The sequence below is a fragment of the Papio anubis genome, chromosome 13 (genome assembly GCF_008728515.1).
Source record: "Papio anubis isolate 15944 chromosome 13, Panubis1.0, whole genome shotgun sequence".
In the NCBI taxonomy this organism is placed as follows: Eukaryota; Metazoa; Chordata; class Mammalia; order Primates; family Cercopithecidae; genus Papio; species Papio anubis.
The window spans coordinates 43,582,298-43,726,476 of NC_044988.1; the positions used below are offsets into that span (position 1 = coordinate 43,582,298).

General features: G+C 39.4%; 3 long non-coding RNA genes and 1 other non-coding gene across 8 annotated transcripts; 2 read left to right on the forward strand and 2 right to left on the reverse strand.

Annotated features, from left to right (window-relative positions):
* Positions 1-18,532: 18,532 nt before the first annotated feature.
* On the reverse strand, positions 18,533-18,604 carry TRNAH-GUG. Its single transcript has one exon. It is a non-coding gene; the product is annotated as a tRNA-His (tRNA).
* Positions 18,605-38,380: 19,776 nt separating this feature from the next.
* Positions 38,381-49,586, forward strand: LOC110741419. The gene is made up of 2 exons (XR_002517588.2): positions 38,381-40,049; positions 49,106-49,586. It is a non-coding gene; the product is annotated as an uncharacterized LOC110741419 (long non-coding RNA).
* A 110-nt stretch (positions 49,587-49,696) lies between these two features.
* On the reverse strand, positions 49,697-81,359 carry LOC103878321. 5 transcript variants are annotated; one of them, XR_001895867.3, is made up of 6 exons: positions 79,619-81,359; positions 78,384-78,533; positions 70,477-70,543; positions 67,464-67,504; positions 65,918-66,028; positions 61,333-61,491 (listed from the first exon to the last, which is right to left on the reverse strand). It is a non-coding gene; the product is annotated as an uncharacterized LOC103878321 (long non-coding RNA). The 5 variants fall into 5 exon arrangements; XR_001895861.3 differs by lacking the exons at positions 61,333-61,491; positions 78,384-78,533 and adding an exon at positions 49,697-57,234 and having other exon boundaries at positions 70,477-70,609; XR_638476.4 differs by lacking the exon at positions 78,384-78,533.
* Positions 81,360-81,411: 52 nt separating this feature from the next.
* Positions 81,412-115,037, forward strand: LOC116270019. The gene is made up of 3 exons (XR_004177881.1): positions 81,412-81,512; positions 83,002-83,038; positions 114,237-115,037. It is a non-coding gene; the product is annotated as an uncharacterized LOC116270019 (long non-coding RNA).
* The last annotated feature ends 29,142 nt before the right edge of the window (positions 115,038-144,179 follow it).

The window sequence follows — 144,179 nt, forward strand, 5'->3', positions numbered from 1 at the left end:
TTCTTAATAGAATTTACTTCCTTGCAGCTGAACTGAGGGCCCCACTTTCTTGCTGGCTATTAATTAGAAACTGCCCTTAGCTCCTAGAGGCCACCATGGTTGCTTGCCACATGGACTTTCTCATCATGACCACTTACTTCATCAAGCCAGCAAGGAGAGTCTCTGGGGTAATTTCACTAGCAAGACAAAGTCTTGTATATGAAGCATAACACACAACACAGGACTTATACCATATACTATGTTACAATGTAACATAATCACATGAATGACATCCCATCACCTTTACTATATTCTATCAACTAGAAACAAGTCACAGGTCCTGCCCACACTCAAAGATAGATGATTGCACAAAGTGTGAATAGTAGGAGGCCACCTCAGAGGCTGTCTAATGCTGTCACCAAGAGGGAAACGCATTGTCCAATTTCCCTTTAAATTTTCCAATTCATTTTCTGTTCTAGCCCAAGAGGTCTAGAAGTTTCATAATCTGTTAATTAAAGACATGAAGCTTAGGGAAGATGAAGGGAAGTAGAAAGAACTGCATTTAAGGGAAAGCCAAAAAGATAATCACTGTCTCCAAATGGACTGTGGAAATGGTGATGTCAGTGTCCAAAAATAGCTCCTTAAATACCTCAAGTCCCACCAAGATGGCTTTGGGGAAGGTAATCAAAGGAGACACCCACGTATGGTACAGGCCTAATTCAGCCATCTTTGGACCAAATGGTTTGAAGCCTTACAGATGGAAATTGGCCATTGAGCCATGAGCAAATCTGTCTGCCTGTGGGTTAATAGGGGAGATAACTCTAACCTCCTTTAAATACATAGAGGATTATTATTAAGACACCATCCGACTAGTCTCCATTTCTTCTGAAGAAGAACCAGGGAGAAATGGGCTTGAATTTCAGCAAGAAGAAATTTGTATAAACCTAAGAAAAAAAAGTCTAAACAGCAGTGGTGAGTAAGCACTGAAACAGGCTATAAAACAAAGCTATGAAGTACAGTCATGCACCACATAACAACTTTCAGGTCAATGTCAAACCACATATGCCATAATGGTCCCATAGATTATAACAGAGCTGAAAAATTCCTATCAACTAGTATTTACTATACTTCTTATTGTTATTTTAGAGTATACCTCCTTCTACATATTTTTTAAAAGTTAACTGTAAAAGCCGGGTTCTTCAGGAGGTATTCCAGAAGAAGGCATTGTTAACATAAGAGGTGACAGCTCCGTGTGTGTTACTGCCCCTGAAGACCTTCCGGTGAGACAAAAGGTGGAGGGGAAAGATAGTAATAGTGATGATCCTGACCCTGTGTAAACCCAGGCTAATGTGTGTGTTTGTGTCCTAGTTTTTAACAAAAAAAATTTACAAATAAAAGAAAAAAACTAAAATAGAAAAAAGCTTCCAGAATAATAATATAAAGAAAAAAATATTTTACAGCTGTACAATGTGTGTTTTAAGCTGCATTATTACTAAACAGTTAACAAGTTAAAAAATAAAGTTTACAAGGTAAAAAAGTTACAAGTAAGCTAAGATTCATTTATTATTGAAGAAAGAAAAAATTTTAATATAAAAGTAGTGTGGCCAAGTGCACAGTCTTTATAAAGCCTATAGTAGTGTACAGTAAAGTCCTAGGCCTTCACTTTCACTCACCCCTCACTCACTGACTCACCCAGGGCAACTTCCAGTCCTGCAAGCTCCATTCATGAGAAGAGCCCTATACAGGTATACTATTTTAAAAAAAATTTTTTCTTTTTTGAGACAGAGTCTCACCCTGTTGCCCAGGCTGGAGTGCCATGGCATGATCTCAGCTCACTGCAACCTCCGCCTCTCGGGTTCAAGTGATTCACCTGTCTCAGCCTCCCAAGTACCTGGGATTACAGGTGTGTGTCACCATGCCTGGCTAATTTTTTTGTTTCTTTAGTAGAGACAGGGTTTCACCATGTTGGCCAGGCTGGTCTCAAACTCCTGACCTCGTGATCTACCTGTCTTAGCATCCCAAAGTGCTGGGATTACAGGCATGAGCCACTGCACTTGGCCTTAAATCTTTTATACTGTATTTTTTACTGTACCTTTTCTGTGTCTAGAGATGTTTAGGTACACAAATACTTACCATTGTTCTACACTTGCTTACAGTATTCAGTACAGTAACATGCTGTACAGGTTTGCTGCCTAGGAGCAACAGGCTATCCCACAGAGCCTAGGTGTATAGCAGGCTACACCATCTGGGTTTGTGTAAGCACACTATATGATGTCCACACGATAATGAAATTGCCTAATGATGCATTTCTCAGAACATATTCATCGTGACTGTATCGGTCCCCTGAGATTTTAAAAAATAAGCTAGACACCTACCAAGATGATGGTTCAAATGCGGTGAAGTAGTTGGGCTGGAAGACCTTCCCTATGCTCAGCACATGGTAACACCTCAAAAACAAACATTTATTAAAGATACTGAAGTTTCTTTGCTGTTGTTGATGACTAACCAGATAGAAGTATTTTAAACTGAGATCCTTAGACTACCTCTGTCAAAATCATCTGGGGTATTATTTAAAATGCAAGTTCTTAGGTGTAGTTCTGGGTGTCATAAATTAAAATCTCTTGAGGTAGGGCCTAGGAACAGTTTTTTTAAACAAGCACCCCAGGAAGTGTTTATGTACTCATTAAAGTCTGAGGACCACTGTAAATGAAATATAATCTGTATCAGAACTTCGATTTCTTTATTCACATCTTCTCGTCCCTGCACCACCACCCTCCATCCTACATTTCCAAGAAATAAATATTGCTTCCTCCTTTGAGCAGCCAAAAAAGCATCTCACAGCCCCCTGGCTTTCATGCCTAAATACAGTTCAGCAACCAAACTATATGAACATCCACAATGGCTCCCACCATGCTGTTTCCCCAGGGAAATTACATAATAGGTTTCTGGCACATACCACTGTTACTAGAATTACAAATGAACCCCCACCCCCATCTCTCCAGGAGTCTCCTGTGTTGAGTAAAACCACAACAATATATCTGCTGCTTAGAGCTGGGGTGAAAAGAGTAGGGGTATGCTTGGAGAAGTGTGTGTGGTTTGCTGCATAGAAACTTAGTGTACCATCCTACCAGCTGCAGAGTCTGCGTGTGAGCCCTGTGTCTCTACATACTGGACTTGAATTTTTGCAAGACCCTATTAGGGTCCCCAGGAGAGCTCTCATATGAAGTCCAAGAAATCTGAGGAAAACGTGGAGCTTACATGATGGACTAATTTCATTTCAATAAAATTCCCATATTACATTCAATGTGCCTGGCTTTATTAAGTTTTGTCATAAACGCTGGGAACACTTCCAAATTTAGGCTTGCACAATTATTTTTATTGGTGCGTTAACTAAAAATGGTATATGCATAAGTCAGAGTGTACATTTGACTTCATCTGGGGAGCTAAAATGAGCTTTAGGTTGATTTATAGTCATTTTACCCCAGTAAATGAGATACAGGAAATAGGGGTTAGAGTTTCTGATCACAGCATTTCTAAATCCATCCTGGTTCCATCCACAGCTCTGCCATGTATCTAACGAATTTAAATTCCAAATGTCTATCGGCAACCCACAAAGTCAACCAAACAAAGAGGTTGGCTTATTTTCAGACCCAGAGCCATCCAAACTGGGCAAAAAAATAGAGGTTTGTTGCACTAAAGTGGGACTGGGGAGCTCTCGGTGCTTTGAAAGGTTTTAATTGCTATGGAAAAAATCCTTTCAAAGATTTTTTCCCTCAACATGGGCCCCTTGGAAACTTTTCATAGGGGAACTGTAAAATATTTATACAGCTAGCAGTACTGTTAAAAAAAAAAAAAAAAAAGCAAGCAAGAAAGAAGCATAGCACTGAATGAAAAGCAGACTTGAAGTGAGCCTTGCAGATTCAGGGGACCAGGGAGGGGAAGTTACTGTGATTCCAACCCCTGGAAACAGGATTAATCCCTACCAACCATGCCCACAGACAAGGCCCACTTCACGGGCATGTGACCTGGCACTTAGAAGGGTCCTGCATATAGTTGAATGCTCCGCTGTTGTCGCTTTGAAATTTTTGATTTTTGAACAAGAGACCCCATGTTTTAATTTTGCATTGAGCCCTGCATGTTATGTAGCTGGCCCAGCTCACAGAACTTCCCCAGGATCACTGTCTTCAGACATTTCAGTATGTTCCTCCCACCCCTTCCTCCCCGTTGGCTTTTATTTTGCTTTCTTTTTCTGGAGGTATCCACAACACCGACCCTTTGACAGTCCTCAGTGGCATCTGCTCCACTTCCCATCGGTATGTCTGGCTGGCATACACACTGCCCACGCAGCTTTGTCACCCCAGGACATATGATGCTAATAATCCATATTCAAAACCCTAGAAAACATGAACCTGAGCTTGCGAATAGACCAAAAAGTATAGAATTTTGTAGTTTAAAGGAACTGCAGAATTCTTGTTTTATAGAGTAAATTAGTACTGGAGAGAGGAAGGACATTTCCCAAGGCTACTTCATTTATTAATATCAGGTTGGGGACAGGATCTGATATACATGCTGCTAGCTCACTCTGCAGGCTCTATAAAAAGGGGTTAACATGAGCAATTATAGTCCCCAAACTGTCCCCAAACTCATGTGAACTCTGGCTTCAGTCTTTTCTCAACACTTCAATCAACAATGACGTTATTAAAGAGCCAGGCGTGCTGGCACATGCCTGCAATCCCAGCACTTTGGGAGGCCGAGAAGGGCAGATCAGTTGAGATCAGGAGTTTGAGACCAGCCTGGCAAATATGGCGAAACCTCATCTCTACTAAAAATACAAAAATTAATGGGCTTGGTGGCGTGTGCTTGTAATCCCAGCTTCTTGGGAGGCTGAGGTGGGAGGATCACTTGAACCCAGGAGGTGGAGGTTGCAGTGAGCCAAGATCATACCACTGCACTCCAGCCTGGGCAACAGAACGAGACTCCGTCTCAAAAAAAAAAACAAACAAAAAAAGATGCTATTAAAGAAAGGTTGGGAAGATAATCATTTTTTCCACATCGGTCCCCCAAATATTTTCATTCCTCCCACTCCTTATCTTTTACTGAGGAAGATATTTGGTAGTGAAAACAAGAGATGTAAATTGCATAGCCTCTTCATGGCTCTAGCCTACCATTGATGCTGTCAACCTGGTAACCCTATAGAAAGGAAGAGAAGAATCCAAGGGCCCAGAAAACCCACAAAGTGGTTAATTAACACCAGAGAAATCAAGATTTGGCTACTTCATCATAGCTAAAATACTAAGGGGCAGGATGAGACACAGTCCCGAAACTTCCTACCAGGGGAAATGGGTTGCAGAATTACCACTATCTCGTCAATCAGGAGGGACCCTCTTGTCTCAAGGCTGACTTAATTGCCATAATTCAATTAACATGCTTCCACTAATTATATAAGCTTTTAGATGGCACTTCAACAGTAGCACCACTGAGAGTAAGCCATTTTTTTTTTCATTTTTAAACTTAGTCTTAGTTAATTATAAGTAAATTGCATTGGTTTCTTTCTCACATCCTGCCTTCAACTATTTTGCTACAAAATAATATCACATAATTTAAGAGCTCTGGATCTTTGGCAAAATAATAATAATAACAATAATAATAATAATAAGGCATGTATACCATGTGCAAAACTGTAGCATTCATAAAGAGACAGGCCCCTTCTTTCCTTGCTTCCTTCCTGTTTTTCTTCCTTCATTTCTTTCTAGATGCCAGTTCTTATGAAATATTAAATGAGATAAATTACAATCACATTAATTGAAATGAACATGTATTTTCTAAACTCTCAGACCTAGAACAATGTCTGGCTCAATACAGATTTGTTAAATAATTATCAATATTAATTATTGGATGAGATACTTTGGGGCATGGTAGAGAAAGGCTGAGGAGGGCTAGAAGCCCTAAGATCTAAAATAACAGAGTGTATATGTTCTTTCAAGAGATAAGATGTAAAAGCAGGAACACAACAAATCACTCAAAAACTACCCGGAATTGAAGATACTGAAGAGGAACGCAGAGCATACATCATGAAAATGGTAAATCAGATTAACTCTTCCACTGAGAAAGATAAGAAGATGGGTTTTCAATGTCAGTTATCTTATCTACACACAAATGAAAGTTGACAAATGTAAATTACTTGCTACAAACCAATGGACAGTGGACCCATCACAGTTGGATAGATTTCAACAAAGCAAAGGATGCCACACTAGAATTGGCCCAGTGCTAATTTGCATACAGCAAAGATTCATTTTGATACACCTTTATAGAGTTCATTTTCAATGAAAGTGCAAATTCTTTGTACCAAAGCATACCCAATTCTTCTATATTTTCATGATTTATGATTGAGCAGAAATCTACAGGTATGTCAGACATTTTAATAGATATTCAGGACTCCAAAGAAAACTCATGATAGAAGAATTAGAATTGCTATGTTTTTTCCTTGAGGCTATTTTTCTCACTTTTCTACCTAGCACTTCATTTTCCTCAGACCAAAATTTCTCTTATGCATTTTGATGAGGCCACAGGAAGTATGAAAAGTACAGAAAAAGTAATTATATTCCCACTAATATAATCATATAAACAGGCTAGTGTTAGCTCAGTTAGTGAGAAAAAGACATTTAAAAATGGAAGCAGCCACCATGCTATGCAGGGTTACCATGACAAAGGAGAGTTTGACCCAGGAAGATGAGACTAACAACTCCTCATCTTCAGGTCTCAGACTGTCAGATCCTTATGGAAACTTTCCTGCCTTTTCCCTAGACATTAGGCCTCTGGTTACTGGCTACTTTTACTTATAGACCACTGATCACTTGATATTCATTAATTATTAGCAGTCTATGAATGCTTGTTCTTCCCAAAAGGCCTGAATGTCCCTGGAGTCCATGTTTGCTCACCATGATGTTTCTGGCCTGGGGCTTCTGTGCCTGCTATAAGTATTCTTATGGAGTCAGGAAAAGAAAGTAAGGCTCCTTTCTCATTCTGCCAAAGCCCCCATATTAGTTGGAAGACTTTCAATTGCACGTGATAAGCATCTAGCTTAAATTACTTTAAGAAGGCAATAAGGCTTGAAGGCCAGCACACTTATAAAACCCAGCCTTGAAAAGGCCGGTCTTGAAACTATATCCTCTCACTTTCCACTCAAGACACTCCAAGGAAGGATTCGGATTGGCTCAGCCTAGGTCATATGTCCACACCTTGGACTAATCTCTTTGGCTAGAAGAATAGGGTACAAATCCGCCCAACCAGAATCCAGTGGCCGCTTCTGCGATTGAGGAAGGTGCAGAGTGCTGTGTCCCCAGCTCTGCCAGCCACAGACAGCCTTGTGTTGTGGGGGAAGTTGAAAGTAGCAAGAAGGGTCAGGGGGATGCTGGGCACGTAAAACAAAGATGCACATGGAGGCTCCCAGCCTCCATCTAGAGGAAGATGGAATGTTTCTACAGTTCTGGATTTCCAACACCACCACCCTTGATATGGGCTGCTTTTATTTTATTTCACTTTTTAGGAGCTATATGGATTTATAACAGTTCAAATGATCATTTCTATCTCTATTAGACCCTTTTGTAAAAAAAAAGTATGCCCGCATGCCAGTAGCAATATTTAACAATTTAATTCAGAGTGATACCATTAGTTACTTTTGATTGACTTGGAAAATAATACATACATCACGTTTTATTTTGAGGAAAAGCCTGAGAGTAGTAATCAGATCAGGGGCAAAAAGTATTCATCTACTTCATTCTTAAGGATAGTTTATTGCTCCTATCCATAGGAGCATGGAGTGACCAGTAATATCTGGTTCTTCTGGGACCCCAGAATTCCCCGCTGTTTTCCTGTGTGCTCAGATGTTTTCTCGTGCTAAAGCTATACATGTAAATCAAGCCCTCTTACACAGAGATGTGAACAAGAAGACTGATTTTTTTTTCTTTATGAGTTATACTTCAGCCCACATGTGGCTGCACATGAAATATCAATTTTTTCCTCTTTTTTACTTTGTGTGACATCGGGCCTCTTCTCTATTTACACAGGACAGAAGAAAAGTTCGAGGAGGTAAAAGGGTCACTGGGCCCATTATCCTGGCCGTCTATAGTTTTCTCCTGCCATTTCCTCTCATCCATCATTGTCCTCCCTAAAAACTCATCTATGCTCCTTGAGTTTTGATTATTTTTCCTTAGGTAATGCCCCTTTTAGGGAACTTATTTGAAGATCATTATATTCTCTGCTAAGTAGTTTGGCCAGAACTTTCCTGTTGATCCCAATTTTCTGTCTACTCAGATTCGGTTTCCCTTGTTCCTGCCATGCAGGGAATATTTGCATTCTTTCTGATGGTGGGGAACTGTGCAGTAATCTTACACCATATGTATTTTTATACTGAAAGTCATGAGATCTTTATTTTGCATTCCTTAACTGTGACCCATCATCTATTTCCCATCCTTCACAAGGGCAACCCGGGTCGGCATGCATCTCCACCAGAGAATTCCCAGAGACGCTCGGGAATTTGGTCCTTTTATCTCTCGCTTTTTTGGCAAGGGGTGGGGGCTGGGTATGCTTGCTTGTTTACATTGAGAGAAGCACTTTTAAGTTCTAGTCTCTCCAACTGTCTAACCCCCACGTACTCTATGCTCATAACACCGATGCCGTGATAGTTTAAGTTAAAAAATAAGCACAAGCCCAAGGGAGTAAAGAAGGGGCCTAGATGGGAAACAAATCAGATATTGAAACACTTCTGCCTCTGCCACTCGTCTTTGCTCCCTTACAGAAGAAATGTAGTGATGGATGATTCTGGGGACAAAGGATTTTCAGCCTTTTCCATTGCTGTATTCTGTAGAACACGGTTTCTAGGAGATGGGAAAAACGTGTTCGAGGGTCAAATGAGTTTTGCGAACAGCATATCGGAATTCACGGAACATATTAGCATAGTAAAGGCTCTGACAATTTCACATTAAATGAATCTGTTTACCTTTGTTTACCTCAGCATTCCCTAAACTTATTTGAGCTTGAAACATTTGCCACAGTTTACCCAGGGGCAACCTGCAGAACGACGTTCCTTGGACTACCCAATTAGAAGACAAAGAAATACGATTTTATTATCTTAAAAGTGACACACTCTTTGCAGATATTAAGGACATGAGTTTAATTTCCTTCCTCAGTTATTGTTCACTGCGTGCTCTCAGAGGCTGGAGCCATGGGTCTTATTGACTCAGAGGCAGAGCTCTGACGCAGGTTCTTGACATTTTGAGCAAGACAATAGGCAGGCGAACCAGGCTCTGTGGAGAGGGAAAGGATTTTTAAAACTTTATTTAGCTCCTGTTTGACATATCTGGAGATAAGTCTGGTGGACTGGACAGAATTTTACATGAGGGACATCTAGGCAGGAAGAGGAAGTGGGAAGGAAAGCCCATTTCTTCTAGTGTTGGCAACATTAGGAGGATAATTATGGCAAGAAAGGGTGGAAAGTGAATTAACCAGCTCTGTTCTAATTTCCCCGCCTGGGCCTTTGGTTTCGAGAGGAGGAAAGAGTAGTGAGTAAATACGGAAGTGTTCCAGGGCCCAGTTCCTACAGGAGGCTTTGGGTTTAGCCGCTGGCATGGACAGGCAAAATAAGTGTTTGGAATTTCATTTGACTGCTCAGCTCTAGGTTTCTCTATGGTGTGGCTGACACCCACGCAATCCACAGCATTCAAGGGCAGATGAATTGCCAGCGAGCCTTGCTTGGGGCCACACAGGTCTAGTGGTACTGCTCTACAGCGATTCTTAGTGTCACAGAGAACCAGGATGAGGAGGCTGACTCAGCCAGGAAGGGCCACTAGACCCTGATCAAGAGGAGAGAAGCTGGCACACAAGGTCTGCCAGCCCTGCCTTTAGTATTGGTACCGGCAGGAATCGAGGGCAAAACAGGGGCACTGTGTGGTCTCTGACCCCTCACTCCATCCTCTATAAGATCATGTGAGCCCAGCTGCTTGCCCAGCTGTGCACTGGATGCCCTGTTGTAGAGATCTGGGGAAAAGGGGCAGAAATGATTGAGACATATATAAGGAAACATATAAGAAACTGTATTTTCTCTGCATATATGAATTTTAGTGTGATTGAAATTTCAGCATTGCTACTTTTTTTTTTTTTGGTATTCAGTGAAGTTTAGATGGGACCACTTAATCTCCAGGCATTTGTTTTCCCTCATACTGCAGGATTGCCACAGCAAACCCAAAAGTGTGGTACTACCACACTATTGTGCACTATTGTGTGGTACTGTGATTATTGGTTGATTGGACCATGGGCTACTTCACTACAGAGGCCTAGTTTCATTCATCTTTCTCCCAACACATAGAGTAGCACCTTAATATAATATGCATTCAATAAATGATAGTTGAAATGAATGAATGAATAAAATATGCTTAGGCTCTGCATCTCAGTAGATGCTCTAGGGAGAAGCTCATCTACAGATTCTTTTTGACTAAAGGAAGAAAAATTAGTCTTCCTTGGTGAGTTTGATGACAGCTACCTTTCTTCATGTCCTATGTCCTTTCTTCTTTTCCTTACCTCCCCTCTCTCTATTCAATTACTTTCTTTGTACTCTGCCTTTTTGGGAAATGCGTTGGAGATGGAGGTAGCTGGCAGAATGAAGGAGTGGTCCTGCCATTGACTTTTCCCAAATCCTCCTAAACTGTCACTCAAGAAGATTCTTACATTTCTATGGCACTTCTTGGCTTAAAGAAAAAATCAGAGCCCTCTGTTTATAGTGTGACAATCTTACTAATCACTCCATGATCTTCCCTGTCTTTATCCTGCACTCTATGCCTTTCCACCATTATGAGCTCTACAGGCCAGATGTAGGTGGCATGCCTTTGTAGTTTTTATACTCTCCTCTGTGTTCCCATGAGGCTTTTCTCATACCTTTATGATGACACATTTTGTTGGATTATAAGTGAACTGATTTGCATGTCTATTTTCTCCTATAGACCGCAAGCTCTTTGAGAACCTTTGCTTTCATTGTTGCCTCTTCATGTTTTATGGTGCTTCATACAATGCAGACATGCAATATATGTTTGCTAAGTGATCAAACTGGGTATCTTATGATTCTTTAAAAGCAGAAAAAAGGAAAACCTTACTTTCCCAATGTTTGTAAGTCTTTATATTTTTCTGTCCCAACCAGCTCATCAAGCCTATCAAACTTCTGTCCTTCCTCCAACCATTCCTCTAGCTGAAGACATGTCAGGGTATTTCCAGGAGCACCCAGGAGGACATTCAGAAATAAGTCCATTTGGATCCTCCTTCTCTGATGGCTTTGATATGTGCCCCTCCCATATCACATCGCTCAGGAACAGTCCTACTTCCCTGCCTGGGGAAGCTCTTACAGCTCCTGGAGATGCAAAGCTCTCAAATTGCAAAATGGTGCTGAGTTCCCTTCAGATCTCACTGCACTGGAATCATACTGAGATCCAGCAGAAATGTGAAGAAGACTCCCTCTTTTCTGCTTGTGTCCTTCCCACAAAAGCCAGAAGAGATATGTGTTTTGGTAGCTGTCTCTGGAAAGGGGCTACTCCATGGCTCCTTTCAGGACTCAGTGCCAAAAAGAAGTGTTCTCTAGATTCCCAACTAGGGGTTAAATGCCTATGTGTACTCTTATCATACTTGTAGCTTTCTTTATCATCATCTTATCATGATGGATTGCGATGGATTGCAAGTGCTGAATGACTTAACAGTTTCTTCCATTAGCCTGACAGCTCTATGGAGGCAAAGATAATATATTGTTCATTCTTACATTCTCTTTACTCATCTTTATGTGTGGCATACAATAAAGGTAATAATAGTAATAATATTAATACTCATAGTGAATATTTGTATTGTACTTTCTCTGAACCAGATACTCTTCTAAGTGCTTTGCCTATATTAGCTCATTCCGTCCGCATGACAACTCTTTAGGCAGATACTATTATTATCTACATTTTACATGAGGATAAACTGAGGTACAGAGGGGCCAAGTAACTTTCCTAAAGTCATCCAGCAGGTAATTGGCGGAGCTTAATTTAAACAGAGGAATCGGGCAGCAGAGTTCATGTGCTCAATCACTGGACTACACTCCACTATGTTACACTACACAACTTGATACATTGTTACTCCGGATAAGGAGCTCATTCTTGGAAGCAGACATAGACTGGGCTGAGAGGACTCCTAGCACAAGGAGTAGAGAGCTTATGTTTATGGATGGGACGGGGGAGTGTGAACAGGATGCAGGAGTGGAGAAGGCTGATAGAAGAGTGACTGGGTGGAGAACCCAGAGGAGAGTCGGGGGCACACTTAGCAGCTGGTATAAGTAGGACATTTGAAGGAGACAGAGAAATGCCTAAAGGGGATTTTTGGATAATTTTCTTTGTGGGGCAGTCTCTAAAATTCCCCTGCTACTTCTTCTAGAAAAGGTATAGATCTGCATTATTCTTTAATTCAGCCTTTTTTTTTTTTTTTTGGCAGGATCTCACTCTGTCACTCAGGCCAGAGTGCAGTGGTGTGATCATGGCTCACTGCAGCCTCAACCTCCCCAGACTCAGGTGAGCCTCCCACCTCAGCTTCCTGAGTAGCAGGGACTACAGGCATATGCCACCGTACCCCGCTAATTTTTATATTTTTTGTAGATATGGGGTTTTGCCATGTTGCCCAAGTTGGCCTCAAGTTCCTGGGCTCAAGTAATCCTCCCACTTCACCCTCCCAAAGTGCTGGGATTACAGGTATGAGCCACCTTGCCTGGCCTAGATTTTTCTTTAAGGAAAACATCTTGTTAAGACTGGGCCAAGTGGAGTTCCAGAATTTGAATCCATCTTACAAGCAAACAGTGAGGTGTGTGAGTTGAATGCCATAGCCTCAACTCTCTTTGAATCTCCTGGGGGAAGAACAAGGAGAAATGGCTCAGGCCAGAGCCTGAAGCTAGCTGTATCTAGGATTTCTGATCAAGTTCCCTTATGTTTTGGAGATTGGGGGTACATGCATCCAAGAAACTGCAAAAGAGAAAGAGGGAAGGAAGGGTCAAGATGGTGCAGAAATAAGAACAAGAGAAAGTGAGAGAGGATGTAGAAAAACCTGCTGCTTTGATTTGTATGGTGTGATTTCTGAAATTGCTCCAGCTTCTACAGGATTTATGTGGCTTCATTAATCACACTTGCTTTTGAAATGGAATTTTCTGCCTCAAAGCCTTTGAACACTGACATTCAAATACAATATATTCTTTTAAAATCACCTCTGGATAAAGACAACACTGTTGAGGTAATTCCCCCAGATTGTAGGTGGAGTCTGTTTGGTCCTCTGATCTTGATAATATGCTGAAAATAGGACCTCCTTTCAGAGAACAGAGAGGTCTGGTAAGATTAGGATCCTGGATGCTGACACCCTGGGCGAGGAATCCGTGGAGGAAAAAAAAGAAAGAAAAAGCCCCTGGTCTTTGATGAACGACAAAAAGCAGCGCCATCTAGTGGCAATTTCACTTATTCTGGCGCATCTTGACCGGGACCTCCCTGCCTGGCTCTTTGCTTATTATCAGAGGGACTGGAACACACAAGTTTACCCTTCTAGTGGCTGCATGACCTGCAATCAAATGACAGAGCTTAGGTGAAGACATGTGCGTCTTACAGCTGCTGCCAGTAACAGTGGCTCAACCCAAGGCGTGTTTATTTTTGGTTGACTTTGGTATGCTGGGAAGTCCGTACAAACAACATAGAACAAAGATTATGGCTCTGGGAAGGAAAGGAAGGGAAGGGGAGTACTGGTCATCAGGATTCACACCAGATACACGTCCCCTTACCTAATTCACATAATCTCCCCAGTTTGCTAAGAAACCAAAGCACAAAGAGGTCAAGTCCAAAGTCAAAGAGTCAAGAGTGGCAGAGGCAGGATCTGAATCCAGGTCTCTTTAGAAAAACTTTCTCTCAGATTTAGCTTTTGTCAGAATTTTCCTCCCTGGAAGGCCCACATTTCCAGGCCTTGCCACAGATCTTCAGCCTTTAAGGGTGATGTTATTAGATAAGTGATAACACCTTAGAACAGTTAGGAGCACCGGCAGAATTGTCAACGTCTCATGCTTCCTATGGCTGAGCTACAGAGGGAAGAAATAGTCCCTTCATCATCCCTCAATGCTCAGATCCTTTGGTTGAAACTGCAGCAGCTGTTGGTGGGAAGCACTTTCTTTTCGCAAGCCACCACCAGCTGACCCTCCTGGGTCCACTGCTGCTCCAGTGTCCTGCACCTTAGGAGCACCCCCTCCCTACCACTGCTACCATGGGGCTTGCAGCAACAACCTCTCTGGCCAGCAATACTCTCTGAAAGTGAATTCCATCCATTCAGATTCTGATGTAATAAATCATTTTCTATGCATTGGCATATTTTTATTGGAAAAAACCACTTAACATTCTTCATAATTTGGAATAGATGTTGGTTTTTAAATAAGAAAGTATTCATTGTATGACTAATTTACTTTGAATTCAATTTATGACTTAATCAGAAAATAAATGTTAATTTCTTTTATTTATGAAAGCTCACTAAAATGTAGGCATAGAAAATATTGTAATATAAGCCCTCTCCAATTCAATAGGTTAATGGTGGAGATTAAGAAGATAGCTCTGACCCACTATACTGCAGGGAGCAAGCAAGAAAGAGGCATTTAGGTAAAGTCATAAGCTTATGGTAATAAAGCAAGCATATATAGTTCTGAATTTTTAATTCAGGTACTCAATTACAGTTACATGGGTAAAATTTTTTTTTGCTTGAACAAACTCTAGTAGATAACTGACTGCTGCTACCAACATGAGGGACAGAAAATAACAGATTACACAACGAATTAAGACTTCCTCTTGCCATGGTAGTTGACTCCTAGGAAGAAAAGAAAAAAAAGCTTTCCTGACTTTTCAATGAACAAATGATGTTATAATTTGAATAAACAGATCCAGGGTATGACAAAGTAACTGGTGAAAACTACAGTTGTCCAAGTCATGTGATCAAAATCAGGATTCTGTCCTTTTTCGAAAGTTTCCTCATTAATGTTAAAAACTTGCCAAGGAATCTAGTTTGAGAATGACTTGCCTTTTCCCTGAAATGCTTTTATTTATTTATTTACTTATTTATTTGAGACACAACCTTATCCTGTCACCCAGGCTGGAGTGCAGTAGCACGATCTCAGCTTACTGCAACCTCTGCCTCCCAGGTTCAAGTGAGTCTCATGCCTCAGCCTCCCAAGTAGCTGGGATGACAGGCAACCGCCATCTTGCCTAGTTAATTTTTGTATTTTTTGTAGAGAGGGGGTTTTGTCATTTTGACCAGGCTGGTCTTGAACTCATGACCTCAAGTGATCCACCCACCTTGGCCTCCCAAAGTGCTGGGATTACAGGTATGAACCACCATGTCCAGCCCTGAAATGCTTCATAATTGACATTTTGGAGAGACAGTTTTTGTAAGATTATATCATAGTCTCCCTGATTTTTCATGAGCAGGTATTGGGTTTGGTATAAAATGTAGACAATCTGGGCATGGAAATAATGGGGCCTTTGAGATATTTATCAAATGATTCTACAAAATTTAAAAGCAGATAATTTCTCAATGTAATTCAAAATTAGACTTTTCTCTCATAACTTGGGCTTTAACATTTCTGAAAACTAACTCAATGTTGTGTTGGTTTTAGAGTGAAAACACATTTTAACAACAGCAAGAAGGAAACCCAATGTCAGCAAACTCCTTGTTGATGAAAACAACCATTGGTTATTATGACACTCAGTCACAATAACCTAATGAAGAGTGAACGAGGACAGAAACTTGGACATGGATCTGGTCACTCAGTAGATCCTGACTCTTCTTCTACCCCTGGGTTGTCATCCACTTGATTACATTTTTTTTTAAACTTCTGAAATCAATGGTAAAGAGTCCTTTTCCTAATGGAAAACTCACTCTACAGAGTCTGTCAATGGAGGCTGGATGGTGGGTGAGGCAGCCTTAAAATAGTAAGAATAAATATGACTTGTTGCATGCCTGCTGGGCACCAGTGTTGCATTTCTACTATGTGCTCCTGTATTAAGTGGCTTTTGTTTGTTTGTATATTATTCTTTTAATTCTCAAGGTACTATCTCTCCTCTCCACCCGCCTCCCTCCGCCTTTTCTTTTTTTTTTTAACTGTGACAGCTTAGATAACTTGCCCAAATTCAAGTTGATTTATTTGGTAGAGCCAGGAAGATTTTGTGCTCTTTACTAGCTAAGTTGGGAGCACTGTCATCCAGGGGAAAAGGCCTCTCTTGGTGAGACAGAGGAGAGAAAACAGGAAGTGCTCTCCTGGTCCAGGCAGTTGCCCTGTGTCCCTATGCTCAAAAAGTTGAGTCCAGACTAATTGTCATATTCTGACCTCCCCTGTCCCACTGCTTTTCTTTTTCACAAGGCAGTAAACATGTTAGTAGTTTGGCAACTGAACTCATGGGTTGGTGGAAGTAGACAGCCACCAAATGGTATGCTTGAGTAGTGCAGTGGGAAAAGCTTCTGAGGGAGACAATTGAGATGTCTCTAGGGCTAGCAATGCTCTCACTCTGAGACTGGCCTCAAGACAAGGGAGGGGAGGGGTTCTCTTGTATACTACATATATCTATCCCCATGTACACAGCTGATTGGTCCAGTGAGGGACACCTGACCAAAGGTAAGCCAATAAGATCCTTCCCTAGTATTTTTTGACCACAGCTGATTGGTCCAGTGAGGGACACCTGACCAAAGGTAAGCCAATAAGATCCTTCCCTAGTATTTTTTGGCCAGTAACTAAGGGAATCTCCTGCTGGAGGCAATGCTTCAGATACAAAAGGTAGGAGTTGCTGCCAGCTGCCATGTTTCTTGCCATGTAGAAGTCAGTTTCAGAGAATAAAGGCAACATTCGGAAAGAAATATGGGGTGAGATGGAGAGAGTTGGTTCTGGTCATCTTTTATTCCCTAGTTCCAATTGTTTCTTAAGCCCCTGCTGCACCCATTCCTGGGTACATGGTTCTCCCTAAATCAGTACGTGTTGTTTCTTTAGCTTGTAACCATTGAATTCTGACCAACACATTCTCCTTCTTCAAAGGAGAAATTTATTGTACTTTCAGCCTCTTAATAAAATATAAATAACCATAGATGGGCTTATTCTGTTTTAATGTAAGAACAATTGCAATTCAGCTGTCTTCTTGAAACAGTATTAGTACCAGGCAGCTGAGGACTTGCAGACTTAAGGCAAAGCCTAGGTTAAACTCTTTGGAGAAGGGAAAGCAGAATTTGTGGGGGATAAGGGTTAAGGGGTGAGGACTGGGGAATTTACCATATTTAGGAAGAGGAGACCTCAGAGTAGAAAATGGTCTTGAAAGTGAGTATTGAAAGAGGAAATAAGCACATTTTACTTACGTCATAATACTATGAGGCCAATATTTTTGGGTCCATAATCAGAGACTGATCTTTTTTTGGAAAGGGAGAAGAGATATTTATTGCAGTTTTTCTAGAATATTACTTCTAAGAATTTGCTGGCTCTGAAAGAACTTGATAGATTCTGTTTCTAGTCTCTGCACATATTTTTATTTGAAAATATTTTTAGTATTACATAAATAACAAATATGAATTTTTGCTAGGCTGTCTGTGAGACAGGGGTTGGGGCATTAAAAAACACGTTCTAGTGACCCCTTATTTAAAACATAGTGGGGTATAATTTTAGAGCAGTAAAACCTTATTATAACATACTTACAGTTGACATTTTCAGGCTGTATTGTCCATGTTTTTAAGTCCTGGAGAAAGGCCCATTAAAGCTGTGTTTCTCACATTAATTCAACATTTAACCACTTACAATACAAACCCCAGTCTTTTGGAAAATGTCATTAAAATTTTCTTGCCATATATGGACATTATTTATTGTTTGAGCCCCATTGTCTACTTATAATATGCCCTTTATCAGACCCAAATGCCCACTTCAGAGATTTTCGTTCTGAGCAACAACTGGCTTCTTACATTATCCAATGATGCAGGAAAGTTAAATTACAGCCAGTTCATATCATAGAAACAAAATGTTTCCTGCAATTACTGATAAGGGACAGTTCATTTTCTCTCTGTCATCCTGAAAAAACCCTCCTAACAACAATTCATGCCTGGTTAAACAGGATTTCCACATCTACTGCTGACATCTTTCCAAATAATTCAGGGTTGTTATTACTGTATAGCCCTGGCAAGGCTCAAAAGCAAGCAGACTTGACGAGTCTGCTCAAAGCAGAGCTTAAGTAGTTGTAATTAATAATAATTACATGCCCACTACACTCCAGTTTTATCATATTACCCGTCGATGCAAATAAAAAACCCCACACGCAACACACTTGCAACAGGATTAGTGCATTAATAAAGTCACTCTGCATATGCCATCTCCCTAAAGTTGAAAATATTCATAATGATTTCTGTTTTATTGATTTTCATGATTGCATGTCTGGTTGCAAATGTTGTTTAGATGAAATACAGCTTGGGATCAGTCTTATTCTCTTCCAAAAACCTTCTCCCCTCCTGCCGTGACTCGGATTCGAACCGAGGTTGCTGCGGCCACAACGCAGAGTACTAACCACTATACGATCACGGCAAGCTACTGAAGAGCTGAGCACTAAGCTTTCTCTAAGAGCTATTGCAATATTAAAATTTGTGGAAACACTGCCATCTATTGTCTAAATATGTACACTTTCTTAATATTGGGAAGGAGAAGCTGTGTTCCCGTGATTTCTAATTATTTAGAGGAACAATAACAAATTCCTTGAAAATAAAACTAACGTCTTCTTGGCTGGGTAAATTGTAATAGGAGAGGATTCACTGCGTTTGCTGTCCAGGAAATGGTGATGAAGGTAACAAGACTAAGAGATACCAGTCTGTTGACTCACACTTCCTATGTTTAATCAATGATGGATATGGATTTCCCACCCCAACCACCACCAAATAATGTTGCATTGAATAACGTATGAGCCTCTTTTGTGCATTTTTTCACCACTAGCCTTATTTCTATTTGCTTAGGCAGCACAACAATAAAAAATATAGCAAGAACAAAATGGCCTGAGGACTGCAGAGACTCAGAAAGACTTGCTTTTCCTACTAGGAGAAGCCAAAGTCAGTACATCCTGACTGAGGAAAGGCTCCCTTTCAAACTCATTGATCCCTGAAGCTAGTTTTCTCCCCACCAGAATATAGGCCTTAAAGCCACAATAATCTCAGCAAGAAAAGCTTCCCAATAACATTAGCAAGCCACCACGCAAAGAAACTGGAGTGTTCTATGCTAGATAAGTTTCAAGACGAAATTTATTTTAGCTTTCTTTGTTGTAAAACTTGAAGTAGTAAGTGGTCTACACAAGATATTCCAGGGGCTGAAAATCTTAAAACAAAATGCACAGAAATATCTATTTCTAATCAATGGATTGTTATCAGGGTGCCTCCTTTAATTCCTCTATACAGAGAGGACCTGGGAACAGCTGGAGCTAGCTGGCACTGTGTGTGGGTGGCAAGAACCTCATGCATGTATTGATTGGGTGCCCACAGCTCCAAGGCTTCTAGAAGGAGGATATCTCAGAAGAGAAAAGTTTCAGACATAAATGTTCACTCACTCACTCCCATCTGATCATCTATAGTCCCTCTTATTTTTCTTCAATCTTTCACAAATACATCTTCCTTCTATGGCCACATAGAAGATTCTTGCTTGGAGTTCCTGCTCCAGAGCCATGCCTGCCCTCCATAGGAACCAGGCAAGGCATTCTCTGGCCTGAACAGGAACACATGTGAGTGAGTCTGGTGAAAGGTAACCCTGTGGCAAGGGGGCAAACCAAATCTCCTGGTCGACAAAAGAGGACATGTTTCCCAAAGTATAATCATTCGTGTACCACCTTCATAATTTTTGCTGTGGGCGTGTACCAACTGAACCACAGGAGAAATAATATTTTTAAAAGATTAACTCATAGCATACAAATTGTGGAACCAGACTATCTGGATTTGAATTCGGGCTCTATCACTTACTAACTGGGGGAACTCAGGCTGCTTATTAACCTCTGTGCTTCTGTTTTCTCATCTATTAAGTGGAGATAAAAATAGCAGCTACTTCATAGGATTGTTATGAGGGTTCAACAGATAAGTACATGACAACGACCTAAAATAGGTCTGTCACATAGTAAGCATGGTAGAAATGTTAGTTACGTTACTATAATTTAAATAAATAAATTTTCAAAGAAAAGTTTATAACATTCCATATATTTAAAAAACATAGTATCACATTCCATAAATAGAGGTCACTCTAAAATGTGAAAACAAACCAGTAGAATTAAATCCTAGCAGACACTCTAAACTCCAAGCTCAAGTTCTGCTCTGTGTTTAAAAGGCAGGTGGGCAGGAGATCTGTTAAAGCCTCACCAGCCTCAGAACCAGGCTTCTTCTGGACTCTTCCAAATGACCACAAAAGATTTGAAAAAGGAATAACTTTCTCTTCACAGATTTTAATACTATTAAATGCCACACCCATTAAACTCCTTAAATTACTTCACACATTGGATCTGTCCACCTAGGTCATACTATGTGACAATGCTCAAATCCTAGTGACTTGGAATAAGGAAGGCTTTCCCTCCCTTGCACTGATCCACATTCATTGCATGGCCCTGCTTTCTGTCTCCTCACTCAGGGAACCAGGTTAAGGTAACAACCACTGTCATGAACACTGCTCATTGCTTTGGCAAATGGAAAGAGCTCTGCAGATTCCGGAACCTGCAACGGAAAGCTGTTCTTACAACTCACTGGCTAGATCTGGTTCCATGGCCTCAGCTTGCTATAAAAGTCCCAGGCAGTGCATCCCTGCCATATGCCCGGAAAGCAGGGAGCTGGAAATCTTAGGTGAACATCACTCAGGACTTCCAGCCATGCCACTACTGGTGAATCTCAGCTGAGAGAAGTCTTTGAGGCTGTGTACCTCAAAATACACATGACTGGGGAGCAAAACCCTGACATGGAGAAGTGTTCACCAGGTAAGGTTTTCATTTGGTATCTGTATGGGCTTCTCCCTTACTTGATATCAGTCATTGTGTGCATAGACTCTGAAAGGTTCTTGCCTGTTACAGTGAGATGGACTTTTGAACAGTTACCAAATTTCTCCTGCACATTCACTGTCTTCTTAGGATATGCATTCAGATTTCTTCCACAGCACCAAATACCTGCGACTCACTACAAAGGGAAAAATCCATGGAACCAAAACATGGTTTCTGATGGCATTTGCAACTTCTTTGCAACCTACCACCTGATTTTTTTTTTCTCTGATTGTGCTATCTCAATAGTGACATTATTATCACTCTCCCACTAATTTATTCATGATTCACAAAGACTTGGGATCTACTATAGTTCAGTTATTTTTTCTGAATCTTAAGGATTCGGTGGAGAAGAAAACAGAAATGGATCATGATTTCACACAATTTATAGTCTAGTGACTGAGATATAGATGAATAGAGATAATATATGAGTTGGCACCCCGGAAGGACATACATATTTCCTTAAAGTTTTCAAATGAGGCTGAAGTTGAGAAAGGCAGGGAAGGCATTATGAGAGAGAGGGAGGAGAGAGGGAGAGAGAAAGAGAGAGAAAGAGACAGAGAAGAAAGTGGCCTGCTTTGTCTGGATTCCAGTTCTTTCTCCAACCTTTCTCCCTGTGTGACCGTGGACTAGTCACTTGACCTCTCTGTGTCTCTATTTCCTCATCAGAAAGGTAAGAGAAATTGGCCTAGATGAGCTTTCAGATTCTTTACACCTCTGATATGCCATACATTTAATATAGGGAAATACATTTACGAACAATAGCCAAATGTAAAAAGTGTGGAGGAAAAAACACCTATTCAAAGCAGGAAAATCTTATAACTATTATAGTTATCTTTTATGTGTTTTCTTAAGTTCATGGAAGCTGTCCCTTTGTCAGCTTCCAAATGTTGTCAGCCTCATTTCCCTGCCTGTGGCAACACATTTTAAATAAGATAGGGATCAGTCTGCTGTATGAGTGATTTAAGTTGGGTGTAAGCGAGAAGTTCTTGCTTGTGTGGGGCATTAAACTATGGAATTCATTCCCAAAGAAGATTGTTGACTTCCCCTTTCAGAGTTTTAAAAATAAGATGAATGTTTACCAGGGGCTCATTGTCCCACGTGAGAGAGCCTGGCTTTCCTGCCTCTCCTCTGGCCTCCTGGTGCTGCTCTTCTGATGGAGTTGTTCCCCTCCCTGGTTGTTTATAATGGATTCTAGCAGAGGAGCCTGGAGCTGACAGGACGGCCCGGGACCGGAGGGGGTCTCCCACCTCCCCAGCTGAGTCCTATCTCCAGCGTCGCCACTCCTATCCCTTTTCCCAGGCCACTCTCTGTGTTCTCCTGCTGGTCCCTCTTCTCAGTGTGCCTCCTGCCTCGCTGGGCGTAGGGAAATGACAGTCAGATCCATCACTGGGCTGGAGGCCAAGAGTGGCAATCCGTGGGGCTGAGGCTGGCGCAGTGCCCAGTTTTCAGACAAAGACAGGTTGGGAACCCCCCTGCAATGAAGGCTCCACGGTTCCCTCCTCCCAGAGTCCTGTCTCTTGTTTCTTAGGTACTTTCTAGAACACCACCCCCATCCTTGTGTGTGTGCGCGTGTGTGTGCGCCCGCGTGTGTGTGTGTGTGTGAGATGGAGAGAGGTTGGTGGGGAGTAGATGAGCGGGAACTGAGAAGCAGGGAGGGAAGGAGAGAAAGGCTGGACAAATCTTGTGCTTGTAAGGGTACCAAGGATTGCTCATATACTACACACACTTATGGAAATAAATCATATTTTTAGGGGGAAAATAAGATAGCTGAAAGCAGAGGAAGCCCAAGTCAGTTGCAGCTCCGGATTTCAAGCTTCCAAATACATCACCGTCATAAAGAAATGCTGGGTGCTAAATGGTCTTAGGTGTGACCATCTCAACGCTTCCTGTGTGTATCAGAAAATCGTTGATCCTGAGAGAGCGTGAAACACCAGAGAACAACGCATTATTTTTAGAATTCTTGTAACCACAAAATGTTTTAACAGTTTACATTTTCGAGAGTAAACTGCCTGGAGTGATTTTCCCCCTTGCTTATTAATGAATTCTATTTAACCAAGTCAGAAATCTTGCTGTGGGGAAAGCTGGAAAGGGGGTGGTGGGGGTGGAGAGGGGTTGTTGGTTGGTGGTTTAATTTTAATTTTTTTTGCCTGAAGGCACCATTAGAAAACTCCAGATGCAAAGCTTTCTAATAGAATTCTTCATCAGACACAGCCCCCCGGAATACATGGGCCTAACCTTTACGATCTGGCGAGCCAGGCCTCTATTTGGAAACCTTGTGAGGGGGGGCTGATCCATTAATGATAATGTGTAATAACAAAGAGCCAGGAGAACAGCTGAAGGCCTGGAGCGGCAGAGAATGAGGGCTCTGCGTGTAGAAAGAGGGGTGGCAACAGGACGCCCGAGAAAGAGGGACATGGGGTGGAGAGAGGGATCGCTGAGTAGTAGAGAGCCTGGGAACGCTCCCAATGACCATATTTTCTCTTCCCATCACATTAAGATTCTGAGGTTTTAAGACAGAAAAGTGTTGGCAGGAAGGAGCCCAGTTAGCATTCTGGATTTATGACCAAGAGGATTCTAACCAATCCCTGTGGAGCTACTTTTTGTTGAGAAGTTTCAGGCCGGGCGTTGTGGCTCATGCCTAAAATCCCAGCACTTTGGGAGGCCGAGACAAGAGGATCATTTGAGGCCAGGAGTTTGAGAACAACTTGGGCAACAAAGTGAAATTCCCTCTCTACAAAAAATAAAAAGATAGCTGGGCATGGTAGCACAGGCCTGTAGTCCTAGGTACTTGGGAGGCTGAGGTGGGAGGATCCCTTGAGCCCAGGAGGTCAAGGCTATAGTGAGCAGAGCTCATACCACTGCACTCCAGCCTGGGTGACAGAATGAGGCACAGGCTACTTGAAGGTCTGGGGCCGATAGCCTTGGATAAATGATTTAACCTTTCTGTGTTTAAATTTCCTTCCTTAAAAGGGGATAATAATAATAGCTACTTTATAGGGCTGTTGTGAGGATTGAATCAACATACAATGTGCTTAAAAGAGTGCCTGGTACTTAGTAAGTGCTTAATAAATATTAGCTATACTTTGGCCACCCCAGATGTGGGAGTGAGCTTCCCTGAGCCTCAGGCCAGAAAGAGAGGGTGCCAGGAGAGCTGGCACATGCTGAGCCCCAGAAGTGGCCTGAGATTTAGGGACTGGGCTCTGTTTATAAGAAGTGGTCAGGGCCAAGGGGTGAGTTGGACACCAGATGGGCCAGAGTGCCGCAGGGTCTGGACAGGTGGTTCCAATTCCAGAGATAGGGACATGACAGGGGCATGTGGGGAAAACAAGTAGAGGCAAAAACAGGTGTAAGGGTTGAAAACAGAAGCCAAAGCAGTTTGCCCCAGTTTTGGGCTGACACATTGCCCTTTCTGCCCTATATGAACCAATATCTCAGTCAATTTCATCAGGAGCTAAGTGGGCAAGGCAGGAGAAGAACTTTGGGTGGAAATTGGAGGGAGAAGGGATGGTTGAGCCACATGGCAGCTGGAAGTCGTTCCTCAAAGCCCTTCTCTGTAGAATGATCCAGGCATTTGGCTCACCTGGTGGACCTACTTTTTGTCTAGATTTGTTCTTTTCGTGGTGACAATGAGCTTGCTCTGAAAATGGCTGAGCCCTCACATGCATGAGGCACCTGGTGTGAGCTGGGGTGGGGCTGGGGCAGTCGACTGCCACAGAGCTCTGCAAGGGGCCAGCTGTGTCTTCCTCATCTTTCTGTCTCCCACACGCTTCACCTTAGCACCTAGGACAGAGCACACGCTAACTGGATTGAAATATTGAATTGGCCTGGGTGTGATTCAGAATCCCTGAAGTGCGGTCTTATTTTAGAGTTTCAGAAGGAGCTGATATCCATTGAAGGGCTCTTTAGCTGGCCTATTTTTCTTACAGTTAGGTGTTTTGTTATTGATGATTTTAATTTTGCCTCTTCTGAAGTACATTTCACAAATATACTTGTTGAATTACACAGGGTCTATGTCCAATTTTGACCTTCTTTATGAATGTCAAAAATCACTAGGGCCGCAATCTCTCCTGATTAAAGCGGGGCTATGAAATAAACAAGCACATCACTGATCAGGAAGAGACTGCTGTCCAACTGATCTGCCCTTGATAATCTGGCAATTCCAAAATACATGAAAATACTATTTGCATCCCCTGATAACAATGCCTCAGTCACTTGAGAGTGAGAGAGAAACCAGGGAACTGGATAATGCAATGAAGTGAACACAGAATTAACACTACATTACCTGTTCATGTTTCATTCTGCTTTGTTCATGATGAAGTTTATAACCTGGGAACATTCATTTATCCTCCTTTGCCTCATTGACTTTAAAAAGAATAGTAAACCTGCTCTTTTTCTAATACACAAAGGTATCAAGAGAAAAATGTGAAATATTCAGAACAGTTTGAAAGGTGTTGTGTAGAACATACAACTGCAATTTTTCTTACTACTATCATCATCATGACAGCCATTCCTGATGTGGAAGATAGATATTAGGTTTAAAAGATGAAGCCAGATTTTTACCCTAGGTAACCCTAGAACTATAAAGATATCTTGGATAAAAAAAAAACCTGGACCCTTGACAGCTTTCCCTTAATTATCATCAATTCTTTGAGTGGGTTCAAAAAAAAAAAAAAAATGGAGAGAGAAAACCAAAAAAAAAAAAAAAAAAAAAAAAAAAAGGAGGGAAAACCAGCCTAATTGAATGTAGGATAAACTATTCATTAGCAAGCTAAATAGCTACGACATTTAATAACCTGTAGTGCCTCATGGAAAACCAAGACATTGCCAAAAGTAATTGAAGTTTGTGATTCTCCAAACTGTTATTTAAAGCAGGATTTGGCAAGGCTCAGTGGGTCTGCGCCGATTTTAATTGCATTTTTAAAATTCAGGATGGAGATTTCGTTTCTTTTCTCGTTATTTGTGTAGCGAAGTCCCTTTATGGTGAACGTGCTTATAGTGAAACCTTATGCGGTGATTTTTAAAGTTCAAAGCATGTGGGATCCATCTATATCAAAACCCATACTTTATGTTCTGACCTTTTAACTGATTCCTGGTTGCATATAGCCCACAAATCTTTCTTCTTCTTCTTCTCCTTCTCCTTCTCCTCCTTCTTCTTCTTCTTCTTCTTCTTTTTTTCCTGCCTGACGTCTAACAAAGCAGCCTCAACGCTTATTACTATGACAAGCAGCTTCCTGGGGGGTCAAGATGGGCTTGACCTCAGGAGAGGGCCTCCTCCAGTGGTGAGTGAATGGGCCGTGGAAGAGAATCACCAGGTGGCCATGTCTGCCTGTGGAATAAGCAGTAGCTGGATCCATCCCCACCCATAGACACCCAGAGACCATTAAATATATACAATGCATTTATTACAAACCCTTTGTACAGTACATTTACGAGAGGCAACTATGATTGTATTACCCTCAAAATTACTGAAGGGCTTCTCCGTTCCCTTGTAATTTCCCATGAATGATGGTTTTAAAATAGCTACCATTCGTTGAGTACATAGTAATACGGCAGGCACTGTGCTAAACACTTCACAGGAATTAGGTCATTTCATCCTCAGGAGAACCTTCGATATGATTTTCTTCATTATACCAAGGTGCAGAGTTGGTGAAGGAGCTTGCTCAGGACCACACAGCCAGAGCTGCCAGGGCTGGGACTGGAGCCTGGGAGGCTGACTCTGGGTCCTCCTCAGTTAATCGCCACCCTCTCCTACAATGCTGGTTAGTGTGCTGGACCCCATGTGTGAAATTTCCTGATGTTCTCCCCATTAAAATTTCTGTCTCCGGTGTCTTATCACACAGGAACATGCATCTCTGATTGCTTTAGTTTCTCACCTTGTAAAAAAGGTTACCTAATAATATCTTCCACAAGGGGTCGTTGCGAGGATCAAATGAGCATGAGCAAAAAATGCATTTGATAAAATGTCCAGTAAAACACGGCCACGTATTAGTCCGCTAGGGCCGCCATAACAAAGCACTACCACTGGGCGGCTTAAACAACAGAGACTGATCGCCTCACAGTTCTGGAGGCTACAAGGAGCTTCCAGGGCTCGTTCCTTCTGAGGGCTGGGAGGGAGAATCTGTCCCAGGCCTCTCCCCAAGCTGCGGGTTTGCCGGTAATCTTTGGCGTTCCCTGGCTTGGCATCACTCTAATCTCTGTCTTCATCTTTGCGTGTGTGTGTGTCTCCTTGTCAAACTTTGCCTTTCGATAGGACACTAGTCCTATAAAACTTGATTATCTCTGTAAAGACCCTATCTCTGAACAAGGTCACATCCTGAGGATCTGGGGGTTCAAGTCCAACATACCTTTTTGAGGGGACAGAACTTAACCCATAACAAACTATGAACTGCTATTTTTATTAGCAACAATGGTATCAGTAATGTGTATAACTAGAATATGTTTCTTCTATCAGGTATAGTGTTTGCAGTCTGCGGAAGGCTATTATGCACAAGGCTTTGACCCAGGGCCACACTTGCGACATGGCCAATCCCAGGTGTGGAGGCAGGCAAACCTTTCACAGATCTTTAAATCCCCGCCTCCCATGACTCTTCTGCCTATATGTGGCGTTGCTTCTGTCCTTCCCAGAATGCAGGACAGTGGGAGACCGACTCACAGAACTTTGGGAAAGGAAGGTCAAGGTTCACAGCTAACTATGGCAGTGCTGAGGGTAATCAGTTGGGCAGTGCCAGATTTTTCTTCTTGAGTGTCGTCTGAGTGATCACCTCGGCTGTCCTTCTTGGCAGTCTCCATGCTCCCCACTTCCATCCTCCATGCTTGGCGATTACTTCCTATAGATGGGCTTCCAAGCCAATGCCTTCATCTGAAGCTTCTCTCAAAACACATGATGCCATATTTCTAATTAGCTACCCAGCCTCTTTGCTGACTGTCTCATAGGCATCTCAGGTTTACTGTCCAGACTGAAGTCAGGTGTCTCCCACCCACCTACCCTTCTTCTTCCACATCACATATCTCAGGTAGAGGCACTGCCATTCCTCAAGCTTCATGAGCCAGATGAAAACTTCGATGCCATCCTCAGTCCCTTTCTAAGCCACGCTTCTCCATTCTATTTATTCTAACCTGGCCCCAATTGCAATACGTCCTCCTCTTAACACTCTCAGGGATATCTCTTCATCTTTACTTCCCAATTATTTTAGTACAGGCATTTGGCATTCTTGACTTCCTATTTTTGCCTGTGGTCTCACCCTTTAACTTTCCACATGTACAAAGTTACCATTCTAAAATGTAAATCTAGTGGCATAAATCTCACGATAGACTGTAATATCCATGAAGACAGAAACTGACTTACTGATGTGGATGTATTCTCACTGCTGAGCACACTGTCTACCTAACATGTGGGAGGTCCTCAATTAATATTTACTGTATGAAAAAAGAACAAAAAATAAAAATTTCTGTGTCACTATCCATTGTCCACAAAGTCCAGACTGTTAAACAAAACATCAAAGGCTCTTCAGTGTGTGTCCCCAAACTATTTTTCTGGCAATATTTTCTACCTCTGTTCAGTCCCTCATACTAAGACCAGCTAAGCAAAATTATTTGTCATTTTCTAAGCATATTTATGATTTTCATGGCCCTAATCATGCGAAATTACATATTTGATGTGTCAGCTTGAGATGCTAATGAAAGATCCAAATGAAGATATCAAATATGCTGTTAGGTACATGAACCAGGAACTCACAAGAGAGGCTTAGGGTTAGAGTAAGAGGTTTGGAAGCTGCAATATATAGATGGTGTTAAAACCAAGGCAATGAAAGAACACACCTAGGGAGAGAGGGTAGATTTAAGTAGAGTATTCATCAATTCAACATAGATCATCAAACCAGACACAGAGTTTAGGTAACAATAGGTCATTCAAGTGGCACAATCTAGAAGGTAATGGCTAGAAAAAATCGACGCTTGGGCTGGGTGATGGAAAGCGATAAAAATATAAGTATAATGGTAATTGTTGAAGCTCTGAGAATGGATGAGCTTCTAAATAAGAGTGAATTATCCCTGAAAGTGTTACCTAACCTCATGCCAGAGAGAAAGATTTGTTTTCATGATTAGATGTTGAAAGACTCAGAAATGTATTGGGGGAAAAGAAAACGCAAATCTTAGATGATATAGCCAACATTTCCTTATCCAGCCATTTAACATTTACCAAATGTTGTCCTTATCCCCATTTACTCTTTGACTTTTAAAAAATTGTGAAATATGTCAGAAGAATATAAAAACATATGTACATCATTAATAATTTAGACAAGAAAATAAGCTTAACCAAGTTAAAACAGAATATTACAAGGACTGTAAAGGCCCTTTTTGTGCACTATCTGCCTTCTCCAACAGGCAACTAATATCCTCACTTACATGATAATCATTCCCCTGTTTTTCTTTCTTGTCTTACCACCTATGTATGCGTTCCTCAATCAGAGATTGTTTAACTGTGCTTGCTTTTAAACTTTATATAAATGGAACAATACAGTATGTATTCTTCTGTAGCTTGCTTTTTATACTCATGTTTGTGAGCTTCGTCCATGTTGATGTGTGTAGGTATAGTTTGTTTATTTTCAGTGCAGTGCAGTATGGTGCTTTTTGGCCCCAACTATTTGTTGCTGGTATATAGGAATGTAGTTGATTTTTCTGTGTTGGTTTTTACTTGGCAAACTTGCCAAACTCTTTTATTAATTCTAATAATTAACCTGTATATTTTGGGGGTCTTCTATTTTGATAATCATACATATCATTGCAAATAGTGATAATTTTAATCATTTCTGTTTTTGTATTATTGTGATGGCTAGAATCTACAGTACAAGTTTGAAGGAAAGGGGTGATAGCAGGCATTGTTGTCTTTTTCCTGGTCTTCAAGAGAGTGTTCTTACCATTACTGTCATCAACTATAACTTTTACTGTAAGTTTTTATAGATACCTTTTATTGGGTTAAGGAAGTTACCTCCTTGCCAGTTGGCATAAGAAATTTTGATCTTTTTTAGAATTTAGATCATAAAATTAGTATTAAATTTTAGCAAACACTCTGGCTTTTATTTAGATGATCATTCAATTTTTCTCCTTTAATCTGTTAATGTGTACATTAATTTCCAAATTTACAAGTTTTAATTTTTAAATATTAAACCAATTTGGCATTTCTGAAATAAGTCAAATTTGGTCATTAGGTTCTATTCTTTTGGAGCATTGCTGGTTTGGTTTTATGAAATTTTCTGTACGATTTACGCTGCGTTCTCGAATGAGATTAGCCTGACACTGTTTATTGTTTTATCGACCCAATACTTATTTCTATTCACTTATGTATTTGCCACTTTTCATGTTCTTCTTTTCTTCTTGCATCTTTGATGTTTGATTGGGGAACATTTTCTTGATGCCTAAAGAACATTCTTTAGAATAGACATTAGAGAGTTTTCTGGTAACACGCTGGCTCAGATTTTGTATGTATGAAAATGTTTTGATTTAATCTTAATTTCTGAAGTACATTTCCACTAGCCATAGAATTCCAGGTTCTCCCAGCATATTGGAGATATAATCGCTCTCTCTTCCAGCTTTCATTGCTGAGAAAGGTGCTTTCAGACTCTTGCTTACCCGAAGAGCATGCCTTTGCTGTCTGGCTCCTTTTAAGGTCATTTCTTCATTTTGGTTTTGCTTTTGTTTGTATGTTATCTTTTCGGTTTCACAATAGTGTGTCTAAGTATGGATTTCTTTTTAATTACACTGTTTAGGATTAACTGGGCTTGAATCTGTGGGTTGGAACATTTGATCAATTCTGAAAAATCCTTAGCCATTATCTCTTCAGATATTGTCTCTGCTTAATTCCCCTTGTCTTATTCTTCTGGGACTCCAGTCCAACATTGCATGTTCTCATTATGCCCCACATGTCTCTGTCTTTGTTTATTTTTACTATTGTTTTGTTATCCTATGCTTCTATTACTCTACTGTCAAACTCATCCATTCCATTTCTTTCCTGTATAACATCTACTTGTGGTTTGTAGCAGCCATTGAAAATTTATATGTGTGTCATACATATAATAATATGACTTGAAAACAGTATAATCATACATTTTAAAATCATACCTAAAAATTATGTAGTGAGCACTAACAATATCTGGGCCCATACTAGCTATGTAAATATATTCTCTCTCTTAAATAAATGAACGTATTATTATGTAATTTTAAAGACATCACAAGAGTACAGGGAATAGTATTAATATAAACAACTTCTGCCCATTACTCAACTTTAATAATCATCATTTTAACAATCTTATTTTATCTTTCTCTACCTATACACTTTAAACACATTTCTTAGGAAAATTTTCAAATAAATCTCAGATATCATGTAATTCCATTTGAAATAACATTTTGCCAGAAAATACCTTAGTAATCATCTCTAATGGATAAGAACATCTATATTTATGCAGAACCAACATGCTTTTATCACATATGAATAAACCAACACATAAATTCCTTGTATGCTTGAGGTATTTTTATCATAAGAATCATATATTTCATAAGTTCAATATAGTTCTTTGAAAGTCTGGTTATGTTTTATAGTTTATTGTTTCTATTTCATATTTTCAAATCATCACATTTTAATATTACACAGAATTTTTTAATAGCCTGTGTCTGAAACTTCCACGGCCTGAAGTCCTGATGAATCTATGTCTGCTCTGTTTGTTTTTAGTTATTGCTTATGGTGCATTATTTCCTTGTGCATTTAGTAAATTTTTATTGCAGTATGCTCCATATTCTTGGAATTGTATTCATGGCAGTTCTTTAGGGCTTGGAAAGAAGATGTGTTCTTCAGAGAGGATCTACATTTGTTTGTCTTATTCACCTGGTGGTACAATTAGTCTGGGGTCACTCTCAATTAAATTCTTGGCTTGAGGTTTTTAAAACCACTAAATGAGTGTGAATTCAGGCTGTAAATCTCAGACAAGCTGTGGCTATAAGTTCTCAGTAGTGATTTCTTTTTCTTCTCTCACCTTCACTCAGCACCACAATTAAAAGCAGTATATTTTCTTTGTAGTTTTCTGGTTGAGAGTGGGAGTGAAGAGAAATAGCCGCATTATTTCTAGTTCACTTTTATTCTGAGAGTATAATTCTCTGGGATACACGTGTGTGGACTCCCCACCTTGGTGGGCTCTGGGATTTGTCTCCCATTCCCTGTACCTTAGAAGTCATAAAACCATTTGTTTCAACAAATGACCCCGGTTCCTAGGCTAAAAGTTCTCTTCTTTTTTCAGAGTTCATTGATTGATTTAAGATGATGCTTCTTCACATATTTAGACAAGTTTTTAAATTATGCATAGAAGGAAGGCTGATCAAGGCACCTACCCTGAAAATGGAAGTCCTCTATTGATTCTTTAGCCTATACTGATCTGGCTGTCTATCAATGAAGTTATAGAAAACTTGACTGAGAATCAAAAAAGTATGTAACTTGTGGTTGGACCATATATGTAACCATAGATGGGATTGAGAAAAAGCCTGGTTCTTTGCAAAAATTATACAATGTAAAAATGTGGATCACAGAAAAGTGACTATCAATAAAGCAAAATCAATTCTTGGGGACCAAGTTCATTGTACACAAAATTAGTCTCTTGTATTATGTATAACTTAACTATGTCATATGAATCTGTCTTAATATCCTCAATAAGCTGATGCTTCCTGGAAGATTTTTCGTCTAGTAAGTTTGTGTCTTGCGGTATCTATGGTGGTAGGCATAATTATTGGCTGAAATAAGGAACTAAATGATTGTATCTGAAAAAAAAAAACATTTTTATTTAAAATCTGAATTGATTTAACTATTTATGTATTCTAACAGTTGAAAGGGATTGTCATAATTCCCATGAGAGTGGTAGTACTATTTCTCCAGTGCTTGCTTTTCCTTAAAAAATCTAGTTGAGATGGAGAAGGTGCTATTCAGAGGAAATGCTTTATTGTCTATCAAAGGACATTAATGAATCTTTGGTATGCAAAGGGAATACCAAAGCTAAGTGTGGGGATGAGGCTGGAAACAAATGGAGTGTACTGAATAAGACAAGGGTAGGAATTTTTATTTTCTCCTGAAAGAGGGGCAAATAAGAAATAGAGTGGGAGCACAGAGGTATATAGGGTGGTAGCAGCACAGGAAGCAAGGTGGGCAAAGAACTTGTCATCCCATGGATAGCTGATATCTAATATTCTACATTAAGATTTTTATGTTTTTGCAATATTCTCATTCATTTTTCCAACCTCCAGCAATGTCTGCTACACCTGCATAAGTCTTGCACAAGCGAGGGTTGGAAGAGAGAGGGATATGCATACAAATCAAAGAAAGGGAGTTGCTCCCAGTTTGAGTCAATGCTAGAGTGGAATAAAGGAAGAGCACTATGAGACAGTGAAGTTGCTGGGATGGATGATCAAAGATGAAGGTTACCATGAAACTTTAAGTTCCTGAAAAATTTGATGCAATTTGATGCAATTTAATTCCAGACCTTTAAGGGCAGGATGTTTGTACATAATACTGTGTCATTATTAATATTTTCTACTAATGTTTAATGGCATTAGAAAATTGCTTCAATATTCAGAACTCAGTAGTTAGTGTCAGGGTCCAACCAAAGTCTCATAATTCCCCCAAAGTTTTATTTCTCCAGCTATGCTTCATGCGGTGCTTCTCAAGCTTATATGTAATTGGAATCACTGAGAGAGCTTAAACTTACTGCTGCCTATGCGCCACTCCAGATATTCTGATTTAATTGGCCTAGGATGGAACCTGGGCTTCAGGACTTTAAACATCTCCTCAAATGAGTCCAATTTGCAGGCAAAGTTGAGGATCACTGGCAGAAAGCTATAATAGCTTTCTAAAGACAGTCTGAAATATTCAAATGAGATGGTAAAAAGCAATAGAGAATGCATGAGTTGAAAGTGTGATCATAAAGGAAGTTAATTTTGTTGAAATGTATCGTTTTTATCATATAATCTCTGTTCATGCTGGGGCTGAAAAATAGAAGTCGAAACAGACAAAAATATTTCTCAACTGGGTACAGTGGCTTACACCTGTAATCCCAGGAATTTGGGAGGCTGAGGCGGATGGATCACCTGAGGTCAGGAGTTTGAGACCAGGCTGGTCAACAAGGTGAAACCCCATCTCTAATAAAAATAGAAAAAAATTAGCGAGACATGGTGATGCATGCCTGTAGTCCCAAATACTCGGGAAGCTGAGGCATAAGAATCATTTGAACCAGGGAGGCGGAGGTTGCAAGTGAGCCGAGAGCACACCACTGCACTGCAGCCTGGGCAACAGAACAAGACTCTGCCTCAATTTAAAAAAAAAAAAAAAAATCTTTTTCTCCTAATGCTATCCCTCCCCCTGCCCCCCACCCCACGACAGCCCCTGGTGTGTGATGTTCCCCACCCTGTGTGCAAGTGTTCTCATTGTTCAGTTCCCACCTATGAATGAGAACATGCGGTGTTTGGTTTTCTGTCCTTGTGATAGTTTGCTGAGAATGATGGTTTCATTCTCACTAAAGCCCTCTGTATAACTGGGAAAAGAAAACATTTATCCCCACTCAACCTACTGCTTACATCAACACAACTTTACTCTTCAAACTACATTGACCTAACGTTACTTTTCCATGAAACTCTTGCCCAAGAAGCTGAAGTTGAAGATAATATTATAGTTTGTTTCAGGAACTTTCCCCAAATCTATTATCCTGTCTTCGTTTATCACCCTTTCTTAGAATAACAGATAATTTCAAAAGATCATTTATTCTTTACTTTGAAAACCTCCCCACTCTGTGTATTCCGATGTTTATTTATAATAAACCTTGTCCAGTTCTAACTAAGTGCCCCCACTACACTGCATTGAGAGACCTCCCTTAAATCAGATGTTACAGCACCCCCCAACCACCACACCACAAACTCATAAATATTCTAACTTTGTCCTCCTGATTCCTGGGAACTACTAAAATACTTTCCAGGTGATTTTCTTTTATAAGTGGCAAAAACTGGGCTTTGTTATATTTATCAACTGGTCATGAAGTGTCTATTTACTGTTTGTTCAGAGATTCTCATACATTTCAGTTGGGAAATGTTCAAATGTCTTATTTTAAAACATTGAAGAAAATAGCTACACTTTACCCAGTGCCAGCAGTGTGATTTACAGACATTGTCTGTCATGCTTTGAATACATTTTCAGGGTTGGTGTCGCTAATTATATTTTTCACAAATGAGACTCACAGAAATTTGGAACTTTACAGGGGGTCACACAACTATTTAGAGCAGGGATTTTGGTCCAGGTGCTGGCACCACATTGCCTCGGTGAAGCCTGAATCCAGGTCTGCTCTAGCCAGCTGGAGGAAACATTTGAGGTGTTATCAATTTTAATGAGTCAACACCAGCTCCTACCCTCCCAGTGGGACATCACAAAGGTAGCCAGATAATTGAGGTAGAAGAGTCACTTTATAATTTTTCAACAACATTTAAATCTTCAGCTGCATGGTGGATAGATAGGTGTTCACCAGATTATTCTTTATTATATCTTTGTATACCTGACATTTCACAGTATTTCCTTCTTTTGAAATTTTATCATGAAGCATTTTAAACATAGAAATATATAATAATATACTGAACCTTAATGTGCCCACCACCCAGCTTCAACATTGATCAACTCTTGGCCAATTATTCATAAACATCTTAGTTTGTATCTCTAAAATATAAGGATGTTTAAAGTATGTGTCTGTAAAAGGTAAGCACTTAAAAAAACAAAACAAAACAAAACCCACAATTCCACTTCAGGCCAAACGTAAGTTTGACGATAGTTTCTAAGCATCATCAATATTGAACTAACATCCAAATATCCAGTTGCCACATACAAATCATAATATTTTAGAGCTTGCTTGTATAATTTGATTAAACTTCATTGACTCAAGAAGACTTTAATGCCCCCATTTAACGTAGAGTATGAAAACTTGTCCTAATGGGGATATTTCTTTTGAAAGGCAGCTTGAGTTTCCCACTATGGTCTCAGTTCTTAATGTTTTGATTTGAATTTTCATGAAAATTTTTATTTTCATGGAGCCCCATTTATTTAAAGCATGACTTCATGTTTTTTCAAGTTCTGAACCTATCGTCCTGTTTTAATTTGTACGTCTGGACCATGTAATATCTTTATGGTACTCAAAGTCCCTTGGGGTTGGGGGGGAGGATGCAGTTAAGAGGCATTATCAATACAAGTTAATCCGGGATGTCTGCTCTCATTTTTCAGGTTTTCATGTTTAAGTCAATAACTACTTTGACATATAGATCTGACTTTTTCTCTAGCAGCAATTTGCATTTCTGTTCTCATAAAGCCTTTCTTATTCCTTTGTGGTTATTCGTGTTTCTAATGAGTAATAAAGGAGCTGTCAACATTGATGTGAACCAAGAGGTAACACACTAAGGGGTTGTTGTACAGTTAGAAGTATGAGCTACTAAAATTCCCCATGCAGTTTTAATCAAAACCCACCTTTACTGTTTCATTATATCCATATTTTTTACATTAAAAAATAAAAGAAGAAAGGAGGGAAAGTAGGAAGGAGGGAGGGATGGAGATAAAGAAGGAAGGAAGGAGGGAGAGACAGAGGGAGAAGGAAGGAAGGAAGGAAGGAAGGAAGGAAGGAAGGAAGGAAGGAAGGGAGGGAGGGCAGGTGGGCAGGAAAGGAGGAAGGGAAGGGAAGGGAAGGGAAAGGAAGGAAAGGAAAGGAAGTAGCAGGTGCTTTTGAAGTTAGGTAATGATACATCGATCTTGTGTTTTCTTCTTCAGGAGTGGTACAGTCATCTACAGGTCATCTGTCAGAATATAATTAGAAAATCTCAACCCTGGGACTTCATATTTGGTCCTATTCCCTAGTAGACATGTCTACTCCTGATGAGGAGTCCCAACTTGGTAGTAGCTCTGTAAGCTAAACAAATATCTGCCAAAACATTAGGCAGATGGTTATCAAATGATTTTCACATTCCCTATATGAAGATCACTGTGCCCTGCTGATGACAGGATTACATAGGGACTAAAACAAATTAACTGGAAACAGGGAGGAGAAGGGGGAGAATCCTATTAGTTTGGACCACACATGTGGTTAAATAAAAGCAGGAACAATCATAGCACTGGGTTTTATTTAGATCAGTATGTGCTTTCTCAAAGGGATTGAAAGTATTTGGAATGTGATTTGTCTTTTTCCACTTTGATTGCTTTGTAGCATGGTGCCTGTTAAAAAACCTCATGGGTGTATAAGCCCACCACAGTGTGGCATTCACTTTAGAACTCTCAGTGAGGTGGGTTCCCTCCCTGATCTCAGAATCTTGTTCAGGGTATCCTTTGCGTGTAAAAGACACTTGGTCTTCTCTGACTATCCCTGCTCAAAGACAGGATAACTGAAATGACTCCTAGCAAGGATAAAAACAGACATGATCCAGTGTGTGTATTGTATAACAAACATTGGCAGGTTTCTCATTCTGTGTTTAACTTTGACATGAAGCTAGTCTGTCATGTTTGAAGATCAAATGAGATTTCTGCCAACCCACTACTAGATAGGGAGGATTTATCTGTAACCACACTATGATGTTCCCTTAATACTTTTCAAAAATACAAGTGCTTACATCCTAATAGGTTTTTAGCTTAAGATCTAATCATCTACTCTTGAATTAAGATGCTTGAATGAAGCCAACTCATTTGGAACTAAGCACTTTAATGTCAACAGAGACATATGGTATGGAGACGGAATTACAAAGGCTCTCTTCTGAGGCATCCATTAAGAAAACAAGACTAAGAACATAGCATCATTATTAGTTTACTCATTTATTTCTTAGTAAATCATTGAGAGTAATATTGTCTTATGAAAGTAGAAATGGTCTAAAAAGCACATGTTAGGGATAGGGTACATTCCCATTTGAAACGGTGACATTATTTCCTTGCTCCATAATTACTGCCCACTTCTTCTGCAAATAGCAGTAAATTTTTGTAACAAAAGAAAATACAATATAGGCCAGGTGCGGTGGCTCACACCTGTAAACCCAGCCCTTTGGAAGTCTGAGGCTGGTGGATCACGGAGTCAGGAGATCGAGACCACCCTGGCCAACATGGTGAAACCCCGTCTCTACTAAAAATACAAAAATTAGCTGGGCATGGTGGGCACCTGTAGTCCCAGCTACTCAGGAGGCTGAGGCAGGAGAATTGCTTGAACCCAAGAGGCAGTGAGCTGAGATCACGCCACTGCACTCCAGCCTGGTGACAGGGCAAGACTCCATCTCAAAAACAAAACAAACAAACAAAAAAAAAACAAACAAAAAAACCCCAGTATATATTACACATAACATATTGTACAAACATATAGGTAGTGTAAATATGAAGACTCACATGTTGCCATTTGTAGGAAAGTACATTCCAGTCCAGATACAAGTTGTCATTTAGGTCTCCTCAAAATCAATAAAATTGTCAATACAATAATGTAATTGTAAAGTTAGCCCTGACTTGTCAAATGAGGAAAATATATTAACAAGGAATTGTGGAACATTGAGCCTCTGAGAAGATGATGTTGTTATTTAGCTGCAGACAATCTGCAAAATAGAAGTGTGCTACTTCTGCTCATCTTGGCCAAATTAATACGTCCAAGAGGTTTGAATGACATCAAGTTATTCAAAGCATTTGACCAGGAGGTCTCTCTTGCCTAGTTAATTTTTGTTAACTCTCAAATATTTCTTAGTGGTAGTGAAAACAGTGTCTTTTAAGCCACCTAGACTATGTTCACTTACCTATTTTATGTTTTCTTACCATTTTCTCTTACTCTTTTGAAGCATTTGTCACAACTGGGTTATTATTTGGCTAATGTTTTCATTTTCTGCTGTTTGTAAGCTCTGTAACATCAGTTCTATATTTGCCTTTTCCCCCACTTTATTGCTATGGTAATTGTTCTATTTGTTAAAAATATTCTGTACCTTTCACTACAGAATCCCTCCCTACCAGAATGTTATATTTCCAGTCCCAAAGCTTAGTCACATGCCTTGTTTTGACCAATAAAATATAAGTGGAATTGACATGTGTCATTCTGAGCAGAAGCTTTAAAGATTTTCATATGGTCTCCCTATTGCTCTGTCCCTATGCCAAGACACCAGCATATCCCAGATAGGCTGCTCCTTGAACCTGGAATGAATTGAATTCTGAAATGAAGATTTAAAGCAGAATCAAAGCTGAGTGGGAATAGCATGTAATATGAGCAAACAATAAACCTTTATGGTTGCAAGCCCCCATGATTGGGGGTTATTTGTTACTGTTGCTTAATTTGACTGAGACAAATATTTGATGACTGTCAGGATGCCTGGCACAAGGAAGGCCTGCAATACATATTTGGTGACAGATTGAATGAATTAATGGAGATATGTAATGGAGACACACAGGAATTTACGGCATATGCAGGGACAAAGTAATAAAAATCTGAGTAGGTATCATTATTTCAACCACAGAAATTTAGGGTTTAATGTAATAAACATGTAATTATCTGCTTTTAAAACCTAAGCCACTCAAGTTAAATATGTGTGATGTAACAAAAGTCATGCATTATTCAGTATTAACTAGTGAGGTAGAGCAGTGATTCATGGAAGGGAGGGAAAAGTGTTATGTCACAATAGCCAGGTGAGAGTTCACTTGAGGATGTGAACTGGATGAACAAGTGGATTTATCAAGGCTTTTAGTTAGTGGAGGGGTGACAGGAGGACATGGCAGATTTCTAAAAGGAGAAAGATGAAAACAAAATGTGTGGATTAGGGAAACTCATGGATATGATTTAATGAAGATGATGTTTAGGCAGATTAGTCAGGTGGCAGACTGCAGAATGAATGGATTAGAGAAGAGAACTGAGAGGCTAGAAACAGTTAAGAAGCTACTTCAGAAAATGTACCATCAAGAAAAGGGCAATGAACTCTCGGGTAAGCTATACATTCAAAGTGACCTTAACAAAAGTATAAATAAGATTATCATTAGTTTTCAGGGAACTAGACTAGAAAATTCTAAATTCACTTGGAAAAATTTTTTAAAAAGGAATATTCTAAAAAAGAATTATGAGATCTTAAAACATAGAATCTAAATAATTAATACAACAATTTGAATGGACAGGCAGATCAATGGGAGAGTTTTGAAAATAGAAAAAACATATACAAGTTCATCTGGAAAATGAGTATCAAGAGGTATCATTAATAGTCAGTGGGAAAAGATGAATAATTCAGTTGGATTGGCGTGTACAAAAACAACAAATTGGATCTGACCTCATATATTGCAGAATAAATTTCAAATAAATCAAAGCATTGAATGTACTAGATTTGATCATAATACCATTTCCATAGGTCAAAAATTATCAAATATTGGTGATTTTATATGATTCCCCTAATAAAAACCGAAGTTACAAAAGTACTTGGAGTAACTACTTGGCTTTTTTTTTTTTTAATCATTTAAGGCATGAAAGTTAAAATCACTTGGCTTTTGAAAATATTCTTATGTTGGGAAAGACTTTTAAAACTATGACACAGAATCCAAAGGCCTATAGCATAAAAGATGGTTAAATTCAACTACTTAATAATAAAGTTTTTCTGGAAGGCAAAAATCACCATAAACAAAGTAAAAAGACAAAGGACAAACCTGCAAAAATGTTTTCAACTTATATAGACGTATAATTAATTTCTCTAATATCTAAAGAACTTCTACAAATCAATGCACAAAAAGTCAATAACGCACTAGGAAAATTAAAAGAAAATATCAACACATAGTTCAAAGGACAAAGTGCTAATTGGCTCTTATTCATATGAAAGGATGCTCAGCCTCACTCATAACATGCAGCCTCACTCATTTAATTTGAAAATTCAAATTAAAATTAAACTAAGATAAAATTGTTTCAGCTATTAGACTGCAGAGATCCCAGAGTTTGATAGCACATTATGTTGGCAAACGGAAGCACTTCCAGTAGGGGTATAAATTGCTACGTTTTCTATAGGGGACAATTTGCCCATATCAGTCAAAAGCACTGAAGAACATACTCTGACCCAGCCATCCCATTTTGGGAAATTTATCCTATAGATGCATCTGTACATGTGTGAAATGGCAATGGCACCATTATTAATTACAGAATTGTTTGTAAAATCAAAAGTCTTTAAACAACTGGAATACCCAATTTTGGAGGCTGGCTAAATAAATTATAGTGCAGGTCCATGATTGAACAATGTACAACCATAACAATGAATGAGACAATTCTACATACTGACATAAAAAGACATTCAAATAAAATTGTCATGTGAGAAAGAAAAGGCCAAGGGTGATATATATTGTGTGCTACCATTGATCTTAAAAAGGCTAATAGAGAATATATGAGCATATACATTGTTGCAAGTACAGCATTTCTATGGAAAAACATACTAGGAGCTAATAATATTGGTTGTGGGAAGATGAACTGGATAGCCAGGGAACAGGGTGGAAGTTACACTATTCACCATGGAGCCTTTGCACATTTTAAGTTTTGAACCACTTTAATATATTACCTATTTACAAAATTAAATTAAAAAATGATAGTTTAGTTAGAATGAATTCATGACAACACCCTTTGAAAGAGGGCTATTTCTGTTGCAGATAGTTAGATCTTATTTTATTTGAAAAAAGAAAAACACGCACACACACAAATTCTGAACTCAATAATTGACCATCAATCATATTCTATGTAGAGACCAATATGTAGTTACAATAATGAAATTTTAAATAAATTAGTATGCAGATAATCCATTTCCTACATTGAACTTTCTAAAACACAAATTTGATAATGTTTCTCCCCTGCTTTAAATCCTTCCATGACTCCTCATTGCCCTAAGGATAATGAAATCCAAATTCTTTAGTGTAACATACAAGGCCTTCCATTGCCCAGGCCTCTGCTTGTTATTCCAACTTCACTTCTTACTCCTTTCCCTATCTTGTTCCATTTATTCCAAATTCTCTATAGTCTTTAGGACCCAGGCTCCACACTAGACCTTTATGTCTCTGTTTATCTGCAGTTTTTCTTTTGGCTTAGAGGATCGTACCTTCTTTTCCTTTCCTCCGCGCAACCCTCTTGTTCTTCAGTAATTAGGTGTCAAGTCTCCCTGACCCCCAAGGCTGGATAAGCTCAATCTTCTCCACAGTCCCATAGCATCCCACACTGTTCTCTGCAATTGTCTTTACACCACCATTTGGTAACTGATGCTTCATTTTTTTCTCCCTCAGTAGATTGTCAGTTCTTGAGGGAACTGTGAGCTTGGCAGAGCAATCAGCACAGAGTTGATTAAATGTTTATTGAATGAGAACATGAATGAATCAATCCGTTGAAGAAATCCAACTATGAGGTGGCAATGAGAATGGGGGAACACAGGTGACAGGAAGAAATAATCCAAAAGAAAAACAAACAGGACTTGGTGATAGATGTGTCATAGCCAACTAATCGACTTTGTAAAATTCAGCTCAGAATTGATACTCTCTGCCAAGCCTAATCTTACAAATCAGCCTCTATCAGCAGCAGGCAGGAGTCCTTCTGGCTGAAGTCTTTCTTCCACTGTGGAACTACTTGCAAAAATGTGTTGCTTCCCCTTCACATTTCATCAATCAGCTCACCCATTCTGGATATAGTACTAACATAGCACACAGGAAACCAAATGCCATGCTCTGCATTCCAGCTTTGGCACCCCATTCCATCATCTCTTTTATGTATGGTAAGAATCCTGTGAAGTGGGCTGGGTAGTTTAATTCCATCTATTCAACTTATTTTCCAAGTAATAAAGGAGGCGCAGAGATCTCAAATTGTAAACCCTAAGTTGTGGAAACTTTGCCTGGGGCAGTTATTGCACCAGATCTTAAGTGGGTGCTCTAGGATCACTGGAGCAGGTAAAAAGATGTATTCATGGCATTATGGTATCTTCCTGAAGAGTCCAAAGAGCAACCAGGGAATAGCAAAGGCAAGGGGAGAACTGGATTCAGATGGGTCTCGTATACACATGTTATTGATCATTTCTTCTGAGGCATCAAAGGCATTTCCCCTGAAGACACCAAAGGCAGAGGAGACTGATTGGGAACCTCCTGGGCAGAGTGTCCTAACACCGTTTCTTAAATAGAAATGGAACTTTCGCATTCCAGCTCATAAGGTATCCCTAGTTATCTTAATATAGGTGTTTTAAATTATTTGCAAGTCAAATTAGTCGAAACATTTTCATATGCAATCAGTGTTTCAGTCTGATACATAAAATAGATTCTTTGGTTTCTGCTGATCACCCCAGTGTGTTGTGCTGAATCACGGTATGGTGTTCTTCAATCCATCACTGGAGTCTTCCAGAGTGTGAGTAACCAGTAAGAGAAACACAGGCCTATCGAATTCTTATCTTTGGCTCTTAGAGTTCTTAAAGTGACTATCAATTGAGAAAATTTTTTGTACTTAAAAGTGAGGCGTTCCTGACCACAGGGACTATGGGGCCTCTAGGCTCATATAATAGGTGTTCCCCATTTATTAGAAAGTTCTGGGATTCTAGCACAAGGCCATAGCCAATCAGTTTACTGTATTAATTATGCTTTTAGTTATTATCATGGTTTAAAGTTATGCAACAATTCCCAAAGGCAGAGACAATGTCACATTCATTTGTTTCAAAGGCTGATTGTAGTGGTTCCTGTGTGCTGATTATGTGCTTTACAAACGTTACAATGTTAATATTCAGACAATGGTAGAGCTTTCGCAAAACACAGGGAAGCTTGTCCATAATAAGTTTAATTTAATAAAATGTAATAATAAACAACTATAACTTAAACAATTTAAATAATAAATACATAGGAGAATTACAATTCAATTACATAATTAAATCATAAAATAATTAGATTATTTTATTTAATTGAAATAAACTTAATTTAGATTAAAAAACACCTATGGTAATAGCAAGAAAAGCTGCAGCTACCTAGCAATAAATGTCAGAAAATATAAAAGACTTTATGGGCATAATTACTAAAATAAAAGAAGAGTTGGATAAATGGAGAGCTATACTTTATTAGATGGAGAGATTCAGTATGTAAAGATGTTAATTCTTTATAAATAAATTCCTAAAGCCAATACAATTTCAATGAAGATTTAACCAGATTTTTCCTTATATATTTAATAAATATCCTAGGGAAAAAAAGCCATTTCTGTCACCCATCGATGTCAGGATGGTGATGTTGTTAATAGCAAAGGAAATCTCTAATTCCTCCCCTCCTGGCAGAGTGGCATCGTTAAGTGAATTTTCCCCACGTTTTATTAAAATCCGCATTTTCTGGGATGTAAGATGCTATTCAGATCGTTTATGTGACTGAAGTAATTTTATTTTCTCCCTGCTTTTCTAAAAACACAATCTACAATGGGGTCTGAGACTGCTTGTAACATGTAGCATTTTTACAGCTGACAATTCTGAAATCAAGAAAAGAAAATCCACTTTCTCTCCAACCCTACCACTAGTGACTGGCTCTGTCTATGACTCAACAAAATCTGGGAGTAGACAGAAAAGAAAAATGAAAGTAATAAAAATGGAAAAGAGAGAGACCAGGATGATAATCAAACAATGCCTTACGTTTACAAAAAGTTTTCATATGCATTATCTCATTTACGTATAATAAGAAACCTGTGAAGTGGGCGGGGCATTTTAACTGCATCCATTCAGCTTATTTTGCAGGTAACGAAGGAGGTACGGAGACCTCAAATTGTAAACTCAGTGCATGACGTAGATATATTTTATTATCTCTTAGGTAGTGCTGTGTGTGGAAGGAGCCGGGTTTTCATCCGAATCTAGACGGTGCACATTTTCAACAGGGAAAATGTTAGGGAAGGCTTTTTGGTGGTGGTAAGAAGTGGGCTTTGAACAAAAACAGAACCTGAAGTGTTGGAAGAAAAAGGGAGGGTGTTTCTCATAAGAAAAGAGGTATACAGACCTGAAGTTGAGGAGAACAGCTGATGGAGCCTAGCAAGGAAGTGGCCTCAAGAGTGAGAGCTTAGGAGGAAAGGATCACAACAATGATGCCAGGATGGAGGAGGTGGGGTGCTTGGCCGAGACCCCCAGGGCCCCTTGGAGAGCTGTTCTGATGGACCAGAACCCTAAAGATCTCAGTGGGATAGTCAGCATGCTTTGGGACATGATAGACCTTGACTCCTGTCCCACGTTCTTACTTGCTGGCTCAGCGACCTTGTGAAGTTATTTATCTTTTTGTCTCCAGTCCCTCCTGTGAAAGATGCAGTTGTATTTCCCTATAGAACTATTGTGAAGAATGGATGAGTTAATGAATGTGACACAGTACCTGTCATGTGGAATGTACTCAATAGATATTATTATTATATGAACATGGGAGTGGCATGATGACAGGCTACAAGATAAATGAGAACAGTCAGTTAAATTTTAAATAACCCATTAATAATATTGCTTTGTTGGGAAACCAAATAATCTGTCATAAACAAGATGTGCTTTGCAAAGTCTTCACTGTAGAGACATTCATAGGACCATGCAAGATTTGCTCTCATAATGGTTCATATGATCAGAATTGGAATCTTAAAATTACCTTCCACCCCCTTATCCTCATCCCTTCAAAAATGTAAGTGGAAGCATTATCTCTGAGTCGTCCATCCTGGAACCTTCTTAATGTTCTCTTTCCAAAAGAAGAACTGGGAAACGTGATGGAAGCTCTTGGAGTTTCCATTTAGGAAGAAAACAAACAGAAAGAAATCACACAAATTCACACTCAAGTGCTACTCTAAATAGGAAGAGCATATTTCAAAAAATAAACACCCTGTTTGACTAATCAGAAGGAAATCTGCTCTCTGAATTCAAAGGCCTCTACATAGATATTAACAACCTAGAGAGAAGAAAATGGCTCATTAATGATTTATGGAAATTGCTGTCACCATCAACCAAAGCATATTTTGTGATGAATGAAGTGACTTGTTTCACACACACACCACACACACACACACACACACACACCACACACACACACACACACACACACACACACACACGCCCCACCCCCTGCAGCTATGGGCCCTTCTTGGCTGTCATAGTGTGAATCACCACTCGAGGGAGCCCAAGATTCTTTGGTCCTGGGCTAGCTACAGTCACCAGGATGCAATGGAACACGCTGGGAGACACATCCTTCTGCTGCTCCACTGCAGGGTGGACCTTTGGGGCTGAGGCGATTCTTGGTGCAGGGGCCCATCCTGTACACTGTACGATGTTTAGCAGCATCCCTGGACCCTAGACACTAAATGCCAGCAGCAGCAACACTCCCTCTCCCAGTTGTGACAATCAAAATGTGTCCAGACAGTGCCAAATGTCCCCTAGGGTACAAGCCACTGCTCTAATGGAGCTCGTGGAGGTCATGGGCCCCCAAAACTTTGGTCTCCAATAGAAAAGCACGGCAGGACTGAGAGAGAGTTGAGTCACCAGTTATATTTGTCTCACTTTCCTGTGAGCAGCCCGGTGAGAAGCAGAATGCAGGAAGGAATGATCCAGTTCCCTGACGGTCTCGCGGGTGTTCAGAGAGAGCCCGCATCTCAGCCAACCTTTATGAAGAGAGGAAACACTGTCAAGGCCTGTCTGGGATGGTGCAAGCTGAGGCAAGGCTGTTATCTTCAGCAGCTCAAATGATTAGTTAATTATTCATTACTATTTGTCATAAAATCCTGAAGGGCTGCCAAATGGTAGCATGCAGGCAATACTAAGGCAGGGGATGTGTCTTTTCTTATTTTCCATTGAAGATGAGGCTGCTCTGAAAGCACACTCTGCACTGGCACTGGGGATATGCAGATGGAAGGTCTAGGAACACGGCACTCTGGATCGCACCATCCTCTGGGTTCTGCATTTTGCATTCTTCCCTCACACTGCCCGCTCCATTGGCTGCAGAGATCGTGAGGCCAGAGGAAAAAACAAGGGAGGCAGGTGCTTCCAGTCTGAAAACAGTCGGAAGCTAGGAGCTCCTATCTGTCAGCCTTCCCTCCTCCTCCCCATAGTGGTGGAACACAGTCCTACCAGCAAGGGGCCCTCTCTGCCCTTTCTTCTCTCTCCTCTGCCCCTCAAGGTCTGCTTTGTGGTGTCTCCTCCCTCTCTATTCTTCTTTATGTCTGCCTTTGATATTCATTTTAACCAGATACAAATATGTGGGTTATGGCGGGGGAGCTGGGGCTGAGGAGACTGGAGACACAGTGCAATTTGCCCCAGGTTTTAAAAACACCCGAAGCTTTTAGCCCCACTGAAAGAAAACCAGACAGGCTGACCTCTATTTGCCTGAAAAAGAGCCAAGGCTGAGGTTAGGAAGTTAAAATCTAGAGTCCCAAAGATTCACCATTCCAGGACCACAGCTGAGGTTTCACTGCTATGGTGTGCAAGAGGAGGCTGTGGGATCCTGGCATGCCAGGGCAAGAGGGCAGGAGAATCAGCAAAAGTCAGGCTTCACTCTGATGAGAGAGACTTCTAGGTTTCCCTTTGAGGTGTTGGGTGGTTGGGGAATAGTGACTGTTTCCTTGACAACTGTCATTTAGAATCCAAATAGAGTTCATCATTTGATGAGTTCAGGGCACCACAGGCTGTCCTGATGTGAAGAAAAGGCTATTCCATGCTAACGGGAACCGGCTTCACTTTTCTCCTTGATCTCCACCCCACCAGAGTCACTGAGAGCTGTTCCTCTTCCCAGCACAGCCAGCACACAGGGGCTGGCCAGGTCACGAGTTGATCCAGGCACATCAGCAAGGTTATTAAGAAGCCTGTAAAATTTGGGGATGCATGAGTGGGTGAGACACTGATTAGAGAAGCCAAGGAGAGGATGGAAGAGGATGAAAATAGGCTTAGGGCTGCCAACTAAGCCACCTGTGACTGCTGGTCTCATTAACAGCTCTTACTGGGGTGAGGGGATATCCTTTGTCCTGGTGCTATAGGGTTTTATAAACTGTCTATTCATTCAATATTTATTATTTATTCAATCGATTGGCATTCATTCAATATGTATTTATTCATTCAATATTGATTTACTCATTTAATAAATATTTATTGATTTGATGTTCATTCAATAAATACTTATCAAACACCTACCATAGGCCAGGCTCTGTTTCAGGTGCTTGAGCTACATTAGAAAAGAAAACTAAGATCTGTGTCTGGGGAGCCACTGCAGGAGGTCAAACACCTTACATTTGATTTGATCCTCACAGTAAACATATATGGAGGGCACTGTTGTCCCCATTTTACAGATGCAAAAACTAAGGCTGAGTGAGATTTAATAACAATGTAGGTATTAAATGGTGGAAATGATCAAGCCCTGGTCTGTGCAATTCCAAGTCTGTGTTTCTTTTCAAATATGACTTTAATCCTGTGGAGATGTCACTTTACCCAAGGAAGAGAAATCAGCTTTGCATTAGGTATTCGTTAGTCTGTTTCTCCGGAATTTATGTGCAGAAATTATCCCCATAGGGGAACAAACCAACTTACACACAAAGTGCCAAATGTAGAAAACCAACTGATTTGGCAAGGCCACTCAACAAGGATGTATGTTTGCTACGAAGCATGATGTCATCAGATCTTGGTTGTATAAGAGTATTTAGCAAGACTTTAAGAAGAGCGAATGAATATAGAGCTTTCAAGAAGGACGTATCAAACTTACGGTAAAGGTAACCAATGCAGACAAAATGCTTGTAAAGTGCTAATTAAGGTACACCTCTTTGCCAGTAAGATAAGGTGAAGAGATGATATGATCTAAGGCATTCAGGGCAACGAAGGGGGTCATTTCCAACATTTAGCGTAACATAAACACAAAAAATGCCCACTTATTAATGAATAGAGATGCATTCTTTGTTAGCTGGTACCCAGGTCGGGTAGAGGGGTGAGAGTGGGTATTCGATTTGGTTTGGAGGCTTTAATTTTCTTGTACTGTTTCTGAGTGTGTAAAAATTGCTGCCCAAAGCAGCTCTAATTTGCTTCTCTTTCAGCTTTTCTCAGGAAAAGTTTGGAACATGAGATGAAAGTCTCCACTCGAATAAGATGCTGGCAGGAACTGGATAGGAGACTGGTGGAGATACAGTGGATGTTTATGAAGAAGGATCTGTCACTTGTGAGGCATTGTGCATGCTACGTGTTCTACATACATATTTTGTTAAATTCCAAAACAATGTCAAGAGGTAGAAATGATCACACTCACTGATAGGTGAGGGAACTAAGACTCTCACAAGTAAATTGCCCGGATCTCACAGATGGAAAGGTACGGAACCACATCCTCCTTCTCTATTGCTTCTCAAGGAAATCACAGGCTCTTTTCACTACAGATATTCATGTTTTAGTGTTAGTCACTCTGATGAAATAGGTAGGAAGTAATTCCTACAAGTGTGGGGAGTTCAGCTCACATAAAGTCTCTCTCTTAAACCCGAAGTTAAGATGGGACCACCACTTGGAATAAAAATAACTCCAGAAATACTGGTGACTTCTCATTCTCATATCCTCTTTCCTCCCTCATTCTAATCCTAACCAAGGGTTCCACACTGACATATCCAGGTATCATAAGTGGGTCTGGGACAGGCAGGCAGGCACAACAATGCACCGTTCTTCCATTCTGCACACTCCAGGTAGAACACCTGTTGTCCTGTGTCTACTTTCCTTTAACTGCCTTTGTCCCAATCAAGACCACTTTTTGATGCCCACTTCTTTTACGAATCAGACAGGTATGAACACATTGGGATTGGGGGACAGAACTGTGCAAACTGAACCTAGCAGGACCCTAAAACCCTGTAAGACTCAGTTTTATCATCTGGCAAAAAGATATAAGCCTGTTATCAACTTGAAAAGGTTAGTGTGAGGATGACATGGGACATTGATGATCATTGTGTGTTTCACAAACTTCCCTGGTGATGAGAAGTATCCAGACACTCGTTGATGTATAGAGCTCTTCCCTGGAAATGTGGATTCGGAACCCGTCTCTGGATTACTGTATTCTTCTCATTGGTATGACTTAGGTATCAAATCAGTGAGTTTGCCTTTGCCCATCCTCTGGTTCTAAAATCCTCTCACTTCCAAATTTGGAAATAACATAATCTTGCATATTTTATTCTTTTCTTCCCTCTGCATGCATGCTCCTAAATCATTCAGCAGGTGCCTGAGATGAATTGCTTGGAAGCGGGACATGTGGGCTTTCATGCATTTAACTAACTAGGTTTCCAGTTTCCTCCCTCTTTCTACCACTGTCTTGTATTCCCCCTTTTAGACATTAAATGACAAGAACATAATATCCAGCTTGCATTCCTTATAAAGTCCTCTCCTATATAGTTGTTAATGGCTGTCCATCATGGTTCTGCCTGGGGAGGTCTCCAACTCAAACTCAAGGAAAGGATTGAGGAAGAACATTAAAACCAAATCATAGAAACGATTACACTGTGTCTAGGTGACTTTTTAGTCACAGGCTTGAAAATTTCAAGTCCAATTTTCTCCAAATATTCTATTTTTGTTGTGGTTAAATAACTACATTTTCCATTGTGTGGGTGTGTTTTAAAGGACTATGGCAGAGATCCCCACAAGGGATGCAAACAAACTGGCAGGTACTAAAGCAGTGAAGGGAACTGTATGAACTTCAGCAAGTTAATTAACCTCTCTGTGCCTCAGTTTATTTATCTGAAAAGAAAGATCACATTAATATTCACCCCATGGGTTGTCATGAGGGCTAAAATGAGTTTATGCAGGTGAGGAGCTGGGAGCAATGCCTGGCACAGGTTGGAAACAGCTGTTATTGTCATTCTAGTAGTGTCTATGTGCAACTCTGTATGTCTGCTCCATTTTCTTCTCTCTTTACTCACTGGCTTTCTCTGCTTGCTCCTGGTTCCTGTTCTTACACAACTCTAAGTTGCATATGGTTTTGGTTTGCCATAGTTGTGAGCTTTCAACTTACTCCTATTTCAGCTTCATGATCTCACTTCCAAATAGCAACTTCCTTCTCTTCCTTGGTTTGCCCCCCACCTCCACCGAAAAAAAGAATTTGAATTGTCCTATCTACATTTTACCCTTCTATGGATGAACTCCATAAGGGCCAGATGGTCATCTCTGGACTAATTAACAATGGTGGGAGTAGAGGAGTCACACAGTACAAAACCTGGCTGCTTAGGCAGCAGGCGCTTGGGATAGGGGGATTTCCTTTAGAGAGGGCACGAGCAGACAGGCAGGCAGGCAGGCAATGATTAGCATCTTGTAGTATAAATTCGAGACCACATGTCCACAGCAATTACATTCAGAGTTTCTTTCATGAACTCTGATTTTTGCCAAAACTAGGAGGAAATACCTAAAAGAACACTGGACAAAGAGCCAAGGGAACGGAACCAAGACTCCAATCACAATTTGTTGTAAGACATCGGTGTAACCCATTTCACCCCCATAGACCTCAGTTTCCTCATCTGTCAAGGGAGTGGGATGGAGAAGATGAACTCTAAATTCCTTTCCACTTCCAAGATAAAAAGGAAACAGAAATAATGAGGCAGGGTGCCTAAAATCTGACCTTGGACCTGAAATGGTTAGATAATTGAACTTGATACATATTTTAAAGCATTAATGATCTGAAAAATTCCATATGTATTGATATTCTTGGAGACAATTATCTCTACAGTAAGCATATGTTGAATTAGCATAAGGTTACTATTAAAAAATACTGTGGAAATGAAATATAAACTTCTATAATCATAGGAAGCAACAAACTCAAAATTACTGATCCAGTCTTTCACTTAAACAGGATTGATGACTAAAGCTCCAACTTCCTTCCTCGCATCACTGATGTTATGCATGTAGGACATGAAGTCTGGATGAAAGGTGAATGGCTTCTAAGTGGATTTGCCTCCTCCCTGAGGTCAGGCGCCGGCTGGTCTTTAATCACTGTTGTCCTGTGCCTGGGCTTATGTATAAACAAGATGCAGAGTCAAATGTGTACCACATGTGGAATGCACCCCAGAAGCGTTGTCATCATATGGGCCAAATACTGAATTTATAGGAATAAGAATGTGCAGTAAGCAACACGTGGAAAAGAAAGACTACATTTGTTTCCCAATAACCAAATTAGTAGAAGACTGCAAAGCTTCTAAAATCATAGCCACTATTTAGGAAGAACTGATCTTTGGATGGTGGATGCCTTAGCCAGACCTTATCTACATAGTTCCTTTTACCAGTTGGAAGTAGAATTTAAGGTTTTTCTGGTTCCACTTTTTGCCACATAAGTCACCATCTAGTCTCTGTTTTTCCCTGTCACAGGGCCTTGGAACTCATCCGGGAAGTTTAGTCCATCACTTTACCAAGTCAATTTGTGACAATCAGTCTTAGGGTGGCCCTACAGAAACCACAGTTATTTGCAGTCTGAGCTGTCTCCCAGTTGGGACAAACAGGAATAATTGCCCCTGAAGAGGCCTCTGAAGTGATTAGTCCACCTGTGTAAGGCAGGCATATAGTCTAGGTCTTGCTGCTCTTAGTTACTTGGCACCCCTCCATTCTCTGCCTTCATCTCCAACCTGCAAGTTACATTGTTCCTTCAGTGAGTTCCCTTGCTCTTTAGGCTGCCCTTGGCACTCCTGTCATAGGCATTTTCATACATGTAGAAATAGGAAAGATGAGGGATCATGCAGAACAATTTGTCTTGGTCAATGGATTACCTGTAGATCATCAGGTTGACTGAAATTTTGATGTCTATGTTATGTCCCTTGCAATATAATTCTAACACAGTATCTTTCTGATGATATGGTCATTTAAGTGAGCACTAGCAATGCACATGTTGCTGTGTGTTCTGAAATACTCCCATACTAGGTCCAAGTTTTGGACGAAAGTGTATTGTTCTCAACAACCTCTAGCCTGGTGCTAGTCCAAGTGGTGCTCCATAGACCAGTGTCCATCTACAAAATTTTTATTCCAGATCCACATTGGAACAAGAACAGAAATTAAGAGCAAGAGTTTAGGAACATTAAGGCAATTGTACAGTGATTTTCTGTCTGTTGACTCTTGCAATTAAAATGTGTAAAATAAACTAAAATGTTTAGCTTGTATTCTGTAAAGCTTTATTTAAATTTCATTTTTCTAGTAATTAGTTTATATTAAAATTTATAAAAGGATTGGTTTGCAACAGATTAAAAACAACGATAACCAAACCAAAGCTGGTTTTTCACCACAGATAGTTTAAGAAGCACTGCTCTAGAATTATTTTAGTTTTCATTTCTAGCTTCCACAAACCATATTAAGTGAAGCATCTTAACATCCAGGCTTTAAAAGAGGAATCCAATGTTCAGCATCCCATGATGTAGAATTGTCTTCAACTCCACACCCTACCTAAGGACAGGGGGTTTTGTAGTTCTAGAGGTGAAGGAATGAACACTTCTTAGCTCTCAGAGGCCTGACGTGTTGCAGAATATCCCTCGATATTGAGCTGCAGAAACACTGAAGGACAGGCTATGTTTCAGGAGGAGACCCTGGGATAATCCCACTGTATAGTAAATGTTATGCATACAACCTTTTATCAAGGGATACAATTTTTGAAAATCAATGATCATTTGGCACATAGCGAAGATTCCAAGACTAGAAAAAAAGGTATTCTTTTGGATTTTATTATTGAATTATTTTCAGAGAAGAAAGCCATGAAGAGGTTCCCAGTTCAGTAGAAAAGTCAATTCAAGCTTATAAAATGCGCTATTTGCAGATGTTGGTGCTGTTTATTCACAGATTCAACAGGTCCAAAGGAGCAGGTTTCTCACGAATGGACATTTCATCACTCACCACTGTGTTACTTCTCATAGCTTCTTCTCCCAAACTTACAGACCTGCAAGACTTATCTCTTACCAGGCTCCCATTTCAATCAGGCTATTCTGCCTCCCTCCAAGTCTACATCCCACTCTGTGCTGATAATCCAGTTTGAGGACAGTTCCATGTACATACTATAAGGCATTTGTGACACCTGAACTCCAATAGTATTCCACACACACACACACAAATCCACATGTCTTTAATTGATTTTTAATTTATCTAGGCCCACATGATTTTTTTATGTCTCCACTTTTGCTGAAAAACTCATAGATTTGTTTTCCAGTTATGCAAAGGGAAGATTTCCAACATACAAATGCACTGCTTATTTTCAGAACCATGACTGTTTTTCACCACCACCTCCTAAGTATTGGCTGTGGCACTGGCTTCAGTTCACATAGAAGTCACTGTGCAGAGTCTTCAGGAACCTGCTGGACATGGTATGAGGAGGGAGATGAGCTGCGCAACCCTGATATCAACTCCATACTACAAGGATTTTATAAGACATATACTGAATAAATGTGTTATGTTTTCAAGGAAGATTTTTTCCCTTAACATTTACTGAGCATTTATCATATGCCTGTCTTATATTGTTCAGGTGGTTTTAACAGAATGCCATAAACCGGGTGGCTTATAAATAATAGAAATTTATTTATTATAGTTCTGGAGGCTGGGAAGTCCTAGATCAAGGTGCTGGCATATATACTGTCTGGTGAGGGTCCTCTTCCTGGTTCATGGATGGCTGCCTTCTTGCTGTGTAAGGGTCAAGGAAGTTCTCTGGTGTCCCTATTATAAGGGCATGAATTCCATTCATGAGGGTTTCACCCTCAAAACCTAATCACCTCCCAAAGACTCCACCTCCAAACACTATCACATTGGGGATTAGGTTTTAACATATGAATTCTGGAGGAACAAAAATATTCCATCTATAGCATTTGCCCCATTCTCTCAAAATTTATGTCCTCCCATTTGTTCCATCCTAATAGCATTTAAAGTCAAGCATCAACCTTAAAATCTAAGTCCAAAGTCTCATCTAAACATTGTCTAAATCTGATCTGGGTGGGACCTAAGATATGATTCATTCTGAGGCCAAATTCCCCTCCAGCTATAAACTCGTAAAACAAAATGAGTTATGTACCTTTAAAATACAATGGTGGGACAAGCATAGGATAGACATTCCCATTCCAAAAAGGAGAAATCAAAAGAAAGACAGGACTGACAGGCAAATTCCATTAGACCTTAAGGCTAGAAACTGGGGTGAGGGGCTAATGGTGTAAGTCCCAGTTCAAATCTGATGGCTCAAGAAACCAGGAGCACTGATATCTGAGGGCAAGAGGAGATGGATGTCTTAGTTTAAACAGAGAGGGAATTCACCCTTCACTCTGCCTTTTTGTTCTATCTGGGCCCTCAATGGATTGTGTGCTGCCCACCCACATCAGTGAGGGTGATCTTCTTTACTCAGTCAACTGAATCAAATGCTAATGTCTTCCAGAAACTCTCTCATGGACACACCCAGAAATAATGCTTTACCAGCTATCTGGGCATCACTTAGCTCAGCCAAGTTGACACCTGAAATTAACTATAACAGTGCTCAACAGCTAATTTAATCCTCATAAAATCTTGTAAAGATGCTAATATTACCATCCTAATTTTAAAAATGAATCTGAGGCATAGAGTGCTAAGTGACTTGCCCATGGTCACACAGCAGGGAGTGGTAGAGCTGAGATTTGCACTTGGGGAGTATGGCTCCAAAGTTTTGCCTCTCAAGTTTCCCCCAAGACACAAATGCAAAACAGGATAAGAGCCTTTTGACCATTAGGGTGATAAAATGAAGAGGCTATGGAGCCTGTGTTTTTAGCCTTAGTAAGTGAGGAGAAGACTTCCATGATGGAGAGTACAGTCCAGGTACTTAAAAACCTGTAGCAGTCAAGTGCCAAAGAAAGCGTGAGAAAATGGAAAAAAGTCCAGTGAGTCTTGAATGCCCACTGCTTCCTGTCCTCCATTGCTCTTCTCCCTGACCCCTGCAGCTGCCTACTGACAGCCTCTATTCTCCACACCCACATTAGCTCTCACTTTTTCCTGCTTTCCCACTCAATGACATATCCCATCTCCTTGACCTTCCCCAACCCTTCCCAAGGGTATATGTTTCAGGACCTACAACCCACCTATCAAATTCACACAAAGCAGGGAGCATCTGAGCTTTCCAAAGACTTCCTCTCATTCTTCTTTGGCAAAATGATACAATTTCTCACAAAATTTATGGTTTTTACCTCACCATCCCCTTTACCATCTCCATACCTAACTAATATAATTAGCGTGCTCCTTTTCTTCAGCTAGAATACCACTGGGAAAGGAATTCCATTTGGTAGATCTTCCCTCATTTTACTCACACTAACTCCCTGAGTTCCAAAGGATCTGGACCATTATTAATCAGCAATGATATCCGGACCACTGACAATAAAACAATTGGACTTAGTAAATCCAAACTCGGAAAATACATTTCTGAACTTCTCAGAACAATAAGCCAATGCCACGTGTCAATAGGAGGCAAATTTGAAACAGACAAAAAAGTGAAATCAGTGTTCTATCTGTGAGAATTCTAACTGTACTCCCTAAACTCAATATTAGAAGTTCAAAAGGAAAAAGATTTTTTTTTTTCTGATTGATTTGCAAATGACAAGGATAAGATCAATTTCCTAAGAGTTTTTCTAAGCTTTTTTTTTTTTTTTTTCACCTAGGAAGATTAAATGGGAAAAACACTCACTTTTAGTTTATCCAAAAAAAATTTTTAAAACAGCTAAAATTTGAATCTATTTGTGCCCATCAGATAATGGGGAGTATAGATTATGCCCAATTGAAGCAGCCTGACTCACTTCTCAAACTTGGATAGTGATGTGAGCCAGATCAATGTTCATGATCAGGCCTTGTTTGACTTGTCAGCCTCTCATGCTTTGCATTAATAAGCTGTATTAATAGAGTATGTGGTAGGATATAAAATCCCCATATGCTCTTCTGTATAGTCCTTTGGCTAATTTCTAGAGGCTTTTTATTGTTTCAGGATTATTTCACCTTGTAAGATCATCATGCAAAATTCCTGACTTCTTTCTTAATATTGACATTACAAGGGAATTTGGTCATCTGTACAAACATTGAGAAGTTAAGCTTTCGAATAAAAAAACCAACAACCAACCAAAAGACAGCAAGAAAACCCAACAATCTTTGAGACTAAAACACTGGAGTGAGATAGGTGCCCACAATCTCTTCAACTGTAAAAAGACCAGGATCATTTCTCAGACTTAAACCTGGAATGTTCCTAGAAGAAATGAAAATGTTTCACATTCAGAATGATAGGAAGAATAAACATTTGTTAAAAATAGCATGTTTCATGGATTATAGCTCATAATGTTTCAGCTGATAAAGACTAAAGCTACTTCTTATTATATAAAGAATTTGAATTTCTTAGTACTTTAAATAAATACCAGAATATATATATATATCTTTGCTTCTAGGAATACTTGTAATTGTTAAGTGCTCATCTTGAGTTCAATGAAAAGGCAGAGGATGTTTAAAATTTCTTAAAATAATAGCATGTAGCTGTAACTGATTCCCCATATGACATTTCATTCTGCCTGAAGCAGTGTGTATGGGATAGCATTCCATAAAGGTATGGCATTAGGAGAAGTGACTGCCTACCAAGTATGGGACAACAAAAGTTACATTTTCTTTCTTTGATTACAAAATAACATATGCCTGTGATTAAAAAAATAAAGAAAATAATAAAGTAGTATATATGAAGTGAAAATTAAAAGTCCCCCTTTGAAGTGATGGTAGGTATTCCAAATCTTTTTCTGGGTATATATAAGTGAATGTATATCTAAATAACTAAATGTCACCTATTCAGATTTCTCCATATCGGAACCATCCAAATAGTGAGATCGGCCTAAAAAGATTTGTTTGAAATGCTTATACATTTAAACTATCATGCCAAGTAATAATTGAAGAGTAATGTCTCATGGTGTATGGCATATGGTGGGATGTGCTGGTTCGTTGCCATGGAGATTCATTTGGTGGTATAATGCGAAGTGAGGTTGGTGGTTCTGGTAATGCATGAGTTGGGCTGGTTCGGAGTTATTTCTATGTTGTAAAAGCAATAAAGTTTAAAGTACTAAAATGAAATTATACAGATATATTACACATCTCATACTTACTCCATAATCCATATAACGGAAAGTGGAGAATGTATTCAGAAGATGTATAGATTGGATTAAGGTGTTTTTTTGTTATCATTGGGTTCTTTTGTAGGTAGAATATCTAGATTTGTTAATCTAGCCATATTGCAGGCATTTTGGCAAAAAATAGTTCTTCTACTCTATTTGTAATCCTGATGCTGGCTGATTCCAAAGCCAAGAAAGTGTCCCTATTCTCTGGCTGCTGTCTCTGTTCTGCATTGTTTACATATATGGACAACTTGGCCCCTTCCTGGATTTAAGCATGCACACACACACTCATGCACACATACACATTCACACAAAGCATTAGTGATGATTTGAGGGTATTGGCCAGACTTCCTACTATGAAGCACACAGCAAGCTATTTAAAATCACTCATTAACCACTTCACTTCTTAAAGTCCTTTCCTCCATCTTGCTTCAGGGAGAGTTACACTTGCTTTTGCCTCAGATGCTGCTAGCCCCTCACTTTCTTTCTCTCTCCTCTCCTTATCTTTTCTGCTGTCATCTCCTTCCTTCAAACATGCAAAACAGGTTAGACTTCTTCACTTCCTTCTGCAATAGCTGCATCTCCAAACCTACTAAAGTACTGAGTAGAACACCATTTAACTGGGTCCATCCTAAAGAGATTTTTTTTTTTTTTTTTTTTTGAGACGGAGTTTCGCTCTATCGCCCAGGCTGGAGTGCAGTGGCCAGATCTCAGCTCACTACAAGCTCTGCCTCCCGGGTTCACGCCATTCTCCTGCCTCAGCCTCCCAAGTAGCTGGGACTACAGGCGCCCGCCACCTTGCCCGGCTAGTTTTTGTTTTGTACTTTTTAGTAGAGACGGGGTTTCACCGTGTCAGCCAGGATGGTCTCGATCTCCTGACCTCGTGATCCGCCCATCTCGGCCTCCCAAAGTGCTGGGATTACAGGCTTGAGCCACCGCGCCCGGCCCTAAAGAGATCTTGTATAAAAATAGGAAAAAGTTATTACATTTATACAGAAATCACTTGGATATTGTTATATTTTACAAAATGGGACCATATAAAACATAATACTCTGCAACTTGCTTTTTCAATCTCTCATCAGCATATCATGAATAACATTTCAGGGAACTTAAATCAACCTTACTCTTTTAATGGCTGAGTATTATTCCATGGTACATTATACTTAGGAATCCCCTCTATCAGTATATATTTAGCGTTTCTCTACAATTTTTCACTTTTGTAATGATGTAATGAATATACTTGCACATGCATATTTCCACATTGCTATGAGTGATTGCTGCAGGAAAAGGCCTAGAAGTGGAATTACGGTCAGGAGATAAGCACATTTAAAATTTTGATAGACTCTCTCAAATTGCTCGCAAAATAGCATGTGCATCCATTCCCATCACCAGGGTGCACATTCACGAAGGATATTTGTAAAGCCTTTTAGAACAACTTTAAACTGTTGCTGGCATATTACATCATCCTTGCAGATGTTAAATAGTTGGGATTAGACCAAGAAATTATTGGTAAACACTGCCACCTAAACCCACTGCAAATCTACATGACAGGGAAAAAATGTTGGAAATAAAACTAAACAGAGATCCCAGGTCCCTCACCCAACGAATAAAAGAGAATCTAAGTCTAGTTAGAATTTGAGTAGGAAGTTAATCTTAGAGACAATCACCAATCTTAGAGATAATCACCGAGGAAAGGCACAGAAAAGCACCCTTGTGGGGGATTGCAGGGGGCTCTGGGAGAGCATGTAGATACCAGCAAGTAGTAGTGACATCATCTTCTTCTTTATATGGGAAACACCCTCATGGTACTGAAACCCATACTAGCAGACTTCCACATGAAACTTCTTCTGAGAAACAGTTGTGGGTTTCACGGAGGGCCATCCTTCAATCTACAGGCTTGAGAATGGCAGAGCTTTTGGCCACATCACTTCTGACAATCTATCCATGTCCCCAGCCCTGAAACTTAATGCTAGAAGCTACAACCTACTTCATATACAGAACAGTTCCTTGCACATGTTGGCAAAGTTTCTAGGGTAAAGATGTTACCACTGAGTACTATTTGGGGAATGGAAACAGGAGATCTGAAATCTGGCTCAGATACTGCCCCTCACTCATGTCTTGTCCTTAGGTCAACTCTCATGTCTCACTTTCTTCATCTGTAAAATGTGTCTTACAAAGGCCTCACCTACCTTCCAAGTAAAGATCATGTGCGTTCACACATATAGAGGCAGTTTGTAGCACAAAGTGGATTTCAAATGTAAGGCTTTGTTAGTAAAGAAGCTTCTCTTACAGCTCTTTGTAAACACTACGGGAAACAAACCAACAAAACCCATTTCCAACAAATCAAAAGAAAGAGATCTGAAATTAGATAGCAGTGATGGGTTGCACAACTTTGTGAATATACTGAAAATTCCTGGTTGGAAAAAAAAGAAAGAAAAGAAGAGAGGAAGGAAGAGGGAGAAGGAGGCAGGAGGGGAGGAAGGAGGGGAAAGAGACAGAAAGTTTTTTGTTTTTGTTTTTGTTTTTAATTGCAGAGATAATCAAAGTTGTAGGGAAATAACTTTCTTGGAGCACATTTTATAAGCCAGGCCCTCTTTAATTCTTTGGATATGGGATATTTATTTCATTCTCCCCATAATTTGAGATGTAGAAATTATTGCCCAGATTTTTTTGGGAAAATGAGAGTTTCAGCACCTTGACCAGGTCGTAGGGCAATTACCTTGCCCAGAATTTGAATCTAACCCTTCTTGACTCCTAGGCCTGAGCTTTTTAGCTGTACCATGCTGCTTCTTGACCCAGTCAAAAGCTCAAAGCAAGCATAAGACTTGCCAATGACATCAGACCCACATATTCAGACTCCCCTCAAGAGACTCTATGTGAAATAACTTGAGGGATTTCCTTGTTGTTAATCTCAAAAGTGAAGTGAAGTGCCCCTCACTGAGAAGGACGGTCCATTATGTGTCTAGTGTTTATACACTCATCATAGCCTTCCTGGGTCTATTTGTACTTTCAGCCCTAAACCTTGTCTTGGGTTAATGAGTCCCACAAGTTCTCTAGCCAAACGTTTATTGGCTTCCAGCTTAACATAAGCTTGTACCTAATCAATGTAGCCGTTGAAACAAGTTCCATGCTGGCAAATTCCCAAAGCAAAAGGAGGTAAATGAGAACAACATGAATGAGGCAAACAAGGGAGCCACCATGGAGGAACAGTTTAATCAACACTTAGAGAAACATGGCTGCATCCTGCTGAGATGGAAATAAATCTGTTTTGTAGACATCCTGATGCCTTTAACTATATCCTCTTCCTCTAGTACAAAGCCTTGCAGCTTTTGCATCACTCCTGCTGGAAATCACTTCATAACAAGAGAAGTTGAAAAATTTCAGATCCAGGTTTTAAAATTAATTTCTAAAACATAAAAAACAGTAGCAGACACAGTTGGTGCCTACTTATAACCCCCTGGACATTTACTGTGAGCCACATGACTCCCTGCCTGAGGATTTTGCCAGAATGGGGAGCATGATAGACCAGTGGGCAAAGCAAGTAGGAAGTGCTAGGCTGTGAATTCCTCCAGAAGCTGCTCTCATCCAATGGCTGGGTTCATGGATAACTAATTTGATGGACAAAGAGTCAAAAACTGAGTTGATATATACAAATAAGTAGCTCAGCATCCCAGCTCCATGGTCAGGGTAACTCAAGGTGTGTTTACTCTGTCCTCCAGAATTCTTGAACTCCAGGTGCCTAGAGTCGCAACTGGTTTAATAAGGCTTCCTTTGTTGGCATCCTTCCCTTCCCTGTCTCACTTCCCCATTTCCCTCCTGCTGTTTCCTGGGATTATCTCCCAAAAAAACCTCTTGCATTAAAATCTTTGTCTCTGAGTCTCCTTCAAGAGGAACCCAAAACAAGACAAGAGTGACTCACACACTCTGGATGAAAAGGGAAATGATCATTAAGAAAATAAGCTTTCGGCCTTTCTCTTTAGTCCTGTTGACTTTGGATTTCTTTCATCCCTTTAGAACTTCTCCTCTGTTGACTGATTTCCCGAGGTCCCAAGATTTGCCTGACCACCTGCAAATTAAGTGTTTCCCCATCTCCATGGCCACTCCTGGTTCCATTCACTAGTTCTCTCCGGATATTACTACCTGGAAAGTTAAACCTGCTAACACATAGAATGTTAGAACTGGGCAGGAAGGAACCTGAGACCTGTCAGGCCCTATGATCTGTCAAAGAGACTCACCCAAGGTAGAAATCATGCTTTTTCCCCAACACCTGCTGCTATGCAGGTTCTTTCCTCTCTTTCCCCAGTTATGACACAGTCTCTCCCCTCACTCCATTCCCTGCATTGGTACCATTTTTACCTTTGGTCCTCTTCCAGTTATTGGCCAGACTAAATGACCTCCGAAGCCCTTGGAAGTTATTTACCTTCAATGACTCTTACCCTCATCTTCTAACTAAGGGTTGGAATACTGAGACAATGCTCTCCCCAACCCCAAATGACCACCACCAGACCTTCCTGAAATGCCATGTTCTAGGAGATCACTTCTTTCTCCCAAAAACAAGGTTTTGGTCACTGAGCTGAACAAATTATTTTTCTTAGTTCACATATCCCACCTCTGTTAAACTTCTTTGTCTGTATCAAAAGAAGCTCCTCTGTTTTTCTCCTTTCAAACAAATCCCTGCCAGATACAGTGCCTTGACCAAGGGCATAGCTAGGCATAAAATCATCATGTATCTGTCCTAAACCCATTCTAATGGCCCTGGGGCAGGAGGGGATATAGTGTTAAGTCCCTTCCTCCTCAGCCATGTATCTCCCTCTCTGGAGTACTGCCAGCTTCCTTCACCAGTCTCCATTTGCAGAACCCCTCACCCCCTCACTATGTTCTTAGGAAGATGAATCAGGGGTGAACAGTTTAGATATTATTTAAGTTATCTTTTGATCACATAGAACGTAAGTAAAGAATTCTTGCGACAAGTGATACACTGCATTCCTCAAGTATGTCAATCTGTGCAAAGCACTGAAGGGGCTGCATTGTTTACCTTAACAGTTACAGCCCCTGCTAATGATTACAAGGATGCTGTTTATATCAATATTTAAATATGCTGTTTCTCCCAAATGAACCACAACAGCCTCATTTAATGTTATTTTATTAGGATGAGCAGATATTTGGACAATGTAAACCTGTCCACTTGCCACTTGCTATACAAACCTCTCTAGTAACGCCTCAGTTTAGCATCTAAATACATATTTAAACAGTTTAAAAACACATTGACTACATAATTTGTATTTGTAACTGCTCAGAATAAAGGACTTTTTATTGAGTGTGCCAAATAATGCGAATTTGGATGCCTTCTGAAAGGATGCATTATTCATGTGGAAGAGAAACAAAATCAATAAATGAAAATTCAAATAAAAATAAAACCCATTATGATACTGCACCCAGACAATGATCATCTTGTGCATTATTTACTCAAGGAAAAGACACAGGAAAATGGCCCTTCTGGAACTGGGCTATGAACTGAATCATAACCTCCTGCTTAGGCTGTTCGAAAAGAAGCAGAATTGTATGTTTCTAACAGAAAGAATTGTTACGTTTCTAAAAGAAAGACTCAATTTCTTTTAGTTTGTGACTAAAATTATTTAAAAATTTAACAAGGTACATTTGGGAAATTGGTAAGATGTGAACATGGTTACATTCTATTGTTACCACATCACTTTTTTCATTGCTACCAGGATATATAGAATAAAGTTCAGAATGCAGTTTTGTGGAAAAGCATATCTTTGCATATAGAGAATACTGGATATGTGTGTTTATGCTTGATAGGGAGGAGAAAAACAAAGGTTATTAACTCTGGCACATCTCAAGACGCTTCCTTACTTTTTACAAAGGCATTAATATCGGTCAAGAGGTCAGGCATTGGGATCAGACATCCTGAGTTAAATCTTGCCTCTTACACTTCTAGTTCTGTGATTTTCATTATTTAACCCCTCTAAGCTTTGGTAAAATGTTAGGTTAATGAGAATACCTGCCACTTGGGATTAAAGGAAATTCTTAGCCCAGTACCCGGCACATGGAAGTTACCCAATGAGTGTTAGCAATAAGAATATCTAAGAGTAGCACTATCTTTCCTTACAGACATTTGATTGTCAAAGCACGTGGCTATCCTTCCTCAACAATAATGCACCGGTGCACATTGATTCTTTGCTGAAGAATATTATTTAAGACTCTGTTGCCTATTTTTTATCAAATGTTATGAGAAATAAGCTTCAATGTTTCTTCACGGAACACTTGCCTGAAAACACATTTTATTCTTGGCACAAAGCAGATCATCAGGAAGCTACAACTGATGAACTTAAAGAACTGATATTATAAAATTTAATTTTGTTGAATTATATTTCACACCAACAGTTTATATTGAAGTGTGGAAAGAAAACAGCTCTAGGGAATTAAAGAGTTTGTTGATCATAGGGATGTCTTCAGGATGTTATCTACTTTATTACATAGTTTCTCCTTTTTGGAAGATCTTCCAGTGCCTAAACTTAGGAAAACACTATATTTATTAATTCACTTAAAAAATGTAACTTACTCAGTTTTTGCTGAGCACTGTTCTGGGGCACTAGATATAGAGCAGTGAACTAAACAGACCAAATCCCTGCCCTGAGTAGCAGCATTCACCTTCTAGCTCCTTGGCAGCTGGCTTGCTTTTATCTTACAGATACCCCAAATGTTATAACTGAATAGATTTAACTCTTTGCTTTGGATTCTAGTAGGTTCAGAGCCAAATGATACAGATTCTTATGGCATATATCCTTGTATGCTAACTTTACTTGTGGATTTATCTTGCCCTTATACCCAATCTTCTCATCTACTTCTTTATTACTCTACTGCAAAATATGTGTTTTTGTAAGTAACCAGAACATTTTTCAGGAGAAACAAAATTAAGAATTTATAAATGCATCACGGAAATAAATAAATACAGCAACACAAACATAGGTATGTGTGAATTCAAGTAACTATAAATTACAGCTACTAGCATCCTGGATGGCCATTTGCTTTCCATCATGTTTCACCTCCAGCCTCAGAACAATGATTCTTGAAAGTTCATTAATGTAATAGATAATTATTGACCATGTGCAATATGCCAGACTCCATTCAAAGTAGGGGATTAATAGTTAACAATATAGATTAAGTCTCTGGGAGCCTGTGTCTGCATGGAGGCTGTATTAGTCAGCTCAAGCTGCTATAACAAAATACCATAGGCTAGGGGGCTTAAACAACAGAAATATATATTTTTCAAAGTTCTAGAGACTGCAAGTCCAAATCAGGGTGGCAACTTAGTCAGGTTCTGGTGAGGGCTCTTTCCCTGAATTACAGACAGCCACCTTCCTGCTGTGTCATCACATGACAGAGAGAGAGAGAGAGAGGGAGAGAGAGAGAGAGAGGGAGGGAGGGAGAGAGAGAGAGAGATTCCTTCCTCTTATAAAACCTCAGTTCTTTCGGATTAGAATCCTACTCTTAGGATCTTATTTAACCTTAATTACCTCCCAAATAGGTATTTGACCCTATCCCCAGATATAGTCACACTGGGGATTAGAGCATCAACAAATGAATTTGGAGGGGATGCAATTCAGTCCATAACAGAAACCTCATGACATCTTGTCCAATAGTCAAAGAGCTCTAGGGAAGGGATATTACAAATTTATTCCATAGGTAGTTCTTGGGTTGAAAGCCCCTCATTTATATTTGATCTAAACCCCAAATTTCAGATAAAGGGCAATTTACCTGATTTTGTCCTCCAACAAGATATTCAACTTTTAAAATCATGTTTATGTTTGTCATAAGATGAAGGAATGCAGCTGATATAAGATGGTGTATCAGTCTTCACTGATTGAACTATACAATACATTACAAAGAATGGTGTTAGTAGTTGTGTTGACATCTACTTATTCAATAAACATTATGAGTCTACTAAATTTCAGACACTGCTAGGATCTGGGATGTAGTGATGACTAATAAAACACAGTCCCTGGCTGGGCACGGTGCCTCATACCTGTAATCCCAGCGCTTTGAGAGGCCGAGGTAGGTCAATCATCTGAGGTAAGGAGTTTGAGACCAGCTTGGCTACCATGCTGAAACCCAACCTCTACTAAAAATGCAAAAGTTAGTTGGGTGTTGTGGTGGGCACCTGTAGTCCCAGCTACTTAGGAAGTTGAGGCAGGAGAGTCACTTGAACCCTGGAGGCAGAGGTTGCAGTGAGCTGAGATCGTGTCACTGCACTCCAGCCTGGGTGACAGAGTGAGATTCTATCTCAAATACAAAACACAAACCCCCACCCCGACAACACACACACAGTCCCTGTCCTTTCAATGAAATGGGACATATAGACAAATAAACAGATACATATAAAATAGTGCTGTAAGTAGAGGAAGGAAAACAATAGAGTCTTACGGACACATACAGGACACACACTGACACTGACCTCAGGTGTCAACAAAGGCTTTCCAAATGCAGTCATGTCTAAACTGACATCTTAAAGATAAGTAAAAGTTCTCTTGGTCAAGTGTGTATGTGAACAGGGATAGAGTGGGGAATGTGATCTAGAAATAAGAAGAATATAGAAAGAAGGTTTGGAGATTACAGATGACATAGCTCCTTAGGAAAACCAAATGTCTGGAGAGTAGGGAGAGGGAAGATTCTAGGACAGAACCCTCAAGAGTAGCCATCTTTTGAAATATTAGGAGGGGGAGACTAGATATTCCATGTCATCAACAGAGACATGGCCAGGAGGCAGGAGAAAGTCCAGGAGGATTCATTGTCATGGAATCAAGGCGAGAGACTGTTCTAGAAGGGGAGAGTGGTGATCTGCATTAAAAACTGCTAAGAGATGAAGTAAGGAGGGAAATGTGCCTAGGGATTGAGCAAAAAGCAAAAGGAAGTAGCTGACAAACTTGGTGCAATCAGTTTTAATGACTGGTAGGGGGAAGAGCTGTTGTTACACCTATTCTCATATACCTTGCTGGCCCTGATGAGAAGGAATTTGGTTAGATAGCAGGCCTTCCCCAGGTGATGCCTTCCATGTTCAAAACAATGGCAGGTGTGTAGTATGTATGCATGTAAATACACACACACACAGTTAAGTGTGTATAAGACAGACCACAAAATATTAACAGTGTGGTATATAGCATGGTGGGGTATATCTGGATGGTGGGACAATAGGAAATTGGTACTTACTTCATTACCCTTTTCTATATTTTATTGTTTTCTACATTGAACATCTATTATTTTAAAATTATAATAATGATAAAACTAATTTTAGAAATGGACTTACATAGGGGATGAAAGCAGATATTCCAATCTGGATTGATTTACCTATGAATTAAAACATGGTGTATCTTAATTTTTGTGTCAGGTTATCCAGACGCTTTTTTCTTTTCTTTTTTTCACTCTCTAACCATCAACATTTTACATGCTTGGATACCAAGGAAGGCTTTGTCTGGATAAAAACAAACTGATTTGATGAGCCTGAAAGACGTCTTCCAATTTTGGGTAACTATATTGAAAATTTGCCCTGGATTCAGACAAGCTTTGAGCACACACAAAAACCATCTTTACCTTTGCCTTTCTTCCCTTCATGCCATAGATTTAAACAACAAATGGTTAAGATAACATTTATATTGCTGCCTTTCAGTCAAAATTGGCAAAAGGGCAGAATAAAACAAAATAATCAGTTTGCATCCTGGTTACCCTTTTACAATTAATTTAGGGAAAGCATGTAACTGGCAGAGAGAAACACTTTTCAGATCTCATGGAAAGAAATTATCCATTAGAATTTAAGGTCTTTTGGGAAGCAAACTAGTAGCACACTCAAGCTTGTGGAGCACAGGTAGTTAGGCCCCTGCCGACTTAAGTGGCCATAGTGCTCGATGCCCAGGCTCTTCCCTGACCCCACCCCCAAACTCCTAAGCAAATTCTCAAAGAGAGATGACAACTGGGTGATTTCAACTGAAAACAGAAAATCAAAGAACTTGAGTACCTTGCTCAAATCCATCAGGGATGTGATTAAAAAGGAAACTAGATTTCTTCCTTCCTTCTTTCTACACCCCACATACCTCCCACAGCTAACACAGCAGCCAGCATCATGACTTTCCAAGCTAATCATTAGTTCTTTCAAACCTTCAGACAAAAATATCTTCCTTTTGAATTTACAGACAACCTCTTCAGCTATGTCAGTACATGCTCCAGACAGAGGACGAAAGATTTCAGTCAGGGCATGGGCAGGCATAGGAGGGCAGGGTTAGAGGAGACTCAGCTCCCATGATATGGGTTAGGTCAGAAGCCTCTTGTTCTGAGGTCAGAGGCAGTCTAGAGAACATGACACAGGCCAGCCTTTGGGGCTTTTAGATTTCCAGATAGGTTCAGAAAGGAGCAGTAGGTTCAGGAAAACTTATATGTATCTGAAAGAATACAAAAGAATCACCTAGGTCGGGCGCGGTGGCTCATGTCTGTAATCCCCACTCTTTGGGAGGACTGCTTGAGTCCGGGAGTTTGAGACCAAATTGGGCAACATAGTGAGACTACATCCTTACACAAAATTAAAAATTAGCCAGGCATAGTGGCCCAAGCCTCTAGTCCTAACTACTCAAGAGGCTGCAGTGGGAGGATCGCAGTAGCCCAGGAGGTCAAGGCTTCAGTGAACCATGATCATGCCACTGAATTTCAATCTGGACAACAGAGCAAGACTCTGTCCCAAAAAAAAGAAAATCACCTGAAAAGTTTGTTAAAAGTGGAGGTTCCCAGTCATCATCCCCAGATTCTGGTTCAATTATGCCTGGGATGGGCACCACAAATCTGCTTTGTAAAATAGTATGCTGGGTTATTCAGAAATGTGTTCAGAAATGTTAGCTTATAATTTTCATGCCACTCTATGCTGGCACTGCTTTGATCAGTGGAGTCTGGGAAGCAAGCATAACTAGTTTTCCCAGGCCCTGGCTGGGGAATGTGAACCTCTAGGTGGTGTATGTGGTGTGAAGCAAGGGCTACGTACTCAGAGGCTACACAGCCTCAACCTTCCTTGAGTAATGATTCTAACTGCTGGTCTATGGGACAACATTACTATTTTTATTAAAGCAAAGATGAATACACAATGAATACATTAAAGCAAAGATGAATACACAATGTATACATGATTTGAGTGAATATCAAAGATGAAACCTGAAACTTTAAAAAAAGGAGCTTATGGTAGGCTGCTTTTGACTGTATCTCTGATTGGATATGCTTTCTCTGTTCTCTGTCTCCAGTGGAAAGTTTGAGAAGCTTTGTTAGCAGCTAGCAATCAGCATACCATACAGTAGTTTCCTCATTTGAAAATGACATAACAGCTGTCTCTTGAAATTGTGGTAAGGCATAAACAAGATAACACTATTTAAGCCCCAGCCCAAAGTCTGACATTCCAAAAATGTTCCGTAAATGTTCATCTTTCCTTCAGCGGTGAGAATACTCCATTTGGTACCCTAGATAAGTGAGGAATTGCCTCTTTCTCTTCAAGATCTGAATTGTAGAAGATCTATGTATGAGACCACATCTTCATAAAAAAATTTTTAAAACCCAGGCATTTTTTCCTTGGGAATGGACTGAAAAGGGTTATAGGCAAAACTAGTTTCATGTAAATGTTTGTAATAATGAGGAAATATAACAGATTGATGGTGGATTTAAGTTTATCTAAGCATAATACTGGACAGAAACTAAAAAGAAACATGTAGTTCATGTAGAAGTCCAGTAAGAAGATATTTTTCCTCTCTTGGAAACCTTCCCTATCACGTGCCATCTTATCTTATGGCTATTTGTGTGCCTTTCTTTGTACCTTTTAAACTATAAACTCCTTGAATGTGGAGACCACAAATTGTCTATCTTTGTATTCACTCATTTATTTTTTTCATTTAACTAAGATGGAAACAAGCTATAGGTAATGCATGCATGTGTTAAAAAAAAATGAAGCTACACAAAAGAAGGACATTAAGAGGAAGAGAGTCTCCTTCCAGGGTGCTAGCCTCCTGGTTCTCCTCTATGGGGACAATCGCTATTCAAATTTTTTGTGTACATTTTCAGAGATAGTCTGCAAAAATAAATCACATTTATAAAAATAATAGTATGCCACACCCAATTTTTGGTAGTTTGCTTTTGTATTTTACGAAATACATTTTACATATCTATACACATATTTTCCACATATGTATTAAATATATTTCTATTTTTATATCTTACAGAACATTCCATCTTAGTGGATATAATACTGTCCTATCCTTTCTAAACAGCTCCGTAATATGTACCATAGTTTATCTTACCTCATTGATGAATATTCAGGTGGTTTTCAATTTAGGTGGTTTTGCTTCAGTGAATGCTCAAACAACGCTAAAATGAATATCTTTGTAAGTAAGTCTCTGGACATATTTGAGATTGCATCTATAGGCTAAATTCCTAGAAGTAGAAATGGGTCATTTGTAATTCTGATAAATTGCCAAATTGTTCACCACTAAAATTATGCTAATTTACTCTTCTGCCAACAACAACTATTGACCCCAAATTTTACAAACATTTGATGTATTATCAAAATTTAACAACCTAATGAGTGAATCATTTGCATTTCATATGAATTGAAGTGTTTTGATTGATAGAGAAAGGAAGAACTTTTGTTAGTTCTGGAACAACTGATTATCTAGTTGGACATACCCATATAAAAAATCAAATCCAAGTAGATTCTGAACTTAAATGTTAAAGGCAAAACTATAGAAATTCTAGAAGAAAATATGAGAAAATATCTTTCTGACCTCAAAGTAGGAAAACATTTCTTTAATATGACCTCAAATGTACTAGCCATAAAGGAAAAGATTAATACATTTGATTATGTTAAATTAAAGAGCTTCTGATTGTCAAAAGATACTATGAAGAAGTGAAAAGGTGCCAAAATATGGAAGAAGACATTGTAACACTTACAGTTGTCAAAGGCTTAGTATTCAGACTACATAAAGAGTTCTGCAACTCAATAAAAAAAGACAGCTCAGTAGAAAAATGGGTAGAAAACATGAACAAGCATTTCACAGCAGAGATGATGTGAATGTTGAATATACATAGGAAAAGAATCTCAATTTCATCAGCATTTAAGGAAATGCACATTGAGATATCAATGAGATACCATCTTACTATCCAACACTACCACGCATGGGCAAAAATATAGGCTCCTTTACGCTGCTGCTCAGAACATATACCAATACTTTGGAAAGTCATTTGAGATTATCATTCACAATACTCTAGATGTATATTTTGTAACCCTAGTTTTATACCCTGGAGAAAATCTCCAGTGCAAAGAATGTTCATAGCAAGTCTAGCAGTAATAGCAAAAACTGGAAACATCCCACATGTTCATTGACTAAAGAATAAATAATTGTGTTACTTTCATTCAAGGGAACACTATGTAGAGAAGCTAGTCCATGTGGTTTTAAATCCTGGCTTTCCCACTTACCAAGGGTGTAATTTTGGACAATTACTTAACTTCTTTTCGTCTCAATTTCCTCAACAATAGTTTATATCTCTGTGGTGAAGATTAAAGGATTGAGTGCATGTAAAGCTCTGAGAACCATATATGCACATAGTAAGCACTCTGTGTTAGCTATCAGTATTGAAAGAGTGCGGATAGAGTTTTGACGGATCTAAAAAAATCAAGAAACAGATTTGAACTAGATGGTGAAGGTACAAGGGAACATATAAACTGAGGATAAATAGGATGAATAAGGGCAAGAAGAAATTTCAGGAAGTGGGAACAAAATGCAAAATGTCAGGAAGTGTGGAAAAAAAATCAGGCACCAGGACAACTGCAGCCATTCTGGGGCAGAGAATGTGGGCAAGACAGACAGTAGAAGATAGGGCTGAGAAAAAGTCAGGGGCCTGGCCTGAAGCAGCATCAATGATGGGTGGGAGTCCTCTCAAAATCCACATCCTGTTAATTGCATTGTGGCATTCTCAAGACACTCATAGCTTTCTTTATTTTGAAGTAGGATGATCTAGAAGTTTCTCCTTACCTTGTGGAAATTACTTCTTATCTATTGAGTTTTTTCTACCTTCTTGACACAGAAGTTTAATTATAAATTCAAAGCCTCCACCCGCCAATTTTTTTCTTAAATTCCAAAATAACGATGAGATGTGGCTTCTATTTGCCCTACAAAATCTATATCCATTTTTTTCATGAAGGAGGCCCAAAATATCAAAATCATGATGATGAAGGGATAAATATAATCTGAATTCATGTTCTATGAATTGCTCATTCATTGCATGGTGTCTCAGAATCTCACGCATTGGCACCTCACAGTCTATACATCTTTTTCAAGTTTGTTACCACATTTAAGTTATTCTTCCCTGACAATGCTGTGAGGGAGGGTATGAGTCCATTCTCACGCTGCTATGAAGAAATACCTGAGACTGGGTAATTTATAAAGAAAAGATGTTTAATTGGCTCACAGTTCTGCAGTTATACAGGAAGAATGATGCTGGCATCTGCTCTGCTTCTGGGGAGGCCTCAGGAAAACTTACAGTCATGGTGGAAGGCAAAGGGGAAGCAACACTTCACACGGCCAGAGCAGGAGGAACAGAGAGAGGGGAAGGGAAGATGCCACGTACTTTTAAATGACCATATCTCATGAGAACTCTATCAGGAGAATATCACCAAAGGGCTGGGGCTAACCCATTCATGAAGGATCCACCTTCATGGTTGTAGTTGTCCTGGTACATGACTTTTTTCCACACCTCCCCCTATGATACAATCACCTCCCACCAGGCCCCACCTCCATCATTGGGGATTACAACTGAACATTAGATTTGGGGGGAGAACACAGACCCAAACCATATCAGGGAGGCCTTGCTAAGTCCCTTTAATAAGTAAAGAGGCTAAGGGCCATGATGTGAAAGGGGGTGTGTCCACTGTGGAAGAGCTTTGAACCTGGTCAGTTCTGAATTGAAATCCCGAATCTGATACCTAGCTGGGTAAACTAACCTCTCTGAACTTTATATTCCTACTGTTTGATGAGCAATCATGAATAAGCCTCACTGGGTTTTGTTCACATTTCAATAAGGCTTTAGCCCATGATGCTGTGTTCTAAACGGTAGCAGTGATTACCATTGCTGCTCAAGGGTAGAGCTCAGGTTTGAACTCGCTCAGTTCTGCTTACTCTAAGGCAGTGCTCTCTCTCTTTTGTTACAACACAGATGTTCACAAGGCAGGAGTGGAGGGCCTCCCAGGACCCATGTTTGTTAAGGCCATATTTGGCCTGGCTCCCATTCTTAGAGCGTATACTTTCCTACCATGTTCAGAAGATATTGTCATAATTTTGATATAAAATGTCACACCACATGATATGAGTGGCTAGCAGTTATAAATTCTGAGTTTTTGAATTACCAGGAATAAGCACTGGTAATTGAGGCAGAAGCATTTTTTTTTTTTTTGCGTGCTAAATGTGATTTCACAGATTGTTAGAAAGGAAAAAGCATTTTTCTCTGTAACTCTATCATTAGATCTTTTAAAAGAGGAAAACTCCTGAATGTATTCCACTGTTAAGTTCTCCCATAATAGCATCACCTTGATGCTTAAATAATTTATTTCAAGACTTTATTAGATTATGAAATAAACATCTTGAGAGCAAGGATGTTATAACTGCTTCATCTGTTCAATGCTAAGAACAGATACCTTGTGCTCCTACCCCACTCAATGTAGGTGTCCGTTAACTGTTTCTTGCATGAGTATTGAATCTTGAAGGAAAACATGGCTGAATGGATCTTTCCCAGGACCAGAATGTACTTTAGTATGTCTGGCACAAATTACAAAATATGAAAGACTTTCTTTAATCTCCATGTGAGGTTATTTTCCTTCCTCCCTCCTTCTTCTTCTCCTCATAGGTAAAGGTTATTTCACAATATGGGGAAGGTCTTTTGCGGCAAAACAATTATTATTTATTTCTCATTAATGGAAGTGGCAGAATCAGAGAGGACTAGCTTTTCCTTTGAAGCAGATCAGTTCTTTTAAGTTAGATCAGGTTTCACATCAATTAAAGGCACCATCCCTGAGCATAACTGGAAACGTATCTCTTCTTCTGAAAGGTTTAGAGTTTGGCTGATAGATGAGACATATTCTTAGGCGAGGGGGTTTTCTGGTTTGTCTTTTATTTTAGGAGTTCCTGGTGGGATGTTGGAGTGGAATTCACATTTTCAGTCCTCCACTCATTAGGCAAATGGTATTTGTCCATTTGCCTATGGTTTAAATTCAGCAAAAACTAAAAACAACAAGAACAACAAACATTTCTTCCCTCATGTAAGGAGTTTGTATCCGGATAATAAACAGCAATCTTATATTTGACTCAACAGTTTCAAAGTTACTATTATGAAACTTTGAATCCCTCAAATGTTCTCTGGGCTCATTGTCAGATTTCTTATTTCCCCTTTTGGCTCTCTATGTACTATATACATGTCAAAGACACAAACACGACCTTTCTATTTTCCACCTGCACTGTAGATCCGTTAAAGGGTCTTTTAAATGCTGCTGTATCGGGAGGTCCTTCTTAGCCTGGACTGGCTTCCTGAGGCCTCTTTTCTTTTTGGCAGATACAGGAGATCAGATTCTTCTTGCATGAAGGATGTTATCAACATGGATTGCCACGAACCTGGCAGAGCAGTTGTCATAGAGTGTAGTTCCATGGTTCTGACTCCTTCTCTTATGGCTGAGACTTCCGCTTCTGCTTTTATTTCTGAAAGAGGCGCTCAACATGCCTGCTCCTTCCCACCCAGTGATTTTACATTAGTAAATGTACCCGGGCTCTTTCTCCTAGGCATCAAAACTTATTGCAGAACAGGCACTCCCCTTGCTTCTCCTGCATGTTTGTACCTCTGAAGTCCTTCAGACTGGCCACTCTCAATTGCCTAGGTCTCCATCCTATCCAAAACACATCCCCTCTGGGCCTTTACCCACTCACTGCACTCATTAACTCACAGAATCTTCCTTAAAATCGTCACAACTGCAGTACTCTCGTGCTTTAGTTTTCTCTTTTCAAATTCTGGCTGTGACTGTCAAATTTTTGACAAGCCATTTACTCCACTTATTCCAAATATGTTCTTATATCTTTAATTGGAAAAACATGTTTAAAAATTTCTGGTGGCACTGATGTAGTACCTTTCAATGTCTTTGGAGATATAGGCAAAATGATCTGCTACTTGGTCCTTTCTCTATTCACAGCGTTCCTGTTTACATCCCTCTTCCTTTGAAGTAAAATCTGGAGGAGAGGATCGGCGGTCTAAGGAAGGTCACCCTTACACGTAGACCTCACCTGAAGCTTTTCAGAAATAAATCCCAGAGCAAATCTTCCATACCTGTGTTCTGAGACAGTCCAGGAGAGCAGGCTGAGGTCAAGGTAAAGGACAAGTCAAGCTGATCTCACACATTGCAACATATCTATGGGGATTTCAGGAACAGCAGAGCTACTCCGTGATTTTGTCATCACCACAGCAGCAATAGATTGAAGAGAAGAGAAATGAACTTTTTCTTTTTTTTTGTCTGAGAGACAGAGTTACAGAGCAATTTTAACTGCTAGACTATGTGGACTGGTCCAAGGCCTAATTTCCCGAATTCTTCACTAAAGACCTCTTGTCCTTTGAGGGCAATGCCAATCATTTCAAGCATCGCCTGGGAGATAAGATGAATCTGTACATTCTTTCAGGTTTCCAGGTGCAGTGTAATTAAAAATAAGAAGGTCTGCTTGAACCAAGATGACCCTAATTATCTTTGTTAAAAACACAGATGGGAGGCAATAGAAGCTTAGTGTACAAGAAAAGCCTCTTTCTAGACCAGAACTATATTTAAAGAAAAACCAAGAAAAATGGAAAATTCCACTATTGGTATATTCCCCTGTATTTAATTTTCTCACAGACTATCTTAAATCTATTCTGCTCTAATCCAGAAATTATGGTTTAGTGACTAAGGTTCTAGGATCAACTACCTAGGTTTATGTTCCACATCTTCCAATTACTAGATGTAGAATGTTGGGAAAGTTACTTCAACTTTCTAAGTCTTCATCTCTTCACTTGTAAAATGGGAATAATAAAAGCTACCTCATAGGGCTGTTGTGAGATTTAAATGAGACTATATGTCTAAAGTGCTTAGTTCAGGGCTTGGCAAGCAGTAAGCACTCAATAAATACAATCTATTTTCACTCTTACATGTTGAGTATCCCTTATCTGAAATGTTTAAAACCAGAAGTGCTTCACATTTTTTATTTTTATCTTTGGATTTTGGAGTATTTGCAGGTCTATAGTGAGATATCTTGGGGATGGAACCCATATCTAAATTTGAAATTCATTTATGGTTTATATATACCTTATCCACATAACCTGAAGGTAATTTTATTTTTCCCTTGGAGACGCTGAATAAACTGTGTTGTGTACCTACATTTGGACTGCAACTCATCACATGAGGCCAGGTGTGGAATTTTCCAAATTTCAGATTTTGGAGCATTTGTGATTTTAGATTTTCATATTGAGGATGTTCAACCTGTATTTAATTTGGGTGGCTTTGGTTGCCTTCAGCAGAAGTGAACCTACAAGAACCTCATCTTCAGCATCTGTGAGCTCCTATCTCTTTTCTTTGCACCATCTTAGTTGTCATTACATTCCGAAATCTTCACACCTTGCATTTCATAGTCCAATTAAGTAATTTCCCTGTTCCTTAATAAGCGAGGTACCCCCACAATTCCTATGGCATTTGCTGCTGCCCAGCAAAGAAAATGTCAAACAGAAACACTTAGGACTTCCCCTCTCAGAGCCAGATCTCTCCCCAAAAATTATCCTCTTAGCCAATAAACACTGGCATGGACTTTATTAGACACTTGGGAAATAAAGCATCAGCCATTGCATTTTCATTTGTTTTCTGTGATTATGAAATGGTCTATACTTTCTGCTTAGTTTGTGACACACTAATAATGAGTCTGTATATTTCTTTTTCTACAAATTGGCATGGTCACCAAATCAGAAAGACTTAGTTCATTGTAATCTTTTAGGAACAAACTAATGTTTCACACATTCAGATCTACTACTTAATATTTTCGTAAGTTACAAAGTACTCACAAAGTCACGAGAACCTGCCTGTGAGTCCAGGCTGTACTACTTGAATAGAATGCCAATTTCTATAGAAAGATAATTTGAGGATCTTAAGTCATATTCCAGGTATCTGGGTTTTTGTTTTTTTATCCTGTAAGAAGGCATCAATGTTGTCAGATGTTACTTTGTTCAGGATTATTTTACACTTACTACGTTCTATCAGTGTCACCCAGTTAGAATTTTTTTTTTTGGTAATACCATATAAGGTGAACATGGGACCAGTGTCAAGGGGGCTCATATGTGTAAATAAAAGTTATTACAGGCAGTGCCTTAGTGTTCAAATCATTTTGTCCAAGGCAGTCTTGGTGGCTCTGCCTAAATGGCAGTTCATCAGTGTCTAGGAGGTCATGTCCTAGAGAGTGGCTTAATTATGGTTCATTTTGGGTCCTATAGTTGAGATTCTCTGATTTTAGGAAGGAAGTGGGGAAAGGGAGGAAAGGAACTAAAGCCAAACATAATGTGTTCATCGTTGTTTAAGACCCTTTCCAAATGCCATCTCATAGCAAATGAGGCACTTTACAAATTGCCTTATAAGGACCCATTGAAGGAATTCTGTAATAAGCCTGATTCATCTTCCAGGATGCTTTCCATGGGGCAACTATCACTGTACGCATGCTTTATCCCTGGAGAGCTGTCCATAACCAAGTTCCAACTACCTGGCCACAGAGGTGGGTATCTGATCCAGGCTGGACAGAGATTTCCTCTATGAACAATGCTTGCAGGAAGAGTGAGGGTCTTTTTCTTTTGATTGGCTGAGTAAAGGACTTGTCATGTCATTTCTACTGCCACCTGCTGACAGGCAGCCTCAAGATGAAGTAACATATAGAGAAAAGTCAAATTCAGAGATGGAGGAAGTACCAGAAATTTCAAAGGTTGTCTGAACTCCTGGATCTAAACTTGCCTAAAGCCGGACAGACTGTCAAGGATTTCCCACTTTGTTTTTGGATTAAGCGCATTTGAATTGGGTTTATGTCACTTGCAACTAAAAGAGTCCCAGACAAAAAGGAGAGCTATTATGCTCATTTTATGAGTAAGCAAACTAAGGCTCAGAGGAAGAAATGACCTTGCCTGAAAGCAGCAGGGATAGGACTTAAATCCAGATTATTTTGTGTCCAAAGTTTGTGCTCTTTCTACCTTGGTGCCTCCTTGGAAGTTCAGGAGAAGCTATGGAACTCTTCCCAAATGTCTTAATTCTCCAAGAGTTGTAATATGACTGAAACAGACAAGGGTTTGTGTGAATCTCACATTTGGTTTGAGCCAATACAAGCGTGATCAGAAAAGTTTACCAGCAAATATCTCTGGAGTGATTCCAACTGTCCTACTGGGTAGTGTGGACAATCAGTGAGAACAAAGACTAGCAGAACACTAAGCTGCAGCTGAAAGGAAAGTGGATATAACTCATCTTTGAATAAAATAGACAAAATAGGACAAAACCACCTTGAGATACGCTCAAGAACAACATCACATGAAGAGAAATAGCTTGGACCAGCTCAGGATGCAAATCATTGATGTACAGAGGAGTTGGGGCATAAACTTCAGAAGAAATTTGGGTGTCTGGAAGTTCCAAATTACAGGGAGTGTGATGGGCTTCTTGGCTCGAGGAGAGATACTTGGAAATAGTGGCTACAGTAGCTAGTCTAAGAACTGTCTGTAACCATGCACAACTGGAAACACTCTTGGCTTGCCTTGCCTTTTGCCTTGCCTTTTGCCTTGCCTTTTGCATTGCCTTTCCTTTCTTTTCCTTTCCTTTCCTTTCCCTTCCCTTCCCTTCCCTTCCCTTCCCTTCCTTTTCTTTTCTTTTCTTTTCTTCCTTCCTTCCTTCCTTCCTTCCTTCCTTCCTTCCTTCCTTCCCTCCCTCCCTCCCTCCTTCCTTCCTTCCTTCCTTCCTTCCTTCCTTCCTTCCTCTCTTCCTCCCTCCCTCCCTCCCTCCCTTCCTTCCTTCCTTCGCTTTCTTAGCACATGTTTACTAGTCCCTTATTATGTGTAAGGCTCTGTGCTGAGCACTGGAGATTCAGTGATCAAGATGTGGTTCCTGCCTTCAGAGCTTTACAGTTGAAGGCTATGTATGAAAGTCATTGGCAATTGTGTGAGTGTATGTATGTGCATGTGTGCACGTGTGTGTGTGTGTGAGTGAGAGAGAGAGAGAGAGAGAGAGAGAGAGAGAGAACGAAGCAGAGATCTGGAGAATACTGAAGATTTCAGAACCACCATTTATGCCGCAAATATATATGTATTTTTTCTCTAGTGAGCCATCTACATGACAAATACTCCTAGGAGTAAAGCCTTATTTAACTGCACCTGTGCAAGGAGAAATTCTGATGTCTGGCTGAAGGGCTTGGGAATGAAGACCGGAATGGTGGAGGTAGCAGGAGAGAGGACCCAGCCCAAGGAGAAAAAGAGCTTTTTCAGTGAAAGCTGGGAAGGTGGTCAGGACAGCTGTGCCCCCTCCCCTCCTTTGTGAGGTGGCATCTCACATGGTAACAGGTGTCCTTACTTGAATGGGGTGTTTCGCTTGGGTCCAGTAGGTTGACCAGAACAGCGGGCAGGCAGAAGTCAACTCTCAATGAATACTGACTGGTCTCTAACATTGTATGCTACCTCCTGGATTGTGAAAATGGTTTCCATATGCATTATTTCACCTGATCTCCATAGCAATTTGAAAAGGCAACTGAGTATTGTATTCTTTGGATGTGGAAAATAATGCTTGTGAAGGGGAATTGACTGGCCCAAGCTCACACAGCCTGAAACATGGCAGAAGTGGGACCTGAGCCTCAATCTTCTGAGTGCAAAGCTCATGCCTTCCAACTAACTGCATTCACTTCTTCTGTTCCGACCCAGGAGACTCTGCCATTAGAAATGGCTGGGGAAAGAGACTACTTAATCAGAGAACTATACAGTTGGCACAGTTCCTTTCTCAAGAAGAATCCTAGGCTGAAGGCAGTGTATTCAATCATCCTTAAGAGAGCACAATTGCATCTCACTCATTCAATAATTTGGTCAATGAGTGTTTCCTTGAAGAGAAGCAACTCAGTCGAAATAACATGTATAAAGCTTCCAGCATAGTACCCATTGCATAGCGGGCACTCAATTATTGCTTAATTCAGGGTCTGCAACCTGCCTACCTCTTTAGCCACATCTCACACAACTCTCCCACCAGTCACACTGGTCTGCGTTAAATTTCTCCAGCATATGTAGGTACTATCATAGTCCTGTTATCACAGATGAGGAAACAGGCACAGAAAGGTTAGGTAACTTGCCTGAGGTCACACAGAAAGTCAGTAGGGCAGTGAGGATTCAAACCCAGGAAGCCTGCTTCTTAGCCTACATCCCACACCACTGCCTTTCCCTAAGTGGGTGACTAGGAAAGAAAACTATTCCAGAAAGAGGCAAGAATACATTTTCACCCCCACAGTGTTTTCTTCGGGCTTGCACAAAATTATATATGTAAAACAAGTAGAAGATGGCTGGATCAACTAACATTAGCCAAGGTTATTACTCATCACAGAGTAATGAGACATCTAGTGAGAGTTGCTCAGGGAAACCTCAGTTTCCATCATATGGATCAGTTCCCTCTTTTACACCCTCTTCTAAAGAGTCACACTGTCCTTTAGAGCACTTGTCTCTGTTTATAATTATACATACATTTGTGACTTATTTAATATTTCATTTAGTTTAGAATCCCAGTGCCCAGTCCTGGTAAAAGCAAACAAACAAACAAAAAATCCAACTCAATAAGTATTTCTTGAATGAATGGATGAGTGAATGAAACATTCCTTGCCGCCCTAGAGTCCTACATTTTTTCTCTTCTTAGTGGGAGGAGAATATTCATCTTTGTTTCTCTTCATGCCATCTTGGGACTCTCACGCATTTCCCACAACGAATCTACATGGTGTTTACAGGTGCCTTCTGAAAACCGCCCACTCCCTGGTTTCTAAACTCAGCTAAGCTATGTCTCTGAAATGTCAGCCTCTCTCGTTAAGTCTCCTTCTCAAAAGAAGCGAGAAATTCAGACAAGGAAAGTTTTCAGTTCCTCTCCTAGTCGTGCCAATTGTATAATGAATCTGTGGGATTGAGTTTATTTCCAAATTTAGACCCACTCTGAGCACAATGGAGGCTTCTAACTCATCGCAGTGGATCTCAAACCCACTTTTGACTTTTAAAGCTTACAGATTTTTCTGGATTTTGATGAGTGGTGAGTGGGAACAGAAAGTTCCAGAAGATACAGTCCTGTAGTTTCTGTTCATGTCCTGTTTTCCTTTTGTCTAAATGTGGTTCTTTAGAATCTTCCCTCTCTTTCCGCTCCTATGATCATACTATTTAGAGACAAATATTTTCCCTGCCCTTCAAGGAAGCTGTTTTATTTCTGGTTGTTCATAAAATAAAGAGACACAGAGTCCTTCAAATTCACCTTTCTGGCCTCCTTGGTATACAGATTTCTTGTGCTCTTTGCTTCCTTAATCTTAGTATTTTAATTTTCTTTCTTCTTAAAGAAATTTAATTTCCTTTCTTACATGCATGAATTAATATGAATTTTAATCCTCACTTTGCTGTATTACCTTGGCTTTTTCATCTGTAAATTGGCCGTTTGTGTTTCACAGGTTAATTGTGAACATTAACAATGAGGTAATGGATGTGTCACAGGGTAATCAATAGGTTATTTCTTTGTTTCTGTTGGGGCTCCAAAGCTAAGAATAATAGGTGGCCAGGGCCCCTCACTCTACACAGGGATGTTGGACCGTCTAGGCAAGATTTGCCCCAACTCTTTTGTGCCTCAAAGCCCATTTCCCCTGCCGGGGTGCAATGAGAGCCTCAAAGGGAAAGAGCACAGAGGGCACCATACCCAGATGACAATAGCACCAGAGAATTTACCTTCCTCCTTCCTTCTCTCCCCCTGCCTTGGAGGAGTCAGAGGCTCCTGGGTGAGTAGGGAGAATGAGAGGGAAAAGCAGATGGAAGAATTTATTACAGAACAGGCAGGGCCCAGGGTCACCTCCATCCTTCCCATTGCTATTCCACAGAACAAATGAACAGACCTGTGCTGGCCAGGGAGAGAATATTTGAATTGGATGAGAAATGGAAGTTTTGATATTAGATATTAGAACATTAGCTATTAGTCTCTAATCTCTTATTCAAAACCCTTGGGGCCACATAGACTTCAGAATCCAGCACTTAATTGTGAGTTTTAGAAAGGACCTATGATGCAGATGCTGTCATCAGCTGGTGTAGGGCAGCACTCTGTAAGCAAACACCTTAATATTTCTGCAGCAAAATGTATTCTTCTCTACACAAGGCAAGAGCATGTAAATCACTACACATAGCCTCACATAAGTTTTTCCGCCTAATGTCTTTGTAGCAAACTTCAAAAAGTTTAGACTTTTAGAACTGTGGAGATTTCAGAATTGCAGATAAGGGATTGAGGTGAGAGTCCTAAAAATAAGAACGTCTATTGATGCCTGAAAGTGACCTGAGAAGATTCACAATCTGCCCAAATAATCTCTACGGACAGGAAATCAAATAGTGAGTGGGAAAGAAAGTGGTGCAAAACCTTTTCTGCTCAAACATCACTGAATTCCACTGGTCAAGAAATCAGTTACTTATATAAATGGGTATGTATGTCATCTGTGCGTTTCTGACACAGCAGATGATTAACAAATGTTAACTTCTCTTTCCTTTTCCATCAGGTCCTCCACATCTTCATAAATACGGACAGATTTGCTGGTAAGGAATCCCTATTGTTTCCTAGGGGGAAATTTTATTTATTTTTGTTTTTTAATTAATTTGTAAATTTGTTTCTATTTCAATAGGTTTCCGGGAAACAGGTAGTGTTTGGTTACATAAATAAGTTATTCAGTGGTAATTTCTGAGATTTTTGGTACACCCATCACTGGAGCAGTGCACACTGTACACCGGAGCAGTGTACACTGTACCCAATGTGTAGTATTTTAGTCCGCACCCCCCTCCCACCATTTCCCCAAAGTCCATTGTATCATTCTTATGCCTTTGTGTCCTCATAGCTTAGCTCCCACTTACGAGTGCAAACATACAATGTTTTCAGTTTTCCATTTCTGAGTTACTTCACTTAGAATGAGAGTCTCCAATTCCATCCAGGTTTCTGCAAATGCCATTATTCATTCCTTCTTATGGCTGAGTAGTATTTTATGGTGTATATATATCATAAACATATATATATATATCATAAATAAATATATATATCACATTTTATCTGCTCATTGATTGATGGGCATTTGGGCTGGTTCCATATTTTTGCAATTGCAAATTGTGCTGCCATAAACATGTGTGTGTACGTATCTTTTTCATATAATGACTTGTTTTCCTCTGGGTAGATACCCAGGAGTGGGATTGCTGGATCAAATGGTAGATCTACTTTTAGTCCTTTAAGGAATCTCCACACTGTTTTCCACAGCAGTTGTACTAGTTGACATTCCCACCAACAGTGTAAAAGTGTTCCCTTTTCACCACATCCACCAACATCTGTTTTTTTTTTTTAAATTTTTTGATTATGGGCATTCTGAAGTCTATGTAGCATCTGATTATGGGCATTGCAGGAGTAAGACGGTATCACATTATGGTTTTGATTTGCATTTCCCTGATAATTAGTGATGTTGAGCATTTTTCCATACGCTTCTTGGCCACTTATATATCTTCTTTTGAGGACTGTTTATTCATCTAGCCCACTTTTTGATGGGACTGTTTTTTTACTTGCTGATTTGTTTGGGTTCTTTGTAGATTCTGGATATCAGTTATTTGTTGGATGTATAGATTGTGAAGATTTTCTCCCACTCTGTGGGTTGTCTCTTAACTGCTGATTATTTCTTTTGCTGTGAAGAAGCTATTTCATTTAATTAAGTCCCATCTATTTATATTTGTTTTTGTTGTATTTGCTTTTGGGTTCTTTGTCATGAAGTCTTTGCCTAAGCCAACATCTAGAAGGGTTCTTCTGATGTTCTCTTCTAGAATTTTTATGGTTTCAGGTCTTAGATTTAAGTCTTTGATCCATCTTGAGTTGATTTTTTTATAAGCTGAGAGATGAGGATCCAGTCTCATTCTTCTACATGGGGTTTGCCAATTATCCCAGCACCATTTGTTGAATGTGACGTCATTTCCCCACTTTATGTTTTTGTTTGCTTTATCGAAGATTGGTTGGCTATAAGTATTTGAAGTATTTGGCTTTATTTCTGATTTCTCTATTCTGTTGCATTGGTGTATGTGTCTATTTTTACACCAGTGCCATGCTGTTTTGGTGACTATGACCTTATAGTATAGTTTGAAGTCAGGTAATGTGATGCCTCCAGACTTGTTCCTTTTGCTTAGTCTTGTTTTGGCTATGTTGGCTCTTTTTTGGTTCCGTATGAATCTTAGAATTGTGTTTTCTAGTACTGTGAAGAATGATGGTGGTGCTTTGATGGGAATTGCATTGAATTTGTAGATTGCTTTTGGCAGTATGGTCATTTTCACAATATTGATTCTACCCATTCATGAGCATGGGATGTGTTTCCATTCGTTTGTGTCATCTATGATTTCTTTCAGCAGTGTTTTGTAGTTTTCCTTGTAGAGGTTTTTACCTCCTTGGTTAGGTATATTCCTGAGTATTGTATTTTATTTATTTTATTTTATTTTATTTTATTTTGCAGCTACTGTAAAAGGGGTTAAATTCTTGATTTGATTCTCAGCTTGCTCACTGTTGGTGTCTAGCAGAGCTACTGATTTGTGTACATTAATTTTGTATCCTGAAACTTTGCTGAATTCATTTACCAGTTCTAAGAGCTTTTTGGATGAATCTTTAGAGTTTTCTAGGTATATGATCATATAATCAGCAAACAGGAACAGTTTGACTTCCTCTATACTGATTTGGATGCCCTTGGTTTCTTTCTTTTGTCTGATTGCTTTGGCTAGGACTTCCAGTACTATGTTGAATAGAAGTGGTGAAAGTGGGCATCCTTGTTGTGTTCCAGTTCTCAGGGGAAATGCTTTCAACTTTTCCCTGTTCCATATAATTTTGGCTGTGGGTTTGTCATAGATGGTTTTTATTACCTTAAGGTATGTCCCTTCTATGCCAATTTTTTAAGGGTTTAATCATAAACGGATGCTGGATTTTCTCAAATACTTTTTCTGCATCTATTGAGGTGATTATGTGATTTTTGTGTTTAATTCTGTTTATGTGGTTATCATGTTTATTGACTTGCAGATATTAAACCATCCCTACATCCTTTGTATGAAACCCACTTGATCATGGTGGATTATCTTCTTGATATGCTGTTGGATTTGGTGAGCTAGTATATTGTTGAGGATTTTTGCATGTATGTTCATCAGGTATATTGATCTGTAGTTTTCTTTTTTTGTTATGTCCTTCCCTGGTTTTGGTATTAGGGTGATAACTGGCTTCATAGAATATAGGGAGGATTCCCTAGGCGGAAGTTTAATGAAGCTTGAGCTACAGCATCTCACTTAGCTAGAGTCTTTTCCAAGGATGCCAGAAGGAGGCAGCAGTCAGAGCCTTGAACTTGTGCATGAAGCACTGCCCTGGTCTAGGGGTCACCCCCTGATAACTGGGGACTAGGAGCTGCTGGTGGTGCAGGTAGAATACCAGCACAAACCCCACTTACTTCACTACATGCCCATAACCAAGAAGAATCTGTAGAATTTGCAATTCTGCTCCCACTTCAAAGCCCCCTAACCCCTTCTGTAGGACTTGGTGGGGAGAAGGGTGGGATTGAGGAGGGGGAACAGAGAGCAGCAGGAATGCCATGGAGCTGGACCAGCTACAGCAGTTACCAGGGGGCCCTGCCTGGGGATCAAAGGGTGGGCTTCAAGGGCTTGGCGCTTGACTCTCACCAAGAAATACGTGAACAAGAAACTGCAGAGGAAGTTACAGGTATATCATGGCTGAAAATCATTTGTGACTTGAAACTTCTCTATAAAGTAAATGATGTATTTTTTGAGCCACTCTACTAAAAGCCTGAATGATCTTTCTATTATCTCTATAGAAATGGTATTACAAAATTGTTATAATACAAAGAGGTAATAAAACATATGCAGCCAAATAGAAAGAAAAATTCGTTATAGAAACATGCTAGGCAAAATAAAAACCATTATACAACTTTCTGGATTTTGTGAAGTTTGTGGTATTTATTAACAAAGTGTTTGAAATTTGGTGTGTAAGTTTTACATCCTACAAAGTCTGAATACACCCAACTTTCCATGTTTTATTACCATTGACATAAGTCTTGCATCTTAATTTAGATTTATGCTGTTTGGGGAAGGGGAGATTGCCCACAGAGGGGTTTTAAGTGATTCATCCTCTGAAATGCGTGGACCTGCAGCCCATGAGAGCACCTGCCATGCACCAGACATGCTAGGCGCTCAGGGGGACAGAAATATTTGCCAAAGCTTGAACTTTTAGCGAGGAACACTTTGTCTCTAGAATAAAGAAAGATCGGCTACTGCATGAGGTTTCATGATCCTGTTTCCTAACTCTTTCTTAAGAAGAAACAAACAGGATAAGAATTCCAGAGATGGTAAAATAAAGGTTTCATAAGAATAATATAACATGAAGCAAATAATTAGGGGAGATTATTTTTGGAGGAGCTGTGAAGGTAAATAAATGTGGATAGATGCTGGAAGTACCTATATATTAAAAATGTGAGTATGTAGATTAGGTTTCTTCTAAATAGCCTCACCTCACCTTTTTCTCATTTTCCATCCTTACTGTACCCCTAAGGGTCCATCCACCCTTAAAGATTTGGTTGAATATTTTAGCTGAATATTTTGCTGTAAATAGCAGAGAGTGTGGGGAGGTGCTTGGCTGAAAGGGGAAAGCAGTTTTCTAGGAAGGTAGGTTTTGGCATGGGAGCTGTTGATAGGAGAAAACATACAGGCTTATTAGGTTTTCTTTCTTTCTTTTTAGAAAACACATAATTTATTAGATGGACTTAAATATCAACACAAATCAACATTTAGGTATGTTTTAAATACAGACTATGGGTATTTTCTACCAAAGAACAGCATATCTATCAGGCAACACCGTAAAGATTTAAATGTTTTAAATAGATTTTAAAGATTTTTAAAAGTTATAAAACTTATTAAAATATTTTTTAAAAGTTTTTAGAGCAATACACAATAGCTAACAATTGATGAAGAAATATTGCACAACTAATCCAACTGTGTCCTATTACATTTCTTCACAATTCCACATAATTTTAAGGTTAAACAGAATCAGTCACTTTTTAGCATCCAAAGTTCTGAATTTTGGCTTTCATTCCTTTACTCCACTATCATGATCTTAAAATATCTGTCATACATTCTTTGAGGGAGCGTGATATAAAAGTTTTTATTTTTGCATAAATGGAACTTTAAAGATGTATTTTCTATATTATACCTGTTTCTTCACAGTCAGCACATGATAGTTGATTATTTTGATGCCTTTTAAAGCACCCATTTCAGTAGGTTTATTTTGTAAAGTTAAGCTTTCACTACTAATTCCTTTAGATATAGAATATTTATCTTTGTTCTTTAAGTAAACATGAGAAAAACAATGGAAAGTGGCAATTGTTTTAAGGATGTCCTTAGGTTAAACACTACATACAGGTTTGGTTTGGAATATTTTTCCAACTCAAACTGTTTAGTATTCTCAAAAAAAAAAAAATTCTTGGTAATGGGAAGACAATGCACATATATCTTGATCTTCTCCATGCCTAAGTAGCAGCTCAAGGATCTGGCAGAGCATTAGATTTTTTGAGGAGAGTGAGAAGAAGAAAGAGGTTGGAATGCTGAAACTCACTCCTTGATTGCAGGTCAGAGAGAAATAGAGGAACCATCAAAACTCTGTAATAGACAAGATATTCCTGAGGCTGAGTGTCAGCCTCCATCACACAGGCTGCCTGCATCAGAAATAGACAGGTGACAAAATTTTTCTTTCCATGTGACACAGCTTCAGCACATGAATCCAAAGAGGCATAAACACACACAGACACACACACATACACATATATTCATGTCCTGAACCTGTGTCACACGGAAAGGACATGAATATTAAGCACATGAATCCAAACAATTAGGCATATATAATATTAGTATATAAATATAAATATAAATGTTAATATCCATATTATATATTCATATTGTATGTGTACATATACAAGCATATCAGAAAAACATCACTGCTTTTCTACATAAACATTATATATACATATATGTGTATATATGCATATGTGTTTGTGTGTGTATGTATGTATGTGTGATGTTTATGTAGAAAAGCAATGACCACTTTCCATAGCAGGAGCAGCAGTTGAGTGTAGTGGACGCTGATGGGATGATCTGCCCAGATGCCCCTTTTTCATTTCTCCTGGAAACTGCCCACTCCTTGTTCATACATCTCCTTCGGGAAATTTCAACATCTCATATTACTTCATCCTTCTAGAAGTTGTTGTTTGATCTAGAGGTGAGGAGTTAGTTAAACCAATCTAATGAGAATCCTTCCCAGCAATTTAAATACAATCTAGAACTCATATCAACGGTTTAGAGGGCAAGAACTGTATGACATAAAGTCCAGGAACCACTGTGTCTTGTGTCCCATATCATGGAGAAAGTCTATCTCCAGGGAGTGGAAATGAAGCAAACACCCAAGCTGGGAAGCAAGACCGAATGCGATGTGGTGCTTGGCCTCTGGTGCCAGGATGGTCCGGCTTCATGCCTCTTACTCCTACATTTTGGTTCTACACATTTCCTTGGACTCCATAAACCAAAAAGCCCCCCTTTTGCCTGCGCTAGTTTGTGCTGGTTTGGATCCCTTGTTAGCAAAGGAGTCCTAGTTAACATGCTGCTGCCTTAAAACATTTGATCAACTGAGAACTGAGCCTTCTTCTACCCTTGTTCACAAACAGAAACTTACCTGTTTGACATCCTGAATATAACCATATATTACTTCCTCTGGGTTGATACTCAGTACATCAGTTACTTAGAGCAATGAGAATGAAGGTGTAAAGACATGGAGGTACTGACCCCAGGAAATAGAATACCTTGTGTTTATAATAAATGTTTGAAATGAGTTGCTTTCTTAAAATGAGTTGTTTCATTCAGCAAGCGTTTCTTGAGGACTTAATTGTGTTGGGCACTGATGTTGGTGGTGACATTAGTCAGCAAAACAGACCAAAATCCCTACCCTTGTAGAGCTCATATCCTAGTTTCTCCTATAGGAATAAATCAGACACATTCTGGATAATTTAGAATGCCAGTTATTTGTGTGCTAATTAATTTGGAAGTTTAGGCATCTTTGTCTTTGGCCAGCCACACATGTTCTGCAGAAGGTGAATGATAATCTTTCTCCACACACTTTCCCCACCCAAGATAATATGGCAAAAATTAGTTCCTCAAGTTCTATCAATGAAAACCATACCATTTCTTGCTTCTGCTAAATTGAGCTCCATTTCATCAAAACTTTAATGGTAAAAACCTTAGATCTCCCATTTTCTTTTTTCTCTGGTATTAAATACTTCCTAACACATATTTTTATCAATGTCTTACTACTGTCATAAGCCAACAAACCTGGCAAGTGTCAAATATAGCCTGTGCTTTGTAGGGAGCAAATGTATCAACAGTACTCCTTGCCCTCTCCTTTTCTCCAATTTATTTCCTTGGGTCCAATCTGGAAGTTATTCTGTCTGTCAAAAGGGCCAGGGAATGATGAAACAACCATCCCACCCTTGAAGCACCAGGACGAAATGGAGAAAGATAGAATAGGGTCAGAAGACAGAGAGCTGAAGGACCCAGCCCATGGTGAAAATGGCCCTTCCTGGTTAAAAACTAGCAGGTGCAGTAAGTTCTTGGAGCACTTTTGAGAGAGCAGCTTCTCACAGTGGAGTTTATGAAGACTCATTTTATTTTTTACATTTTAGTTTAGTTTTTGAGACAGAGTCTCGCTCTGTCACCCAGGCTGGAGTGCAATGGCGCAATCTTGGCTCACTGCAACCTTCACTTCCCAGGTTCAAGTGATTCTCCTTCCTCAGTCTCCACAAGTAGCTGGGATTACAGAAGCATGCCACTATGCCCAGGTAATTTTTATATTTTTAGTAGAGACAGGGTTTCACCATATTGGCCAGGTTGGTCTCAAACTCCTGACCTCAAGTGATCCGCCCGCCTTGGCCTCCCGAAGAACTGGGATTACAGGCATGAGCCACCGTGCCCGGCCTTGAAGACTCATTTTAAATCTGAGATGTGATTGATTTAAGTTAAAGGCTTTAAATTATCTGCAATTAGCAGTGAGAACTCTGATAGAGAAAATCAATATCTTAGGGCAGATGAACATGGGCTGGGACAAAAATAAGGGGAAACAGAAAAGCTTAAGAAGGTGCCCCATAAGAGACCAGAAATCCACCCCACCCTAGAATAGACTCAATTTTCTTTGACAGTCTTGGCTAAAGCGTGTGTGTATATGTGTGTGTGTGTGTATGACAAAAGTTTTGTTTTAAACCAAAATCTTGGGGAATAAATTGTATATTAATATCAAAACCACATGTGTAATATCTGTAGTGTTTTTGCATATAACATATTATAACTGCAGTGGAAAATGTGTATAGATTTCACTTCATAGAGTAGATTCAACTAATCTCTCTTTTGTCTTCCTACCCATTTAAAAATATTTTTATTTTAAAAGTAAGTTGAGAAACATATTTTTGTTGTTTTCTTGTATGAAATTGGAGAATTCAAAAAAGTACAAAAACCTCAAAATCACATTTTAAGAAACCAAAAATCTTTATCCCATAATTGCGAAATGTCCACTAGAAAATGTTTGGTGTGCATCTTTTCAGCCTTCATTTCTATGTGTTTTTTTATGTTCTTAGTGATTGAACTGCAATACGGAATCATAACCTTTTCTTTTTACTTACTGGTAGTACATCATAAAGATCCCCCTCCCACTTTCAAGTATTAATATTTCAGATATTTCTTCTTTGATGATACTGCTTCAGTTCCTTGTAACCAAATTTGTGTCCCACATTAGGGATGATTTTGTCAATAAATTGGGAGGTTGAGGTTAAAAGATTTGTCAATTTTGGAGATTTTTGATAAATATTGCCATTTGCCTTCCAAAGAGTTTGTGCTGTACCTCCCAATTTATATTCCCACTAGCAATGCTTCTTTATCTTTCCAATACTAGGAATCATGAATGTTTACCAATTTTATAGAAGAAAAGTAACTAATTGGTTATCAGTACATATTTTCTTATATATTTATGGTTCATTTATATTTGTTTTTTGTGTAGGTTTATTGCTTCTTTAAATTTTTCGCATATTTTTGAGGATGTTACATTTGATTACCTTATAAAAGAATCTTTATAATCTTTTTATTATTTTGTAAATTTTCCATTTCCCTATCAAATTTGTGTTTACATAATTTTAATTTTTATGTAATCAATTTTTTTCATAATCATAATGGCAAATATTGAGTCTTATTATATAACAGTTTCTGTATATTTTGAAAACATTATTTCATCACTGTATGTTAATTGTATGAGCTAAGTACTACATTTACTTCTACTCTTTTACAAAAGAAAACTGAAACTCGGAGAAGCTAAAAGGCTAGCCCAAGATGACACAACCAGTAAGAGGCGGAGTTGAAATTAGAACCCACACACTATGAATGGCCTTGGCCGCTATGACACACTGCTTTTCAAATGTTTTCTGAATGCTTATAGGTATTTTGGTTCTAATTCTGAAATCTGTATTCCACTACTTGATCTGTCTGATGTCTTACCCCAAAGTCACACTGTCTTAATGATCATAAATTTATAGTACATTTTGATGTCAGAATATGTTTCCATTTTTTCTTGGATCTTCTTATTTCTTTTACCATATAAAGTTTAGAATCATTTTGCCCAGTTAGGAAAAAAAAAAAAAAAAAAAAAAAAAAAAAAAAGGCCTCTTGAGTTCAACATAGTTAATTTGTAAGTTAATTGTGGCAAACCGATATTTTTGCACAATTAAACTGTTTTATTTAGGAATAAAGAGTGGATTCTCTATCCTCAAGTCTTTAAAGAGATTCCTAGTACAATTTATACTTTAACTCTGCACATATTATTTGTCTGGTTTATTACTAATTATTTTATATGTATGTTACTACTGTGAATGGAATCCCTTCCCATTGTATTTTCTAACTCTATGTTTCCCAGGATGTCCCATGAGTAGCATAGGTCCCAAGATATGATTTGGGCAAAGAGATCCAAGGTCTACAAAGCTGAGGAAACACTTCTCAAACCCCAGACACATGTGGCTGGTGAAACTTTTAGAGGGGTTCAGAGTATGAAATGCCCAAATTTATTTAGTATAGAAATGTAATTTTGAGGAGTATTGTTAGATTTTAGAGGGACTGCTCTTTCAGACAACATACTCTGTGAAAGTCTGTTCTGCAGACTTTCATTATTAAGTATGATATTTGCCTGTTTCTTTGAGACAGGTATTTATAATCATATTAATAAAGTATCTTCATATTTCTAGGCATATCTTTGTTGGTATATAACTAGATGATTATATGGATTTTCTGTTTTGAATTATTGATAAAATGGATTAAATAATAGAAGTCTTAACATTAACCCAATATGCATACAGAAATAAAAATCATATGTGATCTGCCAATTTATTATTATGCTTTTAATATAGTGCTGGGTTCAATTTATCAATATTTCGCTTAGCTTCTTGTACTCTTATTTATAGAGTAAATTTTCTCCTTTCTTCCCTCTTGTGTTTCTTCCCTTCTACCACCCTTTTCTCTCTTCCTCCATCCCTTTTTTCCTACCTTCTTTCTTTTCTCTGTCACGTTTTTGAATCAGAGTTAAGCTACCTTTATAAAATGAAATGACTAGCTTTCTATATTTTTTCTTTCCAGATATGGAAATTATTTGAAACTTCGAAATAATTTTTCCATAGAGTAAAATGTTACAAAGCTTTTGAGAAAAAAAAAAAGATTAGAGAAAATTCTGCTAACTTTTAAAAGGATTTTCAAGACAATGTAACTGCTTAGGTTTTGCATTTCTAGACCCAAGTTTTTGTAGCTTATCTATTACCTACAAAATATTGATTCCATCTAAATTTTTAAATTTGCCCACACAGAGATGGAGAAAGTATTCTTTTATTAAAAATACCTCTTACTCAGCCTATATTTATGTATTCAAGTTTTTCTCTTTTTTCTTCCAAAGACCAACTCTTTATTTTTCACTTCTATTGCTTTTCTTCTTTCTACCTCATTAATTTCTGCTTTTTATAAAAATGAAAAACTTGTTCTTACTCTCCTAGATTTGTTTTCCCTATCTTCCTGTGTAAAGGCTTAATTCACTTATTTTCATTTTAAATGAAACAGAAATGAAGGCCGGGTGCGGTGGCTCACGCCTGTAATCCCAGCACTTTGGGAGGCTGAGGCGGGCGGATCACGAGGTCAGGAGTTCGAGATCATCCTGACCAACATGGTGAAACCCCACCTCTACTAAAAATACAAAAATTAGCCGTGTGTTGTAGCACGTGCCTGTAATCCCAGCTACTCAGGAGACTGAAGCAGGAGAATTGCTTGAACCCAGGAGGCGGAAAATGCAGTGAGCTGAAATAATTGTGCCATTGCACTCCAGCCTGGGCAACAGAGTAAGACTCCATCTCAAAAAAAAAAAAAAAAGAAACAAAATGAAAAGCTATAGTTTTTTCTTTAGTTATTGTTTTGATAATCCTATAAGTTTTGATATTGAATATAGCATGCTGGCAAATCCAGTTCCATCACTTACTCTCTTTGTGACCTTAAGCAAGCTGCTACTTCACCTCTCTGTGTCTCAGTTTGTTTAACCTAAAAGGAAAATATTAATGTCCACTTCATGCAAAGTAATTTTAATAGTGATTGACAGTAAGTACTGAACAATGCCTATGATGCTACTTTTTATTTTCTTAACAGTCTATAATTTTAGTCTGAATGCTGCTTACCTCAGTTATTAGGGCTTTAATAATTTTTATTAATTGCTAGCTTTATTACACTGTAGCTAGAGAAGTCAGCAAGTAAAATTTGTGGCAATGTAGCTTTGAGGTAAATGAATGAATGAGGAAGGAAATACATTTATTGAACATTGTTTGACATTGCATTACACATTTCTGTTTGTTTTCAGAGCTCTATTATAGGAATGCAAGGATCTGATATATGTTGGTCTGTTATCCAACCCTGTGATTTTTTCACTATGATACTCTACTGAAATTTCCTAACGTGCATTTTATCTTTGGAATCCACACACACAGACACACACACACACACACACACACGTCCACCACCTTTCTGGGCATGCACACCTGCTTGGCTCTTTTCCAAAAAGTTGCTCTTGAAAACAAGAGCAAGACGTTATGGAATTACCTAGGTACTAAAAAGATATTCCTAATATTCACAGATTTGGTTTTGGAAGAAGAAGTTGTTTTCTCACAGGGTTTTTAATGACTTAACAAAGAAGGGAATCTTACCTCTAAAGCTAATTCCAGGATGCATTTATCATGAAAAACCTAGATAATGGCATGTTAGAGAACTGAATGAGATGCGGGCCAACATTAAACACCCATATTGCTTGAGAGATGGCTGAATTGATCTAATCTGGTGTGTGCTGAAAGGTCTTTTTCAGCCAAAATATTCTTTTTATTGGCCTCCTTGATTACTTTTGTTAAGACACGAATTCTCAGTTTGGGTGGCTCAGTGAGCAGCCCAAAAGTTGGCTGGGAAGTTTTAAAAATATACCAATGTGTGGGTCTTATCCCAACCAAATGAATCAGAATCACAGTGGATTTGAAAGACTTGGGCATCTTATAAAATTACTTCCAGATGATTCTAATGTGTAGCCGTAGTTGAGAACCACTGGACTAAGATATTATCTCCTTAAAGTACCCAGCAGAAATGGCATACTTAAACCATTGCACAGAATCTTAGCTGTTAGCTTTGAGTCATCTGCCAGTTTAGCAGAGAATTGAGACTAAAAGACTAGGCTCTGGGACAGATACATTTTATTGCACTGCAGTTAGAAATGGGGGCTGGGATGGAGGTTGTCAGAAAAACTTGGAGATTGGAGACCTAGCCAGAAGGATAGAACTGGACAGGTACAAGCGTAAGGGGCACTGGGAAGCTATCGCTAAGGCAGGGACATTGGGGCATAGGGAAGACCCAGTGGGCAGGGAGTCAGACAGAGGAAGTGGGTTGCAAAGTGTAGAAGGAAGGAAAAGGGAAGTAATATCTTAGCCAGGGCCTAAAATGCACAGGATCCTGCACTAAAACCTTCTGCAGACCTGAGCTCTCTCAGTGCTCATAACAAACCTGTAAAATAGGAGCCCCATGTTAAAGTGGGGAAATTGGGGTTTAGAGCCATTAATCAACTTTTCCACTAACTCAGTAGGCAAGGTGGATTTGAATCCATGAGTGTTCCTCTAGCCAGGTGTTTGTCTAGTGTGGTGCCAGGAACCTTTTGCATCAGAGTCTCCTGGGGCCTCACCTCACCTTCCCCAGACCTCCTGAAACTAAATCGTGGGCCCAGGAATGTGAGTTTGTGACAAGTTCTTGGTGTGATCATTCATTATGCCTCTGAATGTCTGAGGCCCAATGTCCTAGAACCCAGCTTTTCCCAAACCTGAATGAGCCTATGCGTGTCCTCGGGGCCATGTGAAAATGCAGAGGCTGACTCAGTGGGTCTGGGGTGGGGCCTGAGTTTCTGCAATTCCCACAAGCCTCTAGATGATGCCAAAGCTTTGGCCGCCCAGAAAGCATTTTAAGTAATAAGTTCCTCTACCGTACTGCCCGACCTCATTCAGGCTAAGGCCAAAGCCTGAATCCCAAACAGTCAGGATTCTGCGAGCAGCTAGACTAGCCTGGACATTCAAAGGCTGTGACTGCTAATGGCTGCTCAGCTGGCTTCCCTCCAGGGGAGCGGCTCGGCTTGCTCATCTGTCAGAGGGAGAAGCCAAAGCCATTGGCGAGCACCTGCTCCGAGCCCTCAGGAAGCCAGCGCTGAATTTAGCCCCACAGCAGCCGAGTTGCCCAGAGACGGGATTTGCAGACAATTGCCTGGAACCACAGTCAGGCGCAGGCCCCAGCACACGGCCTGTAACCAATTCCACAAATGCCAAATGACTGGACCTGGAAATTGCAAAGAAAATAGCTAGCCACCAGGAGGTGGGGGCTGAATCTTTTTATTATTATTATTATTTAAATCAGTACAACATTTGGGATCTATTACCAGTGATTTTAGGTTTGCCCAGTGTGTGGGCGTTAGGGGATTTCCCCTTTATTTGGACGTATTTCAGATTTAGGAGTTTAATTCTGTTATCTTCTTTCCTTGATCACAAGAACAAAGGCACTGACCGATAACTTGTTACTCCATAAGGAAAGGAATTGTGTTTCTCTGTTATATCAAAAAAAAAAAAAAAAAAAAAAAAAAAAGGCTTGGTTCTTTCGGAAAAATTAATCACCCTATCTTTTACACATTTAAGCTCCTTGGCATTGCATGGGAAATTATCTGTTCCACACTTGAATCAAGCAAAAGCAAGTCCATATGCCTGGTCCTTAATCTCTCTTAGTTTTCTTCCAATTAGATGCAATCTTTTTCCAATACTCTAATTAATACCTCCACATTAAATATTAGGCCTTGTAAGAGAAAAATCATCTGTAATATAGTTGTATCAAGCCAAACAGGATTTTCAAGCTCTTGCCCTTAATCTTTCTTTCAATTTTCTGCCATTTAGAAACAATTTTTCCCCAACACTCTAATGAATGCAAATGATATTCGTGATTAGTTAGTATTATGCTAATCTGAGCCTGGAATTTACCTAAATCTGCATGGTGTTGTCTGAGCACCAGATTGCTTTGGGTTTCTGAGGAAAATTACATTAGCCTGCCAGATGTACAAAACATGATAGAGTAGAAATCTGAGCAAATAATCAAGATTACATTAGTTTTGTTTCTTAATGAACAACTGTTGGCATTAGGGATTACAGACAAATTATAGGTTTCCTCTCCGAGCTCAAGCAGCTAAGCAGCTGTTGTGAAGGTCCCCTTTTTCTGACTACCCCTAAATAGATTGGGAGCCACTAGGGCAGGAGGAAAGCATCTAAAATTTCACATAATTTAATTTGTTCCATTACAAAGTAATCATCACTCCAAGGCCCACAGCTAACCTCCAAATTTCCCCCCACCAACCTCTCTCTGGAATGCAGGAGCAATTCAAGTGAGTATCTGGGGCAGAAACTCAATGTGTTTTTCTTCTCTCCTGACTTGCAGGGATGTGGGTTACATGCCTCCAAGGCGTACCTGCTTTCTGTACCCTTTGGGCCACTTTCCAAAAGGGTGCCTGCTTATTCCTGCTACTTGGGTGACACAGATGGAATGCTGCTGATAAGGATTATGTAGGTAACACAGTACATCTGGCCACAGTATAATAGGCTGGATAAACCAGAAACTTGCAGAAACAGCAGCCATCTGAGCTTAGACCCTTGTCCTATGTTACTTGATCTATGTCTGTGAAGTTTCACTATAATGAAATCCTTGTCCTGCAGTGGACGTGTGGTGTGTGGTAGTGGTGGTGGTGGTGTGTGTGTATATGTGTGTGTAGGTAGGGTGATTTAATAGCCCAGGGCCGTGTTCTTGGACATTCTTTCTTTACACCAGTCAGCAAAATAGCAGGGCTGTTGGCGTGGATTTTTTTCTGCCTAATTTAAGTGCCCTCACTTCACAGCATGATGCCTTTTTCCATGGGCTATTTCCCAGTTCAGAGTCATGCTCTCTCTTGCCACTGGGCCTTTGTATATGCTCATCCCTCTGCAGGAATTAATCTTCTGCTCTCTCTTATTTGCATCTGAAGAAACTGCACCAGCTTCAAGATGAGTTCGGTGCCTCTATTATGTAGCTCCAAGACAGCCAATACTTCAGCAACAAAGGGCTTATTGCATTGTATTCTAACTAGATGTAAACTATGCAAGGAAGAGCACTAAGCTTGCCTTGTTCATACAGCATTTGTTACAAACACACTATAAAAATGTTTGGATAGAATGAATATATTTATGCAGTTACAAATGCAGTATTGATAGGAAAGGTTTGGGTCTATATACCATTGGAAATATGGATGGCCTAAATGATAAGACATTAGCAACAGGGTCATCATAAAAATATTTTTCTATAGAGGCTTATGACCCCTCAATCTTTGGCCATGGCCCTATGTTTTGGGGCAAGGTAGGCAATAGAGGCTAGGTGTTTATGTCTATGGATACAGGCAACTCCTGACTTGCTCCAGCTGGCTGAGCAAGGTTACCTTGAGAACTGAGCTTCTTTGCCTGCCTCCTGTACCCATCTCTGTGACCATTCCTCACAAATTTATAGGCCCATTGCTGGTAAGAGTCTTCCTGATGAATGCCACCCATTATTCAACTGATAGCCCAGGTTCCCCAGCTGTCATCATAATCTAGTATCCAGTGGTGAGATTGGGGATAGCCTAGTGGGAAACAAAAAATAGAGTGGATATGAGAAAGATGAGTAGAAAGAGGTTATCTGTTAGGTCCACCTTCCATCCCTACTCCTAACACCACCACTTTTGTCCTGCAGTTTCTGGTCTCAAGACTATGGGAAGAAACTCAAGAAAAAAAAAAGAGAGAAGGGAAACCAAGTTGTAGAGGAAGGGAAGCTGAAGAACTACTCCCTCCTTTCCTTGCCAGTAATGGGAGAACGAAAGAGAAACGGGGTAGAGAGGATGGAGAAGTAGAGACCTCGCCTTCACCCTCTTTGGAACCTCAGGCCATATTTCCCATCCCCAACTCCCCTCTCTGGATTGGAGCAGTGGAGTCTATGCTCAGCCACTGGGAGATGGGGGATTCCCACTCACATACTAAGGAGGGGGCTACTGGCAGGAGAAAGGGGAAAGTCCAGGCCCCAGTTGCCTGGAGCCATTATGGCACCCGGTGCTCTGTGGGTGAAACTGTCTTTGATGGGTCCTTTTGGACCCACTGCACTTATCACAAAGTTTCTAGTTAATAGCTTCTAATGAGCTTTGAAAGCACAGCTCATTTTTAAGTTGTGTGTATGGTGGTGATGGTGGGGTGCCTCTATGAGAAGCGGGACTGGCTTTATTTATAAATTGTGTGTCCTGGGCTCTCAAAGCACTAATAATGGACTAAGAGCCTAGAACTTAAGCCAAGCTCAACCTCATTCAACAAGTCTGATGGTATGGGTGCTTGTATAAGGATATTGAGTTGAAGCCAGGAAGAGAAGTTGAGAGGAAATATAAGGCTAAGTAAGATTGGATCTCTGCTTTCCAGAAGTTTATCATTGAGTTTAGGGGAAAAATGAAATTAATGCCATAAGGAGTAAATACACTAAACAGGAGCTCAGAATCTAGAAGAAATCATTTTCTCAGAAAGGTAAGCAAAGTCTTTGTGGAAATTTGTTGAGCCTAAAGCCACTGACTTAACTGCTAAGAATCACTTCTCCTAGTAATAGTTTCTGTTGTGTGTTTTCTTGGTGGGGGGTTGGGAGGCAGGGGTTGTTTTTGTTTTGTAACCTTATTTTGTGTCTTTTCTTATTTGTATACCTTACTTACTGTCAGGCGTTTTATTGCAGTGCGTTGTGCTTATGCCTTACTTAGAGTTAATTACTATTAGCATGAGGACCCGATATATGCCTGGCAAAATGGTTTATGAATAAAACTCATCTAATCCTCACAACAATCTTACAAAGCAGATCCTGTTACTACCCCCACATAACAGCTGAGGAAACTGAGTCACAGAAATGTTAAGTCATTTGCTCAAGTTTACCTAGCTGGGCAATGGCATATTTGGGATTTGAGCCCAGAGAGTCTAGCCTTAGATGCCTAGGCCCTTTACCATAATGCTATTTGTCCTCTCTACATAACCTAAAACACTCTCCAAAAAGTATTTTTATATCTCATGCTCTCTCTCATTTTAATTTTAGCTTCCCCTTAGTTCTCTATATCGTAAACATCATAAAATTCAGATTGGTGAAAATATGAAGTCCATATTCTAAAGAAACTCTTTATAATGTTTAACTTTCCTTCATTCACATGAGGATATGTAAGGCACAATAGATATTATCTTACATTGCACCTAACATTTCCTTCTACTGAAAATTTCAGGGGAAAAAGTAACTCTTTAGGAAATACCCATTCTATCTACTTGTATTTTTATCAAAGTCCATTTCTTTATGTTTTCAGTGATCAACTGAATAGTGATTATGAGCTACACACATTTTTTCCCAAAAACTTTCCAATTTCATTCCATGATCTTATTTACAAAATAAGGGTCTGTCTTAAAAGGTGCTATTTCCCTAATGATCTAAGATAAGAATTCGACATGCATTATGAACACAGACCCAGCCCAGTAGGCATTACTTCCTCTGCACCTAACCTGTCCTTCCGAGGGCTGACTGACTTGTACTTAGAGCAGCTCAGAGGAGAAACACCTCAGTGGAATGTCCTACAGCGGTGCCACAGGCTAAGATCACATTCTGCAAAATAATCACTCTCTTCCAATAAGTATGAAATTCCTTTAAAAGGAGGGGCTGAAATAATGAAAGCCCTCTAAACACAGGAATCTAAAGCACTTCTGTGCAGATATTAAATTTAGCTTCTACAGAGAACTTTTGCATTCACTCAGTATTTTCCAAACCATGTGTCATGACCCATTAGCAGGTCAAGAGATCAATTTAGTGAGGCAGCACCTTCATTTAAAAAGATGAAATAGAATAAAATAGAAAACTAGTAAATGTGCACTTCAGGTGCTAAGGGTAAAAATCTGTTTCATGAATAGATTACTTTAGTTCTATGTATAAATGATGGAAGGCCCAAAAAGTGAGAAGCCACTGACTTTCGTTTGCTTCATTTACAGTGGTTCAAAAAAGTAGTCAGGACTCAGAGGTTAAACAGCTTGCTTCTGCCTACAGACCAGTTTGGGGACATCCATCTGGCTCTTTGGATACTCAGCTGTTTTTCTACTGCCCCCCTTGATTCAGGACAAGAAAATGAAGCTAAACAAAAGCAGGCAATGACACCCTTTTCACAAAGTGGTGGATGATGCTTCTGCATTGACAGGAACAGTGACTTTAGTGAGCAGGACAAAGAAAGATTCAGAAGTTTTCCACCCTTTCAAATTTCTTGAAAGGAGATTGAATAAAATTATGCAGGAGCTACTTTTTAATATTTCACAAATACCATTCAAAAATGGTAGGTTTATCCAGAATAAGGCTCTGTCCTCTAACTAAAATGTCAAATCTCTTTGATTTGGGCTAGAAGTAAACCAACTCCATGTGAAAACATGGCTGTTCAGAAGTGCTTTGATGTTGTTGGTTATTCATGGTGTTATGGGAAGTGCCGATAACCTGACTTTTAATCCTGGCACTGCCCCATTATCAGCCGTGTAAGCTTGGACAAACTATTTAAACTCCCTGGGCCTCAGTATTTTTCTGCTGTGAAATGGGAATTGCATATACTTTTCAAGGTTGTTGCAAATTGTTATTTAATAATAAGGTATTAGATGCAAAGTACCTAGCAGAGAACCTGGCACATAGGAGTTCTTAGTGGATGGTGATATCTGAAAAATGCAAAAACAGCTCACAGTTTAATACATGCAATTTGTTCAGTTAATAGAATCTTTCAAAATAGAGGCTTGGGTGGAAAGATAATCAAAGAAGCACTTTTTGGGACAATGTTGAAAACTGTTACATTAGCAATCACTCAGTCCCTAAATGATGCCTGTTTGCCCAAAGATTGAGGTACCATTTTCCTGTCCCTTGCTTGTGGAGATGGCTTTGGCCAAAAGACTTTGAAGCTCGATGATTATTCACTCTACTCATTGGTAGTGTATGGCCAAGAGTTTAGAGAATATTGATCAATACCTCAGCAATATCTCCCCATACCCATGCTATTCTTTGGAATTCCCTGTGAAAGTTTAGGAGAAAGCCAATCTGGCACAAGCAAATGTTTTCAAAATGTCTAATAAGAAGAGAATATGTGAGAAAATAAAGTGAAGCGAAACAGCCCAAACTGACAAATGTGGCTAGCCTGCCTGGTGTAAGCTGATTGATTGATTTTTAAAATAATTTATGATGACACAACAATAATTACAAGCTACTGTTTGTCAGCAAATCACTTGCGATGAAGTCAAAGGTTTACATCTGTGCGAAGGTCCCAAAGATCAATGCATCAAATTAGCTCTGTTGGCTTTTTTCCCACTAAAAACTAACATGTGTCATCAATATTCCAGCGTTTATGTGTGTGAACTAATTGATTGAACATTCATGCTACATAAACATGTGGTTTGTATTACGTGGGGTACTATTTATAAACATCTTTGGTGTCAATAAAAGGAATAGCCTAACATACGATAATTAATATCTTATTGAAAAAATAAAATAACAATTTCGTGTTATTCCTTCTGTGTATGAATAAAGAAAAGCATTGCTGTCTCCTTTAAAGTTTTGGTTATTATTGTATCACATAGTATTCCATGATTCCACCTAACAGGAAACCAGAGGAAATATTAAAGAAGGTGAAGGAAGTTTGTGTGAGGTCATTTAGGTCTATCGATAACAGCAAACTACCTGGAATTCTGGAAAATCACAACAACTATTATCCTCTGCGGTGCATGCTAGAGCATATATGATGTTACTTTGAGTCTCATATTCTTCCACCTTTATTGTTCCAAGTCCAAACTGGAGAAATGAAAGTTTATTTCCCTCCGCATAATTTTCACCAGATTAGCTGTCAGCATTGGCATTGAACCTTGAAATAGTAAGAACGGTTGAAGGTAAAGACTGCTTATCTTGTAGACACAGCTCTTTCCCTCCTCCTTCAAACCAGAGGCTCTGCTCTAGAAGGGAGAAGAGTGCTCCTGGTTCTAACAGTGACTGGAGTGTTTGGGAGCAAAAGTAGTAATCCACAATCAAATTTTTCTCCCTTGTGTCTCTACCATCATTTCACTTTAAAATATCTGAAAATAAGCATGAGAGAGGTGAGGTAAGAAAAGTGTCTGCTGGTATAGAGGGGTAGTGTCCAGCTGAGAGGACCTGATTTTTTTCAGTGGCCTCCAGAATACTCTCTCAGTTTACTTCATGAGTGCCCTGAGGAAAAGTGGGTCATAAGAGTATGGGCAGGTGACTTTTCCGGCTCTGAAGATTGGGCTGCAGAGTTTATAATACCCGAGCACACTTGGTGTTGGCTCAGTTTTCATAAAGGCACCAACTTACAGTGGTCAGAGCAGGGCCGAATCCAATCAGAGTGTTCTTTTAACTTTAAATATTTTTTTTCTCAAAATTATTTATAAGCAGCTACTTCTTCACAAGTGATTGGATACTTTCCTACTCACTTTCCCACAAACCCACACCCCTCCAGTCTACCCATTCTACTTTAGGTTTCTGTCATTCCCGCGTGTGCCTCTGAACTCCCACCCAAACACTGAATGTTAAAATGCCAGCCCATGCCAGAGACCTTCCCGACATCGTCATAAATGTAAGAATTATGGGGAAATGACTGAAGCCTTATACTGGAAAAATCATCAGTCCTCTTAAATGAAACTTATTTCATCAAAAATCAGAAAATATACAAAAAGCTCACTTATTCCAAAGTCACTTTGCCTTGATCATTTATCCCCCAAATACATTAACCTTTTCCAAAATCTCTAACTTGTTAGACCACAGAAAGATCTAGGTGAGTCCGATAAAAGAATTGCGACAGTTAGAGATGACGTTTGCTGACAAGGTCGGTCGATCCATCTGCTGCCTTACCACTTACTAAAGACTGTGAGCTTGTGTGCTTGCAGAGAAATACAAACTTACTGCTTTTGCTATGGGCCTTCTTCTTACTCTTACCTTCAGTTTTAAAACTTGGCTGCTAATTTCATTATAATTCCAACATGCCTCTAGTACATTTAAGTTTTGTCTGGAAAAAGACAGCGTAACAATTCATAACTTGGGCCCACAGATTTAAGTTCATTACCATTGATCCACTCAGAACTTGAGTGCTCACTGGATTTCCCTCTCTATTAGTAAAGTGGGAGAGCAACAGTCTTGATGCAATTTAGCAATTATTCATTAAGGGCCTTTTATGTACAAAATGCTGTTTAGGGATAGTAAATAAGATGTGGTCCCCGTCCTCTTGGTGCTTATAATTTTGGTTGCACACTTGAGCAACTAAATAATAGAAGGTAAATCTTATATTCATACATAAGAAATGCTATGTAATAGAGTAGACCCATTTATATTAAACATTCATACCTGCAGCATAAAAACGTATCAAATGTGCTAGGGCGTTTTCTCTCAAACAGTTGCTAGTAATATTCTCTCTCACAATCTTGAAAATAACAGAAAAAAACCATCCCATTTACAACATAATGTACCGTTCATTATGTGACCAGCTAAATCTTTCCCATTATAATACAAGCTAAGTGTGAGTTAAAATAATAATTTCGTTTAAGAACGATTAAGAATCTTTTGTGGTACAAGCTAAGGTACAAACTTATATCAATGAAAAATGTGAGTTGAACTGCAAAATGGCACAGGTGAAATTTTTAAAAATTTCATGCCTTCTCATTAAATGTACAAAAAGAGGTGGTGGATATTATCACTACTGTTACATGAGATGTTGGTGAACTAGCAGTGCATTGCTATCTGAAGGATTAATACTTTTGAGTTTAGCAGCAGAATTTGCAAATAGCATCATACAGGGTTTTAGCAGCTGGCATTTTCTCTGTTGCCTGGTGAGAATTTAACATTATATCACACTCCAGAACACCGGCAAAATTCTGGAAAGCTTTTCTTCATCCACCGTGTTTAACACCACCAGATAATAATATGTATACCTTAGATTTGTTTTGCATTTTACAGTTTTCAAGTCGTTGACTGTGTATTATCTCATTGGAGCCTCACAAGAACTCCATGAGGTAAACAGATATCATCAAAACCTGAAAATGGAAACACTTTGCTTGCCAATTTCTTTCCAAAAAATTTCCCCCAGATGGCTTATGACTATAGCGAGTCTAATTGTCTCGAGGAAAGATGAATGGAATCGCATTTCCAAAGAATTCAACTACCTCCAATCCCAGGGCTCTACAGTTCTCAGACACAGCTCTGGAGCAAGTGTCCTGGCCCATTTAACACAGAGGGAGAGTTGAGCCCCAGAAAGAGGCATGAAATGGCACTGGAGGGGCAGACTGATGTTAAAGCAGGCAATGGTAAAACACCTTACCATGGTCACCAGTAATTAGTTATAACCGAGATATGGGTGAAACAGTCAATGGTCAGGTTCTGGGGAAGGAGCAGGGAGACTTTATTTAAACTTTGAGGGTTTTCGTGTTCTCTCCACTTCTCCCCGAGTGGAGTGCATCTCAGCAAGTTGCTTAACCTTGAATTCGAGTGGTCTCCCCTGTAAAGTGGTTCTGGTAATGTCTATGTTACTGTTCTGTGCTGAAGACTGAAGGAGATGATTTATATAAATTGCCTCCCAAAGTACCAGGCAAACACCTGGCAAAGAGGAGGCCCTCCATAGTCACTAGTTTCTTTTACCCTTAAAATCATGGTATTTAATGTTTAAAGTTAAGCTAATGTATAACATTAGCCATTGGATCTGGCTAACCATGAGAAAATGTTTCAGGAGTCTGTGTTTTTAAGAAATCTGCTACAATTTGAAATGGAAAATACTGTATTTTTATGATTCATTTAATGTATGCAGTTCCCACAAAAATGTTCATATGAATTTTTAAAAACTCAACATGATTATGAAAGCCCCATAGGAAACGTTATGGTTCCATTCAAATAACACACCGTGTTATTTGTGTGTATTTTGGGGCACCTACTAGGTGCTCAGACCTGAGACTGTATAAATAGCCACAATTTGTATTAGCTCCCTTGGGTATGTGTCGTGGACCTTGCATTTACAAAGCATTCACCAGGTGCCTCGCCGACTCCATCTCATTCATCCTCACGACAGGTTGGAGCGACATGTAATGAGTATGATTATCTGCACTTTACAGCTGCCTCTACCAGCCGTGAGAGGAACAAATTCATCTGCCAGGGGTCACCAAATCTACATTTCCCAGGATTCAGCCCTGTGCTCATAAACATATCCATTATGTTCTAACCTCAGAAAATGAACATAGTATGTGAGAAGTTAGGGAAAAAAATACTCTCTGAATAAAGTCATATTTTTAGGGAAGTGCTGGGGTAAAATTTATGTTAGAACATTGAGAAATGGAAATTATTATTAAAGCTGTCTATTACATGATATGCTAAATCTGTTCCACTTATAAAACATGCTTAGTGTAAGTTGAAATAATAATAATGATCATAACGAACATTTCCTGAGTACTTTCTTTTCTCCTGGCTCTTTGCTAAGCATTTAAAATGCAATAAAATTTAGAATTCTTAAAAGTTAATAAAACATTTAGCATAGCTACATATATCCCTTAGCAGAACTTCTTGTGAAAAGAACTTTTGCACTGAATATCAATATCCTGACTTTTTTGCACATTGAGACGCAACAGGGGAATGTAATTCTCTTTTCCTGCCCTGCTAAATTTTCCTATTTCTGAGCAGACTTTCTCACCCCCTCAGAACAATATGTATTACAAATCACAGCATAGAAAATGTCACAAAATAACAATCCCGGGGAATTTAAAAATGCCTAAAAATAGTGATTGACATCATTCAGCCATGTTACAGAAATATGCCATAGTTTCAATGACGTTGTGAGCATCAGATATCTCTCTTTGTTGACTAGTCTCTAAACTGGAAAATCAACAACAGCTTTCCCATAGATAGAATAGATAACACTCCTTGAGAACACAACCCTTTGCTTCCAAAAAAGAACTGGAAAAGAGGATAAGCAGGCACTTGTGTTTCCTTACTCTGATTAAATTAATAACCATCTAATCACTGTTTATTGAGATAGGATCTAAGGATACTTTGCTTTATCCAAAGTTTACATGTTACATTTGTTATGCAAGCACATAAGTGAAAATAAATCATGGAAATTGCAATAAAAGTCATTCCCATATAAGAAAGTATCTTGGAAGAATATTAATACAGTTCACTTGTATTTAAATGTGCTAAAATGGTACTACAAATGAAAATGCATCACTAAAGAATATAGGTAGGGAAGACATGAAAGAAAAAAGTACAATTTGTCTGCGAGAAAATTTGATACATTAAAAAAGAATTACAATTATTTACAGATGTTAAAAATTGTTTTTACTCAGATGTCATCATCATCATCATCGTTGTTGTTTTACTCAGAAACTAGTATTTCATAAACCATTATTCTTTATCTATGTCATTAATTGTACAGGAGATAGCTTAGAAGTAATAGTAAAGTTAACATTCACCTATGGGTCTAAGAAAGGATACTGAAAAGATGTACTAGCTATCATGACGCTGAGTGATAAATCTGCAAATGTATTATAATAGCTGTATAGTTAGCAACATTTTAGAGAAAACAGAAACTATTCAGAAGCTTTCATTAATATGATGTCTATCACCCCCCTCAATAATACTGTGACATGGGTTTGGTTCTAGAATGGGACTGATAGGATTGGTCTCCTCTGCACCTTAGCAAGAGTCTAGCATATAGTATGTTCTTTGCAAGTATTTGTCAAATGAAACATACATTTTATAGTTTCTAACTCTACAAGTAGATCCAATATTTAGACACAATATCTTTAGGCAACTAGTCGATATGGTTATTATATGTATGGTATGGTATCTATTAGTTTCTACCACATTTCTACATTTCCATATTCAATTACATGTCTAGAAATTAAATAAAATTTGAAATTAAATAAATATTGAATTTTGATTTTCAGATATATCTTTGCATGGCTGGTAGATTACCACAGGAGTCTAAATGTGGTTATTAGGTTAAGCAGACGTTTTCTAATATTTATATTTAGCATATTTATCAGACTCTTTAGAAATTCTTTAGTTTTTAGTAAAAGAAAATGAAATACAGACTGTAACATATAAGTATTTATAAGAGGATATATTAATTTTAGGATTTTCCGTTTAAAATAGTCAATTATATATGTTTCACTTCAACTTCTCAAAGGCTTTAGAGAATTATTTGCTGTGAAAGCAATCTTTTCAATGTGGTCTACATATACTGATATTATTGCCAAGTTGCTTAGTTAAAATTAACATTGAGAACAAAATTTGATTATTGAAACAGTCTAGCAAACAATTGATGTATTTGTCACTTTTATTAACATTGTCTTAAACAAAATAAGATTATGTGAGGGTACTTGGTTCACCATTTTAACACACTAACTTCTCAAAAAGTAAAAATGATTTTCTTTCAAGACAAATAAAGAGTACATTACAACTGAGCAGACTGATTGGTGTTCAACTAAGAATAACTTGGATAATAAAGGATCTAGCTCAGTTTTTGTGCTTGTGTGCCCATTCACTGTGTTTACTATTTACAAGACTACGAGAATTTCAAGTTGCATAGACTGGCAAATTAATTTTCAAATTAATTGTGCAGATTAATATTCAAATAATTACCCTTTATGATTAAAGTAAACTTACAAATGTTCTGGCCTGGTTCTGGTGGGATCAAAGGATTAGATTTATGAAAGTTAGAGAAAATAATAATGTCTAGTGCATACCTGCTACTCTGAAGTTCCAAATAGCTGACAAAGAAGTTCTACTAAGTCTTACAGAGAGCTTTAAACACGAAGTACAAAATAGAATGGAAAGTCCAAAAATTGTTTTTGTTAGTTTTATTTATGAAGTGGTTTAAAAGGAAACATATAGCACCATCAATAACCATTATTAATGAAATAGTGCTGTTTAGGAGATATGTCTTTAATACATTCCAAGCGGTATTTTTAAATAATGTGAAAGGTCATCAACAGAACTCTAAATATAGCCAAGCAACTGTAATTTAAACTGCTTACATGATTTTTCTCCTTGAAAGAAGTCACATACAAAATAATCTACAGAAGTGAAACATATAAGGATGCGTCATTTTAAAAACTGAATGTAGGTAGATGATATTTAACATACACACACAGGAGTTTACTCTTCGTGTACTTGTTTATTTTTAGCTGTCTCAATAAAATGTTTTTCCTCCCTCTGTTTTACTAAAACATGCCTGTCTAGGAAGGAAAACAGATGTAGAATTGGACAACTACGTCTTGTTTGGGCTTTTTCCCTGTCAAGTAGAATTTATGATCATTGTCACACAATAAGAGAATCTAACTGAAACAGACAATAAGTCAGGAAGCAATTGCCTGGGTACGTTAACACTGCAGCTTTGGAATTCAGGATCTGGTTACTAAAATTTCATTTGATTAAGCCAAAGAAGGACACAATATCCTGTCTTACACAAAGACCCCAGAGTTATTATAAAAATAAAAGAATCAGTGTCACGGTGAGAGAAGAATCACAATAAATGAGTTTGTAAAAATCTTAAAACACATTAAAAAATCTTCCTCACATCCAAAACAGGGGAACCATGTGAAAGGAACTCCCATGTGTTCTGTCTCTCTTCTCAATTCTCTCTCTCCCAATGTATTACTAAAGATAAGCAATCATTTCGTTTGATTAATTATGTTTTCCACAAAGCATCTGTCATTCCAAGTTTTCAGTGACACATTAAATAATAATCCCTTAAACACTCTGGTGCCAAATTAACAAAGTTTAGTAAAACAGAATGGTCCCAATAAGAAACTTACATACTGTTCATGTAACCTAATGAAGATTAAATATCAAAATAAATTATATAATAATTTTTAGCCTAATATTTTACCTCTGAACTTGTCCCTGCACATACTCGGCATCTTCTCGGCAATAAAAGACCACAATTTCTAAAAATGAATAATCAGCTTATGCAAATCTTTAGTAATAATATTCACAGCATACTTCTCTTGAGAAGCTGCAATCTGACTGTACAGAAGTAGAATGATGACATTTAATGGCAAAATATTAATAGTGATTAGCTTACTATACCCATATTAATCCCAGTTTTTCAGTAAAATTGTAGAGAGTAAACTTTTTGACTTTTCCCCAACAGAAAATGTTTCATTTAGTAAGAATATTGCTTTTAAAACTCACTTCTTAGAACAACCTAAAATGACAGTTAAGAGGCAGGGTTACTATTAAAACATCACTTCCAAGCCTTGGTATTGTCACATAAAGCAAATCTTTTACACAAACATTTCACAGCATTTTCCCCCAAGCATCTGCCAGTTGATTTCACCATGTACATGCACAGTACTAAAGTATAGTAAGAGATACAACCATAAATAACAGTTTGCCACTTTAGAGTTTATATCACTTGTAAAACCTATTTCATCAGGAATAAAATGGGGATGAGGGGAGAGAGAGAGAGAGAGAAAGAGAGAGAGAGAGAGAGAAAGAGAGAGAGAGAGAGAGGTTTCTGTCTCTCCTTGAGGAACTGGCCTTTCTTTCTGAGTGAGAGTACTCAAAACAGCAACAAGTAGCAGCAGCAGCAAAGTTTTCCTGCAGGTTTACACGTCTCACATTAATGAGAAAGGGTGTGGAGACGGACTCAGCTTCCAGGGAAACTTCCCTGAACATTGAGCTTTCAGGAGACGCCTGGGAGCAACAGCATAACATCCAGCTTTCAGGAAATTCAAACACATTCATAAGAAACCTTCTTGCCTGGCAATGCCAGAAGCCAGGACTAATCAGACCAAGCTCCCTTCTGTCCGGGCACAGTGGATGAGCTGACCACCAGGGCTGGCCATACCCCTCCCCACCTAGAATAAAGTGCCCATTGTCTTCCACTGTACTAATTGTGAGAAAAACAGCCCTTGTAGTAAGCACCATAATTATCGAAGCAAACAAGTAAAAGCAATCAAGACAGAAAAGGAAAGGGGCAAAAAGAAGAAGAAAGAAGAAAAAGAAAATGAGAAAAGAAAGTAAATGTTCAGATGAATGAACCCAGTGATGAATTTAATAGTCATATTAAATGCTTGCCTGTGGAAGGATTCCCCATTCTCGTCACGACTATTGCATACAAGAGACCATTGTCCACACAACAGAAATCAGTATATTGAAATTTATCATGTAGCGCTTTTTGGATGTGAAAGGTTTTCTTTCCCCAAACTACCACCTCTCATTCCAGCACTCTGATTATAGAAAGTTACAACTTCTCTCTTCCCAATATTATGTTAAAAGTTGAGTCACAGGATTCACCAATAGCCCTGAATTTTTATGCTCCTTTCCTTCTTCCCCACATTTGCAGCTGGACAAATATAAGGGGGGAAAAACAGCAACAACAAACCCACACACATTTGCCTGAGCAAAGAAAAATAATGAACTGAATATGCATATCCTCATTAACTAAATTTAATTACGCTGAGTGGCATAGTAATCAGTGGTTGCTCCAGTTACAGTATTCATTGAAAGGGAGGTGGATTCCAAATTAAGGCAAAGCGTGGGGGACAGTCGCATACTGATGAGGGAGCCGCACACAACATGATACAATACACTATCTAAATCATTATTCAGAGGAGCCGAAGAAAGAAGTACATTACTCTGTTTTAAGACCAATGCAAGAACAATTAGCCAAGAAGGCTCCAATCCCCTACTGACTGCCCCACCTCCATATATTTCACAGCAGCCGGCCTGGGACTGACTGTACCATTTGCATTTTTTTTTTTTTTAAAAAGTGAACAAAAACTCATGCTGCCTTTTTAAAAAGAAGGCCTATGCCCCCGGCCACAATAGCAGGGAAATCCTATCTAGCACACTGGTGTGCAGAGGCACCCCAGGGTCCCACAACTTGAGCTTGAACTTTCCACAGGCAGCGAACTTTATAACACGTGCATGGAACAATAAAGGAGGAGCTCGAAAGGAAGAAGGGAGGGAAGTTTTGGGGGTGGGTGAAAAAATGTTATTATGCCAAACTTACCATCCACCAGGTCCTGGCTGACATGTCATAACATAGTTGCCATTTTATGGAGCTGTCCGACGTTTTCCCAGCCATTATGCTGTCAGCAACCTTCATCAGATGCAGCTCAATGGAAGATAAGACACCTAATCAAGAAAACATCAGCGGTGGCTTGCTGGACTACATGTAGGCCAATCCTTATCACACTGCATCATGGGAGAAAGCTCCTTTATTAGCAGGAGGAACTGCAACCTCACAGATAGAAAGACAAGGATCAGTTCTTTTGCCTTTTTTTTTTTTTTTGGTCTAAAGGGATTGGTGAAAGTAGCTAGCGTTCTTTGTGTATCATGTGTACAAGAGTTAAGTATCTTGCAAGTGGGCGGCTAACTGCTTTGCTGGGCGATGCAGACTAAAGTTTATTTGCATTCTTCTCTGTTGTATATTGTTTGACATGGTCCATGGTCCTTGCTGAGCAGATGAAGGGAGGGGAGAGGGGTGGGAGGGAATGAGGAGAGAGGGAGCTGTAATTGCTCAGAATTAATATCTCCCCAACAAAGACATAACAGTTTCATTGACACAGTCGGAACATGGTTCAGATGTCACTGCACACACGGGCGTGCGGGTGTGTGTGAGAGAACACTCACACGCACACACACACAGTGGAACACACAGGTAGCAGCTGCAGCTGGATTCAGCTGAGGTTGCCAAAGGCTACAAAAACTCCATTCTCATGCTGGACATATGGAAGCAGTTTAACTCTTTGAAATCACTGTTAAAGAAGAGCCCTGCAGTCTGGAAGGATAAATCAGCCTTGAGAACAGTTTCTCAATCAGGAGGCAATGGGCCTGGTGCTCACTTCCTTCTGAAGATGGCCTAGAAACATTATTTCCTTCATCTAGAGAAGAGCTGGTCAAAAATGAGGAGGGAGGAGCAGGGTGTGCCCAGAATCTGACTCTCGACCTGGTCCCTCACTTAGTCATTCTCTGTCATACTCTCAGGAAAAAAATTCTTTATCCCCTAACCACTGAGCATTTCTGTTTCTTCCTGGACTTTGAACTAGTCCTTCCAACAAGCACACACACAAGTCAGGAACTAACATTTACTAATAAAACAACTTGCTCTGAACAGTTTTTTTTTTTCTTCTGAAGAATTAAAAGCCGATACTGCAGGGAGAATCTTAAAGAATCACACCACTGTAACAAGAAATCCAGACGAGGACAAGTATATTTACTCCTGCTTTTTTCTTTTGCTAAAACACAAAAAGGCAAACACATCTCTGTAAATGGTGCTGTTGATTATTGGAGCTCCTATTGTACACCACAAAATCCAGGCAACCTTTTTTAATTGGCATGTAGTCAGTCTGCCTTCCGTATGCCCTGCTAGTATTTTCTGAATGACTTTCAGGCTTAGAATTTACATTTTCTGCAGACAACTTAAAAGGATAAACTCTTATTTGACTCAGTCAAAATGAAGGGAAAAAATTGCTGTATTACCGGAGTTTTCTCTGTGTATGAGGCAGAAGAGGCAACTTGTTTCAGCCTGTGAACTTCAAAGAAGAAAAGCAACCGCTGCCGAAGGGCTCTGTCCTTTGGGTATTTTTATATTCACCTGGGGAGACATGTCAGCCACAGTCTCAGACAGGACAGGCGCTTAAGGTAGCCTGACTCGGGGCTGGCAGCAAAAGAACCTGCCCTTCACTGGCCAGCTTATCCCCTCATGGCTGGTGACTCTTCCGTTTCTCCCTCCTCCAGTTTTTTTTTTTTTTTTTGGCTTTTTGTTTTGTTTTTGTTTTTTTTAAATTCTCAGGCAGGAGGGGGTTTGAGGGGACTGAAATGCCCCACTCAGGTCTCTGCCTTTGAAGTACCCCAAGCTCCGGGTGCCTCCTTTTTTCTCTCTCTCCCTACTCCATTCTTTACCTTACTTGTTTTTTTTTCTCCTGAGCAATGATTGGGTAGTAAGCCTGTTAATGGTAATTGTATTTTCCTGTTTTAATTTTCTCAGATGGCAGCAATCATGCTGAATGCCTACTATGTGCCAAGCATCACAGTAAACACCGGGGGCTGTGAAGGGCAATGAGATACAGTCTGTGTCTCATCAGTCTCACAACTATGTTCACCCAACGTCGTCACAGACAGGAGGAAGTCCAGTTGCTGTGACAGCAGCCAAGGAAAGAGATGTGGCCAGACAGAGACCTCGGGATGCTCAGGGCCAGCAGCTCCCTAGAGCCCAGTTGGTCACTCCCCAGGCACTTCCAGAGTTGCCTTTGGGGCAGCCCTCTGGCCTGGGGGCAAAGGCAGCGCGGCTATACACTTCCTCCTCTCCAGCCTGGCTCCCTCAGGTGCTCTAGATGGAAGGAAGATTCCCACCTGCTGTTCCCTCCTGCACGGCCCTCCAAGAGCTCTCAGGAAGCAGAGGCCAACTTTGGGGTGCTGGCCTGAGAGCGCCCGCCCACCAAGACTTTACAGATGCCCTGGGCATTGTTTCACCATCGAGGCACTCTGTGCAGCCCATACACAGGCGGACCTGCTGGAAGGCCCCTTATCACTGTCACTGTGGGGACCCCTCCTTTTGATGAACTGATGACACAAGCGGGAAATGCCGAAAGATGACAAGGGGAGCAGCGGAAGGAGCGGCCGGGAGAGAGGCTGCAGCATTTATGGGCAAAAGTGGGATCAGCGAGGAACAAAGAGACGGGGAAAGAAATGACAAACCTGTGTCCTGCCCCTTCTGTGAGGCTTGAGAACGCCAGAGGACAGCTGGCTGGGGGGTCACTGGCAGAGCTAAACAGGAAACGAATTCAGAACCGGGGCTAGCCTTCCCAAAAGGCATGCCCAGGGGCTGAGCACTCCTCCCTTGGGGGCCTATGGGCGTCTTTCACTGAGAGTGAGACTTCTAAGCATGCCGGTGTAGCCCATAACCTGGGGAGATCAGGCCAATGCGGCTCTCAGGTGGACGCCAGTTGTGACTAACTTCATTGGCTGAACTCCTCTCACCTGACACCATTCTAAAGGCTAACTGGATGTTTAAAAACACGAAGTAACTTCAAAAGCACTGGTGAGGGCTTCATGGACACTTTGGGGGTTGATTACATTCTTGCCTTGCTTAAATCCCTAAAATACCCCAAATCTCGGCTCTTCCCCTCCAATTCCTCTTTCCCCAGCATCTGCCTGTGCCTGCACTTCCACTTCCCCCACTTCTACAGCCTCCACTCCTACCCTTTAGCCATGCTGCCTCTAACAGCCTTTTCCAGCTTGCACACCTCACTGGCTGGAACAAATGTTTGGGAAAGCCAGGTCTGTAGCCCAAAGCAATCACCAACTATTGCTCAGGCATGCCCTGGCAGTGCTTTAATTTCCATCACCACTGGCAAATAAACTAGTGATCTGCCTAGAGCTGAGCCTGAGGACAGTAACCTTCGCAGAGAGGCTACAATGTGTCTCTCACTGCCTTCAACTATTCACAGTCACCGCCTCTCCAACAAGCAAGATGGACTGTGGCCAATGGGCACTGTCTGAGAAGCCAGGGTCCAAATCACAGCGTTGTTCCCTACTAGTTGTGTGACCTCTGGGCGGGCTGCTTAACTTCTGTGCCCATCAATAGCCCCAAATCATATTGCTAATAACTAAGGGAGAATGAGAGAGAAGGCAGACAGGGGGAAAGAAAGTCTCACTTCACCACATAGAAGAGAAGGGGAGATATAAATATAATCAGAGAGGAAAACAGATATAGAGATCTAGAGAGAAAAATAGAGAGGAAAAGCAGAGTGAGGAAGTGAAAATGAAGCCATTCAGATGTCTCCACAGTCTGCTCTCTTTGCCTCTGCCCAGGGCTCTGGCTGGCTTCTCGTCCATCCCCTGCACTCCCCAGGCTCTGGGGTTGGCTTAACTCCCTTCCAGCTCCATGGATAGGAGTCATCAGTGCTCAGGGATCTTGACCCATGGAGCCGACAGGTTTAGAGGCGATTTGGGGAATCATTTTATTAAGCTATTTTGTGATTTATTTTATTTTTAGCTTTTTAGCTCTGTCAATTCCAGTCTAATCCTGTGCTGAGTGTAGGAGCCCCGTGCTCATGAACAGCATGTAGAGACATGAGCTCCCCTTTGGGAACTAGTCCTGAGTTCTGGTCTGCCACTTGCTAGCTGGGGGAGCATGCACAGGTTACTTAAACTTTGTAAACTTCAGATTCTTTACCTATAAAAGGGGGCTGAGAATAGTATCCCTCACAGGGTTGTCATGAGGATGAAATAAGGTCATGCATGAATGTGTTTGGAGCCTTGATTGTGGTGATGGTTTCATGGGTGTATACTTACTCCCAAACTCATCAAGATGTATACATTAAACATGGATAGCTATTTAAATGGCAATCATATCTTGATAAAGTACTTTAAAAATTATGCAAAGCTCCATTCCTAGCTGTAGCGCATGACTAGAATCAATATAAATTTTAGCATTGGTATTATCTCCTCCAACTCCATTTTTAAAGTGAGAGAACTGAAATTTACCAGAACTCACACGATGATCAGCGGAAGAGTTAAAATTAAGCCTTTGCTCTTTCACCACTTCACCTAGTGCTGCTTCTTTCTCCATACCATCAGGAAGAAAGATGAGATTAAGACTTGGGTTGGGGGTGGTGGTGTTTTCTTTTTAATGCGCTGGAGACCACATGGAGGTGAACTGAGTTAGCAAAACTAAGAACAGAGCAATCCAGTGAGAAAGCTTAGGAAAAACAGATGAAGACTTTCATTCCCTAAGCCACAGGCGCCATGAAGGCAGGGACAAGAACGGCTGAGTTTGCTCATCATTCATGCCCAGAGGCTGGCACACAAATACTCGAACATCTGTCGAGTGAATGAATGACCTCAGACCATAGGGGTGGCCATAAAGAGTCATTAGAGTACAGAAGAGTGGGCCTTGTGTGTGCAGGCCAATGGAGAGAAGAGTCTGCAATGACTTCTGGGTTTCAGGCTCAGAGGTCCTGGTAGAACTACAATGCAAAGTGTGGGAGAAGGCAACTCCAGCTAACAGTAACAAGTGAATATTGCCCATTAAGAGCCTGTTTGGAGTAGTCAGACATGTTATCCAATCATTTCCCTGGACCTGGCAGAAATAAAACAGAGCGCCAGTCAGGGGAATTTAGGTGAGCCTTTGACTGGGCCCATGTTCAGCATGAGGGTAGCAGAGAACGTGTAGCAAGCCAGGTGATGAGACAGAGACATCTTCAATCCCGCTGATTCTCCTCCGAGGGAAGAAGTCGAGCTTTCCATTCTTTCTGAGATTCAGGGAGGGACCTGTGGCCATTTTAACAGCTATTTCTCCTCAGCCTCTGGCACTGTTGTCATACTCTGCAATCCCCTCCAGCCAGTGTCCTGAGGGGTCTGGATTTTGCAGAGAAGAGATGGATCCAACATGAAGACTACAAGGGCCTCATCTCTAGTACCTGAGCCCATCAAAATAGCCAGGAGCAATCCCCAGTGCCCCACCTTCACTTTCCGCCCTTGGTGGTGTTGTCTGGAGGGGGCCTGGAGCGAGCTGGCCTCTCTTTTAAAAGCAAGTCTGCACTGAGCAGATCCCATGCCACGGACAGTGCTTACCCACTAGGGAGGACTGGCTTCCCACCTACCTACACAGTGGGTTCCGGGAGTCCTTCCCACTGCCTCCCTGGAGGCCTCATTGGAATTGATCTCTCTCATCCCAGAGGAAGGCCCTGAGTCTCGTTCAGCATACTGGACAAAAGGTCATTTTTGAGACAAGTAGCAGAAGTTTTACTTTCCTAAACAGGAAGATTAAGCACTTAAAGGAATGGAAACAACCGATTATTAAAGTGGGAGACAGACCGGTGATGATACCATCCATCTCCAGCTTCTCCTAGAGAAGGTGTTTGTTTACAGACAAGGATAATTTGATTAAAACCACGAAGAGTCTGAGAGTCTGAGCTTCCCTTAGAAAATGTGTTGTTTTTTTTTTTCTTTTGAGAAGTCAGTCTGGAATTGCAGTGTGCTCATTCTTATACTAACTTTTCTTTAGCAAGTTTCCAAAAAAATGCCATGTTTCCTAAAAATAAGGGTTTGAAACATTTTCTCTCTTATTATGTTGCTGTTTACAAGAATATACGGCAGCTATGGCTACCGACACAGAAATATTTTTTACTTTGATTCTGGGTAAGGAAAAGAAGTTTGCTGGACAGCATGATCCTGTTTTTGATAAATAAACCAACCCATATCCATATATTCATTTGTGCATAGGAAAAATATTAGAAAAATATTGACTCTGTTACTAATGAGGAGGAACATGCGCTTTTGTATGCTTTTGTACTCTTTGAAATTCCATAATGCTCATGTATTGCATTTGTAAATAAAAACAAAAAGTAAGATGAAAGGTGCATGGGACCTCCCTGTACCTTTTTTTTTTTTTTCTTTACAACTTCCTTTGAATCTGCAAATGATTTCAAAATACAAAGTTGAAAAAAAAGTAAGTCAATACACTTTTCCATCTAAATGAATATTTGAACACTAAAGCCGGTGATAGGCAGACTCCATAGAGGACTGCCTAGTGCTATAAGCAGTCCCAGTCCATGAGATCTGGGCAGTATTCTCCCTTCATGCTTTCAGAAGGCAGAGAATAAGATAAAAAATGAAAGCACTAGTGAAGGCAGAGTAACAATATACTGCCATGTTGCCCCTTTCTAACAAGGCAAATCTTGCCAAGCGATAGGGGGTTTCACAAATAAGCCTCCTGGCCACTGGGGGAGGCTGGAGCAAGTTCAACACATGAGTAACACAGATAAACATGAAACTCCCAGGCCTTGATGGAAAGCGGTGATAGGTGGCCTGGAATGCCCTCGAGTGTGAAAGTTCTTATGAACGAACAAAGGCCGCTGCAGATTTCTTAATGACTGGCAAAGTCTCTTACTGCTGGGCTCCTTAAGGGCAGGGTTATCTCTTTAAAGCTGCCATTAAGAGGCAAATCTGCTCATATGCCCACCCCCCCACCCTGCAAACCCGACCTCTTTCACTTCCCTTCTCAATGCCTTTGCCACACACACATGTTGTAAGACAAGTAAAATCTGGTGCCAGTGAACTCAGGAAAACGAGAAAGAAAAAAAGAAGGCCCCCGTAGGTAGTGTGGGGTGTTCACGCATATATTTGGAAGTAGAGGAGAGAGGGAGGAATGGATAGCAGAGTTTTATGGTTTCACCTGCTTTTGTCAAAGTGGGAGAGGAACTGATTACAATAAAAATTTTCTTTCATCGGGCAGTCTTCATTCTTTCAGCAAATATTTATTGCTTACCTGCCATGTGCCAGATACTGTACTAGGTACTGGTAAGCAAAAATATACATGCTTCTTGCTCTGGAGGAACTTACAATTGGGGGAAGGGGTGGGGAATGGCATTAATCACACATTCACTTGAGTATATACAAAATTACATCTGTGATGGATGCTTTAAAGAAGTGCTATGAAAATGTGTAACTGGGAAGGCAGTTGATTTGTAAGAGTTGGGGAAATTGAGAAAGGCTTCACAGAAGTGACTAAAAGAGAAAGCTCAGCACTGCTCCTCACAATCACACTCCAGGCAAGAATGGTTATCTTTGTTTTACAAAATTGGAAGCCAAGGTTCGGGACAAATTAAGCAATGTGTCCCAGAGTAAGTGGTGGAGCTTGGGGTCAAAACCAGGTCTGTCATACTCTAAAACTAATCATTGTTGCTCTAGGTCACACTGCTTTTATCTCAGTAGCTGATATTATTTCTCAGCTTCTGGTCTTCCTTAGAATCAGCAACAGGGTGATCAGATTCTGGGACTGGAAGAAGGCAGGATGAGCGCACCCACAATTCACCATGTTCTATGGAAAGTTCTGTCTCAAGAAAATAATGGTTGAACTAGAAGTTTCTGCTAAGTCATCCATAGCTACTCCTTTTAAAATGCACACAGGAGGACTATAACCCATAAAGATAGGGCTGTTGTTATTTTATTATCTCATAAACTTTTATTGAGGTATAATTTACATACAGTATCCTGTATAAACCTCCAGGAATAAGTTTTTACAAATGTATTCACGTGTATAATCCACACCTCTATTAACATACAGAACATCTTCTATGCCCTGAGAAGTTTCCTGTTGCCCATTCTAGGTATACCCCCTTTCCCTCAGGCCATCCACAACCACCATTCATTTCTATCCCCATATATGGTGCCTTTTCTAGAAATTCATACAAATTATATAGTACCTATTCATTTGTGTCTGGCTTTACTCAAAACAGTGTTTTTGAGATTTATCTGTGTTGCTGTGTATTAGCAGTGTGGTACTTTTTATTGCTGAGTCATAGTCTATTTTATGACTAAACCAAAATTTGTTTATCCATTCTCCCGTTGATGGACATTTGGGTTTCTTCCAGGCTTGGGCTATTATGAGAAAAGCTATGAACATTCGTGGGCAAATCTTTTGGCGGGCCTCACTTTTCTTTCTCTGGTTAAATATGTAGCAATGGAATTGCTTGGTCATGGAACAGATGTATAATTAACTTTAAAAACACACTGTCATATAGTTTTTCAGAGTGGTCGTATTATTTTACACACCCATAAGAAATATGAGTATGTACCCGACTCTTGATATTGTCAGTCTTTTACAATTTTATCCTTTTGGTGAGTATATAAAGGTGTCTCAATGTGGTTTAAAAAACACGTACCTAATAGCTAATGGTGTTGAGCCATGTAACAGGCACATATTGGCCATTTTAATGTCTTCTTTTGTAAAGTGCCTATTTAAATCTAATGTCCATTTCAAAGTTGATTTCTCTATTATTGAGGTGTTGTTCTTTATAAATTCTGAATACAAATACCTTGTTACTCATACTCTGAATTTCTCCCAGTCCATAGCTTCTTTATTCATTTACTTAATAATGTTTTTAATTTTGATGAAGTCCAGTCTATCCATTTTTTTCTTACATGGATATTGCTTTCTGATTCCTACCTAAAAAATCCTTGTTTACTTAATGGTCACAAACGTATTCTACTATGTTTTCTTCTAGAGCATTATAATATTAGTTTTTAAGTTTACATCTATGATCCATCTTAAATTAATTTTGCTTATGACATAACATAGAGATCAATGCTTTACATCTATGATCTGTCTCAAATTAATTTTGTATATGATATGAGGAAGAGACTAATGCTATTTTTAAAAAAATGGATAGCTTATTGTTCCAAAACCATTTGTTGAAAATAATTTTCATTCCCAATTGCATTGGTTTAGTAGCTTCGGCAAAAATTATTTTGCCTTATACACATAGATCAATGTCTAGACTCTCTACTTGTCTATTCTTTCCAAATTTCTTTAAATTTATCCCTAAGTATCTTAAGTTTTTTAATGTTGTTGCCAAAACATGTTTTATATTTTATTTTCCAATTCTTCATTGTTAGGCTGTAGAAATACAATTGATTTTTATATATTGACTTCTCTTTTCCAGCAGCTTTACGAAATTTACTCATATGTGCTTGTACTTTTTTCTTTTTCTTTTTCTTTCTTTCTTTCTTTCTTTCTTATTTCTTTCTTTCCTTTTTTTTTTTTTTTTTTTTTGTAGATTCTTTAGGATTTTCTTTGTACACAAGCATGTCATCTGTGGGGAAAAAGAGTTACACTTCCTCCTTTCCAAGCTGTGTGTTTTTTACTTCTTTTTCTTTCACTATTTCAATGACCATAATCTCCATCTACAATGTTGAATAACAGTGGTGAGAAAATACATTCTTGTTCGTTTCCAATCTTAGGTGAAAAGCCTTCAATATTTCATCATTAAGTTTAATGTTAGCTATAGGTTTTTATAGTGGTCTTGATTAAAGAAATTCCCTCTATTCTTATTTTGCTTAGAGTTTTCTTTTTGAAAAAGTCATAATGTAAATCTAATGTTTATCCTGCATCTATTGAGATGATCATAGACTTCTCTTTTAATCTCTTAAGGTTGTGGATTACTAATTAATTTTGTAATGTTGAATGACTCTTGCATTCTTGAATCCCACTTGGTTAAGTATTTATTATTCTTTCTATGAATTGCTGGATTTGATTTGCTAAATACCCAGCAATTTGATTTTTCAAGGATTTTTGTGTCTATATTCATAATGAGCATTTGTCTGTAATTTTCTTTTCTTGGAATAGTCTTGTTTGGTTTTGCTATCAATGTAATGCCGGCCTCAATAAATAAGCTGGGAAGTGTTCTCTCCCTCTCTATTTTCTGACACAAGTTGTGTGGGAGTATTATTACTTCTTTAAATATTTGATAGGATTTACCAGTGACGCCATTTGAGTCTGAAGTTTTCTTTCTAGAAAAGTTTTAAATTATGAATTCAAAGTCTCTAGCAGCTATAGGCTGTTCAGATTCTATTTCTTATCATGTCAGTTTTGGTAAAATGTATTCTAAAAGTTATCCATTTTATCTGTCAAATTAACTGACATAAAATTGTTTATAATATCTTCTTATTGTATCAATGTCAATGGGTTCTGTCATGATAACTCTTCTTTCATTCCTAAAACTGGTAATTCTTTTTCTCTTTTTTCTTGATCAGTCTAGCTAAGGTTTTGTCAATTTTATTACTCTTTTAAAAGCTCCAACTTTTGACTGTTGGTTTTCTCTATTGCTTTTCTGTTTTATTTTTCATTTATTTTACATCTAATTCTTAGAATTTCCTTTTTTTAAATTAACTTTTGATTTAAACTGCTCTTTGTTTTGTAATTACTTAAGGTTGACCATAGATCACTAATTTCATATACTTATTTTGTTCTAATATAGGCACACACTCTCTTCCAAGCCAGTCTCCTCTCTTTTCACATAGAACTGATTATTCTTTATCCATTGCTCTCCTTGTGGCCACCTTTGGTTATATAGAAATCGAATGCTTTCTCATAAAATTGCCTTTTCAATATTTGAAGTTGGCTATTATTATATCTCCCAATTTTCTGTTTTTCAGGCTACCCATGCCATGTGATCTTGGGGGAAAAACTAGGAGCAAGTCAAATATTCTTTTATATCTGAACTCAGGTATTCTTTTAAATTTTAAATCTTAATTTTGTAAAAATGTGAACAAAATAAGAAGTTTCTTATAGAAGAGTCATTCTGTAACTGAAAGCATCAATTCTGCATTCCAATAGGCAGGTCATTCTGCAATATTTTAAAATGCCACAAATTGCAAGCCCAGAATGCTGTGAAGCTCAAGAAACTGACATGGTAGAGCAGAGCATCATAGTCTACAGTTGTGCTGTCCAGTATAGTAGCTACTAACCACAAATGTGATTAGAGTCAGGCAGACTTTGGGTTCAGCTCCAATTCTGCCACTTGAAAACATTACTTAACTGCTTAAAGTCTGTTTGTTTTTCTTTTGTAAGGTGAAAGTAGTAGAATTCACCTTATGTTACCCATTCTCGTAATGAGTCCATGTGATTATATGTGTTTAATAACAGTAGATACATATTCCTAGTTAGAAGGTGAGAGATTACGTAACGGGGCTAATGAGAAACATAAATTTGGGGCAGACCTTTAAAAACCTTTGCATTTTGTAACCGAAGCACCAACCAAAGCAATGATCACCAGTAGATGGGGAGAGATTTTGCTGCCCAGCAAGGTCACCAACATGGCCACAGACTCTCACTTTAAATATTAAAAATGTACAAAAATAATGGGATAGAAATGCTGAAAATCAGAGCAAGGCTGACAAGAGATAAACCAATGCAATTAGAAGTGAAGTTGTAAGTCAGCAGGGCCACCCATGAAGGTGGGCATGGAGGCAGTGCAAGTGGCCATGAGCCAGAAGCCACACAGGCCTGGCCTGACAGCACAGAGTTCAGTTCCTATTTTGAATCTGTAAAAATACAATTGACAGGGACTCCTGATGCCAGTGCAACAGCCAAGCTAAGGGTTTCTCTTTTTCCCAATGAATATTTTCATTCTACTGTTATTATTTGAGGTCCCTTTAGATAAATCATGTATGAGCCAACACTATGTCCCCCATATACCAACATCATTTCTCTTCGACCAACTGTGCATGCACTAATTCACATTTACACATGATAGCAGGCCTGAACACTGAGGAGAAAGAACTGGGCTTAGAATCAAAAGAACCTAAATTCAAGCCCTGGCTTTGCCATTTACTAGCTTTGACAATGGCACATATCATTCAGCGTCTGTACACTGCAGGGTCCTCACCTGCAGGAGAACGACATTGATCTGCACCTGCTCCTGCTGTGTGGTGCTGGCGGGAGGTCTGGATGAAGACACCGTGGAGGGCTGCACAAATGAAAGGGATTTCCCAGGAGGATGGCATTTGAACAAGGTTTCTGACAGGCTGCGCTTCAGCTTTCAAAGTTCCAGCAGGCTGTAGGAAGCACAGGTGTCCTCCTTCACTCCCATCTCCCTGCGTCATCAAGGTACTCAGCCTCAAATGCCACCACCCTGCCCTGTCCTTGCTGCCTTCTAGGGGTCTCTGTAGCCTTGGAAAAGTACAAGGGATGCTTATCAAAGAACTCCACAGATGTCTGGGCCAACAGAGAGCCATTTTGTTTTTGACTTATGCACTTTACCATAAATTCTGCAAGTGAAACAACACTTGAGAAACAAAACCCCAAAATCCCCCCTCCCCCCTCATCACTGTCCTTTCAGGCTGAATCCATTCAGAAGTCCCATCTGGACCTTCTGCCTTTAAACAGAACCCTGGCCCCATTCACAGTGAAAGTCAGTGTTTCAGAATGGACCCACTTCCTCTCCCCTTCTCACTCCAACACAAGGAGATGGTGGAAAAGAAAGATGACTCAATGCTACTTTAAGTGCTTTGGAGACAACAGGCCAATTTTACACTGGATTTTTAGTGTCCGTGGCTGGAGATAAAGGGCCCTTTCTCTGATCCTGCTGCCCTTCTGCCTCCCATCCTTCTTTCTCCTCCATCTCCTCCTCTGCTCTCCCCACTTTGCCCATCTCAGACCATATTCACAGAGAAAGAATAGTAACCCCTTGCCCTACCAGACAAATGTCATTTCCACAAGTACAAAGGCAATGTAGCCATTCATTTGTTGTTTTGCAGAGTGGCACACACTGGACAAAGTCTAAAAGATGCTCAGAGAAGACTGGCTTCTCAGTGGGCTCAGCTTCCCAGCTGTCATGGTGTAACTGGAGAAATGTGGACAGAGAGTTTGAAAGTCATGCTCCTGCTCACACAGCTGCATGCACTGGGATAACAGACTTTTCCCCCATAGGCTTCCATCAGTTTCATCTATAATGTGAAGGAGATGAGCAATATAATAAGAATAATAATACTATCATATAATACGATTTTACTATGTGCCAGGGATTGCACTAAACTTTCATATGTACTGTCTCACTAGTATTATCTATTACATTTAAGGAAACCAAAGTTGAGTGCAGATGAGAAAATCTGCCCAGGCTCATGGAATGAGTGCTCTGTAGAAGTGTGATTTGCACCCAGGCCTGCTCCAATGCTTGTATTGGAAGCCTCTGTGTCTATGATCACCATTTCTTCTCTGAAGACCCCTTTGGCCTTCGCCCACCTAAGTTGGCCAGTATTTGCAATGCATATTTTCCTCTGTGATCTTCATGAATCACATTGCAGTGCAGATATGCTTGCTTGCCTGTGTCTCCAGCTAGACTCCAGCCACATCTTCGTGAAAACAGGGCCTAAGACATGTATATTCAGAGCACCCAGAACAATTCTTGGCACATAATAGGTCATAAAGATTTGAGGAACAATGAGTTTCTGAGCATCTTATTTGAAAGCACTAGTTTGACTTAGTAAACTGGTGCACCATTCCCTTTTTGAATCTCAGTACTGACACCCACCCAATCCCATAATACTTGTAATTCAGGCTCCAAACTTCTCTTATGGGGAGGGTTGGAGAAAATGGGGCATTTACCAGAGCCATGAGACAATTTCTACATGATTTAAAAAGAGAATGTTTAGCACAAACCACATTATTTTAGTCTTGCTGTCATATCTATCTGCTCCTTCAATATATTTAGATTTAAAGGTGATGTTATAATCAGAAACAACCAGAAAAAGTATAGGCCAATAAGATATGAATTTCCAATAAAGGACAGAGAGTTGTGTACACATTTTAGAATGCACATTGAAGAGAAATGTGCTTCAGTCTGATTATATATAGCTTTGAGGAATTTACTCCCATACTTACTGCATGGTATTAAAGAACCCAAGATAAATCTTTGGTGACTCCAAGAAAGAGGTTCAACTGTAATTATGGATTAACACACACCCACAGTTAATAGTTGCTTCAGTTTAGCATCAGTGCAACCATTTACACTGATAATATATTAAACACTACTTTTTTTTCCCAGGCACAGTGAATGACTACTAGGGCAGGATTACCTTCCACTAAGCAGATTTCATAGCTCCAAGCCTCTAATCATTTGTAACCATTAGGGAAAACATGGGGCTGAACCAATTAAAAAAATAAAAACTATCCTGAAGCTCACAAAACCACATAATTACATTGCATCACTTAGCATTTTGATTGAGCGTTTGGAAAACCTGATACAAAGGCTCAGAGGCTGCCTCAAATGCCTCATAAACGTGGTAACTTTACCTGCGTAAACCCACCTAAAAAAAATTTGTTTCCACATCATATATGGAGGGAAAGGTGAATAAATAGAGACACAGTGAGATTGGTAGAAAAGTAGGGACAAATACTATTATTTTCCCAATCTAAGACTATTTGTTGTTACTTTTTTATCACTGGTGTTTTAAATTTTCCATAGCAAAATGACATTTTACTTGTGGAAGGACCATCAGCATGGCCATGCCATTCCTTTCAGAATTTCTAACTGTGAAAGTTTAAAGTACTTAGCTCACTAGTAATAATCAGATGACAGAGTCAAAAACTAGGTTTTCCTCTGTCCAAAAACATATCACCTAATCATTTTGGTAATCTGTTTTTCCATCACTAAAAAGGGATTGAGTGCTTATCTCAAGATTAGTCAGAATTTTACAAACACTCTGGAAAGGATATTGAGTTCTTTAATAGAAGTCATAATAAAAATACTAAGCAGGCACTGGGGAGAATGGGAAGTGCAATGTGTCATCATTGCATTATGTTTTTACATTGAGCCAGAAGGCATTTTTTCTCACACACTAATTTTGCCGTCTCCCGCCACCCTTATCAATACTTTCCCTGGGCACTGGTAACGTTCATTCCATCCTATGTCTTCTCACATTACTTTGCCTCCTGAGAAGACAAAAGTATGTCTGCAGCCAAGTGCTCTCAGATCTCATTCACGAACACAGATCCTTCATGGGAACCCGAGTAGGATAGAAAAGGGCTGTGATAGAGGCAACAAATTAAATAATAATGAATGTTTCATTTAGGCCAACAAACACAGAGAGGAAAGTGGAAAGAGAGAGACACAGAAGCAGAGCCCATGGGCAGGGGTGCAAAAGAAGTCTCAGAAAGCAGAGGCGAGGGGAGAAATGGAAAGAAGACGGTGCTGGGGAGTGGGAAATATATACAGATGATGGCTTTTTAAAAAGCTAGTTCCCCTCTCCTGAAGCTCATAAGCAACTTCGGCAAAGTCTCAGGATACAAAATCAATGTGCAAAAGTCACTAGCATTCTTATACACCAATAACAGACAAACAGAGAGCCAAATCATGAGTGAACTCCCATTCACAATTGCTTCAAAGAGAATAAAATTCCTAGGAATCCAGCTTACAAGGGATGTGAAGGACCTCTTCAAGGAGAACTGCAAACCACTGCTCAGTGAAATAAAAGAGGACACAAACAAATGGAAGAACATTCCATGCTCATGGATAGGAAGAATCAATATCGTGAAAATGGTCATACTGCCCAAGGTAAGTTATAGATTCAATGCCATCCCCATTAAGCTACCAATGACTGTCTTCACAGAATTGGAGAAAACTACTTTAAAGTTCATATGGAACCAAAACAGAGCCCGCATTGCCAAGACAGTCCTAAGCCAAAAAAACAGCTGGAGGCATCACGCTACCTGACTTCAAACTATACTGCAAGGCTACAGTAACCAAAACAGCATGGTAGTGGTACCGAAACAGAGATATAGACCAATGAAACAGAACAGAGCCCTCAGAAATAATACCACACATCTACAACCATCTGATCTTTGACAAACCTGAGAAAAACAAGAAATGGAGAAAGGATTCCCTATTTAATAAATGGTGCTGGGAAAACTGGCTAGCCATAAGTAGGAAGAGAAACTGAATCCCCTGCTTACACCTTATACAAAAATTAATTCAAGATGGATTAGAGACTTTTTTTTTTTTTTTTTTTTGAGACGGAGTCTCACTGTGTCTCCCAGGCTGGAGTGCAGTGGCGTGATCTTGGCTCACTGCAAGCTCCGCCTCCCAGGTTCATGCCATTCTCCTGCCTCAGCCTCCCAAGTAGCTGGGACTACAGGCGCCCGCCACCACGCCCAGCTAGTTTTTTTTTGTATTTTTAGTAGAGATGGGGTTTCACCATGTTAGCCAGGATAGTCTCGATCTCCTGACCTCGTGATCCACCCGCCTCGGCCTCCCAAAGTGCTGGGATTACAGGCTTGAGCCACCGCGCCCAGCTGAGACTTAAATGTTAGACCTAAAACCATAAAAACCCTAGAAGAAAATCTAGGCAATACTATTCAGGACATAGGCATGGGCAAGGACTTCATGTCTAAAACACCAAAAGCAATGGCAACAAAAGCCAAAATTGACAAATGGGATCTAATTAAACTAAAGAGCTTCTGCACAGAAAAAGAAACTACCATCAGTGTCAACAGGCAACCTACGGAATGGGAGAAAATTTTTGCAATCTACTCATCTGACAAAGGGCTAATATCCAGAACCTACAAAGAACTCAAATAAATTTACAAGAAAAAAACAAACAAGCCCATCAAAAAGCGGGCAAAGGATATGAACAGACAGTTCTCAAAAGAAGACATTTATGCAGCCAACAGACACATGAAAAAATGCTCATCATCACTAGCCATCAGAGAAATGCAAATCAAAACCACAATGAGATACCATCTCACACCAGTTAGAATGGCAATCATTAAAAAGTCAGGAAACAACAGGTGCTGGAGAGGATGTGGAGAAATAGGAACACTTTTACACTGTTGGTGGGACTGTAAACTAGTTCAACCATTGTGGAAAACAGTGTGGATTCCTCAAGGATCTAGAACTAGAAATACCATATGACCCAGCCATCCCATTACTGGGTATATACCCAAAGGATTATAAATCATGCTGCTATAAAGACACATGCACACGTATGTTTATTGCGGCGCTATTCACAATAGCAAAGACTTGGAACCAACCCAAATGTCCATCAATGACAGACTGGATTAAGAAAATGTGACACATATACACCGTGGAATACTATGCAGCCATAAAAAAAGGATAAGTTCGTGTCCTTTGTAGGGACATGGATGCAGCTGGAAACCATCATTCTCAGCAAACTATTACAAGAACTGAAAACCAAACACTGCATGTTCTCACTCATAGGTGAGAATTGAACAATGAGAACACTTGGACACAGGAAGGGGAACATCACACACCGGGGCCTGTTGTGGGGTGGGGGGAGGAGGGAAGGATAGCATTAGGAGATATGCCTAATGTAAATGACGAGTTAATGGGTGCAGCACACCAACATGGCACATGTATACATATGTAACAAACCTGTACGTTGTACACATGTACCCTAGAACTTAAAGTATTAAAAAAAAATAGAGATGGGGGAAAAAACACTGCAAAATAATATTGTTAATGGTGCCAAGTATTTTATTATGTAAATAATAATAGTTTACAAAAACTGCTTCTCCCATACAGTGTTCCTTGGAACAGTACCATCTGGTGTGATGTTAGAGGATGTTACACAAGATAAGAAAGCAGTCTTAAAAATAAATCTGACAAACACTGTTAATAAATGTTTTAGGAAGAAAAAAAAAGTGAGTTCCCAAAGAAATGATAAATGTTTGAGACGATGGATATGCTAATTACTCTGATCTGATACATACATTCCATATACCAAAACATCACTATGTACCCATGAATATGTACAATTATTAGTCAATTAAAATAAAATTAAGTCAGTTAATTAAAATATTACTTATAGAAATTAGACTTGATTCAGTATTTCTTCTATTAAAAAAAAACCCCAAACTCTTACTTACTTCTTTTAATCCAAGTAGACAAATGAGACAACAGATATAAGTAAAAAAAATTATTTTTAAAATTTAAGAAATCATTAAAAATAACCAATTAACATTAGAGTATAACCTAGCAGACGTATTTATAGTTAAAAACAAAAACAAAAAGAAATCATATTGGACATACTGTTTCATAATTGTCTTTTTTTTTCACCTGGCACATCAAGAAGTTTTCCTTGTCAGTAAATATGAATCCACATCATCATTCCTAACAGCAGTCTCATATTTCATTTGTATTAGGCCATCGTGCATTGCTACAAAGGAATACCTGAGACTGTGTCATTTATAAAGAAGAAGGTTTATTTGGCTCATGGTTCTGCAGGCTGTATAAGCATGGCACCAGCATCTGCTTGGCTTCTAGTGAGGCCTCAGGAAGCTTTTATTCTAATGGAAGGTAGAGTAAGAGCAGGCATATCACATGGCTAGAGAGTGAGAGTGAGCAAGAGAGAGAGGAGAGGGAGGTGTCAGACTCCTTTAAACAACTAGCTCTCCTGTGAACTACTAGAGCAAGAACTCACTCAGCCATTCATGAGAGATTTGCCCCATAACCTAAATACCTCCCCCTAAGCCCATCTCCAACACTGGAGATTACATTTGAACACGAAATTTGGAGGAGACACATATCTAAACTATATCATTATGTCCCTGCTCCCCAAAATCTCATGTCCTTCTCATATTGCAAAGTACAATCATGCCTTCCCAATAGTTCCCAAAAGTCTTAACTCATTCCAGCCTCAACTCGAAAGTCCAAAGTCTCATCTGAGACTGAGTGTGTAAAGTAAAAAACAAGTAATCTATTTCCGAGATACAATGGTGGTATAGGCATTGGATAAACATTCCCATTCCAAAAGAGAGAAATCAGCCAAGAAAGGAGCAATAGACCCTATACACATCTGAAACCCAGCAGAGCAGACATTAAACCTTAAAGCTCCAAAATAACGTCCCATGACTCCACGTCCCACATCCAGGGCACATTGGGGTAAAGGGTGGGCTTCCAAGGTCTTGGGCAACTCCACCTCTGGGGCTTTGCAGGGTACAGCCCCCATGGCTGCTTTCATTGGTTGAAGTTGAGTGTCTGCAGGTTTTCCAGACTCAGGGTGCATGCTGCTTGTGGCTCTACCATCCTGGGGTCTGAAGGGCACAGCAGTGTCCTGATGGGTACTCTGTGTGGGGACAGGCAGTGTCCCAGTGGGGATTCTGTGTGAGGGCTCCAACCCCACATTTCCCCTCAGCACTGCCCTAATAGAAGCTCTCTGAAGGGGATCTGCCCTGCAGCAGGCTTCTGTCTGGACATCCAGGCTTTCTGATACATCCTCTGAAACCTAGGTGGAAGCTGCCAAGGCTCCTTTAGTCTTGTATTCTGCATACCAAGTAGAAATCTCCAAGGCTTATAGTGGCTTGCACTCTTCAAAGTGGCAGCCTGAGCTGTACCTTGGGCCCTTTGAGCTAAGGCTGGAAATGGAGCAGAGTGGATGCAGAAGTATCCTCCTGAGGCAGCACAGAGCAGTAGTAACACTCTGGGCCTGGCTCTCCAAACTGAGGGGCTACCTCGAAGATTTCTGAAACGACTTCATGGCCTTTTTCCATTGTTTTGGTTATTAGCACCTGGCTTCCTTTTAGTCATGGTAATCTGTTCAGCAAGTGGTTGTTCCACAGCCTGCTTGGATTCTTTCTCTATCACATGGCCAGGCTGTGAAGTTTCCAAATGTTTACGCTCTGCTTCCATTTTAACTATGAGTTCCAACTTTAAGTCCTTTGCTCCCACATCTGAATGTAAGTTGTTAGAAGCAGCCACCCCACCTCTTGAATGCATTTCTGCTTGGAAATTTCTTCCAACAGACACTGTAAATCGTCACTCCTAAGTTCAACCTTCCACTAATCCCTAAGGCATGGACACGATGCGCCAAGTTCTTTGCGAAGGACTAACAAGGGTGACCTTTGCTTCAGTTCCCAATAACTTCCTCATTTCCATCTGAGACCTTGTTTAGCCCGGCCTTCACCATTCATGTTTCTAAAAGCATTTTAGAGTGCTTCACAACCACTTAACCAGGCTCCAAACTTTCCCTTGTCTTCCTGTCTCTGGAGCCCTCCCAACTCTTCCAACCTCTGCCTGTAACCCAGCTCCTAAGCTGTTTCCACATTTTTAGGCATCTTTATAGCAATGCCCCACTCCTTGGCACCAATTTTCTGAGTCAGTTTTGAGTTGCTAAAAGGAATACCTGAGACTGGGTAATTTATAAAGAAAAGTGGTTTATTTGGCTTGTGATTCTGCAGGCTGTATAAGTATGGCGCCAGCATCGGCTCAGCTTCTGATGAACCCTCAGGAAGCTTTTACTCATGGTGGAAAGTGAAGAGGATGCAGGCATGTCACACAGCAAGAGAGGGAACAAGAAAGAGAGATGGAGCAAGGGAGAAAGAGGGATAAATATAAAGAAGAGGAGGAGGTGTCAGGCCCCTTTAGAGAACCAGCTCTCACATCAACTACTGGAGCAAGAACTCACTCATTACCATGGGAGGACACCAAGCCATTCATGAGGGATCTGTCCCCATAACCCAAACACTTCCCACTAGGCCCACCTTCAACACTGGAGGATGTATTTCAGCATGAGATTTGGAGGGGACACACATCCAAACTTTACCACCGTTGTATGAATTTAACCAAGCTATATGTCTTTCTGGTATAAACATATAGGTGGATTGTTGATTGGAAATTACAAATAATGCCTCATCAATTAGCTTTCACTGTGTAATAAACAACCTCACAATTTCATGACTTACAAAAACAACATTTCTTTTTTTTTTTCCTCATTATTCTGTGAAGCAACTGAGGGTCCTCTCTCCATGTGGTTTCTCATCCATAGTGGTCCAGCCTGGGCTTCCTCACCAGTGGTCTCAGAGGCTTGGACAGCAAGCCCCAGTGTGCAAGTGCTTGTCAAGCCTTAGCTTCTAATATACTTAGTAATGTCTTTTTGCCCAACCCAAGTCATCTGTCCAACCCAGAATCAAGGGGTGAAGAATAGACTCCATTGCTTGGTGGGAGAATCTGCAATGTCACATTAAAAAAGGTATAACACAAAAGAATGAAGGAATTTTTGGACATTTTGTAATCTTCCACAAATGCTATGCTAAATATCCTTTCAACTACTACTGGGCACACCTACTTGATTATTTATATGAGACAAATTTTTAGAAGATAAATTGTTCAGTAAAAAGTATGACTATTTTAAACTATGGATTCATACTACCACAATTGGAATTTATACTCTCATCAAGTAGTCTTTGAGCAATAAGAACTCAGTGCCTGGCATAATGTATAGTATATTTCACAATAAATATTGGTTAAATGAATGAATGAATGAACACAACCACATACATAAATCAAAAAAAAACCAAGAACAAATCGGTAGCCTGACTAATACTGATATTACCATGCTTTAGATATTTGCTCATTGACAGGTAAAAATAGATCCCTATTTTAATTCCTACATTTTGCATTACTAAGAGCTGTTATGTTTAATGGCTGTTTGGTATTCTACTTTACTGAATTTGAATTGAGCATGTATCATTTGGTCTGTTTCTGGGCTCTCTGTATTTTGTTTCAGTCATTTTGTCTATTGGGATTTAAAACTATCATATCGAAGTTATTCTTTTCACAACTACAATACTCCATTGCATGGAAGTATCCTAATTTACTTAACTGATCTTTTATTTATGGATGGATATATATTCCTAGTCCTTTGATATTAAAAGAAAACTGAAATGAGCATCCTTTATACAACCTTTACATAGATGTCTTTGCTGTCAAGTGAAAGTATACCTTTAGGATAAAACCCTAGTATGATAATTACTGGGAAAATAGTATATTCATTTAAAATATTGATATTTGTTGCATAAATGCCTTCCAAAAAAGTTGTAGCAATTCTCGCTTTTTTTTTCATCAGTGGATAAATGTGCATGCTTTCCTAAACTCTTACTAAAACAACATATCTAAGTTTATCTGATGTGTAAAATGGCAAATCACTTTTTAAATTTTGTATTCCTATTTGAATTATAGTAAACATCTTTTTATTAAGCGTATAAGTTACATTTCTTTATTTCTCTTGGCAAACTGATTCAAATTTTTTGTTCTTTTTTTATTGGTTGTTGGTTTTTTTCCTTATTAATTTTAATAGCTCCTTATATCTTAAGGACATTAGTTTTAACATTTTCCATTTATGTTATCCATGGTACTTCTCTGCAGAAGTGTTTCATTTTGATACAGTCCTATTTATTTACTACTTCTTTATTGTTTCTGGCCCTTGAGTCTTTATTCTAAAGGCATTTCCACTCCACTCTCATAAAAAATTATCACTCATATTTTTATTTGGTACTTTTATTTAGTTGCTTACTAACTTATTTTAAGTTTACATTCTTGGGCTCTCAGGAACTTATTTTGGCATGAAGAGCAAAGTCTTAAGTTTCTTTTTTCCAAAGGGCTAGCCAATGCCCTCATAGAATTAAAAAAAAAAAAAAAAAACATCAATTCCCCAGTGATTTGGAATACACTTTTATCATATAGCAAATTCACATATGCATTTGGCTCTATTTTTGAATTGTATTTTGTTCCATTCATCTGTCTTGTCTACTCTAGCAACAGTACCAACCATTTAAAATTAGTTTTGAGAATGCATTTTAATACTAGAGGTACCAATCCTCTTTAATTACTCTTCTTTCTTTTTTAAAATACTTTTTTGGGTATTCTCACAGATGTATCTTTGATACACACTTTGGAATCAACTTATCTACTTTTGCAAAGGAGTACATTAAATTTATAGATTTTGAGACAACAGTTTTACACTTGGAGTTTTCATATTTAGAACTACGCATGTCTCTCCAATTATTCAAATTTATTTTATGTCTTATGTAAAGTTTTAAGCTTTCCTTCACTCAAATTTTATAAGTTCTTGTTAATTTTATTTCTAAGTATTTTATTTTAAAAGTTACATATAAGATTCGCGTTTCCATTACATTTTCTGAATAACGTGTACTTATAAGAATGCTCTACCATTTAAAAATCAATTCTCTCACCAGATACCTTATAGAATTCTCATTATGTCATCTGTAAAGAAGTAATTTGCCTTTACATTTCCAATTGTATATCTGACTTTTATAATTAAGGAAAAAAGGTGCTCCCAACTTAAATAAATACGTGGAAGTAAAACAGACTTTCCTGTATTTGTATAATGTATAATACATTGTCTCTCTTTTAAGTTGTGGCAAAATACGCATAACATAAAATTTAACATCCTAACCATTATTTAGTGTACAGTTCAGTGGAATTAAGTGAATGTTTGTTGTGCTACCATCACCACCATCCACTCTTTCCATCCTGTAAAACTGAAACTCTACTCATTAAAAAATAATTCCAAATTCTTCCCTCTCCCCAGTTGTCAACCACCATTCTTTCTGTCTAGGAATCTGACTACCCTAGGTACCGCACATAAGTAGAATCATACAATATTTGTTCATTTGTGATGGGCTAATACATTGTCTCTTAATGGAATACAGAGATATTGGGGAAAAAACATTCTACAATTCATGTTAACGTTCACTATTTCTTAATTTTTTTAACATATCAACTGCTCATTGTTTCAGAAGTTAAATAATTTTTATTTTATAACCAAAACTAAGTCACCACTGTATTATTCCACTCCTTGTTAAATTTATATGAATTTATCATTCCAAGTTCAATTGTTTATAGTTCCTTTACATCTGATAGACCTTTTCACATACGTATATCATACAGAGTTGTTCTTAATGTGCTGTTTTAGATCTGAAGGTAAATTAGAGATAATCTTCTTTAATACTTCTTTTCTTTTTAAAACAGAAATACTGATTCCCCAAAATAGGACCAAACTTATAAAGAGGAAACTGAATCCCACCCAGCCCTAATGAACTGTATTTCAAGGGCATTAAGAGAAGTAGAGAATATGAAATTAAAATCATTGTCAACATTTTTTTGTCTCTTAAATAAATCATAGAAACAGTTAACACTCTAGAACACTGGGCAAAGCATATACCCCCATAACAAAAAAAAAAAAAAAAAAGAGGGAAAAGATAACTTTGTGGGCAATTGTGTTATACATTTAAGACCAATCCTGATCACCTTCTTGTGAGTATTTTAAAAAGTTGTGAAAACTTGAGGCTATCATATGTTCACCTAAACATGTCATGTCAACTAAATTCAGTTATTTCATTACATTTTAATTATGTTCAAGTTCAACGGGAAAAACTAACAAGCATGGAACTGTTAATATATTTATAACATATATATAGTAATGTAACAATTTCCCTCTCAATCTTTTCAGAATGCATGCATATATTACACATAACTGTAATCAGATTTTATATAATTTTATTTCCTACCCTTTCAACTTGATGTCAATTAAAACACATTCTTACTTCTCTACATAAATCAGATCTCTTATGCTGAGGGGTCTGTGTTACTCAGAGGGAGGATCTATTGAATGGGTAGAAGAGGTATATAGAACTCAAATGAATTACATGCGTAAATTCAGGCCAAATTACACAAGTCTCCTAGGCCTGTGGAGAAAGAAGCCGAGCAGGGAGAAAAGTCACGAGGTGGGGATGCTTGGCTGCTTCCCGGCCTCAGGAGTGAGGTCACAAACACAGTGGAAGCTCAACTTAGTGGAGTTCAAGTCTCCAGAAAGGCAGAAACTGCATATGTCTCATTTCTGGTTGTCTGGTTACATTAATTGATGTGTGATAATAAAAACTGTGTGCAATCTGGTAAACAGTATCAGAGGTAGAGCCACAACTTGATGGAGGTCTGAGGAGAACTTTGGAAGAATTGTGCACTGAAAGCTCCCAAGGCTGGGATCCCAAGCTCCTAAAACAGTGTCCACTACCTACAGGGCTCTCTGTAGACATCTGTTAAATGAACAACTTCTAGTACTACACTGATAGGAGGAAGAGGCCAAAGACATTGTATGCCTTAATTTTGATAAACAGCACATAAAGCTGTGATTATATCCTGTGGATAAAATGCACAGCTTGAGTAACAGTTCTATTACGTGTATTTTTACCTGATTGACAAAATATATTCAAACTGTGCATTAATAATTCAAGACACATGCCATAGGACTCTTGTCCTTGGCTTTGTCTGCTTTAGTATTTTCAGTAACAATTTGAGACTGTAGTTCTTCAAACTGATTCCTTGACGGACTTGGTATTTTGTTCGTATTATTACTTAAACATAGGCACACACAAGATTATAAATATAGCTTATGGCTTTTATACAATTACAAATCTAAAATTTAAAAATAAAATGAAAATATTATAAAAGTCCAATTAACAACATTAATGTGACAGGGGATGTTCTTTGGTTGACATGAAATCACTGGTTTACCACATGTGTCATCCTGACCTCCATGGAGCAGGTGATTTTGAGCCCCTCGTGTTCATACTGTGAAGGGCCTGGTGACGTCTGTGCAGTTATCATTCCATAGTCTGACACCGTGTCCTTGGCCTTAGCCTAGCAAAAACATGTCAACAATATACTAGGTTGCCTAGTTTTCTTTTCTCATTAGCCTTTGTCATTTTGGTAAGCAGTCTGCACGCTATTGCAAACAAATGCACCAAAATGTCATGTCAGTTCCAAGACGTCTAGAATGTTCAACTTTTTGTATCAACTTTAAAAGAAAAACTGACAATTTTGAATTCTTGTAGAGAAGTCATTCAATAAATAATGACTGAGCACTGACTAGGCATAGGGCAGTTGCCAGATGTGGCAGATCCAGTGATGAACTAGACAGAGCCCACTCCTGCCTGCAGGAAGAACTTAAGGATGGTTTCTTGAATTTGCAGAGAACGCCAGACTAGGAAGGAGATGTAATAAATGGAAATAAGATCTGGATTATCAAGGATTTTTTGTGTGTTTGTTTGAGACAGGGTCTTGCTCTGCCACCCAAGGCTGGAGTGCAGTTGCACAATCACAGCTCACTGCAACTTCAACCTCTTGGGCTCAAGCAATTCTCCCCACTCAGCCTCCCTAGTAACTGAGACTACAGGCGTGCCCCAGGCTAATTTTTTGTAGAGATGGGGTTTCACCACATTTCCCAGGCTGGTCTTGAACTCCTGAGCTTGACCTTCCACCTGCCTTGGGCTTCCAAAGTGCTGGGACTACAGGTGTGAGCCACTGTGCCCTGTCATAAAGCATCTTTATACTTGTATCTTCATTATAATATTTTGAAATTGCTAAATCACTACATAAAATATAATTGTGAGTGATACAGAAGGCTATACACTAAAAACCGAAATCTTCCCCTCTCTGGATACACAGCCCCTAGTCCCACTCTCCAGTGGTCACACCTGTGCTAACTTGAACCTTCCAGACCTTTCCACGAGATTCTGAAAAAGGTCACTCAGTGAGTGCAATTCCTTATTTAACCCTTAGCCTCTTCCTCACCCAGTGGCATTTTCGGAAAGATGTCCTTCTTATGTGAGAGAATCCTCCTAGGTTGAAGCTAAAAGGGGTCACAGAGACTGGACTTGGGAAAAGGCTTCACTTTTGAAGATTCATTACCCTGTTCTGAGTGTTGTGAAAAGGATTAACAATATTGTATGTACAACACCTGCCACACAGTAGGCACTTAACAAATAGCAATTGTTACTATTACAATTTAATATGATGTGTGTTCTTGAATGATTACCGGCTTTTCCAGTATAGTGTGTTTTGTTTATGAAGTGGTGGCAGTTCTTTTTTTGACAATCTTGAAAGAAATCGTCCTTTAATGTGGCTACCCACTGGGGATTATAGCTTTTCATAATCTTTAGAAAAACCACTTCTCAGTCACCCTTCCAGTGGACATAATATGCCCCTTGTCTTCACGGAGGAGATGTCAGAGGAGAGGTGGAGGTTTGGTCATTTGAAGTGAGACAGGGTGTTAGTATCAGGACCATATTTCTTTTCCAACTCTAAAATCTAATTTCCTCCAAAACTGAGTTTAACAGTTCTGCATTTACAGCTCAAGTTCCTGGCGTCCCACCCCCTCGCCTGTGATACATCACTTAGGTCATGCTTGGAAAGTGCTTTGAAGGAAATGGGCCCAGAAGTGCTAAGCAGAATGACATGATGCGAGCGGACAGTGGGGAGCCACAAGAACAGATAAAATCTTCTGTCTCTGCTAGCTTTCATTTTCTCTGGTAGGTTTTATGGAAACTTCTCTGGTAGATTTCATGTTACACTGGAAATAAAGCAGGAAGTCACATTTTTATGAGTAATACGTATGTTGAATATTGAAAAGAATAACAAAGGAGCGGAATGGAATATTTGCACTCAGTTGGGTATAATACAAATAGTTAGAAATTCAGAGTCAGCCACTTTCCACTATGCAATATTTTAAATAACAAAAAAAAAAAATGAATTTAGGAGAAGGTGAACCATGGAGGAAAGATTTGGGGAAAATTTCTTGATTGGAGAAAGTAGTTCTGGAGAATTTACAAGGTTCTTGGACTATGGAGAAAGTTTATTTAAGAAAATTCATTCATCATTCATTGATTTATTTGTTCATTTATTAAATAAACTTTTACTAAATACCTTCAGAGGTCCAAGCAGTGTACTGGGCACTTGTATAGAGAGCACTGATTCATGCTATAGTGGAAGCAGGATAAGTGGTGTCCCTGCAGAACATGGAGAAGGAAATCTTCTGGGAAAGTCAGGGAAAGTGTTCCTTCAGGAAGTGATAACTGAATAAGGGGTGAACAAGTGTTTTCCAGGAAGACATGGGGAGGGAGTCCCTGGCAGCGGAACAGCATCTGCAAAAGCACAGAGAAAGACATGGCAGAGTGAGGGAATGATATCCTGGGACACGGGGTGATATCCTGGGACACGGGGTGTGCCCAGTTGGGTTTAGAAGTGAGACCAGAGAGAATAGTAACAGTATTTTGTTACTGTGTCCATTGGTACCACACCCAGTATATCATTTCTAAGATTCAAGAGTGGTACAGCACAGAGGAAGGTATGGGCTCTGCAGTCAGACTTCCTGAGCTCAACTCCTGAGTCCCATAAACACTAGTTCTGTAACCCTGGGCAAGCTGCTGGCATTTCCTCCTCTGTAAAATGAGAGTACTCACAGTTTAATCTCTAGGGCTCTTGTGTAGACACAGCAGGCTGAATGCTCCTGTTCTGTGACTGCTCTATGTCCTTTGCAAGATCAAAACAGATAAAATTTAGACGTGTTTGTGCATTATCTTCCATAGGGTCATTATCGTCATCACCAACATTGTCATCATCCCACAATACATTGATAGAAGAGGCTGCATTTTATTTTATTTGTATTTATTTATTTATTTATTTTGAGACAAGGTCTCACTCCAGTTGACCAGTTTTGAGTGCAGTGGCACAATCTCGGCTCACTGCAACCTCGACCTCCTGAGCTCGGGTGATTCTCCCACCTCAGCCTCCTAACTAGTTGGGACCATAGGCATGCACCACCATGCCCAGCTAATTTTTAGTAGAGGCAGGGTTTTGCCATGATGCCCAAGCTGGTCACAAACTCGGGGCCTCAATCAATACACCTGCCTTGGCCTCTCAAAGTGCTGGGATTACAGGCTTGAGCCACTTTGCCCAGATGAAGAGGCTATTTTTGTAAGTGCCTTCCAGCTGTGTGTAAGTAGCAATGAACTAGTTGGAAGGAAAACCCCAGGCCATGTAGCTCAAGAAGAGACACAATACCTTGACATAGGTAATAAACGGATTTGATGATTTTTAAAATAAAGTAAAAGTGGGGTTGACATCTGAGGAAAAGTGTTTTCTCTTCCTTCCAAATGCTAGAGTGCTGAACTTAGTATTTTGTTTCTGGGTGCATTCTCCCAACCTCATCTTCACTCCACTCAAATTGAAAAATCATATGAGGAGATAGATTCAGGAGACGAATCCCAACAACATTAATAAAACAGATGGATTACCTGACCTATGAATATATTGAGAGAATATTTTAACTGCTGGCAACCAGCTTAGGACTGAATCACTGATTAGTATATAGAAAAGTAAACCATTCAAAGATCATGGCAATTATTAACGCATGGGAAAATAAAAACTTGCTCAAGGATGGAAACATAGTCTTGATATATAACACGGCTCGGTTGTGAAAAATATTCACCTAGTTATATTAACGCAGAAGTTGAATATGTTTCTATCAAAACTTACTCTATAATTATAGTGCAAGGATGTAGAAGGGAAAATGTATGTGTGTGAGTCAGACAGGCAAGAGAGGACAAAATACGTGTAAATGCTAAAGCTGAGAACTCAAAAGAGGACACTTGAACATGTTATTTAGAAATATGGAGGCAAACACCAGAATAAAATAAAAAAGGAAAAGAAAAGAAAAACAGTGAAAAGAGTTGAAAATGATTACTTCTAAAAGGAGCAGAAACAGAGGTTACTATTTTTCACAATAAACCTTCAAAGGTACAATTTTTTTCACTATAAAACCTATGCACATGTATGAATTCAATAGAAATAAATATGAACTCTTTCAAAAAGTATGAAGAGAACAGTGTTCAGTTTGAAGTGTTTAAATCAAGGGCTGCATGGAAGGGAGTATCAAAATATTAAACCAGTGAATTTTGGTTGAGCCCATTGTGTAGGGCTTCAGAAGGCAAGGAAAAGATGCACATTTTTAAGCGAAGGAGCGACAAGTTCACATCGTACTCTGGAAAAATTTGTATATAAGTTCACCCTGCAGAAATTAGGAAAAGTTTAAAAACAGGGAAGTGAGTGTGCAAACTTTTGCAAATAGTTCTGGCAAGCAATAATGACTTGCAGAACCAAAGCAGTGGATATGGGCATTGAGATAACAAAACAAAACATAGATCTGACTGATATATGTGAGGTGGGCTTGTCTTGTCTATTTGAGGAGTGAGGAGGGCAAAGTGAAGCCAGGTTTCTGGCTTAGCAGACTGGGAGGATGGGGGTGCCAATACTCAAAATGGAACTTCACAAAGAAAAGCAGGTTCTTAGACGTGAGGCCAGGGAGGAAAAAATGGTGAGTCTGTTTCTGTACATATGAGAGGTAACTGAGGGACATCCAGAGAAAGAGCTAGTAAATGCCTACGAGGAGAGCAAGATGGAGAAAGGGCAGCTATTGAGCGACCTGGGAGTCCCTGGTTATATGTGGTGATGGGTCAGGAGGCCATCACAATGTCCAAGTGAAATGTATGGTGTGAATCAGAGCAAAGTCTTGGCTCTGGAGAATAAACATTTTAAAGAAATAATCAGTAGGACAAAGGCCAAAAAAGACAGTGAAATGTCAGCTGAGAAATAGGAGAACTAGGAAAGAGTGTCATCACCAAAGCCACGGCAGATGAAAAAAGGAGTGTGTGAATAGGTCCAAAGTCCTCAATAGAAGTCAAAGATGGACAAGGAGGACATCAGTGACCTTAACAAGGTATTTATAGAGATGGAAGATGAGCCTGATTGAATTGGTTGAGTGAACAAAAGTTGATTAAGTAGATACACAAAGCATGGCAGTGCCTTCAATACATTTGATGGAAAAGAGAAGAAAGAAAATACAGCATGTAGTGAAAATCCATTTATTTTTGCTGTCCAGTGCCCCTCCCTTCCTTCTGGCTACACCAAGCCTGCCTTCTTTTGAAGAACTGCTCTACCCTCTACTCTTAGCACAGGGGTCTGAAAATGTTGCAATCATGGTACCCATCACAGGGTAGCATGTAGCCCCAGAAAGGTTGATTGGAGTCATCCCTGAGGATGATTCCACTGGAAATAAAAGTTGGTCATTCCTTTCCAGTGGCAATGCTGAAAAGATATGACCCTGGGAGACACCCACAGCCATGTTTCCAGATTGGTGGAGAAACAGTCCAAAAGGAATGTAGTCACAGAGAAAAGCAGATATGTATAAGATGAGACAGTATCCTCTGATTCCCCTCATGTGCCTGGAGCCACCCCTCAGCTGGCTCCCAAGCCTGGCCAAGCTTGTTTGGCTTTCACTTCAGCTGTCTGAGCCACCCTGGGACCCATCCTACCAATCCCTCTTGTGCTTAAATTCATTCAGGTTGCTTTTTCTGTCACTTGCTACCAAAATAAATCAAATAAAATAAAACCTTATGGAGAATGGTAACTTGTAGGAAAGGCAGGTTGGGAAGATAGATAGATAGATAGATAGATAGATAGATAGATAGATAGATAGATAGAAGATAGAGAGAAAGAGAGAGATGATAGATAGCTCAATCAATAGCTAGACAACGGATATACTATTATATGAAGATATTTATATCTGTCTCTCTATATGTTTAGGTAGTTATAGATGTATTGAGGGAAGTAGCATTGTTTGAAAGCAGAGGCAAATGACTCAGAAAATGGAAAGGCTGATCATATAAGGAAAGAGGATGGATGCTAGAGCTTCCAGGGTAAGTGGGATGAGATGGGACTGCAAGCTCAGGTAGAGGGGGTAGTCCCTCTGAGACAGAAAGCAAGAACAGAAGCAGCTTAATATGGTTTGGCTGTGTCCCCACCCAAATCTCATCTTGAACTGTAGTTCCCATAATCCCCATGTGTCATGGGAGGGACCTGGTGGGAGGTAATTGAATCATCTGGGCAGTTACCTCCATGCTGTTCTCATGATAGTGAGTTCTCATGAGGTTTTATAAGGTACTGTTTCCTTGCTTCTCTCTGCACTCCTCCTTGCTGCCACCATGTGAAGAAGG